Source organism: Tasmannia lanceolata, unplaced genomic scaffold (genome assembly GCF_043159265.1).
Source record: "Tasmannia lanceolata isolate RefF3 unplaced genomic scaffold, GAP_Taslan_0.1 ptg000036l, whole genome shotgun sequence".
In the NCBI taxonomy this organism is placed as follows: Eukaryota; Viridiplantae; Streptophyta; class Magnoliopsida; order Canellales; family Winteraceae; genus Tasmannia; species Tasmannia lanceolata.
In genome coordinates, this window is record NW_027518713.1 from 4,319,625 (window position 1) to 4,463,803 (window position 144,179).

General features: G+C 39.1%; 4 protein-coding genes and 1 pseudogene across 6 annotated transcripts; 4 read left to right on the plus strand and 1 right to left on the minus strand.

Annotated features, from left to right (window-relative positions):
- The first annotated feature begins 2,036 nt into the window (after positions 1–2,036).
- Positions 2,037–2,420, plus strand: LOC143859698 (uncharacterized). Its single transcript, XM_077370349.1, has one exon. The coding sequence runs from the start codon at positions 2,037–2,039 to the stop codon at positions 2,418–2,420; it is 384 nt and encodes a 127-aa protein (XP_077226464.1).
- A 54-nt stretch (positions 2,421–2,474) lies between these two features.
- On the plus strand, positions 2,475–35,197 carry LOC143859699 (uncharacterized; annotated as a pseudogene).
- A 233-nt stretch (positions 35,198–35,430) lies between these two features.
- Positions 35,431–36,000, plus strand: LOC143859700 (uncharacterized). Its single transcript, XM_077370350.1, has one exon. The coding sequence runs from the start codon at positions 35,431–35,433 to the stop codon at positions 35,998–36,000; it is 570 nt and encodes a 189-aa protein (XP_077226465.1).
- A 10,477-nt stretch (positions 36,001–46,477) lies between these two features.
- On the minus strand, positions 46,478–82,517 carry LOC143859730 (zinc finger CCCH domain-containing protein 31-like). Of its 3 annotated transcripts, none has more exons than XM_077370388.1 (5): positions 82,169–82,517; positions 74,519–74,674; positions 74,143–74,415; positions 48,052–48,121; positions 46,478–47,548 (listed from the first exon to the last, which is right to left on the minus strand). In XM_077370388.1, the coding sequence occupies exons 3-5, from the start codon at positions 74,294–74,296 to the stop codon at positions 47,050–47,052; spliced, it is 723 nt and encodes a 240-aa protein (XP_077226503.1). In that variant the 5' UTR covers positions 74,297–74,415; positions 74,519–74,674; positions 82,169–82,517; the 3' UTR covers positions 46,478–47,049. The 3 variants fall into 3 exon arrangements, with proteins under 3 accessions (XP_077226503.1, XP_077226502.1, XP_077226501.1); XM_077370387.1 differs by having other exon boundaries at positions 74,143–74,420; XM_077370386.1 differs by lacking the exons at positions 74,143–74,415; positions 74,519–74,674 and having other exon boundaries at positions 82,169–82,509.
- A 39,416-nt stretch (positions 82,518–121,933) lies between these two features.
- LOC143859701 (uncharacterized) lies at positions 121,934–122,536 on the plus strand. The gene is made up of 2 exons (XM_077370351.1): positions 121,934–122,146; positions 122,237–122,536. The coding sequence occupies exons 1-2, from the start codon at positions 121,934–121,936 to the stop codon at positions 122,534–122,536; spliced, it is 513 nt and encodes a 170-aa protein (XP_077226466.1).
- Positions 122,537–144,179: the final 21,643 nt, after the last annotated feature.

Consider the following 144,179-nt stretch of genomic DNA (forward strand, 5'->3'; position numbering starts at 1 on the left):
TCAGGCGCTCTCTTTTTATTTTCAAATTTCAAACCGGCGCGGTCGCCCGGCATGAGCAACCTGGACTTTTATATTTTTGTCCAGTTCCCTATCCGTGGTCGCCCGGCCCTATGGCGGTCAACCGGCCCAACCATGCTGGATTCTGAGTTTTCAGAAACACATCCGCGGTCGCCCGGGAATCCCAAGTTTACCGGGCCGCTAAAATCCGGTAGCTACTGGATTTCCAGCCACCTTACCGCGGTTTTTCGAGGAACCCCGGTCGACAGGCCCTGCTTCAAATTTCATAACTAATAAAATTCAGGGACTTGGGCCATGGTCTTTGGGCTTTTGTCCAAGGTTTTCAAGGATATTTTGGGGAGTGTGGATGGTTTTTTAAAGATGTCAAATTTATTTATAAAAACTATTTGAAAACCTTTTTGAAAGTGCATATACAAATAACAAGAGAACTCCAAATACAATCTAAAAATGTATACCCTTGAGTCTTCTTGGATTGCTTGGCTCCTCCTCACTTTCTTGGACAACTCTGACTTGTGAGTGAACGCTTCAACTTGCTTCAGGTCATGTGACTTCCTCCATTCTTCAAATCATGTTGAGGTACATGAGGTGTTACCAATGCTTGTTCAACTCCGAGCTTCTACTGGCACTTGCTAGGCAACTTGTGGGATCTTCAACTTGAGCTCTTCGACTTGAACATCTTCCAAGGATGATGTCTCCAATGTAGGTGCAAGCTCTTTAGTCCATTGTGCATGTTGATCCTCAAGCCATGTGTTGTGATGAGTTGTGTAATGGCGATATGACATATGACTTTCCTGTCTAAGACACAACACTCAAAGACAACACATTAATCCATAAAAACTAATCAATTTAGCTTTGCTAGCATCAAAACAAGAAGGTAAAGGTGAATGATTGAACCCATGGGAACCCTTTGCTAGCATCAAAACTTTGTGTTTTAGCTAGCACGAAAACACAAAGTTTCCCAAAATTCACCCTCGATTTGATAATATGGTGTTGTGAGGATCCCTTATTTAAATAAAGTTAGTCGGAGGATTCCTACAATCCAAGATATCAAATTGAGTCTATGGATATGTGTATGGTTTATTTCCATGTTTTGGTTGAATGTGCTCATGTGATGGATGCATCTTAATATAGCTTTTATGTATCTTTTTGTCCCATGTTATGGATCCTGATGTAAAACATGCTAGCTATAATTGGATACTCCCATAATGTAAATTCCCTCTTAATAATATTAATTTGTTAATTGGAGTTCCAGTTGAAAGAACTTGAACTTCAAGGCCTTCCATAGCCATCTAGTGGTTGGCTAGTTAAGAGAATAGAAAGGTCACATGCCAAAGCAAAAGCCTACTCTATTTTCTTGATTAGAGTAACCGTTAGATTCCCATGAGGATAAGAGTCATGTGTAAAAATGCAAAGGTCACATGCCAAAGCAGAAGCCTTTGTAGATTTGCATAAGTTTCTCAGGCAATGGGTCTAACTTAACCAAGCAAAGCGTATTGATGCCCAAGGGATAAATATACCACGATGCTTGGAAGCCAAAAAGCAAATCAAAAAGTATGTTAGATATGATGGATTAGAAGAATTCACTTATTATTTTTGGATAAGTTTCTGATACCCATTGGAGAATCATTGATTTCTCTTGATTCACGAGGTAAAGGGACCCGTGAATGAGACGTACAATGGGTGAGACCATCGTAGATCGAAAACCCGAATCTGATGGACATATGTCATAAAATTAATATGGTTAATGTTGCTAATGTTTTCTTTTTTCTCATTTCATGTAGATTAATGGCTTCTTTCAACTCACTAGCTAGACTCCTAGATGATAATAAGTTAACTGGCCCAAATACATATACTGAAAAAGAAACTTGATACTGGTTCTGACGGCTGTGAAAGTTTATTGGGTTCTAACCACAAATTAAGCTAAAGAGCCTGCTACCAATGCCCCACAGGCTGAAAGGGACAGAAGGCAGAACTGAACTGAGGATAATGAAGTGGCTAGGTGTTATATCCTTCGCTCTATGTCCAATGTGCTGCAACAACATATTGGAATGGTGACAGCTGCGGAAATAATGCTGAATTTAAAAGAATTATTTGAAGAGAATAATCGCACAGCTAGACTGATTGCGATTAAGGGCCTTGTATCTACTAAGATGATTGAAGGAACCCCGGTCAGGGACCATATGCTAAAGATGATGGATTTTCTAAATGAACTTGATATCTTGGGGGACATCATAGATGCAGAGACGCAAATTGACATTGTTCTATCTTCCCTCCCTGGGTCATTCAAAGAATTTGTGATGACCTATCATATGAACAAGTTATCGATGACGTTAACTGAGTTGTTAAACCAATTTAGTCAACAGACGATTTACAAAAAACAAATAAGAAAAGTGCTTTCTTAGTAGAAGGTATTAATGTACCTTCAAACTCTAAACCTAAAGCCAAGGGAAAAAGAAATGGATAAGGCCAAGTCTCCAAGAAAAAGGCTCCAGAGGTTAAGAACAAGAAAGCCTTCAAGAAACAGTCAACCAAAAGCAATGATGCATGCTTCTATTGTGCAAGCCTGGACATTGGAAGCGGAACTACAGGACTACTTAGCTAGCAAGCAGGGCGACAAGCCTTCTCAAGGTATGTTGCAAGTGTTTGTTGCCGAAACCAATATGATTGGTCATGCTTTTTCCTGGTGTGTTGATACTGGTGTGACTTCACATATCTGCAATGTTTTGCATGGGTTCAGGATAAGCAGAAGGGTGACTGTGGGTGAGCTCTGCCTACAAGTGTAAACTGATGCAACTGTTGTAGTCCAAGCTGTGGGTGATTACAATTCTAGGTGATACTTGCATTTAAAAGAATGTCTCTATGTACCTTCTATAAGAAGGAATTTGATTTCAGTTTCCAAACTTATTTCTAATGGATATTTGGTAGAATTCAATAAAAGATCAGTTTTTATTAAAAAGGGAAATTCTTTGATTGTGGAAGGTGCATTGATAAATGGTTTGTATCTAATTAACACCAAAGAGAATGTAAGTAATATTGAGAGTGTTCCAAGTGTTGATGTTCCAAACCTCAAAAGGGCAAGAGACACGGTAATTCCAACACACCTTTAGCATCTTTGATTAGGTCATATACTCATATTGGCCAAGAGAGGATTACAAGGTTAGTGAAAGATGGTCTATTGGATTCTATCCATGTGGAGCCTTTTCCAACTTGTGAACCATGTCTCCAAGGCAAAAATGACTAAAATTCCCTTTAAGAGCAAGAGTGTAAGAAGCGAAAATGTATTGGAATTGATACATACAGATGTTTGTGGACCTCTTTCTCATCCTGCGAGAGGAGGGTTTGTCTACTTCGTGACTTTTACATATGACCATTCAAGGTACGGTTACATGTACCTAATGCGACATAAGTCTAAGACTTTTGAAAAGTTTAAAGAGTTCATGAATGAAGTAGAAAACCAGTTGAATAATAAAATTAAAACTCTTCGCTCAGATAGGGGAGGAGAGTATCTCTCGGATGAGTTTAAGGACTACTTAAAAGAACATGGAATAACGTCTCAATGGACTCCACCTGCCGCGCTAGAGTTGAATGGTGTGTCAGAAATGAGAAATCGAACTATGTTAGATATGATTCGATCTATGATGAGTTTTGCCCAAGCGTCACTGTTTCTTTGGGGGTATGCCTTAGAAACAACGTTTTGTATCCTTAAAAGAGTCCCAACAAAGTCAGTACCAAGGACTCCATATGATTTATGGATGAGCAGAAAACCCTCATCGAATCACATGGGGATATGGGGTTGTCCTACCCATGTTAAAAAGATAAGTGCTGATAAGTTGGAGAAACGAACCAAAAGGTGTCTCTTTATTGGGTATCCTAAGGAAACGAAGGGTTAATGGTTTTACAACCCTGGCGAACAAAATTGTTTTTGAAAGCCGGAATGCCGTATTTTCTGAAGAAGAGTTCATCCAAAATGCAAGTGACAAGGAGAGGCTTGTGTCACGTGGCCATTTCGTCCAGCGCTGTTCGCATGGCCTATGGCCCGTGACTTGGTCTATCAATGTAATATGTAAGACTCATGCCTATGTACATGTTGTAGTGAGGACGTGGTTGGTATTAAAATCCAAAACGTGCTTGTCTCGTTGCGTCTTCAAAAGTCGTTGTTTATAGCACCTTTGGTCGCCACTGGTGGTTAAGGGGGTTGGTAGCTAAAGCTCTTTACCCTGAGATCTTGGTTGGCCATCGAGTGGTGCATTGCTAGTGCATATCCTAGCAAGAATTCCATTCTAGTTAACGGGTGATCGGGGACCCTTAGGAGTTGTAGACCTTTTGGCATGATCCTATTGTAACTTGTTTTGGAATCATCAATAAAGCTTACCATTTGCCTACTTGCGTGCCCTATTGCTTTGTGTGTGTTTGGAAACTTAGCACTCTATTTGTGTTTGTTTTGTAGGTTTGATTCTCATAACCTTGCTAGGCTTACTTGCTTGTTGTGAGGCAACGCAAGTGCCGCACCGACCTCAATCCCAAACCAAAGGTCCGTGACAGCTGGTATCAGAGCAGAAGTTCCTACCTACATTCAGAAATGGCGAAGAAGAATGCTACCCAAACACTTCCTCCGGAGTCTAGTCAGGTCCATGATGAGCAAGACCCAATACCGGTGCGAAGTACAAGAGAACGGATTGCTGGTGTTGAGGAAAGGGTGACAGCGGTAGAGCAACCACAGTTCAATCTTGCCGAATTGACAGAAGGCCTTGGTGTGGAGACCAAGGGCATGATAGAAGAGGTAGAAGAGCGAGTCCATGCTCTTGCTGAGTTGTTGAATCAGGCCGCGATGGAGGATCTTCGAAAGCAAGTTGAGACCCTCACTGGCCAGGTGAATTTACTCATGAGGACCATCGGTAATGGCATAGGTGGTCACGGAGATGGACAGGGTAGCAGGGTTCGAGTGCCTGAACCACGATGCTACGCCAGTGCCCGTGATGCTAAGGAGTTACAAAACTTCTTGTTCGATATAGAACAATTTTTCCGTGCAACACATCTTAATGAGGAGGCCAAAGTCACTACGGCCAGCATGTACCTCAGTGATTATGCCAAATTGTGGTGGCGAACCCGTTATGAAGAGATTGAAGCGGGACGATGTATTATTGATAGTTGGGAAGACATGAAGCGAGAACTTAAGGCACAATTCATGCCTGAGAATGTAGAGTTTATTGCTCGAAAGAACCTACGGTGCCTTCAACAAACCGGGTCGATTCGAGAATATGTGAAGAAATTTTCGACTCTCATGCTTGATATAAAGAGCATGTCAGAGGAGGACAAGCTATTTCAATTTATGGAGGGACTAAAGCCTTGGTCTCAGACAGAGCTCCGAAGAAGAGGAGTTCGGAACCTTGCCACGGCAATGATCGAAGCAGAAAAGTTATTTGATCATGTGGGGGATGACGCAACAAACAGGAAGAAAGACTTCAACAACAAGCCATCTAGCAGCTTCAACAGGCCTCCCAGCAACATGAATACCTCTAGTCGGTCTTTTAGTAGCACAAGAGGAAGAATCTAGGGTTCAGGGGGCGATAGGAGAACCTATCACAGAGAGGGGTCCAGACAATACAATGAGGCACCAACTTCTGCATCACAGGGGTCGTGCTTCCTATGCACCGGTCCACATTATACTCGGTTTTGCCCAAAAAAAGGGACTGTCAATGCTTTGCTAGGTTCAACTTCCTCACCCCACGCTCAGAGCGAAGAGGAAGAAGATGAGGAGGAACCAAAGATGACAGCTCTAAGCCTGTGCAGTGCTATCAAGGGGCAAGGTGCCAAGAAAATTCTTTCTAAAGGAGTCCCATCCAAAGGCTTGATGTACATTGAAGCATGCATCAATGGAAAGATGACTCGAGCTATGATCGATACAGGTGCTACACACAACTTTGTCTCGGAACAAGAGGCAAAACGTTTGGCGTTGAAGCTCGAAAAAGATGACTGGAAAATGAAGGCAGTAAACTCAGAGGCCCGCCCCGTCACTGGAAAAGCAAGGAGTGTACCAATCAAGATTGGGGCATGGTCTGGAACAACCAATCTCATGGCAGTACCCTTAGATGATTTTCATATCATCTTGGGGATAGAATTCTTGAACCAAGCCAAAGCTGTCCCAATGCCCTACTTAAACTCCTTATGCATATTTGGAGAAAAAGCACCTTGTATGATTCCTGCCACTAGACAAGAGAGGAAAGACGTCGAACACTTAACGGCCCTTCAGCTGAAGAAGGGTTTAAAGAAAGGGGAACCCACCTTCGTGGCAACCTTAAAAATGGGAGAGGCACTGGTGGGGGAGATCCTCATTCCCCCGAGCATCAAAGATGTTATAGAAGAATTTAAAGATGTCATGCCTGAGAAGCTACCCAAGAAGCTGCCGCCAAGGAGGGCAGTGGACCATAAAATTGAGCTAGAGCCTGGCAGCATACCCCCAGCCCGTGCCCCCTACAGAATGGCCCCTCCAGAGTTAGCAGAGCTTAGGAGACAACTCAACGAGGTACTAGAAGCAGGATTTCTTAGGCCTTCAAAGGCCCCCTTTGGTGCCCCAGTTCTATTCCAAAAGAAGCATGATGGGAGTCTACGATTGTGTATTGACTACAGGGCCCTCAACAAGCTGACTGTGAAGAATAAGTATCCTATCCCCCTAATTGCCGACTTGTTTGACCAACTGGGAGGAGCCAGATACTTCTCCAAGCTGGATTTGCGATCAGGCTATTACCAAGTGCGAATTGCAGAAGGAGATGAGGCCAAGACAACCTGTGTAACAAGGTATGGTGCCTTTGAATTCTTGGTGATGCCATTTGGCCTTACTAATGCCCCTGCAACCTTTTGTACTTTGATGAATGGTTTGTTTCATGAGTTTCTAGATAAGTTTGTAGTGGTCTACCTCGATGACATTGTAGTATATAGCAACACTCTCGAAGAGCACGGCGACCATTTAAAGAAGGTCCTTGGGGTACTCAGAAACAACCAACTCTATGTGAAGCTAGAGAAGTGCTCTTTTGCTCAGGAGCGTATTATGTTCTTGGGTCACGAAGTGGGTGGAGGAGAAATCCGCATGGACAATGAGAAGGTCCGTGCCATCCAAGAGTGGCAAATTCCAACCAAGGTGGGAGAACTCCGGTCATTCCTCGGGCTTGTTAACTACTATTGGCGGTTCATATCAGGATACTCAAATCGAGCGGCTCCCTTGATAGACTTGTTGAAGAAAGATCGCCCGTGGTCATGGTCCGAAAAATGTAATACTGCCTTTCAGAATCTCAAGGATATTGTTATGATGGTGTGGACCCCGATCCGAGGACGGTGAGGGAACAGGTCCCTAACACCCTCTGGATCTCCACAAAGTGAAGGAGAGCTCTGCCAAGGAACTCTCGAAACAGGTGCCACCCTCGCAGCATAGCATGAGTGGCGATACAAAACGAATGAGATACATCCTGATCAGGACCCAGGGCTCGAAACCAAGATGTACCTAAAAATAACTCAGAGTCGCCATCCATGGACACGCCATGGAACCAAAACAAATGCTCTGTTTGCAATGGATAACCAGAGATACAGAACGTCCGTGCCTGATGACGAATGGAGAAGGTCCGAAGAGCGCCTCCAATTCGCCCGAGTGCGAACACTTGGTCTCTTATGCCATTTATTATTAACCTCGAAGAGTTTTGGGCAAAAATCATGTGAAATGGGAACAATCCTCAGGAGTCGTCTACCTAAGCATGCATTTCCTGAGGACAAAGATAATAAACACCCATAAAATAAAATGAAAGATGTGTTGCCTAAGCATAGCTAGGTTATGAGTGACATGCCTAAAGGGGGTCTAAGTTCTGGTGGACGAACACATGCATGCTACAGCTAAAGGTATAGGTCTGCACAAGAAAGTAAGAAAACACAACAAAATATACAATATAACACAACACAACAAATCCTAAGACTCTAAACGATTTAGCCCGAGTCTTTGGATGGTCTGATGTTCATCCAAAGAAGCCTACGTATCCCCGCCTCCACGAGAATCAAGGCAACGTAGTTCTTCTCGCCTATTCTAAGCTAGGATGCCTAAGACACCTAGACCTCTATCTTAGACTCGATCTAAAAGACCGGACTAGTTATTAAAGCTTCTTGAACGATTATTTAAATTCCAGTGAATTGTAGATTTTAGGACTCCCTATATGCCCTAACTAAATGCTAGTTAGCCCTAAGCTAATGCAGGTGGTTCCTACAACCTATGTGTAACTAGGCTGTGCATCCTAAGGAAAACAATCGGATCACTAACACATCCTAGACCTAGTCATCAGTCGGCGATGTGAATCGCCAACTGACCGGACGGAGGCGCTCCTAGCTAGGACAAACTCCTAACTCTAATACAAACACACAACAAGCACACAACAAATCAAAGACAAACCCTAACTCTAAAACCCTCCATCTAAGACAAGGTCCTAACTCTAGAGGAAGATCTTGTTGAAAACAAGGTTTTGAAGAAAAATGGGTAAAACATTTATTTACAAAGTTTGGCTGGACTTGGGATATGGATCCCAAGCTGCACTACGTACCTCGTGGAAGAGGATCAAGCCAACGTAGTTCGAATATCGAACTCTCCTAATATGCTATAAAACTAAACACTCCAAATGATTTAAAGGTTTTAATGTTTTTTTTTAAATGTTTTTGATATTTTTAGAGTTTTTTCAAATATTTTTGAGTTTCAAATTACTAATGTTTTTGGATTTTAAAGTTTTTCCAATGCTCTGAACCTTTAAATGTTTTCAATCTTAAAGGGAATACGCAAGAACAACCACAAACTAGGGCAAAGCCCTAAAGCAAAAGGGGAAACCCCGAATAAGCAACTAGCGTCTCAAAGAGACGAACCACAACAAGAAAGATAGCGTCCCAAGAAGAGAGAAAACGATCCAAGATCCCAAGCAAGCAAAGCTCTAATAAGACTGAGTTAGCCTCTAATCAAAGCGAAGTAATCAACAACTTTAAAGGAGAAACTCCGAACTAACACTAAAGGGGGGGAATAAATGAGTCAGAGACTCTCTAATAACACTACCGAGTCAAAGACTCACTCTAAAAGAGGAGGCCACTCTAATATGAGGCTAGGTAAGCCTCCTAAAGGGGAAACTCTTTACATGAGACAAGGCTTGTCTCCGAAACACAAATGACGTAAAAAGGAATAAGAGACCCTGTGCATATTTGGCAAAGGTAAAATACCCAGCCGGGCCGGACAGCTGCCTAGCCCTAGGGTGCAACAAATGTGCAACCCAATACCCATAAGGGTAGGGGTATGCTGCCAAGCCGAGTAGGGTGTTCTCCCAAAACCAAACGACGCACAAAGAGGAGGTTTAGCAAGAGAATGAGACTGGGCAAGTCTCCTATATACAAAGGAGGGGTATGCTACTCGGACTGAGCAAGTCCCCTAAGGATAGGCTTGGGCTAGCGCCTTCATCGCCCTGGCGATGAGGGGGGATCCTAATATCTAAAGAAATTTAACAGAAATCTATAAGACTGTGTTAGTCTATCAAAGAGAGAAAAAAAAGGCTACCAGGTAATCTCAAATTTCCATTCAATTATTATAAAAACAAATCAAGTATTAGCAAAGTATGATTTACAACTAAAGAGTGCCCAATCTGTAAGAATAGCAATCATAAAATGATAAACAACATTAATTAGTCCAAACCAGCCGCTGGATAGCCTAATAAAGTAAAAACAATATCAAACACTTCAATGCCAACCACAAACCCCAATAAGGGGACTCCAATGGAATCAGATGATGCCAAAGTAATCATCTGATATCATATACACATGATAATATTTCTATATCCCGCCTTGAAATCAAACAGTACTCATATCGATAACATCGAATAGAGTAGTCATATGATTTCCTTCTTCAATTAAATAATTCATTTAAATAAAAGAGAAACGAATATAATAAACTTCTAGATCTTAAAGCAACAAATTAAACCTTGATTTAAAGTTAAATTCTCAAGATAATTTTTCTATTGAAGCAACTTCTCATGGATTCCATAATTTATGCCAATAGATTTACATATATTCATATGAGATTAACGAGAGATACGAAGACATCTCTATGTATAATTACAACATGCTCAATCTAAAGATCCAATTTAAACAACATCAAGCACACCTAAACAAACATAAACATACTTACCATGCTGCTGCCCTGTTACATGAGAGAATAGCCATATACTAGAGTGATGAATTAGGGGATAACTTGACTGACTGAGGGGGGATTATAACAGGGACTAACTATGGGTGAAAACTGGGCTCAATAAAAGCTGATTTGTGGGTAAACACTGTGTTGAAAACTGGGGAAATCAACAGGGCTAAATCTATGCTAAACATAGGGGCTGCAACAAGGATGAATATATGTGCGAAACTGGGCAGCCACATGGACTGAACTGGGGACAGAATTTGCCCTGAAACAGGGGTAGCAATGAGGTGAAAAACTGTGCTCAAGCAAAAAGGGCTCAAGTAGGGGAAAACTGTGCTTAAACAGAGGACAGATTTATAGATGAAATCTGTACAGAAAATTGACCAAACATGAGCCAAAACAAGGCAGATTTATGCATGAACTGCGCTGAACAAAGACAGATTTTTGAGCTGAAATGTTAGTAGCAGGTCTAAAACATGGGACAGATTTGGGGCTAAAAGCTGGGCTCAAACAGGGGCAGCATCTACGCTAAAACAGGGCAGGATTGGATGCAAACCTGGGGTAGCAACATGGACAGCATCTATGCATTTTTAGACATACAAATTCTAGTTGTAATGCAAAATAAAAATAAAAATTGTTACATATCTCTACAAATTACAGCTAATAAGACACCCTACAAGAGTATCAACTACAACTACACAATTCCAACCAAATGCCAAAATCAAGGAAATCCGGCTCATACAATCTCTGCACATTCAGACATCACTCCCATTTATACTGGCATAATAAAATGACATAAAGCAAACTTAAAATATTTGGGTTAGTACTACAACAACATTACCCCATGTGCAATTCCTCTAGTTTTTATAAATGTGAAACAAATAACTGCTCTAAAGACTATTACAATCCCCAAGAAATCAGAGAATTCAATGAAAGAAAGAAAGAAATAAAGTAAAGCCATGCAGTTAAATAGGTTTGTTTGAATTAACATTACAAATTAACCAAGAGATAATCTTACTACAGCCATCTCAAATTTATCATATATTTCCCATATGATTATCAAGAATTCATCACAGTTTTATTAGGGAAGGAACAAAACAGCATATCATTTCTCATATATCAACTAAGAGGAAAATAGTTTACTACAAACGTCACACTAAAGCTAAAGTCCCTTAATATGTATGAAATGAGCCCTATGCATATTAAAGTGTAGATGTTCTGGAACTATTCCATGTATACTAACCAAAAATAAGCCAGATAAAATGACTCCCAAACAAATTATACAGGCTTGAGGACATTTAAAATGATCATACTAATGTTTCTTCACATGTATCCACAGAAAATAGAACAAATAAACTTCATATAGATCCAAATATGAATCAAATTAAAAATCTTTTCTTATAAACTAACACCTTCAATGAGCTCTTTCTATACCATACTAATTTAAGGTTCTACGTGCAATTTAGGGATTGAAGGATCAGCTCATGCAAGTATTAAAACATGTCAATGCAGATAATTTAGAAAAATTGGAATAGAAATATAAGTGTATTTCTTCATCCCATACACATACAGATAGGCATCCAAAAAAATTCAGTTTCTATGACATCAAAACATGACAATTCAAGGATTTACAATCGAAATGCAATTATTAAGACTTTGCTAGAATTCTCTACCAAATGTAAAGACAGGCTCTCATTTGTCATATTTTTGTTTTTACTTGCTCGTAAATTTTGCCTTAGAGGAGGACAATTTGAGTTTCAAAAGACAAAGAAGAATTCATTCTAATGAATACCGAATGGTAAAAGAATTCCAGCAAAAAGGATGGAAATGAGATTTGTTAGGTAACTTCATGAAAAACCATTTCATGGCGTATTTTATCCTTTAGTGTTGTACAAATTGGCAAAATTTAAATAACCCTTGTGAAATATGTAGACCAAAAGAAAAGACAAGTTAAACTAGTGTAACTAATTAAACCTGAATAAAAGCTTCTATTAAGCTAAAGTAAATAAATGAACAAGTAGTATTCTTTATAAACTAACACAATGTAAAATACAAATTTTGAATATACTTGATCAAAAGCAGCCAATAGCTCATGTCTACTAGGGCATCATGAATAATTTTAAGACAAAATTCTCTCATAACTCTGTAATGATAAAGCAAATGATTTGGATCACACCCACAATATAAAACTTTTGCATTTTGGTTTAAACCTTAAAGAACAACATCATTTAAAATCTTCATTATGAAAGGGAAATCACAGATCCTATCATAAACAAATTCCTTAGGTTGTCTAAATGACATAAACATGTCCTTGTACAACAATGTCTTGATAATTCTACACAAATCATCATATATATAAAAAAAAAAAAATCAAAGGAGAAAAATAAAATAAAAATCAAACGAAGGGAGAGTGAGGATATCAACATTAGAAACAGCAGAAATCATGAAAAGCTCAAGGAAATTAATGAAAAGAGAAATAGAAATAAAATATGAAATTTTAGGAAATAACAAGGAATCTAGAATTTAAGCAATGAAAGGAACAAAATGAAGAAACTAGAAAGAGGAATAAAATGACTTACCTTGTCTTCGTATTCAGCCTAGCACGACAAGTTGCAAGAATTACTTGTGATCTTCAGATCTAGAACGGTGTAGATGATGATAAGGTTTGAAGTATGGCTACCGGATTTAGGTGAGATTCTCAGGAGAAGACGACTATCTTTCTCTTTACTTTTCTAGATATTTCTTTCTTCTTTTTAGTTTTTCTCAAATTCTTCTTCTCTAAACCCTCTCAAATCTCTCTCCCTCTGCTTTTAGAAAATGAGATTCTCTCGGATTGGTCAAATTGACCAGAAAAATCAGATCTATTAGATTTTGAGCTACAAGAATGAAACTAGGGTTTAGATCTAAGGCATCAAGATATAAATCTCATAAAATGAGTTAGGGTTTCAAAAGCTAGAAGAGAGTATTGATGAAAATAGACTAGGTGAAGAAAAGGAAGAGAAGAAACAGACAAAAACAATTGCAAACTTAAGATTGATCTGAGATGATCGGAGCACGGCAATATCATCGGAGAAGATGATCAGAAATGTGAAACACAAACTTTCTTCCTCTCTCTCTCTGCGAATTTTTCAGATCTGGAAATTAAATCTTTTCCGATCTCTTACTCTTTCTTCAGATCTCAGATCTCTCTTGGAGTTTAAAGGAACGACCGGAGCTAAGGCCGGAGAAGGTGAGCTTGTCCAAGCTTTTGACCAGATTCCGGCATAACTCGCCAGAGAAGATGGAATTTCACCGGAGTCCGGGCCGGAGATGAAGGATTGATCGGAGGAGAAGAGGAATGACCGGATCTGCAAGAAATCAAAACCAGCAAGCTGCCGGAGAAGAGGATCGGAGAAAAGGTGGATCTCAGACAGATCCGATCGGATTCTTGCCGGATTTTGACCGGGGCAAGATCGGAGAAGAAGAAGGAGGTGGCGATCCGAACGTGATCGGAATGGTGGAGGTTATGACCGGATCTGCGGGAGATTCGATCGGAAAATCTGAGCGAAAATGGAAAACCCAAATTTCTTCTTTCTCTTCTTCTCTTTTCTTCTCTCTGCGATTTCTCTCTTCTCAGATTTTTATTTTTTTTTTCTTAACAGTAACCTCAAATTTTTATATATATAAAAAAAAAATTTTGATATTGGCACTCCAATTATGGATAAAGCGCGCGGTTCGCTAAGCGCACTCCCGCCGCTTTGTCCTATTGGCAGAAGGCAAATTCGAAATTTTGCACCTCAAAGGCGCACCCCCTCTGCAGATAATCCACCCCCCCTTACAGCTTTAAACTACGACATTGATTCAATCCGTTTGCTGATCAAACGAGCTCGGATTCCAACGAAATTTTGTAAGGACCTAGACGAAACTCTAACCTAGCTTAGGGCGAAGTTTGGGACCCTAAATCATTCATTTGAAGGGGTTTCAATCAAACATGGGAGGTTTAAGGTACGGTCAAAATGGGGTGTCTACAGATGCCCCTCTTTGGCAGAGCGTGCTTGTCGCGTGAATGCCAAAGCCGAACTGACAACTCATTTTGATCGACCCGAAAACAAAACAAAGTAAATTTTGAGTTTTTCGGTTCAAAGATGATATCCACAAAAGTAAAACAACAAAAAGAGACTATAAGATTCAAAGCAAATAGGGAAGTGATCTCTCGCTAACCCTATAACAAAAAAATAACCATGACATCTCAAAGAGATAGCCTCTCTCCAACGCTCATGACTCAACTAAACAAACAAACACAAATCATAAACACTCTAAGATTTTTATATCAAAACCTTCTCAAAACAAATATAAAATCTAAACAAAAGAATTTTTTTTCTTTATATGGTGTCGCATAAACCAGCTACATGAAAATCTAAATTCGTATGGTTCTGGACAAACCAGATCCATATGAACCTTTCATAGATATTAAAAAACAAGCATAAAACCAAACATTAAAAGAGTTTTTTTTTTTTTTTTTAAATGGGATGCTGCATAAACCAGCTTCATAAAAATCCAGATTCGTACGGTTCTTCAAAAACTAGATCCATATGAATCCTTTACAGATATTTCAAAACCAAACATCCGAAGATTTCTTTTTCAAAAACATGGTGTTGCATAAACCAGCTCCATGCAATTTTTCAAAATAAATGCGGTGCTGCATAAACCAGCTCCATGATTTTTCAAAACAAATGTGGTGCTGCATAAACCAGCCCTATGTGATTTTTCAAAACAAATGCGGTACTGCATAAACCAGCCCTATATGATTTTTCAAAACAAATGTGGTGCTGCATAAACCAACTCCATGTGACTTTTCAAAACAAATGTGGTGCTGCATAAACCAGCTCCAATGCGAATCTTAAACATAAAACCAAACACTCAAAGAGTTTAAAAACGGGGCGATAGCTATACAGACCATTGCTGAAAATCCATCTGTTTAGCTATCAAGGTAACTCTGACTCCTCTCTTTCAAGGTAGCGAATCACCTAAGATTTATATAGCGCTGCATAAACCAGCTCTACAAGAATCTCTTCGCAGATATGCCTGACTCCCAACTTCGTTAGGTAGCGACACATTGCGGATCAACCTTGATTTATATGTTGCCGCATAAACCAGCTCCATATAGATACAAAACCAAACACTCAAAGATTTTTTTTTTTTTTTTTATCCTTGTATGAAGAACTTCATCAAAACGAGTATAAAACCAAAAAAATCTTATTTCAACACTAAAGAAAAAAATCAAACCACGCAGTATAGACTCCAGTAATTTCCAACTTTATTGGAAACTCCTCAATAAGATGAAATTAAATCAGCCCGTGAAACACGGAGCAATCAATGCCTAATCTTATTAGAAACTCAAAACAATAGATGATTGAAGGAGAAGACATTATAAACTTTCAAATTGATGAAAGAAAATGATCAGGCCACGAAACATAGATTCAGATAACTTTCTTCCTTACTAGTCAAAACTCAAAAACAATTGAAGGAAAAGATCAACTCTTATTGATGGACTAGTCATCTTTCACAAAGAGTGACTAAAAAGCATGATTCTGATCAAAGACCGAACTCAAGTAACTTGAAGAAATTTTCAGGTATCAATCCTTTATCAAAAATGAAAAATATTCAACAGAAGTTTGAAAATTGCTAGAATAAATTTTAGACTCCATTGGGGTAAAGAATTTCCAAAAGACCTGACTCCAAAGGAGATCAACTAGACTGAGGAGCTCGACTCAAAAGAGCATGCTCGAACTTCTCTAGTCGATATCTGACGAAAATATCCATCTCAAGCATCATCGCTTGCTTGACATCTTTTATGACGTAAGTTATAAAAGATGCCCCTAGTATGATTATTTCCATAACAAGATTCATTATAAAGCAAAACAAGAAAAACAGGCCAAAGGCTTTTCATTATCAAACACTTGGGTTTTACAAAAGATTCTTCTCATGAACACTTGAATTTACAAGGCTTTTCACAGGGTACAAGAAATTTGTTCTGCTCAAAATTCTCTTTATTTCCGCCACCTGCTGATACTGCAAAAGAGTTTAAGAGTCTGCCACTTTCTGAACTTTGCTCAGTCTCACATTATCCACGGGAACCATGAATTCTTTACTTCTCTGAGGGTTTTTTATCACCCCAGCTTTGGGAGAACTTTGACTAACAAGACCTCAGAACTTGAACTCGACCCGACAAAGGAAAGACTTTGACAAGTAACAAACGAAGACTTTAACAATACATGACTTTTACACTAAGAGAAACTGAATCCGCTTCTTAGACTGATAAATGTTTTAAAATGGTAAAAGCCAAACACTCTTAGAATCTTTTGAATACCGCGTTTAAAGGTGTTTCATTCCTCTTTTCAGTATTTCAGTTATGGTTATTATCCCTTTGGATTGCTTAGTCTCAATCTCCTTAATTCAGAGAGTATCAAAGAAAACCTTGCTGGCGCTTATTCAGACATTGAAGTAATGCCAAAGAAAAAGAAAGTTTAGCTGGCTCTTGGAAATTGCCCTTTCTGCATGAAGTCATTGCCAAGACCAAATCGCCTTTTCAGGTTTTCGATTTAGCGGACCGCATGCCTTAATTTTTGACTGGACTGTCTGCCCTTGCAGATTTTCCATCCAGCAGGCTCTGCACCCTAATTTTTGCCTAAGCCGCCCCTTCGGGTTTTCAGCTTAGCGGGTGAATGACCCTAACTTTTGACTAGACCGCCCTTGCGGGTTTCCGGTCTAGCGGGTCTAAGACTCCATCATTTTTTTTTCTTTCTGTTTCTCTACAAACCTGGGCCTAAAATACACCAGAAGGACTTTCAGGTAGGCTTAGGTTCAAGCAGGGTAAACATTGGTGTGTTTGAATGTTTTTAAACCGAATCTGGACCTTCCAGACTGCCTACGTATCCCTGAAGAAAATGGGAATCAGGTCTGCGTAGTTCGCCCATTTGGGGTTTCAAGAATTTCTATTTTCAAAATATTACGAAAGATGTGACCAAACCTGAATTAATCAGGCTACCTACGTACCGTAAAAAGGGATCAGGTCATAACGTAGTTCAGGTTCAATATCTTTTATGACGCAACTCATAAAAGATGCCCCTGGTTTTGAGTTTGTCAAAGAAAGGAAATATATTTTTTATTGGCTCAAAGGGTTTGCAAATGGTTTTAAACATATAGGTTGTTGGCTCAAAGCTCAAATCAATCAAAATGGCCTCCTGGTGTATCAGGCATAATATTTTTTTAGTTGATCCAGGTTTGTAGGTTCATTTAATTTTCCTCCGCTTTCATTTAGGAGTCTTACGGCTTTTCCAGGCAGGACTTCATCAATAATGTAAGGACCAGACCAGTTTGGCCTGAATTTCCCCCTCGGATCAAATATCGGTGCCCTATTGGACTTCAAAACCAAATCTCCTGGCTTCAGATCACGGACTCGAACTTTCTTGTTGAAAGCTCTCTCAATCCGCCTTTGATATCCCTGAATGTGATATAAGGCTCTCAGCCTCTTCTCATCTATCATCTGCAGCTCATCATGTCTGGCTCTTGCCCACTCAGACTCTGGTAAGCTAGCCTCTATCATTACTCTTAAAGAGGGAATTCTCAGCTCAACCGGCAAAACCGCTTCCATTCCGTACACCAAAGAATACGGAGTCATACCTGTCGAAGATCTGATCGATGTCCGATAAGCCCACAAAGCATATGGAAGTTTGTTCGACCAGTCTTTATAAGTCTCAGTCATCTTACTGATAATGACTTTGATATTCTTATTCGCTGCCTCTACAGCCCCGTTTGTTTGAGGTCTGTAAGGAGATGACTTATGATGTCTTATTTTGAACTCTTCACACAGGTGCAAAACCTCCTTTTTGAAATGCGATCCATTATCTGAAATCAGCTCATGAGGTACTCCGTATCTACAGATAATATTCGCACGAATGAACTTCGCAACTGTGTTCGAAGTTATGGAAGCATAGGATGCAGCCTCGATCCACTTTGTAAAATAATCGATAGCTACCAAAATGTACTCATGCCCGCTCGAGGACTTCGGATAAATCTTCCCAATTATGTCTATTCCCCATATTGAGAATGGCCATGGCGAAGACAAAGAATGCAACTCTGAAGGAGGAATATGAATGAGATTTGCATAGACCTGGCACTTGTGACATTTCTTCACAAAGGCAAAGCAGTCTGCTTCCATTGTGGGCCAATAAAAACCAAGTCTCAAAATCTTTCTAGATAACATCTTCCCATTCATATAAGGGCCACAGACTCCTTCATGGGTCTGCTCAATAAGCTCTGCAGCTTTGTCCTCATCCACACACAGGAGTTGTATACCATCAAAAGATCGCCGGTACAGCTCTTCACCACAAATGATGAAGTTGGCAGCTAATCTTTGAAGAGTCTTCCTCTCTTTGCTCGAAGCTTCAGGAGGATGTCCTTTACCAGAAATGAGATTCTTGATATCAATAAACCACGGCTTCCCATCTGGACACCTGGCTGATATTTCAATCGCATTCACATGCGCAGGAGCCCACTGTAATCTCACAGCTAAGGGTTGAACTTCCATAGTTGCAGAGATGTCAAGCATCGAAGCCAAAGTAGCCAAAGCATCAGCAAAGTGGTTCCTGGTTCTCGACAGGTGAGTAAAAATGATATTCTTAAATTTTTTAACCAGAAATTCCAAATATGTATTATAAGGAATCAATTTATCCTCTCGAGTTTTCCATTTCCCATTGATCTGACAAATAATGAGCATTGAGTCCCCAAACACATCTATGTCCTGAATTTGAAGAGCTAAAGCTGCCTCAAGCCCTGCAATACAAGCTTCATACTCTGCCATGTTGTTTGTGCACTCAAACTGCAGTTTAATGGATATAGGGATATACTCTTTCTTTGGAGATATCAAAACAGCACCCACTCCTTGACCTCGGTTATTGACCGCTCCATCAAAATACATCGACCATCTGGTACTCGGAGTTTCTTCTTCAATATCCATGATCTCTTCATCAGGAAACTCAGCCTTCAGAAAGCATTCTCCTCAACAGGAGCATCAGCCAATTGCTCTGCTATAACCCGTCCTTTGATGGACTTCTGAGTGACATAAGTGATGTCAAACTCAGACAATAACAATAACCACCTTGCAGTTCTTCCTGTAAGGGCAGGTTTTTCAAACAAGTACTTTAACGGATCCATCCGTGATAATAAAAATACCTTGTTCGATAACAGATAGTGCCTAAGCCTTTGGGTAGCCCAAACTAATGCTAGACAAGTCTTTTCCAAAATAGTGTACTTTAACTCATATTCTAGCATCTTCTTACTGATATAATAGATAGGCTTTTCTCGCTTAGACTCTGGATCTTTCTGAGCAAGCATACAACCCATCGCAGTACTTGTAATCGACAAATACATCAACAAGGGTTGGCCATGAATGACGGGTGATAAGACAGGAGGCAAAGATAAACATTGCTTAACTTTTTCAAACGCTTCCTGGCATTCATCATTCCACTTCTTCGAGGAGCTCTTCTTTAAAAGCTTGAAAATTGGTTCACATTTCATAGTTAAATGAGATATGAACCTTCTCAAGTATTGAACTTTCCCAAGGAAACCTCTGATCTGCCTTTCTATTCTTGGCGGTTCCATTTCCTGGATTGCCTTGATCTTTTGAGGATCCACCTCAATTCCTCTTTCACTGACCATAAATCCAAGGAGTTTCCCTGATGTAACTCCAAATACACATTTGTTAGGATTCAAACGAAGCTGATATTTCTTGATTCTCTCAAAGAATTTTCTCAAGGCAACTGTATGCTCCGGTCTAGTCTTTGCTTTAACAATCATATCATCTACATAGACTTCGACTTCTTTGTGAATCATATCATGAAGAAGAGTAGTTGCAGCCCTCTGATAAGTCGCACCAGCATTCTTTAAACCAAATGGCATTACTCTGTAGCAGTAAGTACCCCACTGAGTGATAAACGTTGTTTTCATCATGTCTTCGGGTGCCATCTTAATCTGATTATACCCGGAGAATCCATCCATAAAGGATAAGAGTGCATGTCCAGCCGTATTATCCACCAGGAGATCAATGTTTGGCAATGGAAAATCGTCCTTTGGACTTGCTTTGTTCAGGTCTCGAAAATCAACACACATTCGAACCTTCCCATCCTTCTTGGGCACTGGTACTACATTAGCGAGCCATTCAGGGTATTCAACCACTTGGATGAATTTCACCTCTAGAAGCTTCTTGACTTCTTCATAAACTTTTAACTCCCATTCAGTTTTGAGTTTTCGGAGTTTTTGCTTCTTTGGATTAATGCCAGGGATTAAGGGTAATTTGTGCTGAACAATCTCCTCACTTAATCCCGGCATGTCATCATAAGACCAAGCAAAGACCTCCTTGAACTCTTTAAGTAAAGAGATTAATTCTTTGCGCTCTTCAGGAGATAAAGTTTTTCCAATCCTTATTTCCCGAATTAAGGTTTCATCACCAATATTCACAATTTCAATCTCCTCTTCAAGTGGTTTTGCTCGGCGACTCTCCTCCTGTTGAATCATGTGTTTGATTTCAGGGGAAGTTTCGTCGGCATCCTCATCAGAGGGGGAATCTTGATTATCATTATTATTATCAGATTTTAAAGCAGATTCAGTAGATGAAACAGAAACAGGAATATACATAGAAGAAAACTCCTTTATTTCATTGAAAGTAGAATTGAATACATCCAATGACGAATGGCCCACATCAGGCTTTACAATGGACTCATGAAATGTATTTACAGACTCAAATGATAGGTTGACATCAGTATCAACCGATTCAAACAAATGTAAAGAAGAAACGCCAGGCTCATCAGCAGAAACAGCCTCCAACTCGACTTCACTAGGTGAAATGGACTCATCACCGACTTCAGAAATAGACTTGACTTCTACAGTACCTGCATTAAAAGAATCATTAGAAATGGAAGACCCTGAATTAGACTCAGAGAAAGACACATACTTATAAACAACTGACTCTTTTGAGGGAGAATGACAGGACTGGAAAGTAACCTGAGGTAAAACCTGAGAGGTCCAATTAGTCAAAGGTCTCTCAGCCGGGGTAATAAGATGAGTGGGATTCAGTATGAGAGGGTTCTTGCTGATCACGGCTACAATCTGCGAACTCTCATGGAAAAGGGAGTTTAGTGCATCTGGCCCCACTGCATCTTCCCAGTCTAATTCAGCGGTCTACAAACTTATCGGCTCATCATCCAAATCACAATCAAAGAAAATTTCTAACCCAGGAAGTCTCTGCCCAGTAGACTCGTCTATCCAGGTTTCAGTAAAGCCACAGAAAGGAAAATTTGCTCCTTCCTTACGGAAACGCCCATTCATTCTTAGATCAAATGGTCCCATCGGTAAGTCCATACCTCTGCGGCGACATTCTGCCCATTTCATCATGTAACGCTTCATTTCTTTGACCTCTGCCTTGGTTGGTTCATACCCAAGCCCAAACAAACCATTAAAGGTCTTGAATACTGGGCATTCAGTCATACCCTGATGGTATCTGCCCAGTCCTGCACCCGGGATATAACCTTGCAGACGGATCATTCTGACAACATTGGAATTTGTACTGCTTAAGAAAAAGATTTCTTCATTCATCGCTTCTTTAACGGTTATAGTCGCCACCTCCAAGGAGAAACCAGTCAAACTAATATCTCCCTCTTTTCCCAGGATCAATTCCTGCGAAATCTGACCCACCTCAAAATCCAGGTCTCCTTTAACAGTAATCACCTTATGGTTCAAAATGAATTTTAATTTCTGATGTAAGGTGGATGGGACAGCTCCAACCTTATGTAACCATGGGCGACCGATCAACAACAGAAAGGAGGCCTTAATATCAAGAACTTGGAACTCAATATCGAATTCCTCTCCACCTATTTGCACTTCAGTTATTAAGGTCCCTATCACATCACGCCTAGTCCCATCATAGGCCAAAATACCCTGATCTGAAGGAATGAAGCTCTCAGGTCCAAAACCCAAAGTAGTTGCTGTACTTAATGGGCATACGTTCAGGGCAGACCCATTATCGATAAGGACTTCAGGCACCTTCTTTTTGTTGCAAACAACAGAAATTCGGAGCGGCTTTGTATGGTCCTTCCCTTCTGGGGGCAAATCACTGTCTGTGAACGAAAGAGTCTTCGCTGTTCTGGCCACGGAAACTACGCTGACAAGCTCGTCAGGAGTTATCTCAACAGACACCTGGGCAGAATTCAACTCTTTCAACACCACTTTCCGGTGTTTCGAAGATGACATCAATAGACCCCAAACAGAGATATTTGCTTGGGTTTTCTTCAACTGCTTCAGAAGATTATCATCTTCTTCATTCACCACGAACCGATTCTGCCTCTGGCCATCAGCAGCTCTTGCAATCTCTGCCGGATTGTCAGCGCTCAACTCAGGAGGTTTAAAGACTCGCCCTCCTCTGGTCATGTGACGCATCTCGTCACATTGATCATCCAGCAGCAACAGCTCATCGTCATCCATACTCAAAACGTAAGGAATTCTGACATCTTCTTGCTGGAAATCATCCATTTCCAAAACATATGGAGTTTTCCCTTCTTTCCCCATATCACCATAATGAGAGGTACACGACTGAGACGAAGAGGACTCAGCAATTTCTATGTCACTGAATGACAATATATAGGGCTGCTTCCCTTTCACATCCTGAAGTTCTTCCTCGTCAAACTCCAAAACATATGTGTTATCTGTCATGATAGCACATATAAGGGTAGATGGATCAAGAATGGGCTCATCACGAAAGATGGCATTTGCTGTAGGAGGAGGAGCAGCACGATGATTCGGGAGAGGATTCTGAGTAATATTCGCCCTTTAACTGAGAGCTCATCTTTATCAATCAGATTTTGAATTGCATGCTTCAAGGCGAGGCAATTTTCAGTTAGATGACCAGAATTCCTGTGATATTCACAATGCTGATCCAGTCTCCAGTATGGTGGTAATGGATTCGGCACAGGTTTCAGATCCGGAAGTTTTATCTTTTTGTCTCTTACCAGCTTTTTCAATATCATTGGTAAAGGGTAAGGGAGGGGATCGAATTGTCTGAAAACATTTTTTCTTACTGGTCTAGCCACCTCAGCGACAGCCTTGACCTCTGGTCTGAAAGCCGGCTTGAAATAGTTCATTGTATGAACTTCTTTAGGAGGGGCCATAGGCCTCTTGCCTTCCCGCACATCAGACAGTGCCTTTGCTCTAAGCCCCTTGGCTATAGCATCCTCCGTCTGGGTGCCAGTTTTAATCAAATGATCAAAACTGGGATAATGCTGGGGTGCAATGAAATGGAAGTATTGTGGAGACAGACTTTTGATCACCAATTTGATCTGATCTTCTTCTGGCATCCTCTGACTCAACTGAGCAGACTTGCGCCTCCAGCGCCTGATAAACAACGTGAAAGTTTCCTGAGGACCTTGCTTTAGCTGCTTCAGGTCTCTCTTTGTTATCTCGATCCCCTCCTCCATCGAAAATTGTTCAACAAACAAGTTCGATATATCATCCAAAGATCTTGTTTCTTCCGGCTTTAACCTCATAAACCACTTCTTAGCTATTCCTATGAAAGACATGGGAAATAGCTGAGCCATTTGTTCACGGCTCAACCCGTGCTGCTGAGAGAGGGTTATGAACCATCTGACATGGTTTCTGGGGCATCCAGTGCCATCGTACCTATCATAATCCGGCGCTTTGAACTTCGGCGGCAAAGTAACAGTAGGAGTCTCAAAGTACTCGGAAATGTCGAATCTTTTCGGCCCTTGAAACTTCATGTTTTCAATGTCCTTGGCCATCTTCTGACACATATTGAATAACTCACTCTCCCTATTTGTCTGCGGAGCACAATACTCTTCAGCATATTGGCCCTCGTCGAGGTCAATCTCCTCAGCAAGCACATGAGGTCTATTGGGAGCAGGAAATGCAGAAGGAGTAGGCTGGATGACAGGCGCTCTAGAAGTAGAGGTCTTGTCAGTATTCTGAGATTTCAGCACGGCCATTTCTTCTTTCAATCCCGAGATATCTCGAGACATGTTTCTCAACATTTCTTGAATGACCATCATGGGATCAGTTATATCAGCCATTTGGTCAGACTCAGATGAGTTAGATAACTCAAAGGTAGGGGATAAAGATTCTCTGGATGATATAGGTGAGTCAAAATGACGGACAAGTCTAGAAACAGAGGAAGATCTAGACCAGGTAGGTTTGGACTGGTTTTCTTTTGATGGAGCGATGGTTGCTCTCTTTTAGAATCCTGAATGGAAATTAACATATTAGATTAAATGAGTGATGAGTGAAATAAGACATTTTGAGCAAATAAAGATAAGAGAAAACAAACACACTTTTATTGATAAAATTTGAACTGCGATTACAACAGTTGAACTGGTAAAAGAAAGGATAGCATGGCCAAAACAGTGAAATTCTGAACAATAGGATGCTCAGGACAAGATAGATGAAGATTCTCAATCGTCTTTTTCTTCCAACCTAGCCCTCTTAGGTTTACGATTTTCGATGTTCTCCAATAACCACTGATAATACCCCTCGGATACTCCACAATAAGTCTTGCCTCGCAAGCCCCACGATAATCGCATTACTTTATGATCCCAATCTCTACAGATTTCCTCGGCAATATGACAATTGAATTGTACAAGAGGACGATCAGGTGCTGGGATATAAAACTCAGTTCGAAAATCCCCATGCGAACATTCAGTTTGAAATCCTCCGAACTGACGGAAGATACGGTCTGGGATATAGAATGAGGTTTTCTCCAGACCAAGAAATTGAACAATTCTACTAGCTCGGGTCTGGGTCACGAACTGATGATAAACAGGGAACCACCAAGCAATTTGATCAGCTTGGCGGGAAGCTAACCACTCAATCCATTCAGCCTTAGAATAGGAAAAAAATTTCTGTTCCCATTGGTCAAACTTGGACAAGGTAAAGTCCTTGTTTTGCAAAGGTACATAAATTTGGAGTTTTAAACAGAGCCAAATGTACAGAAGGACTGGGGATCCAGCAAAAGTGGTACGGACTCCATTGACAATGTCATCCAATCCATTTAGGGTTTCTGCAAGCATGGTGGGGATCGGATTACTCCCTTTGGAAATTTGATGTACAAAGTCTAAAAGTTTAGGGGAAGCATAATGGATATCTTGGGAAAGTAACCATTTGGCATAAACACACAAAACCAGGGCATGACTACGGCTGGTTTGGAATTCCTTGGTTAGCTTACCAGGCTGAGCAAAAAATTTGACCAATTGCTTAATGGACACACCTTTCTCCCCTAAGATGGATTTAACTGGAACAACCTGAGAGGAGATAAGCTGCTCAAAGACATGATTATAACCTAACTTGGTATCAATTTTGACCAAGGGGCCAGAGCGATCACGGTCCATCAGATAACACCACTCGTCAAAAATGGGGCAGACCTCTTGCATGCCGAATCGAAACACATGGACATCCGGCTGCCAAAAAGTGGCGGCTGCCTTAAGGAGGTTCCAGTCAATCTTATGGGTAGCAAGACGGTAGAAATGGGAAAAGTCATGACCAGAGAAGCTAAGGCGACCACCTCTACGATCAGAAATCCACTCTTTCAACACTTCATTAGACATGATAAATCACCTGATAATCAAGGAAGGTAAATAAAATGAGAATGAGGTCGACTCTAAATATTGAGATACAAAAGGAAAGGTATTGACAAAAAATCACATGCTCAAAGGATACAGGTAGGATACAAACAGGATCAAACTTTTCCATCAATGATCTCGATAGGATCCAAGGGTAAAATATGGATCAAACGGATAGTCACTGGATGATAGATCATGGTCATAAGAATGACAAAGTAAGGTCAATGACCAGATCTAAAATCTGCGTGATGGATGGATATATTTGATCAACTTAGATAAGAAGCTCTTACTAAGAAGTAGGTCCTGGTCTAAGAATCAAGAAATACCAAGATTGAATTTATCATCAACGAAACAAGATGGAGGCCATGGCCATAATAGTGTCAAAATAGAATCCACTGACCAGGTCCAAATCCGAAAGATGAACTGATACTAATGATAAACTTAGACAAGGAAACCTCACAAGAAGAGTAGGCTCGAGTCTAATAGGATCGACTTTACCATGAAAGAATCAAAAGATAGACCATAGTCATAAGGGCGACAAAGAAAGAACCACATGGCTAGGTCTAAATCTGAAAAAAATGATTGATATGATTGATTGGATTAAATAAGGAACCTCACTAAATAAGTAGGCCCTAATCTAATAATCAATAAATATAAATATATATACATGCATACACCCTAACCAGGGGCACCATCACTAGTCTAATTTAGCAGAGTCAAGAAAATCTTGACCCTTGACAGACTGATGAGTGTACTACAACTGCGTCTGTAGCCACATGAAGTGAGCTACCCTAATCTATAGATAGGATAAGGCCCCTAACTCTAGGCTCTACAAGTGTAAGTAACACATGTTCGTCCTTATATGCAAACAAGAGGACAATGCAATATATAGAAGAGGTACCGATGCGAGGTCCACCTGGCCGGGTGCATAGTTAGTTGTACACTGTGACATAGAGTCCAGTGTACGAACTATGTCCGTTTTACACACGAAGTGTCCAGGTGCTGAGTATACTACTGGTGCGGTGGCACTAGAAGGCGGGTATAGCCCTCACGGCTCCTACTCATAGTATCTCGAATAGGTCATCTGATAGTATATCCAAAGCAAACCATAGCAGAAAATAACCACAAAACAGATAATATATGCATGGATGAAAGTGGTGTGTGAACCCTTGTTTTATTTACGCATTTAATTGGCACCCCTGGATTCTAATCGATTAAATTCCCATTTATAATGATTTTAGCCCAAAATTCTTCAAAGTTAGTAATAAATGGCATTTTAACAGAGTTAGGCAATGTTCCAAAAGGTCCCCAGCAGAGTCGCCAGCCTGTGGACCCCGATCCGAGGACGGTGAGGGAACAGGTCCCTAACACCCTCTGGATCTCCACAAAGTGAAGGAGAGCTCTGCCAAGGAACTCTCGAAACAGGTGCCACCCTCGCAGCATAGCATGAGTGGCGATACAAAACGAATGAGATACATCCTGATCAGGAGCCAGGGCTCGAAACCAAGATGTACCTAAAAATAACTCAGAGTCGCCATCCATGGACACGCCATGGAACCAAAACAAATGCTCTGTTTGCAATGGATAACCAGAGATACAGAAGGTCCGTGCCTGATGATGAATGGAGAAGGTCCGAAGAGCGCCTCCAATTCGCCCGAGTGCGAACACTTGGTCTCTTATGCCATTTATTATTAACCTCGAAGAGTTTTGGGCAAAAATCATGTGAAATGGGAACAATCCTCAGGAGTCGTCTACCTAAGCATGCATTTCCTGAGGACAAAGATAATAAACACCCATAAAATAAAATGAAAGATGTGTTGCCTAAGCATAGCTAGGTTATGAGTGACATGCCTAAAGGGGGTCTAAGTTCTGGTGGACGAACACATGCATGCTACAGCTAAAGGTATAGGTCTGCACAAGAAAGTAAGAAAACACAACAAAATATACAATATAACACAACACAACAAATCCTAAGACTCTAAACGATTTAGCCCGAGTCTTCGGATGGTCTGATGTTCATCCAAAGAAGCCTACGTATCCCCGCCTCCACGAGAATCAAGGCAACGTAGTTCTTCGCGCCTATTCTAAGGTAGGATGCCTAAGACACCTAGACCTCTATCTTAGACTCGATCTAAAAGACCGGACTAGTTATTAAAGCTTCTTGAACGATTATTTAAATTCCAGTGAATTGTAGATTTTAGGACTCCCTATATGCCCTAACTAAATGCTAGTTAGCCCTAAGCTAATGCAGGTGGTTCCTACAACCTATGTGTAACTAGGCTGTGCATCCTAAGGAAAACAATCGGATCACTAACACATCCTAGACCTAGTCATCAGTCGGCGATGTGAATCGCCAACTGACCGGACGGAGGCGCTCCTAGCTAGGACAAACTCCTAACTCTAATACAAACACACAACAAGCACACAACAAATCAAAGACAAACCCTAACTCTAAAACCCTCCATCTAAGACAAGGTCCTAACTCTAGAGGAAGATCTTGTTGAAAACAAGGTTTTGAAGAAAAATGGGTAAAACATTTATTTACAAAGTTTGGCTGGACTTGGGATATGGATCCCAAGCTGCACTACGTACCTCGTGGAAGAGGATCAAGCCAACGTAGTTCGAATATCGAACTCTCCTAATATGCTATAAAACTAAACACTCCAAATGATTTAAAGGTTTTAATGTTTTTTTTTAAATGTTTTTGATATTTTTAGAGTTTTTTCAAATATTTTTGAGTTTCAAATTACTAATGTTTTTGGATTTTAAAGCTTTTCCAATGCTCTGAACCTTTAAATGTTTTCAATCTTAAAGGGAATACGCAAGAACAACCACAAACTAGAGCAAAGCCCTAAAGCAAAAGGGGAAACCCCGAATAAGCAACTAGCGTCTCAAAGAGACGAACCACAACAAGAAAGATAGCGTCCCAAGAAGAGAGAAAACGATCCAAGATCCCAAGCAAGCAAAGCTCTAATAAGACTGAGTTAGCCTCTAATCAAAGCGAAGTAATCAACAACTTTAAAGGAGAAACTCCGAACTAACACTAAAGGGGGGGAATAAATGAGTCAGAGACTCTCTAATAACACTACCGAGTCAAAGACTCACTCTAAAAGAGGAGGCCACTCTAATATGAGGCTAGGTAAGCCTCCTAAAGGGGAAACTCTTTACATGAGACAAGGCTTGTCTCCGAAACACAAATGACGTAAAAAGGAATAAGAGACCCTGTGCATATTTGGCAAAGGTAAAATACCCAGCCGGGCCGGACAGCTGCCTAGCCCTAGGGTGCAACAAATGTGCAACCCAATACCCATAAGGGTAGGGGTATGCTGCCAAGCCGAGTAGGGTGTTCTCCCAAAACCAAACGACGCACAAAGAGGAGGTTTAGCAAGAGAATGAGACTGGGCAAGTCTCCTATATACAAAGGAGGGGTATGCTACTCGGACTGAGCAAGTCCCCTAAGGATAGGCTTGGGCTAGCGCCTTCATCGCCCTGGCGATGAGGGGGGATCCTAATATCTAAAGAAATTTAACAGAAATCTATAAGACTGTGTTAGTCTATCAAAGAGAGAAAAAAAAGGCTACCAGGTAATCTCAAATTTCCATTCAATTATTATAAAAACAAATCAAGTATTAGCAAAGTATGATTTACAACTAAAGAGTGCCCAATCTGTAAGAATAGCAATCATAAAATGATAAACAACATTAATTAGTCCAAACCAGCCGCTGGATAGCCTAATAAAGTAAAAACAATATCAAACACTTCAATGCCAACCACAAACCCCAATAAGGGGACTCCAATGGAATCAGATGATGCCAAAGTAATCATCTGATATCATATACACATGATAATATTTCTATATCCCGCCTTGAAATCAAACAGTACTCATATCGATAACATCGAATAGAGTAGTCATATGATTTCCTTCTTCAATTAAATAATTCATTTAAATAAAAGAGAAACGAATATAATAAACTTCTAGATCTTAAAGCAACAAATTAAACCTTGATTTAAAGTTAAATTCTCAAGATAATTTTTCTATTGAAGCAACTTCTCATGGATTCCATAATTTATGCCAATAGATTTACATATATTCATATGAGATTAACGAGAGATACGAAGACATCTCTATGTATAATTACAACATGCTCAATCTAAAGATCCAATTTAAACAACATCAAGCACACCTAAACAAACATAAACATACTTACCATGCTGCTGCCCTGTTACATGAGAGAATAGCCATATACTAGAGTGATGAATTAGGGGATAACTTGACTGACTGAGGGGGGATTATAACAGGGACTAACTATGGGTGAAAACTGGGCTCAATAAAAGCTGATTTGTGGGTAAACACTGTGTTGAAAACTGGGGAAATCAACAGGGCTAAATCTATGCTAAACATAGGGGCTGCAACAAGGATGAATATATGTGCGAAACTGGGCAGCCACATGGACTGAACTGGGGACAGAATTTGCCCTGAAACAGGGGTAGCAATGAGGTGAAAAACTGTGCTCAAGCAAAAAGGGCTCAAGTAGGGGAAAACTGTGCTTAAACAGAGGACAGATTTATAGATGAAATCTGTACAGAAAATTGACCAAACATGAGCCAAAACAAGGCAGATTTATGCATGAACTGCGCTGAACAAAGACAGATTTTTGAGCTGAAATGTTAGTAGCAGGTCTAAAACATGGGACAGATTTGGGGCTAAAAGCTGGGCTCAAACAGGGGCAGCATCTACGCTAAAACAGGGCAGGATTGGATGCAAACCTGGGGTAGCAACATGGACAGCATCTATGCATTTTTAGACATACAAATTCTAGTTGTAATGCAAAATAAAAATAAAAATTGTTACATATCTCTACAAATTACAGCTAATAAGACACCCTACAAGAGTATCAACTACAACTACACAATTCCAACCAAATGCCAAAATCAAGGAAATCCGGCTCATACAATCTCTGCACATTCAGACATCACTCCCATTTATACTGGCATAATAAAATGACATAAAGCAAACTTAAAATATTTGGGTTAGTACTACAACAACATTACCCCATGTGCAATTCCTCTAGTTTTTATAAATGTGAAACAAATAACTGCTCTAAAGACTATTACAATCCCCAAGAAATCAGAGAATTCAATGAAAGAAAGAAAGAAATAAAGTAAAGCCATGCAGTTAAATAGGTTTGTTTGAATTAACATTACAAATTAACCAAGAGATAATCTTACTACAGCCATCTCAAATTTATCATATATTTCCCATATGATTATCAAGAATTCATCACAGTTTTATTAGGGAAGGAACAAAACAGCATATCATTTCTCATATATCAACTAAGAGGAAAATAGTTTACTACAAACGTCACACTAAAGCTAAAGTCCCTTAATATGTATGAAATGAGCCCTATGCATATTAAAGTGTAGATGTTCTGGAACTATTCCATGTATACTAACCAAAAATAAGCCAGATAAAATGACTCCCAAACAAATTATACAGGCTTGAGGACATTTAAAATGATCATACTAATGTTTCTTCACATGTATCCACAGAAAATAGAACAAATAAACTTCATATAGATCCAAATATGAATCAAATTAAAAATCTTTTCTTATAAACTAACACCTTCAATGAGCTCTTTCTATACCATACTAATTTAAGGTTCTACGTGCAATTTAGGGATTGAAGGATCAGCTCATGCAAGTATTAAAACATGTCAATGCAGATAATTTAGAAAAATTGGAATAGAAATATAAGTGTATTTCTTCATCCCATACACATACAGATAGGCATCCAAAAAAATTCAGTTTCTATGACATCAAAACATGACAATTCAAGGATTTACAATCGAAATGCAATTATTAAGACTTTGCTAGAATTCTCTACCAAATGTAAAGACAGGCTCTCATTTGTCATATTTTTGTTTTTACTTGCTCGTAAATTTTGCCTTAGAGGAGGACAATTTGAGTTTCAAAAGACAAAGAAGAATTCATTCTAATGAATACCGAATGGTAAAAGAATTCCAGCAAAAAGGATGGAAATGAGATTTGTTAGGTAACTTCATGAAAAACCATTTCATGGCGTATTTTATCCTTTAGTGTTGTACAAATTGGCAAAATTTAAATAACCCTTGTGAAATATGTAGACCAAAAGAAAAGACAAGTTAAACTAGTGTAACTAATTAAACCTGAATAAAAGCTTCTATTAAGCTAAAGTAAATAAATGAACAAGTAGTATTCTTTATAAACTAACACAATGTAAAATACAAATTTTGAATATACTTGATCAAAAGCAGCCAATAGCTCATGTCTACTAGGGCATCATGAATAATTTTAAGACAAAATTCTCTCATAACTCTGTAATGATAAAGCAAATGATTTGGATCACACCCACAATATAAAACTTTTGCATTTTGGTTTAAACCTTAAAGAACAACATCATTTAAAATCTTCATTATGAAAGGGAAATCACAGATCCTATCATAAACAAATTCCTTAGGTTGTCTAAATGACATAAACATGTCCTTGTACAACAATGTCTTGATAATTCTACACAAATCATCATATATATAAAAAAAAAAAAATCAAAGGAGAAAAATAAAATAAAAATCAAACGAAGGGAGAGTGAGGATATCAACATTAGAAACAGCAGAAATCATGAAAAGCTCAAGGAAATTAATGAAAAGAGAAATAGAAATAAAATATGAAATTTTAGGAAATAACAAGGAATCTAGAATTTAAGCAATGAAAGGAACAAAATGAAGAAACTAGAAAGAGGAATAAAATGACTTACCTTGTCTTCGTATTCAGCCTAGCACGACAAGTTGCAAGAATTACTTGTGATCTTCAGATCTAGAACGGTGTAGATGATGATAAGGTTTGAAGTATGGCTACCGGATTTAGGTGAGATTCTCAGGAGAAGACGACTATCTTTCTCTTTACTTTTCTAGATATTTCTTTCTTCTTTTTAGTTTTTCTCAAATTCTTCTTCTCTAAACCCTCTCAAATCTCTCTCCCTCTGCTTTTAGAAAATGAGATTCTCTCGGATTGGTCAAATTGACCAGAAAAATCAGATCTATTAGATTTTGAGCTACAAGAATGAAACTAGGGTTTAGATCTAAGGCATCAAGATATAAATCTCATAAAATGAGTTAGGGTTTCAAAAGCTAGAAGAGAGTATTGATGAAAATAGACTAGGTGAAGAAAAGGAAGAGAAGAAACAGACAAAAACAATTGCAAACTTAAGATTGATCTGAGATGATCGGAGCACGGCAATATCATCGGAGAAGATGATCAGAAATGTGAAACACAAACTTTCTTCCTCTCTCTCTCTGCGAATTTTTCAGATCTGGAAATTAAATCTTTTCCGATCTCTTACTCTTTCTTCAGATCTCAGATCTCTCTTGGAGTTTAAAGGAACGACCGGAGCTAAGGCCGGAGAAGGTGAGCTTGTCCAAGCTTTTGACCAGATTCCGGCATAACTCGCCAGAGAAGATGGAATTTCACCGGAGTCCGGGCCGGAGATGAAGGATTGATCGGAGGAGAAGAGGAATGACCGGATCTGCAAGAAATCAAAACCAGCAAGCTGCCGGAGAAGAGGATCGGAGAAAAGGTGGATCTCAGACAGATCCGATCGGATTCTTGCCGGATTTTGACCGGGGCAAGATCGGAGAAGAAGAAGGAGGTGGCGATCCGAACGTGATCGGAATGGTGGAGGTTATGACCGGATCTGCGGGAGATTCGATCGGAAAATCTGAGCGAAAATGGAAAACCCAAATTTCTTCTTTCTCTTCTTCTCTTTTCTTCTCTCTGCGATTTCTCTCTTCTCAGATTTTTATTTTTTTTTTCTTAACAGTAACCTCAAATTTTTATATATATAAAAAAAAAATTTTGATATTGGCACTCCAATTATGGATAAAGCGCGCGGTTCGCTAAGCGCACTCCCGCCGCTTTGTCCTATTGGCAGAAGGCAAATTCGAAATTTTGCACCTCAAAGGCGCACCCCCTCTGCAGATAATCCACCCCCCCTTACAGCTTTAAACTACGACATTGATTCAATCCGTTTGCTGATCAAACGAGCTCGGATTCCAACGAAATTTTGTAAGGACCTAGACGAAACTCTAACCTAGCTTAGGGCGAAGTTTGGGACCCTAAATCATTCATTTGAAGGGGTTTCAATCAAACATGGGAGGTTTAAGGTACGGTCAAAATGGGGTGTCTACAGATGGAGCCAGTGCTACAGCTGCCAAACCATTCGCTGCCATTTGAAGTTCAGACTGATGCCTCAGACTATGCTATTGGTGGTGTGCTTATGCAAGAAGGGCACCCGATTGCTTATGAGAGCCGCAAACTCAATGACACTGAACGAAAGTACACCGTGCAAGAAAAGGAGATGACCGCAATAGTACACTGCTTGCGAGTTTGGAGACATTACCTTCTTGGCTCCAGGTTTGTTGTCAAGACCGATAATGTAGCCACAAGCTATTTCCAAACCCAGAGGAAGTTGTCACCAAAACAAGCTTGATGGCAAGATTTCCTTGCAGAATTTGACATGGTTCTAGAATACAAGCCGGGCCGATCGAACCATGTAGCCGATGCACTTAGTCGAAAGGCTGAGTTGGCCACCTTGAAATTGGATGAACATGCCTCCATGTGTCAAATAAAGAGCAACCTACAAGACCGTATTCGTGAAGGGCTTGAGAAAGATCCATTTGCCCAAACTATCATGCAGCTTGTGAAGGCGGGGAAATCACGGCGTTTTTGGGCCCAAAACGGCCTCCTACTGACCAAGCGGAGTCGAATATACATTCCGCGATCAGGTGACTTAAGGAAGGAACTTTTGAGAGAATGCCATGATACTCTGTGGGCAGGGCACCCTGGGATTCATCGCACTCTCGCCTTGGTCGAACGTAATTACTACTGGCCCCGAATGAGCGATGATGTGGAAGAGTATGTTCGGACGTGCCTCACTTGCCAGCAAGATAAGGTGGAAAGGGACAAGCCCTTGGGACTCTTAGACCCGTTGCCAGTGCCAAAAGGACCTTGGGAGAGTATCTCCCTAGACTTTATTGTGAGCTTACCCAAAGTTGGGGAGTTTGGCTCTATCATAGTGGTCGTGGACAGGTTTTCAAAGTATGCAACCTTCATACCAGCGCCATTATATTGCAGTGCAGAGGAGGCAGCTAGACTATTCTTCCGCCATGTTGTGAAGTATTGGGGCGTTCCTCAGAATATTGTCAGTGACAGGGACCCAAGATTCACAGGCCGCCTGTGGACCGAATTGTTTAAGTTGTTGGGCACAAAGTTAAACTTCTCCTCCAGCCTACACCCCTAAGCCGACGGACAGACAGAAAGGGTCAATGCCCTACTTGAAGAATACTTGAGACACTTTGTCAGCGCCAACCAACAAAATTGGGTTCACCTACTCGATGTAGCGCAGTTTTGCTACAACTTACAAAAGAGCTCTGCATCTAATCAAAGCCCCTTCGAGCTAGCGACTGGCCGGCAACCTTCCACCCCCCATTCCATCGCTGCTGGTTATATCGGCAATAGCCCCCTGCTTATCATATGACAAAAGAGTGGCACACAAATGTAAACATCGCCAGAGCGTATTTGGAGAAAGCTTCAAAGAGGATGAAGAAGTGGGCGGATCAGGATAGAAGACCAGATGACTTCAAAGTTGGTGACTTGGTGTTAGTCAAATTGAACTCTAGCCAGCTCAAGTTTACCCGCAAAGTACATAAAGGCTTGGTTCGAAAATATGAAGGACCCCTTCCCATCCTTGAGCGTGTTGGTAACGTCTCCTTCCGGGTCCAACTCCCTTCATGGCTCAGAATCCATCCTGTCTTTCATGCCAGTTGTTTGAAGCCCTATCGAGCCGATAAGGAAGACAACACCATAAACACATCAGTTCGAGAGGAACCGCACGCAACTTCCTTCACACCTGAAGTTGAGGGTATCATGGCTGAACGCACCAAGCCGCGAGGAATTTCTCGAAGACCAACACTAGAATACCTCATCAAGTGGAAAGGCCTACCAGACTCAGAAGCTAGCTGGGAACCAAGGGAAAAGCTCCACCTCACTGAAGATGAAATACGTACCTACACGGACGCAATGTCGACGAGGGCGTCGACATGATTGGGTGGGGGAGTGTCACGTGGCCATTTCGTCCAGCGCTGTTCGCATGGCCTATGGCCCGTGACTTGGTCTATCAATGTAATATGTAAGACTCATGCCTATGTACATGTTGTAGTGAGGACGTGGTTGGTATTGAAATCCAAAACGTGCTTGTCTCGTTGCGTCTTCAAAAGTCGTTGTTTATAGCACCTTTGGTCGCCACTGGTGGTTAAGGGGGTTGGTAGCTAAAGCTCTTTACCCTGAGATCTTGGTTGGCCATCGAGTGGTGCATTGCTAGTGCATATCCTAGCAGGGATTCCATTCTAGTCAACGGGTGATCGGGGACCCTTAGGAGTTGTAGACCTTTTGGCATGATCCTATTGTAACTTGTTTTGGAATCATCAATAAAGCTTACCATTTGCCTACTTGCGTGCCCTATTGCTTTGTGTATGTTTGGAAACTTAGCACTCCATTTGTGTTTGTTTTGTAGATTTGATTCTCATAACCTTGCTAGGCTTACTTGCTTGTTGTGAGGCAACGCAAGTGCCGCATGGACCTCAATCCCAAACCAAAGGTCCGTGACACTTGGCTTAGAGAAGCAACCTGAAATTCCAATAGAGATACATGAGGAAATTGAGCGAGAACCAATGTAAACACCCCCATTTTGCTACGCTTTAAAAGGCGAAAGGTTTGGTTGGTCAGTTAAGTCCCCAAGTCAGTCTTCCGCATTAGATTAAGTATTCTTGCATTTTAGGGTGAATTTCACCTCATTTTAGGCGTTTTAAATTTGATTCGCAATCCTAAAGGTCTCTAGGGGGTTCAATTAATCTCCGGAATATGAGAATTCAAGTTTCCAATCAAGTGAGAAAACCTGCTATTTTTGGAATTTCTCAGGGTTTCCTTTATTTTTGTACCTAAGGGTATTTTGGTCATTTCCAGTGTGTCTGAGTTGATCCCCAGAGTGTGTCTAAGAAATCATGAGTCATTTCATGTATTTTAGGAAACCTACTATTTTTGGAGTTTCTCAGGGTTTTCCCTAATTTCATTTATTTTTGCACTTCAGGGGTATTTGGTTCATTTCCAGTGTGTCTCATTTGATCTCCGAAATATGTCTGAGAAATCATGAGTAATTTCATAAATTTTGGGAAACTTGCTAAATTTAGAATTTCTCAGGGGTTTTACTTTTCTTGAGATGTTTGTGTGTCAAGGGCATTTTGGGTATTTTCAGGGGGTACCAAGTGATCATGTTTGAGATCATCCACGAAAAGAAGTGAACTTCAAAACTTGCTATTTTTTGAAGATTTTCCTTGAAGACTTTACATTTTTAACTTTCCCTTTGAAGGCGATCCGGTTTGAGGGCATTTTGGTCATTTTTGGTATGTGTTGATCAAATAGGGGTATCTTAGTCCAAAAATAATTTTTCCAAAGAGAGGGTTGTTCGGCCATGTGCATGGGACCCACCTTGGATGTCATATGGGCTAGGCCCAATAATAAAAAATTCGAATTTGATTGAAAAGATGGTTGATTCTATTTAAAAAGTCCATAAAATATACCCTAAAAAGCCCATCAACCTAAAGAGCCCATGAACCAAAAAGCCCATGGACTAAAAGCCCATGTGAGAACCACATTTGTGGTTCTGCCACATGGGTTGGGCATCCAAACATGTGGTCCACACATGTTGGGAGTCCAAAATTTGGAGGAGATTTGATTGAATTTGGTTGCTAAAAATAAAATAAATGGCTAATATGGTCAGTTTAGTAAAATGGCCATACCCTTTTACATACTTGTCTAAAAATTTTGCAGTTGTACTTGTTGGAAAAATCTCGAAAAGATCTACAACTTTCTAGTTTACGACGTTTCCTAATTCTGTCCCTAAATAGGTAAAAAATGAGGTCAAACGTTGGGCAGTCCTTTTTGGACGGGAATCTTTCATAAAAGTGTGTGTTTACCATATGGGAGAGCTTCTAGAAGGATCTTGAAAAAATCTCTCTTGAGCATAATGGCATGTCTTAATCTCCAAGAAAGCCAATGCTTTAAAAAGAGGGAAACCAATATATTAAGTAACTCATGTAAGAGCTAGAGAAGGAGGAGAAATAGTAAGTGTTCAAATTAGGGAATACACAAGATATGAAGTTTCTACTCTTTGCTTTGCCCTAAGCTTTTTTATAAAACAAAGCAAATCAACCTTTGGCTTACTCTTGGAAAAAATGCCCAACCCTTGCTGGCTCTGCAAAAAAAAATTCCGTCTCCCTCTCTTTGTGTGCTTTGGTTTATCTTTCATATTTGTTCTTCATTAAAGTACCATTGGATTTCTTCACCTCTTCTTCAACATATGAAGAATTATATTATATTGGGCGATCTTTGGATTTTCTTTTGCGTATACAAGGTGTGACAAAGTGTATATCTTGGATTTACACACCTTAGAGACAAGGAAAACGATCAACGGTTAGTATTCATCTTCCATGTAATCTAGGAACTAGAAAAGCATGCGTAGGTTAGATTTTGAGTTTTCTTTGAATATATGATGCATATGGATGTGTTTTTGCATGAAATTTTGATATGATATGGTATGAACCAAATTAGTTTATAATCTAAATTTTTGCTTTAAAATTAGTTTTATTTAATTAAAAATTAATTTTCTTAAGATTTGGGCTAAAATCAAGTTTTTAAAGCAAGTAGTCTAAACCTTTAAGTTTTTTCGAAGTTTTTCAAAGCAAGTTTTTCAAACCTTTAAGTTTTTCAAAGCAAGTAGTCTACACCATTCATATTAAAAAACTATTGGAAAACAAAATTTCCAGCCTTGTTTGATTTATTTTGATGTTGGTTTCATTCTTCGAAGATAGCCGAGAAAATGGATCTTTTTCGAAGAATAAATCCAAATATATATATCAAAATAAGTTAAAAGCGGATGAAAATTTGTGTCCAGTAGTTTTTCCAGATTATTAGATCATGTAAGAAATTTCTTGAATTTTTGGATTTTTTAATGCTATTTTTAATTATTTTAACATCTGATTTAATCATAATAAATATCAAACGAATTCGAAAAGCTACGAAACTTTCCAAATTATTATATTATATATTTAAAGGTTTTTGTGGTACAAAATTTGAAAAATCAGTTTCCTTCATTATTTTGTACTCAAAGCATCGTTTTGCGCGCGACAATGGTTTTTCATGTTAAAACTGAGATTTTTCCAAAATTTTTGTTTCAAACCAGTCACTTACGTTACTTGAATGATTTAAAATTTTTTTTATTAATTTTCATAAAGTTTTGATATGTATTTCGAATTTTTATGATGATTTGGCTTAAAATTTCAAGGAAACCGCTGATTTTTCAATGAAAATTGAGTTTTCGAACATCTACTGATTTTCAAGTGCTGAAATTTGGAGATAAAATAATATGGTTCATATTTGATCTATTTTTCATGATTTTAGGATAGCAGTAGATATTTGTTTAGGATTTTGCTTCCAAATCAGCCAGATTTTGTTAGGTTTAAAATAGGTAGCAAATTGCAGTAAAAATTGTTGAAATTTTTACAGTAACTTTCTACTGATGTGATTGTGTTGCTATAAAATTTTGAGTCGAATTGGAGCATTTTTGCTATATATAGCTTTCTAACACCATCAACTTGGCCTGATTTTGTTAAATTCATTAAAAATCTATTTTAGTTCTAAAAATCGTGAAGAATTCTAGAATATCATAACTTTTCAGAATGCATGTAATCCTTAAGTCAATTGAACAAAAACCTTAAAAATTATTAATTTCCTTTATAACTTGCTATTCTAGGTCATTTTAGATGTAAGGATTGTATTCATAATCGTTTACTCATTGTGATCAACCGTGGACATTTTAGCATCTAAATGATAATATATTGTTGGCTCTGAGGTCATTGTCCACGGAAATCCTGAGAAAATACCAAGCAACAATATATCATAACTTATGTGTCAAATCGTGTAAGGGTAGAAAGCACGATTCCCTTCCATGAATCCAACCCAAGGATGGTAATAATCAACCCTTAGAGCCTTAGATTTTTCCTGAATTTTAGGTGTTATGAACCCTTAAAAGACAAAAAATCATTAACTTAATAATTTGGGTTAGTCTAACCCATGTTCAAGACATTTCTGGAACTATTGGATCACGGTCCCACATCATAGGAGCCCTTAGAGCCCCTTTAAGAACACTTATGTCACGTTCTAGGTCTTAGGGTGTCCTAGAGTTACGAGTTCAGCCTCATCACGGATGGTTGCTATTATTAGCAACTGAGTCATAGATTAGGTTCACTAATTAATTATTTTTCCTTATAGGACAAGCCTAGTTAACCTAGGATGTAGGGCCCACCTGCATTAGTCTAGAGAGCATTTTGCATTTAGATAGGACCATATATCATCTTAGATGAAGTCCTAGGATAATAAATCATAATTAACTTGAATTAAATAATCTGTCTAAAACTGTTAAAACAGTCTGTCTAGTCTAGATCGGTGTCCTAGATGAATTAGGCATGTAGCTTAGTTTAAGCCATCGAACTACGTCGACTCTGATCCTAGTGAGGCTTGGGTACGTAGGCAACTTGGATGTTTGGAAGGCATTCCAAGCACGAGTCGACCCTACACACACTTCAGTAGGGTTTTAGGATTTTATTTTATTTATTTCTTAATCATTTTCAAACCTTAAATTAAATTGATTAAATCACTTAGGATTTTTCCCAAATTAGATTTTAGGAGAACTCTCACATAAATTGAACCAAACCGAATTTGGATAATCGAAAGATACATCTAGGAATCACATTGAAATTAGATTATTTAGGATGCATGTCCCTTAGTTCGCACATCAATAGAGTTTAAATGAGTTTTAAAAAGAAATTTAAATGAGTTAATCTTTGGAATTGAAAACCGGATTATCGGGCAAGAATGGTGCATATGGTGGCAATCCACCATACCTTCCATTCTTGTAATCAGGTAACGAATCTAGACTTCTGGGATCGCAGATCCTTGCAGTGTCACTTATAGATTATAGGTCTCTTACCTAGGTGGTGACTCTAGTCATTCTCTTTTGCGTGAAATTCATATTTCTTTTGTGATCACAAGTTCACGGAAAAGATTATTTATATTAATAATAAAAAGCACACGTCATTCGCGTGGGTACGAGAGACCAAGAGGGAGGTGGGTCGTGCCCCCTCGCGGGATCGGGTCCCACAACCAACTAAACCTACTCCAACACTCCGACATAATATTAGGGAGATAAGAAGACCCTATAGATATCTCTATCTGGGTGAGGAAAATAATCCTGGTTTAGAAAAAAATGATCCTCTTAACTATAAGGATGCGATGTTAGACATCGATGCGAGCAAATGGATGGATGTTGTGCAATCCAAAATGGACTCTATGTATGTCAACAAGGTCTGGACTCTAGTTGATCTATTAGAGGGTATTAAGCTCATTGGATGTAAATGGATCTTTAAGATGAAGAAAGGCCCTTATCGTAAGTACGGATAGTAAAATAATGGAAAATTTGGATTCAATTGTCAACTACTCCTATCGGGAGACCTACAAAGCATGGCTTGTGGCAAAGGGTTATACTCAAAAGCTTAGAATTGACTACGAGAAAACTTTTTTGCCTGTAGCTATGTTAAAGTCCATCAGGATTTTATTGGTCGTCGCTGCACACTACGAATACGAGATCTGATAGATGGATGTCAAAACTGCCTTCTTAAGTGGAAACATTGAAAAAGACATGTATATGGTTCAACTAGAAGATTTTGAGGCTGCTGGAGTGAGTGGTAAGAAAGTGTGCAAGTTGCAGAGCTCCATTTATGGATTGAAGCAAGCTTCTCGCAGTTGAAATATTCATTTTGATCAAGCGGTCAAAGAGTTTGGCTTCTCTCAAAACATTGATGAAGCTTGTGTTTACAAGAAGGTTAGTGGGAGGACTATAACATTTTTGGTTTTATACGTGGATAACATTCTACTCATTGGGAATGATGTAGGACTGTTATCTAACACAAAGTTATGGCTTTCCAGTATATTTGTAATGAAGGACTTAGGTGAAGCTTCTTTTATGGACCGGAAAAATAGGAAGCTTGGGCTATCACAAGAAGCTTACATTGATAAGATATTAGCAAAGTCTACAATGGCGGATTCCAAGAAGGAAATGATTCCTATGCTTCGGCAGTGGGAAACTACATCTGAGGAGAAGCAAATGTTGAACAATGCTCCCTATGCTTCGGCAGTGGGAAGTCTTATGTATGGCATGTTATGTACGAAGCCCAATATCTGTCATTCTATAAGTATGGTTAGCAGATATCAGTCAGACCCTGGTCCTGAACATTGGACAGCAGTTAAACATATTTTTAAGTATCTAATGAGAACTAAGCATTATTGTTTGGTTTATGGAGCAGGCGAGTTAGTCATTTCTGGTTTTATTGAAGCAGACTTCCAGTATGGCGTTGATGACATGAAGTCGTCATCGGGCTTTGTGTTTACTTTGGCTAGTGGAGCAGTGTCTTGGAGGAGTTGTAAGCAGGAAACTACAGCAGATTCTACCACTGAGGCAGATTACATCGCTGCTAGTGATGCGGCTAAAGAGGCGGTATGGCTACAGAAATTTATCGATGACCTTGGGGTCATTCCCTTTGTTGAGAGACCTATTACTCTGTATTGTGATAACAGCGGTGCGATTGCTCAAGCAAAGGAACCATGGTCTCATCAAAAGTCCAAGCACATCCTTCGAAAGTATCATGTGATACAGAAGATTATTGACAGAGGAGATGTTGCCATAGCAAATGTAGCTTCAGAGGATAATGTGGTGGATCCTTTCACTAAGTCCCTTAGTCTGAAGGTGTTTGACAAGCATGTTGAGAGAATGGGTCTCAGATATATGCATGACTGGCTTTGAGGGCAATTAGGAGATTGATAGAAATAGTGCCCTATAAATCAGTGTATTTTTCGTTATTCATTAATAAAGCTTATTGTCATGACATTTATTGGGTATTTTATTCTTCAATATGTGACATGTGTTTGATATTGCACATATTGGTCCTTTTGTAGCAAAATAGGAAATCATGCTGGGATTCACAGATCCTAGGGAGCAAGGAGATATGGGTATCCGGTTCTTTGCAAGCATTAAAGGTTCCTAGTTGGCGTTAAGATTGGACATCTCTTCCTGTACACAACAAGCACCAATCTCACGTACATGCACGTGTCATGGGGTGATTTATCTTGAGCACTCGGGTAGTGGACCCTAAGTGAGAAGAGTGGGTGCAACGATGGGATCGAGTACTGAACAGGATCACATTTTAGACTAGCCTGTGGACAAGAAAATTTAAAGGCTATTCTACCAAACAAAACTCTTTACATGTCCTTTGACCTGAGGGATCATATTGGTTTGTGGAGGCGTCCATCTTTCTTGATCTATCCGACAATGGTGCCATTAGGTATCATTAATGGGTAGTATTAGAGCATTGGACAAACCTTCGAGATCAATAGGGATACTCGACAAGGTATTTCCTACGCAGTCAGCTGGGAGATTTGGTCAGATCAGTAGGCCTATTAAAATACCTAGCCAAGTGGTTTTGATAAAAGGTTTATCAAAAGGTTTTTTCAAAATAATTGTTTAAAATGGTTTTGCAAATGTATTTGCGGGCCTAAACTGTTTGACTAAAAGGTTTACCATGAGTGGCCCAGGAGGTAAACGAAGTCCACCCTCCGTAGGACCACTCAGTAGATGAAGATTCGAGAAGGAATTTGTACATGTCAAATGTGGTTAGGGGAAGGAAGATTCAACGGTTATCTTCAGGGTTACGTCTCGATGGAGGCCACTGACTCGATTGCGGTTGAACTATGGAGCAAGATCACAGTGGGGGCCACCATTGGGCTCTACAGGATCTACCGTTGGATCCCTGCAATGATCCCACTCATAACTCGAATGACAATTATGTATCTATTAGATATGGTCCCACATTTATTTGATTGCACAAACAAACTTGTTTCATCGCATTCATGAAAGGGAACAAATATCATAGTGTATGTACACTATGAGACACATTGGAATACAAAATTGGTTTAAGTGTTAACCAAAGGAGTATTATAGGTAATATATATTGATTGGATGGAGCTTTCTTCCCATTGGATGGGAATTATTTATTTAAGTACAAGAATTAAATAAGTATTTGAATTTAAACCTATTAGACAAAATTACATGTTGTGGGCAAGTGGGAGATTGTTTGAGTTAGTGCCCTAAACAATGAAATTTCGACCAACCCTATGGGACGGCTTTTTTCATGGGCCCACTCTCTTAAAAAAACATGCATAGGGGGGTGTCCCATTTTAATTCAGAATATTTGAATTACAAGAGTTTTATTTGAAAAAGATTGTTGGAGACTTTGTAGGAGACTTTATAGGAATTTTATATACACAAGCTTGTGTTGGGCAGCACGCACGCCCAACTTGGGCATGCAAAACGTCCAACAAGAGTTGGGATCTTGCTTTTTCAAATTAGAATTGTTGCACACAATTTTGGATAACAACAACTTTGAGATATTGTAGGATTTCAAAAGTTGGAAAAAACTTTTTTATATATAGGAAAGAGGGTGGACGTTTTGGGTGTGTGCGAGTAATTGTTGTGTGCAAAAATTCTCTCTCTCTCTCTCTCTCTCCTCTTGAAATAACGTCCAACCTATCTCTTTTCTCTCTCTTTTTGGAACTTGGAAATTCTACTACTGCAAGGATGGTTCTAATGGTTGTCATTTTGGCGACTGGGCTAAAGGGCTTTTGGAATTGAAAACAGTTGAATTCCTGGAAGGGAGAGGCCGATTGAACAGGCGTCGGGCCCTGGATGCGCTAGCGATCGGCACATAGGGGAGTGGTTGCCCGGGTTTATCGGCCTGGTATCTTGCACCTCGCCCGGGGCCTTTTGCTCTTGTAACGTCAAAGGTGGCCGGTCATTCGTCAAGGCCCAGGGAGGGCTAAACCATCCAATTCATATTCGTTTTCACTAATCAACTGAAGAAGGAAGTATGCCCTGTAGACAAGAGTTTCTGATCTGTCACCCATAATAAACCCTTCACCAAAGAAATCCAAGAAAAACAAAAAGAAGAGTGTAGCTTTGACTTTATGAACGGTTCAGAGCAGAGCAGCTACAAAAGCTATGCCTGTCAATCGAGTAGGTGATTTTGGATCAGCTCCCAAACTTGAATTTTTCTATCTCCCCTAGTGCCAAAATTCATAAAAAAGAGCTTTTAGAATCAACAAAGCTCTATCTTAGATCAATCTTGAAATCCTATTAAGATCTGATTTAGATCTGATCGTAGAGTAGAACAAAAGTTTGTTCTATCCCTTGTGCAAAATCAAAGGATCCCATCGGATCAACTTGCGACGTTCGCGAGGAAGAGTTCGTCCGTGACGATTTAAGGAGTAGATCAAGCAGACGATCTTCTTCGCGGCTTTATAAACAAAGGTACATGATCTCTTGTTTATTTACTTTCATAACCGAATTGTAATCTAGATCCTAAAATTCCTAGTTGTAAAGGCAAAAACAGATTAAAATTCTTGTTCTACGCGTAGCATTTTTGCCGGAGGATTTATATCCTTCCAACTGGTTGGCGGTTGGTGGTTGGAGTCTTGGGCTACAGTTGAATATTTAGGGACAATTTATATCTTGCATTTAGAACTCGGGTTTTCAAATCATGAAATAAAACTTAACCCTCATCCTTAGATTGGTCTTGAGTATTGATTGGTAATGCTTAATTTGTTGTGGTCACACTTTAGAGAACTTTTAAACTATTAAAATTTGTTGTTTAGTTCATCCATTAGACCTTTTCGAGATGGATGGCAAAGAATCTTTTTTATTTGCCTCTTGAATGTGATTTTTGTGGGGTGATATGCTTACTCTATGATGTATTATATCCAAGGTTTTAAATTTCGGTTCGGTACCTATTTCGGACCCCACCGAAATCCAAAATATCAGTCCAAAATTTGGTATTAAGCTTCGAAATTTCGGGAAGAAATTTCGGACCGAAATTCCGAAATTTCGGCTGAAATTTTGTTAACATTTATTTTTTCTAAAAAAAATGCCATTTTCTCTAAATTTCGGACTGAAATTACTGAAATTTCTGAAATTTCGGACTGAAATTCAGAAATTTTAGCCGAAATTTGGTATTTCACGAAATATCAAATTTCAGAAAATTTCGGTTTCAGTCCCCACTGAAATCCAAAATTTCGGATTTCGGTCGAAATTTAAAACCATGATTATATCCATATTTACTTGCTATCATATTGGATTACATTTGATTAATATGCCGGCAAGATGTGGATCTTTAGCTTCAATGGTAAAGCGCTTGGGAAATGAGGTCTCACCACTACTTTCTCAAGAAGATGGTGGGAAAGGCTTCCTCATAAATAATGGCCATAAGAATCGGATATAAGCCTTGAAAGTTGAAACCCCACAAGTTCAGTAAGGACAATGTGCTCTTAGAATATATCAATGTTAGATAGCAAGTATGAATAGTAGACTCAAACTCGAATTTTGATAATAGAATTATCTGCTAAACATCGTCAAAGGAACTTCTGATGGTAAGGAACATCAAAATTTGAATCAAAGAAGGATCACATAACACAATGACAGCGTGAAAGAAACATGTCCGGTGACTCCCTAATGCCAGTCACATTACATTATATATTTTATTACCAAGCAAGGAATAATTGCCAATCTTTTGAAATGACTCCAGTACTTCAAATCCACTCTAAAGGAACAATTGTCTTGTATAAACTGTTTGAGCCCTAAACTTTGTCCAATTGTGCGTGCTGCTTTCACTACGCTCATTTTCAATCTGAACTGATCAGGAATTAAATTCTTTTTAACTCTTGGAGCCTTATATTTGTAGGATCCACTAGAATATAAAAACAGATCAGATCCTAAAGAAACCAAAAAAAAAAAACAATAACCATCGACTCTTAAGAACATAATTTTACCATAACAGGGCCATCCATGGATTCTTCAGAAATGCATCCTGTTTGATTTAGTGTCGGTCCATAATGCAGGCAAACCACTGCAGAGAACACTGGACTTCCGCCATTTTGTTAATACACCTGGACATTATCTGCAGTAGGGCCAGATGAATAACTAGCAGGGGCATCACTACCTGCAACACCTGGTGGGTTCGGCTCACTGCAACTTTGGGAATTAAAATTGGAGACGTTTCCATATGATGAGTCTGAGAACTGAGAGTCCACATTGCTGAACCCTGGCGAACCTGTACCACTTGGTCCTTCGGACATAGTTCTCATGTTGCTGCCTCGAGACATATTATTAGGTGCCCGCAGATCACTTTCTCCATGAGCAAAATGACACTTATCACCAAATCGGCAGCCCTCGGCAGTGTTGAACCGGTTGCAAAGCTTTGTTTTATAGCCATTAACTGTAACACTTGGATCCCCGACTGGTGCAGGTGCCTTCCTCTGAGCGGCAGCAGCGGAAGCTGCAGAGAGTGAAACAATAGGGGCTAGACCCAAAGAACTGAGGCCCCCAGGTATATAATGCGAGAAATGGCAAGATTCTCCGAAGGGGCAACCCGATGTACTGCCCAAAAGACCGAAAGAGTAAACAGGCAGAACATCAGCATAAAATATAGTATAATAAAACAGCACAAAAGGGGAAAAAACACACTGGTACATGCTGCTATCTTCAGACTTTTGATAATTAAAAGGTCGTTATTTGACTTCAGGTTTTAACTAAGAGGTAGAGACAAAACTAAACACCAATTAGCCCTTTCAACAATTTAGAAGTATATTCCAGTGTCTTAAAATGTTTGTTGGGGTTTGCTTTCCACTTTAAGGTATACCTGAGGACTCAACAGTAACAGCAATTTTTCATTTCAGTTCATCGAAAGTTGATCTTAGAGTGAAACTGCTGCCTTGATACGAATGCTATACCTGAAAGACAAAATACTTGACTGGTTCAAGAACTTTCAAGCTCGGCAATCATTTCCTTCAGCCCATTATGTATGAGGAGGATGTCCAATTGGATCACTTGGCTAGTATGTTTCCTAGAGGAAAGAGACTAATGAAGATGAAAGAGCAAACCTGAAGAATTTCATGCAGGGTTTTGGCTTGCCACCAGAAGATAAGCCCTGACATCCGACGTCCCTGCCATCTGAAATTTACACAGTGCCATATATATCAATAAAAAAAATTAACTGACCAAAACAACTAGAAGGACCTTCAATCAGAATACTATTTTCCTCTAAAAGAAGCCCTCGAATGCAAACTGTTTATTTTCAATGCTAGTTAGTATAGATCTAAATCATGGAACGTGCAATCATTTTATAGATCTCTTGTAAAAGATAAAAGCTTTTACTTGGGTTTTTTAACATTCTTTGCATGGGGATACAATTCCGAGTTAAAATTTTCAAGTGATTTGATTACACCATGATAAAAGAAATGCCCCCATTATAATTAAGCATATCTCGCAAAGTGCTAGGAGAGGCATTGACGGGATTGGGTTCTGTATAGGCAGTGAGCTCCCTCTAAGTTCGTAAATTGTTGTTTCAGCCAGTTTTTCATGGTTTCCTTTCTTGGGCTTATACACATAGGATCCATGATATCTTTCCTTATCTTTATGATTACTTCCGAAGATAAAAATTGATGAATTTAATGGATAATTATTATCGCCAGACATTTGGCCCCTTGTTTTTTTGAAAATTGACTTTGTATAAATTGTAAAGGAATCAGATAAGAACAAGTTGTCCCCCACTGATATTACATCAAGTACATTAATCTTAGGATAAAGATGAAATTACAGACATTGATTCTCTCAACACCCCTTCCTTTGCTAAAGAGTCTGCTACTTCGTTTGCCGATCTCCTTCTATGCTCTCTTCGCAGCTTTAGCACTGATACCAGGTTCAAAATTTCCGCAATTATTTCCTGAAATCGCAATGGCCCTTTCGACTTACTCGATGCCCAGCTAATTTACGTTGGTTGAATCTCCTTCTACTATTAAAAGACCCAATGCATGCTCATGGGCCCACCGAAGACCAAAGAGGAGCGCCCTTACTTCAGCTTCATTCGCATCACATCTCCTAGCAGGCCAGAATAAGTCATAATTGTTGATCCTTTGTCATCCCTTATAAGTCCTCTAATCCCAGCCCTACCGGGGTTGCCGATCGAACTCCCATCAAAATTTAGCTTGAACAAACCCAGCGGTGGAATTTTTTGATTTCTTGCCTCCTTGAGGCTCTTGTATTTTTCTTTTTCTTGTTGTTTTATCCTGGGTGACCTCCTTGGTCTTCCCGTTTTAATATATTTTTTCTCTGATTACCTTTCAAAAAAAAAAACCCAGCGGTGGTGGTTTCTATTTAGGTTGAGGTTTAGCTGTGACCTTAGCTGTGACCAAGGTTTTAAATTTCGGTTAAAGGAGTGATTTCGGTCCTCACCCAAACCGAAATTTTCGGCCGAAATCCCGAAATTTCGGGTGAAATTTACGAAATGAAACAAAACAACTTTTTAATTGTGAGAAAATTTCGGACGAAATCCCACGAAATTTCGATAATTTCGGCTGAAATTTCAAGAAATTATTATTTAATCAAAAAAAATCTTCCTTTTACGTTAAATCCCTAAAAGTTCGGCCGAAATTTCGGGGAAATGAAATTTCAAGTCGAAAATTTCTTTTCAGTTTCGTTCTCGACCGAAACCCGAAATTTCGGTCAAAAATTTTGGATTTCGGTCGAAATTTAAAACCTCTGCTGTGACTGCCCTAACCCATAGGATTGACCGTCAGTTTTGCAAGATGTCACTTGTAGTGAATGGAATTTTCCTTTTTGACTTCGCCCAAGAGATGATTTCTATTTTGATGTCAGATACCACCCGATTGAGGTTCCTACTTTCCTCTTCGAAGATATGCCTATTCCTTTCTCTCCAAATGTTCCAGATTATATTGTACATTGCTTTCCACAACAGTCTGCCTATCTCTCCAAAAAGGTGATTCTTCTAATGAAGAAGCACCTACTTAATAGAGCGAGGGAAAACCCAAGACATTCCAAAGGCTTGCATTGCCTTACCCCACAGTTGCGAGGAGAAGGGGCAGTGTAACATTAAATGGTCTAGCGATTCTTCAGCTCCCAAACACATGACACATACTGGCCATCTGACTCCTCCATTGTTGCAGCCGGTCGCAGGTATTGATTCGCCTATGGGCTACTGTCAAGGAAAAGGCCACTACCCTCAGTGATGCCAAAGAGCTCCAGATTCTACCGACCGAGGACTTTCTACCTTTCTTAATTTCAGCAAAGAAAGACTTCGCCGAAAAACTTCCGTCCGGTTCCTGCGTCCATACTTTTTCATTTTTTTTTAAAAAATTGAGGAGTATGCTTACTGTAGGCTACTCAAGAGCTCCTGCAGGTCTACTAATTCCACGTCTTTTATTTCCCTTCTCAGTCTGAGTTCCCAAAACCCTCGACCAAAAGAGTTTAATCTTTCTAGATACTCTGCCACTGTTGCTTCTGGATTCGAGGCCACACAAAATAATCTTGGGTAGATTTCTCTGAGTGGTTTTTCCCCAATCCATTAGTCCAGCCAAAATCTAACCTTATCCCCTTTACTAACTTTGTAACAAACCAGAGGCCCAAAGATCTCTCTTACCGAGCAAATTGATTTCCAGGCCCATGAACCCTTGCCTGCCCGTGGTGCTTTAGCTCGCCATTCCCCCCAGTCCATCCCATATTTTTCCACCACCACTTTTTGCCACAAAGCTGATTTTTCGTTTCCAAACCTCCATAACCATTTGCCTAAAAGTGACTGATTGCGACCTTTTATCTTCCCAATTCCCAGCCCTCCATTCTTTTTTAGCTTGGATACACTCTTCCAGTTCAGTAAGTGTTTTAGCTTCTTACTTTGACCATCCCCTTCCCAGAGGAAGTCACGCTATAACTTTTCAATTCTTTGAACCACTTTTACTGGAATTTTGAAAAGAGACAAAGTATATTGGCATATTGGCGAGGGCTACTTTTATCAACGTTATCCGACCGCCCATCGAAATGTATTTTCTCTTCCATGATGCAAGTTTCCGCTCTATTCTTACTATCACCAGATCCCATTGAGCTACAGAGGGGATCCCAAAACCAAGGGACAGTCCGAGGTATGTAACAGGAAAAACGTCAGCTTCAAAATGAAGGTGGGTGATTTCTTTGCCATTAGACCCCACTCGCAAACCTCGGATGAGACCCAAGTCCCTTGCCTTAGAGATCATCAAGCTCAGGGTTTCTACCACCATTATAAATAAATAAGAGGCGGCCTTGACAAAGGCCCCTTGAGCTCCTGAAATGACCTTCCACATAACCATTAATTAGGATAGAGAAGTTGTTCGCTGATACCACTGCCCTAGATCATTTTCTCCATCGCACCCCAAAGCCCATGTGGCCTTAAATTTCATTTAAGACATCCCAATCCACATGATCGTAAGCTTTCTCTATGTCAACTTTGAGAATAAGACCCTCCTTTTTTCGCACTTGACAAAGTCAATCACTTTGTTGGCTACCAACACTCCGTCTAGGATTTGTCTTGAATCAACGAAGGCCCCTTAGAATTGAGATATGACTTCACCCATAATCATTTTTAGTCTTCTTGTCAATATTTTCGACACTATTTTCGCCAAGCATTGAATAAGACTAATCGGGTGGAAGTCTTTAATTCCAATGATACCTTCTTTCTTTGGGATGAGGGCTATGAAAGTTGATTTAGTTGCTTCGTTGATTATACCTCTATCTTGGAATTCCACAATGGATTCCATAATATCATCTTTCATTATGTCCCAATACTTCTGGAAGAATGCCATAGGGAACCCATCAGGGCCTGGGGCTTTATCTTTTTGCATCGGGAAAATTGCATTCTCCACCTCCTCCGAAAAATCTCTGTCCAACGCAGATTGCTGGATCAAATTGATACTCCGGAATTGGAGGCTATTTATCTTTGGGCGCCAACTTACCTTCTTTGAGTACAGAGTGGTATAGTATTCTAATATTTTCTCTTTGATTTCCTCCGCATTTTCCACCAGACGATCCCCATCTTGTATACAATTGATTGAATTGGTCCTCCTTCTGATATTCGCCATGCAATGGAAGAACTTTGAATTGTTATCACCTTTTAGCCAAACTGCCAGTGATTTCTGTCTAAACCTTATTTCTTCTCTTCGGAGGATTTCCTCATGTTCTGTCATTAATCTTATACGAACAAGTTTTCCTTCGATAGTGAGATCATTGATCTCCTCCTTTGCTTCGATTGCCTTCAGATTGGTCAAAACTTCTTCCTTCTTTTTCCTGATTTCTTCATCATGAGATTTTTGTCACTCTTTGATCTTTGATTTCACTCCTTTTAGTTTTTTGCATAGCACAAATCCTTTCCAACCTTCAACTTGAATTTCTTCCCACCATAGCTTTAATTTCTCCTCGAATTCAGGAGTCTGGCATAGATCCATCGCAAATTTGAAAGGGTGGGGCCCTCCTGAATAGTGTGACATTTCTAAAAGAATGGGATTATGATCAGATAAAGGTTTGGGGAAGGCTCGCTGGCATATCCTTGGGAAATACTCCTCCCATTCTTGAGTGATCAATATTCTATCCAGGCGACTCATGATCATACGGGTTTTCTTATTAGAGCAAGTGAACTTCGCTCCTTATAGAGGTAGGTCAATCAGCTCACTATCAAGGATGAAATTGGATTAGTTCCTCATGCTTTTCGTGATTCTTCCCTGTCGGTTCTTTTCTCCAGGGAAACGAACTATGTTGACATCTCCCCCAACTATCCAAGCTCCTTGCCACTGGTTGCGAATTAATTTTAGCTCCCCCATAGATCTTTTCTTTCCCTCGCTCAAACAGGGCCATAGACCACCGTTAGCACCCATTTTTCCCCCCAAGTAGCTGTGCCAAATAGGATGGAGATTGTGAATCTGTCGATAAATAAGTCTTCTCTTACAAATAATCCTTCCGTCCAGATTACAATTATTCCCCCTGTTGTTCCCACCGCTTCTTTTGAAACCCATTCCCTGTGATTACGACCCCATAGTTTGTTGATAAGGTTATCTGTTACTCCCATTATTTTTTATTCCATTATCGCCACTAAGTCCAACTTTCGGAAGTGAACTAAGTCTTTGATCGCCTGCTCCTTTTCCTCTCACAATCCTCTTATATTCCAGAATCCCAACTTCATTGTAAGAATTATTTTTGCTCTCCCCTCCAACACCAACCTTCCTCACTGCTGGCCCAAGAAGTTCCCCCCCATGGGATCCCAACACCACGGATCCCAATCTCTTTTGTTCTCGCTTTTTAACAGACTTTCCTTGGATTTGCCCATATTGATTCGAGAATTCTACACCTGACTCTGAAGTCACCTTGACTGGCTGGAACTTTTCTTCACTAGGGTCCCTTTCCACATTTCTCATATGGTTTATTCTAGACTTAAATTTTATGGACCTTCCAAGGGAATGGGCCCTAATTTTGAGTCCACACCCGCCTTTAGGTGGTCCATCTTTAAAGAATCCCAGAAAATTACCGAATTTAGCTTTAAGTCCCGTACGGCCATACCCTTGAGTCTCCAGATGTGGGACCCACTTGAACCATGCTTCCGTAATAGTTGTTTAGAAAGTTTGCTCTGCTTTATCACCTCGGGCGATGAGCGAGCTAAGCAGATTACGCGCTCCAAGGGGCCCAGACAGCCTCTGTGTCACTAAGAGTCCGCATCTGCTTACCCAAGGCTCTACCTTGACCTCGGGATTGCTTATGATCCTCGAACTCCCTTGATTGAGATGACCCACTAGCACCCGTTGCTTCTCCCATCTTCTTTCCTGTTATGATCACGGGATTAAAATTTGAAATTTGAAATTTGCCCACCCTCGATAGCTGGGCCTGACAGTTGGCCCCTTGGCCTCAATGAGTGAAATAGCTGAAAAATCAACACTTGATTTGAATTTGAAAGGACTTGATTTATCTCGCCCTCCTTTTTTTGTACCTCTTACCTTTTTATTAGCTCTCAAAGAAATGCTCTCATTGCAAGTTCAAGTGGCCATACTAACATACAAAGGAACACAATAAGGAATGATGGTGTCATGCATTTCAAACATAGTGCCCCTAACAGAATTTTTGGAAGTTAGCAAGTTCTAAACATGGTTTAAAATTTCGGCTTCGGTACCGGTTTCGGTCCTTTCGGACCCCTGACATGTCAAAATTTTGGCCGAAATCTGGCGAAACAAAGAAAATAATATTTTATTCAATATTAAATTTCAGCCGAAATTTTGGTGAAATATTAAATTAATTAAAAAAACAGGTTTTTTGGGTGAAATTTAGGAAAAATCGAAATTTCGGCCAAAATAAAATACCGTTTCGGGTTTTCGTGATTTCGATGTCGGTCTCCACCGAAATCCGAAATTTCGGATTCGGTTGAAATTTAAAACCATGCTTATAAAGATGTATCCAAACCACATAGCAATATGGCTTTTCCCATTGCTTGCAAGGAAGCAGTTGTTTCATGCAAGTATAGGTCAAGGCATTTCCAGGGACAAGGGTTTTACTAAGGGAAATAACTATATGTAGAATACTTGGTTTGTGTTGCGTGCTCAAGCCTCTATGGGTTAGTCATGTGAAATTCCAAGGGTGGTCCCGAGTACGGCAACTTATGAGGAGAGAGAAATTAGGTTACTAACAAGTTTTAATTCTTTTGAAAACTCAAACCCAATTTTGGAAATTAAGAGATCAACAATAAAATTCAATTACACAAGTTAAATCTAAAGTGCAAATGCAAATAAAGAGCAAGAGTAAGAGAGATTGCACCCGAGATTTAAAATGGTTCGGTCCTCAAAACGCGAGACCTACTCCACTCCACCAACCAAACCCGTTGATGGCTTCACTATGTGATCTTCTTAACTTCGGCGAAGATCGGTGCCGATTACAAATTCTGATTACCTTTAACCTTGGTGGCAATCTTCACCACAGAGAGTGGGCTACGCTTCTCCGAACACTCGCCCGATACAACGTTCTTGATAAGAAAGAAAGAACAAAAAATCCCTCACAAGGGTTTACAAAGTTTGCAGAAGATGTACAAATTTTGCCTATGATCCAAATCCTAATGCATAATCAAGTTTGATTCACTCTTTGGATGTTCAAATGGAGTTTAAGAGTGTTAGGATTGATGGTTGTAATGTTTGGAATGACCATATATATAAGAAAAACCAAATATGACCGTTCAATGGCATTGTTGTAATTCCAGAAAAAATCGCAACAGCTAAAAATCCGACCGTTGTAGTGTTCTCGGAGTTCCGAGAATATTTCTCGGAGTTCCGAGAAAAAATCTTGGAGTTCCAGGAATACAAACAGAAGTTGGAAAAGAGTCTACTGGACCATTTCTCGGAGTTCCAAGAATTCTCGGAGTTCCGAGAAGCCTATTTCATGCAGATTTTCATTTCTTGTTTTTAGGCTTCCAACTTAACACCAAGTTGGGATTGCTATGAGGGTTCCAAGGTGTTGGAACTCCACAAAGACAATCACTTATATATTTAGGGTGTGTGTTTATTTACTTAATTATGCCTCTAAAATCTAAAACTAAGATTGGATCTTTTACAAACTAAATATGACTTTGGTCTTCAATGGATTCTTCAAGTCTTCATTTGTCTTGGACTTCGATGTCTTTGGCCTTCATGATGTGGTCCAATGAGATCTTCTTGGCCTCAATCCAAGCAACGTTGTCTTAGCACCAATGTGATCTACAACTTAGACAATTAAACACATTAGTGATCATAAATCACTTGTGTATTGGAATCATCAAAATAAGATGGGAATGCCAAGGTGGAAACTATTGGGCTTACAATCTCCCCCTTTTTTATGATGACGCGCACAAGAGATTTTCCAATAAAAGCATTCATATTTTCCTTAAACTAGAATTCTCTCCCCCTTTGGCATCAATCAAAAAGATTGGGGTAAAAGAGAAACAAATGGATGAAATATTCAATTTAAAGCTCCCCTTTTTCAAGGAAAAAGACAAACCTAGAACTCCCCCTATTTAGAATTTTTATTCAACATAAGAGGGGATATTTTAATTATCCATAGAAAGATGTTCAAATTTAGACCAAGCCCCTAATCTAAGCACATATGATGAAAATCATATGGGGGCTTTGGGAACCCAAGATTTCTTGGTTCCAACACTATCCCTAATCTTAGATGCACATTGGAATTGGTAATGACTATTTATTCCACAATAATGGCATCTAACATGAGGGTTAGATATGCTAGTCCTATCATATGCATGTTTAGATCTTTGACTAGTCTTCTTTAAGATTATGTCAATAATTTTGTCACCATTTAAGAATCCATGGAGACATAATCTTAACCTTTCATTTTCATTATGACGATGGGTTATTTGATTTAGAAAATTATTAAATTCATCTTCATAAGATTTGGAAGAGCTTGCCACATCTTTGAGTCTTGCAATTTGGCAAGTTTTCTCATCCAAACAACCCTTAAGGGTTTCAATCTCAAGTTTAAAATTTTCAAGTTGTGCTTGAGATTTGGAAGAAGATTCATTTTTCAAAAAATTAAGTTCATTTTCTAATTTTGAAATGGATTTCTTTTGAACTTTATTTTTAGAAATTTGAGAGTGCAAGGTTGAGCACAATTCATCATATGATATTTTTTCACTATCACTACTAGATGAATAACACGAGGGGTTAGAGTTTACCTCATCTTCATGGGTGAGTGCCATGAAGCAAAGATCATCTTTCTTTTCTTCCCCTTCGATTGAACTCTTTCCCGAGGTGCTCAAAGCATCCCAACTGGCGGCAAGTGCCTTGTGCTTCTTCCATTCCTTCTTTCCCTTGTATTTTGAGGAAGATGACTTGAGAAGTGGACAATCCGGTCTTTTGTGTCCAATCTTCTTGCAATTGAAGCATCTTAAGGCTCCCTCAACATCACTTTCTTCTTTCTTCTTCTTTTTATCCTTTTTATGCTTCTTTCTCCATAAGCTTTTAAATTTCCTCAATGCTTCTTCTTCATCGCTATCCGCCTCGCTAGAGGATGATGAGTTCGCTTTGGAGGCTTTTAGAGCTAGAGATCGATTCTCTTTTTCTTTCTCTTTCGGCTTCTTCTCCTCTTGTCGGCTAGTGAAGAGCATCTCATGGGTGATGAGAGATCCTACAAGCTCCTCCATGGTTAGTGTCTTGAGATTCTTTGATTCTTGTATGGCGGTTACCTTTGGATCCCAATATGGAGGAAGAGACCTAAGCAATTTACTCACAAGCTCATTAGTAGGATAAGATTTACCAAGATTAGCTAGTTCATTAGAAATTTTAGAAAAACGTGTATACATTTCGGAAATGCTTTCGTTTTGATCCATTCTAAACATTTCATATTTGCTCTTTAACAAGTTTATTTTGGAATCCTTAACTTGAGATGTTCCCTCATGGGTAACGGCAAGTGTATCCCAAATAACCTTGGCGGAATCAAAAAGAGCAACTCGATTAAACTCCTCCGTAGATAGGACGCAAAACAAAGAATTTATGGCTTTGTAATTTAAATTTGCATGCCTTTTTTCTACGACATTCCATTCTTCAAATGGTTTGGAAGGCAACATGTATCCATTTTCAACAATGTGCCAAAGTTCCACATCTATCGAAAGAAGATAGATGCGCATCCTTGTCTTCTAATGTCCATAGTTGGACCTATTAAAGAAGGGAGGTCTAGTTGTGGAATGGCCCTCCGGAAGTCCGGTTCCATTTCTATCCGCCATTTCACAATTAGAAAGTTGCCAAAGATCTTATGATCTTTCCCTTGTTGAAATTTTTAAAGAAAAATTTTCCAAAGATTTATAGAAAAGAAAATCTTTTAAGAGCCTTTGCTCTGATACCAAGTTAAATTCCAAGGGTGGTCCCGAGTACGGCAACTTATGAGGAGAGAGAAATTAGGTTACTAACAAGTTTTAATTCTTTTGAAAACTCAAACCCAATTTTGGAAATTAAGAGATCAACAATAAAATTCAATTACACTAGTTAAATCTAAAGTGCAAATGCAAATAAAGAGCAAGAGTAAGAGAGATTGCACCCGAGATTTAAAGTGGTTCGGTCCTCAAAACGTGAGACCTACTCCACTACACCAACCAAATCCGTTGATGGCTTCACTATGTGATCTTCTTAACTTCGGCGAAGATCGGTGCCGATTACAAATTCTGATTACCTTTAACCTTGGTGGCAATCTTCACCACGGAGAGTGGGCTACGCTTCTCCGAACACTCGCCCGATACAACGTTCTTGATAAGAAAGAAAGAACAAAAAATCCCTCACAAGGGTTTACAAAGTTTGCAGAAGATGTACAAATTTTGCCTATGATCCAAATCCTAATCTTTAGAGGATGAGAGGCATAATCAAGTTTGATTCACTCTTTGGATGTTCAAATGGAGTTTAAGAGTGTTAGGATTGATGGTTGTAATGTTTGGAATGACCATATATATAAGAAAAACCAAATATGACCGTTCAATGGCATTGTTGTAATTCCAGGAAAAATCGCAACGGCTAAAAATCCGACCGTTGTAGTGTTCTCGGAGTTCCGAGAATTCTCGGAGTTCCGAGAAAAAATCTCGGAGTTCCGAGAATTTCTCTCGGAGTTCCGAGAAGCCTATTTCAATCAGATTTTCATTTCTTGTTTTTAGGCTTCCAACTTAACACCAAGTTGGGATTGCTATGAGGGTTCCAAGGTGTTGGATCTCCACAAAGACAATCACTTATATATTTAGGGTGTGTGTTTATTTACTTAATTATGCCTCTAAAATCTAAAACTAAGATTGGATCTTTTACAAACTAAATATGACTTTGGTCTTCAATGGATTCTTCAAGTCTTCATTTGTCTTGGACTTCGATGTCTTTGGCCTTCATGATGTGGTCCAATGAGATCTTCTTGGCCTCAATCCAAGCAATGTCGTCTTAGCACCAATGTGATCTACAACTTAGACAATTAAACACATTAGTGATCATAAATCACTTGTGTATTGGAATCATCAAAATAAGATGAGAATGCCAAGGTGGAAACCATTGGGCTTACATCATGTCATGTAGGGGATGGTTCTAGGGGATTGTAGTGAAACAGAGAGGGTGGGGATTGGAGTAATATGGTCACTATTATATGGAAAGAGTAAAAAACATTTTGAATTTGTGTCCTCAAAATTGCTTAGTACAATAAAATAAGTTCATGTATCAGGTTTTTGTTAGGTAGGAGGGTGTAAGCTTGTGGCATCGGTGATGTTCAGTATCATAATTTAGAGTCTCCACGAGTAGGCTCACAAATTTTGTAAATGGATGGGCAGTTTGGACTGTGATGATGTGCCCATCAGTCAATGATCAAGCGATGAGATTTGGCTGGAAAGAATAGGCCCATACATTATCCCTATTGTCAAGGGCAAATAAGATGGACCTATCATATGCATGGTTTGCCCACAAAGGCACTCGAAAAGGCTTGTATAACCAATGATGAAATGTGAATGCTATTCAATTTCATTGTCATGTGAAGAGGAGACAAGGTTTGAGGGTTTTCAGGGACAGAAATTGAAGCACCAGATCCCATCAGAATCAACACAGATTTGGTCACCGAGATGCTGTGTCACAAATGTCGTTCTCGGGAATTTCTCGGCAAGGGAAAATCTCAGGATATATTAATTTTTGTAGGTTTATATCGGGAAATAAACGGTAAAATTAAAATTATTTTAAAAATATATTAAATTATTAAATTTAAGAAAAAAATATAAAATAAAAATATTGTAAAAATATCGGGATAATATCACAATATTAACAGGATATTTTATGATAAAAACGAAAATATCGCTATATTTATAAAATCACGGGATTAGTTCGGGATTTTGTCGTTTTATCAAAATCTCGCGATAAGAACACTATATTTTGAAAATATCGGAGATATTTGTGACAGCCGAGATGGGATGGCAGCCGAAGGGGAGAGATGACTTTTAGAGGTGGTGAGAAGAAAGTTGTATGCGCATAAGAGAGAGAGAGAGAGGGGGGGGGGAGTTCTTGTCTTTTGGGGGTCTTTGAACAAGGCTCAAGACCACACAAAAGCTGACAAGGATTCCATCAACCAATCATAATGGAGGGTGGGAAAAGGTCCCCGGCAGGAATTGATAGGCCTGGCAGTGAAAATAATCTGGGAGTTGTTCCACGTGAAGAAAACCCTTCAAAGGGAAGGTTTCAAGGTTCTTGTGCAACTGATTGACACAGAGAAATCGTGACTAGTAACTAACCAGAGGTGAATAAAAGGACCTCCAATGGAAGTATAGTCAGTCATTTGGTGATGGTGCTGCAGGTCCTTGTGCTTCAAGAAACCCCATGATGTTGATGGCATGTCAATCCAGTGGAGGATATCAGTGCATGAGACTCTCTGATCAATGATAACAAATGATAATGGACATAGAGCCATCAGAACACCCCCCCCCCCCCCTGCTCTTCAAGTGGAGGAATCTTCCCAATGAAGACAAATGCAAGCAGGACGACCGACAAGCCTATTGTTCGGCAAAAACAAGTGGCAACAGCAGCATTCAAAAAAAAAAAAAAAAACAAGTGGCAATGGAATTAAAGAACCAGGCAAACAACAACAGTGATTAAGTCACACTATTAGACAGTAGTGAATGGTTACAGAGAATGCTGGCAGGATGTGACAAGCAGATTCACCAATGGTTGGGAGAAGTAGCAGCAATAATCCAGCTCAAACTTGTGACCCAACCAAAACAAAGCACGATCAGACATGTTATCCAAGCAGAGCCAAATGGGTAAAGCCTGTTATCCAAGCAGATGATTCAAAGCCTTGCTCCAAGCTAAAAAAATAAAAACCTTTAAACCAGAGCAGACAACCGAAAATATTTTTGGCAAGCAGAAACGGTCAAAAATATGAGACAGAAGGCTGTGATAACATGTTGAAAAAATAGAAAGAACAAAGATGAACCTAAAAAACTATCAGGTCGCGAGTCACAGATGAAGAACTCCTCAAGTGCTGCGCTAGCTAAAACTCGGGGGCAGTTTGGATACGCAGAATTTAGAATCTTGGATTTCCTAAAATTCCCGGATGGGCTACGAGAGAAGGAGACCATCCGTTGTTCTCTGATTTCTCACTCAAGCGAGAGATCGTCCCGTGTTTCCAGGTTTTAGAAATCTCTGGATGGGGTAGAGATTTCTAAAATCTGGATTTCTTACTTAAAATCCAGGATAATGGATTGTAAAAGCCAGAATTTTAAACCGCTTTCAAACTAAAACCAAGATTCTAAAATCCAGGTATCCAACTAGTTAGGGACAAAGGCTTAGTTGAGTCGAGTTGAGTTTCGAGCTAAAACCTGGATTCTAAATCCAGGTATCCAAACAGCCCCTAAAAGAATTGTTGTGTTCCACATTCTAATCAAATGATTTATTAATATAAAAAGGGATAACAACTTCCTAATCTGTCAAAAATTATTGAACTTGCCTAATAGTCTAATACAGTAAGAAATAGAGTTTCGTCATCTGACAAACTAGACTTCCCAAATATGAATAACCTCAAGCATCTTTTTTTCCATTTTTGGTTATGGCTTGTGGGGCTGCCCACAGGTGTTTACATGGACAAAGACCTGGTCATTCAACATGGATCCAACACGATCTATTGTCCCTAGTGAGGCTAAACTACAACTGTGATGTCACAAGACACACCAAAGAAAAGGAAAATTCAGCTAGCATGCATTAGATCAAGTTTTGCCACAGTTTTTCATTTTTTGGATCTGTTTTCAATCAAAAGGTCAGTTGTGGTGACTTTTTTCTGTACTAACTAGTTCATTACAGATTAAAGGAATATTATTGTTAGCTGTAATCAGTAAATTCCATCAATTTGTGGTTCCTATTTTTGTTATAATCTGCATCAGGCCGTGAATAGGAAAACAAAGACAGAAATCCAAAATAATAACATGATATGAGAAGATCTTGAACACTGTCATTCAAAAAAAAAGATCTTGAACCCAAGCGCTCAAGGTGGAGATGTGTCATTCATAAGTAGCTAATCCTGCGTGACACCCATTTGGGCAAGCTCATTGGATTTAGTAGTTGCCAGTTGGGTGTGTTGAAAACCCACACTTTTTTCTGAAAGGTAGCAGAGCTTATAAATAAGTGAAAATGTGGTTTACAAACACGGGGACGAGGCATCCCACTCATGCAATCCACGACAACCCAAAACTAATTAGGATATTACAATTGAACAATCAGCCCACAAGATATGCCTTGAAGCTCATGACCTTTGCCCGTGATATTCCCCACCTCCGGTAAAGACTTCGAGAATATCTAGCTCGGATGAAGCTGCTGCAGCAGAAACATAGACTTTTAGATGAAACAAATCACTATTTTATGCTCCTGAGACTCGCCCATCTGTTTACTCCATAAGTAATGCCTCCAATCCCTGCCCCACCAGGGTTTCCTTTAGATCTACCATCGAAATTGAATTTCAGACAACCATCAGGTGGAGGCATCCATGTTTTAATTCGTGCTTCATTTTCTTTTCATTCACAACCGTGTGTCACTCTCTGAGAACATCTTCTACACTCTAGCAAGTACCATCCTTGTCATTTCTACACAATAATATTTGATCAATTTTGATGTCATAATTTTGCCCTAGCTCTTCTTTTTTCTTTAAAGATGTGATTATTCCTCTCTCCAGATGTGTCATGCTACAGCATATGGAACTAAAAGCCATATAGCATGCCCCAATTCCCCAAACAGACCGCCACTCCAGCTTCGTAGTGCACCCCTGAATGATCTTTGGAAGACTCACACAAGGCCAAAGCTTTTGATGATCATCTGCCAGAGACGATAAGAGTACAGGACATCGCACCATCGAGTGGTCCAACAACTCTGTTAACTTACCAACTTCTCCAAAAGCTTGAGCTGTTGGAGAAAGTCTTATTTATCTTTTATACTTTAACACTCCCCCGCACGTGTGGCCCACTTGGCAAACACGTGGCACATGTGGTCCCACTTTGGGCCGACCATCGCATGTGGATTTTTGCTATCCGGGAGGTTTGAACTCAAGACCTTTGGCTCTGATACCATGTTAACTTACCAACTTCTCCAAAAGCTTAAGATTTAGGAGAAAGGCGTTATTTATCTTTTACACTTTAACACTCCCCCGCACGTGTGGCCCACTTGGCAAACACGTGGCACATGTGGTCCCACTTTGGGCCTGACCATCGCATGTGGATTTTTGCTATCCGGGAGATTTGAACTCGAGACCGTGTGGCTCTGATACCATGTTAACTTACCAACTTCTCCAAAAGCTTAAGCTGTTGGAGAAAGGCGTTATTTATCTTTTATACTCTAACAAACTCCAAGTAGAAAACACACCATCTTGCAAGAAGAATCGTTCTTTCTTTCTTTCTTTCTCTTTTTGAGACGATCACAAGTGTTGATTTTTCTGCTCGCCAAGGTCCATATAAATCCCACTACTATTAGCAGTGCAACTCGGATCGGGTTGGGTTGGGTTGAGGCCAACTCAAACCCAACCTGAAGGAGCAATTGCCCAACCCTAACCCGATCAGACCAGACACTCGGTCCAAGCATTGTCAACCCGACCCAACCCGCATATGATTATCCCAACCTGAACCCAACCTTATTTCCTAAATGCACATGATGCAGCCAACATAAAATTAAAAACAGGACCCTAATCGAAGAGAGAATCCAACAGAAAATTCAAGCATCAAATTCAAGACAGAACTAGCAAAAACATATTCCAAATAGAAGAGAGAATCCAATACAGAAGAAACCATCAAATTTGTAGCAAAGCCCACCACAGAACCCTAGCAAATCCTAAATGTAAAGGAGAGAACGATACTGAAAGAGAAAGAAAATCTTCCAAAACCTTGACCTCCGATTGTTGCTTGTTTCTTCGATGATCCCCACTCCTCCGATCTCCTTCGACCACCACCACTACTCCGACAAGATAGAACATAGAAGATCAACCTCCCAGGGAAGAGGAAATTGAACTTCAAACCAAGGTCGTCTTCTTTTCTTCTTTCTGGGCTTAGGGTTAGGGAGAGAATCGGGAGAAACGAAATAGTGTTCTTCTTCATTTCTTCTTCCTAAGTTTAGAGTTGGGGAGACTCGGGAGAGACAGAATAAAGGTATTCTTATTCATTTCTTTTTCATGGATTTAGGGTTAGAGAGAATAGTGGGAGAGACGATATCCAATACGAACCCAGCCCGATGTTACGTTGGGTTCGTTTTTCCAACCCAAACTGATGGGGGACCATCCAAGATGCCAGTGAAGAATCAAGGAATTAAGAAGACGTGGAGCATTATTAATGTTAAAAGGGTTTTATATAGTTTTTAGAGTGCTATTTAAGTCTTAGGAGGGTCTTAGAGAATTTGTGTTATATGTGTTATATGTGTTTCAAATAAGCCCCACACATGTATTACGAGAATTTGAAGAAGGAAGCAAGTCTTTAAGTCAGTAGAGGATATTTTGGTCCAAAAGTGTTAGGTTTTTTAGGGTTTTAGAACTTTCTAGTTCTCTTTTTTTTCTTATATATTATATTATGGAAACAGCCTCTCTGCAAAGCAGGGGTAAGGCTACGTACATCTAGCCCTCCCCAGACCCCGCAATGGCGGGAGCCTCGTGCACCTGGCCACCTTTTTTATTGTAATTCCTATGGCACTTTTCTCTTACTCTATGTTACGCTATGGATAAATGTATGAAACCAGTTTTCTCATTCCTTCTTGCAAATCATAGATGTGAAGTCTACTTTCCCTAAGGTGTGATGCTTAGGAACCCCTTGGTGCGATGCCTTAGGTTTTGATCGGTGAGAGTCCAACCTTCCTATCTATCTCTTTCATGTTTATTCTTCTTCTTTTTTCTTTTTCTGGTTTTTTTCCATAAACCACCTTCACGAGAACGCCAAATCTCCATCTTTTTTTTTGAAAGTTGACAAATATATATTGATAATTCATACGAAAGGTACATGAAGAAGGGACCAGGAGTCCCCCATGAATACATCGTATGACGGCCAAGGAGAGAACTCCAAAGCCCTAAAAGATAAAAGCTATCCAAAAACTACCCCCATTTACATTCCCCATCCAAAAAAAAAAAAAAAAAAACATAAAACTTTCTAACAAACTTTTGCAATCTTCCTCAAAGATCTTGATTAGAAGACCCATAAGAGAAGTCCCAAAAGAACTTTTGCGATCTTCCTCGAAGATCTTGAAGAAAACACCTTCAAAGCTTAAATAACTTCCAACAGCCTTTTGCGATCTTCCTCGAAGATCTTGAAGAAGCACCTTCCCATCCAGATTCTCAACATCTATCTCCATTACACAGGGTCAAAGCAAAAACCCTCATCATTTTCCTACGACAACTCATGTGTCGAGGAATTCCAAAAAACCTACACCCGATCCCATACCCAAAAGAACTTTTTACCAAAAACTTTTTCCAGAATGAGGAACCCCTCATCATTTTTGTAGAGCTTTGAGCTCTCTAAGACCCCTGCCTGGAGTTTTCACCTTCCCCGCCCTATCCTGCCTCTCAATTTTCATCAGTATTTCCTTTGTCTTTTCCACATTTTCCTCAAAACCAATCCCGAAAGCAGTCCCTAGCTTTGACATCCTTTCAAATTCCTCCGAAAAAACCCTATAATCCTCCACAGAAGCCTCTTCCTCCCCCACGATAGGTTCTTTGCCAGCAGCCCTTTCCACGAACCCTTTAATATTTCCGTTGAGTTCAACAACCATGGAGTAACGAGAAAAAACCGATTCTCGTGAAGGACCCTCGCTGGGTTCAACCATGCCCTCCTCGTCCCCCTATGTCGACTCAGATTCCTCCTCCAAAACTTTATTTTCCTCCTCTAGTTGCTTTTTGAAGAATGGAAGATGGTGCATCGGAACGCATATTTCTGTTATGTTTCTTTTACCTGTCAGGGCTTCTAGTTCGTCCTCTTTACCCTTGCCTCCAAAAAATATTTCCCCTGAAGGTGTAGGTAAGCCTCTGCTATTTCTCCTTTTGATGGTGACCTTTCCTTTTTCATCTTCTTTTTCCTCCCATTGTGCTTGGCCTTTTTTCCACTCACAACCCTCGACTCTTCTTCCATATCCATCTTATTTTTTCTTTTAAAATCTCTTTCCCTAAATTCCTTGTCCGAAGATGAGGAATCCTCTGCCATCTTATAGCTCCGTAAGAGATTAAGAATTGCAGAGGTGAGTCTCTCTTCTCTACCTCCACGTCTCTCCCTTCTTTGTTTATATAAAGGTATTCCTCTCTCTTTGAGTATTTATCACGCCCTTTTGCATGCCCGCCTGTTCAAAGCATTTTTTATACGAAAGCTTTTCATATACCTCATTGTGGGCCTGCTACGTCCACCAGGTGTTACGCGATTAAAAAAAGGTCTTTCCCAGCTACCCAAAAAATCTTTATGATGATTTTGTTGGGTCTTGTGCTGGGTGACGATATCATTCCTCGGGACTATGATAATTATCTTTTTTTTATGATCTTTTTCTTCTCATCCTTCCAGCGAAATACGTCTTATTGCCATTTTCCCTGAATTTAATTCTCCATTAGACGTCGCTACAGGTACTCGACGTTCATTGGTCATCGCCTGCCTTGGGCGCAACATGCCTGCCAACGATGTTTCTACATCATCTCTTCTATTTTCAAACTTGAAATCGATATCCAAAGGTCCATCTTCTTTGTTTACAAATTTGAAATCGGTATCCAACGGTTCAATCCCCTCCGGTTGAGAAGTCCTTTTTTCTTCCTTTTCTATCCATATCCGCGGCCAATTCTTCCTCCGGCAGCCTCCAATTAAAGTTTTCCACTTCTTGGGCATTAGCTGTTTGCCCCAACTGCAATTGATCATTAAGGTTTCCTCCAGTAATGTTTTCCTCAGTGGATACAACTGTCATACGAATTAAGAAGATTTTGTTTTTCACTCTCATTTTAATAAAAGGCAATAAAGACTTCCATTGAGCTGAGAGAACCTTGGCAGAGGCAGAGGCCATGCAGTGTTCATGGCTACCTAATAATTGGACTTGCAGAACCTGCCCGAATAATTTACCCAGCGCTTCCACCGTAGATAGGGTCCATGCATGTAATGGAATGTAGTGAAATCTTAAATATATAGTCTTAGCTCCATTGTGCATGGCTGGGTTCCATGTTTGGACGGATTCAATATTCCCTCCTAATGCATCGCCTCCTTGTCTAAGTACCTCTACCGCTTGTTTCTCTGATTGGAATGTAAATAGAACTTTTGTTGAACTGATTACATGAGGTTTTGGGAGCTGAGGGAGATTCCAAGCTCTTCTAGCCCAATACCATAGCTTCACAAGGTGCCATGAATTATCCTTCATGATCCCCACCAGACAGTGTAGTCGATACGCTCTTCGACCTCTGTTCCGATAATAGTGATTTCCGTTTAGTTCCTTTCACATGTACTTTTTGAGTTATTTTCATCCCTCCTAGATTCTCGATTAGTCTCTGGTCCTCCAATTTCTTCTCTATTCTGTTGGCATTTTCTACATTTATTTCGTCTGCCAAAATTATGGTATCCGCAAGCTATGCATTTCCAATCCACAGCTTAGGGATAGAACTGCAGTCCAGAGACTCTTCCAAGAATTCTTTTGTTATGTGGTTGTGGACTCCAATGAGGTTCCTGCCTGAAATTCTCTTGATTTCCCGATCCGTAATCAAGGCCTCTCCCAGGGTATTTTTTGTACTGGGGTTGTCAACTCCATTGAGGTTCCTGCCTGAAATTTTCTTCATTTCCCAATCCGTAATCATACCCTCGGAAACTTCTTGGCAAGGACCTAGGAGAATTACTTAAACTTTTGCAGTTACCAAGAAGGATTAGGCTTTTTCTACAGCAATCGCGATGGATTTCCCGCAATTGGAGGGCTTCGAGTACAGAGTAACCCGCTCCAAGGATATCTAGATAGGCATCTTTTAAGCTTCCTCTCTCCTCAACTTCTTCTCTATTTCTTCATCTTCTTGTCTCCTAGCCTTATTTCTTTCCCTTGTCACGGCTTTCTTTTCTTCTCCTTGTGCATGTTGTTGTCCATTATCGCAAGAGCCCCCGGAGTCCTACCTTCACTCGGTCTCTTTCCCCTTTTTAATTCTCCCATCCTTTCCTTCTTGTTTCTACCCCTTCTTCGCCGATTGCACAGTCCTTAGGACTGTCTTATATTTATGTAGGGGTTGTTTACATCGAACAGTCCCACTCACTTTTTTTATTCACTTCTTGTTGGTCTACTCCTCGCTGATTTTCCCCTTCACTGTGGGAACCCTTTCTTCCATTATCGCAACAGCCCTCGGAACCCTACCTTCACTTCATCTCTTTTCCCTTTTCTATTTTCCCATTCTTTCCTTCTTATTTCTACCCCTTCGCCGATTGCACAGTCCTTAAGTGTCTGACATTTTAGAAGGGGTTGTTTACATCGAACAGTCCCCTCCGCTTTTTTTTATTCGCTTCTTGTTGGTCTACACCTCGCTGATTTTCCCCTTCATCATGGGAATCCTTTCTTTGCCTTGCCAGTCTTGCTATTCCTTTTTTGTGACCAAGGTTTTAAATCTCGGTTTCGGTTTCGGTTTCGGTCATCAGCGAAACTGAAACGTTTCGGTTTCGGTACAAAATTTCGGACGAAATCTTGTAAAAATTTCACCACCGAAATTTCGGAAATTTCCGAACCGTTTCACTGAAATTTCTGAAATTTCTGAAATTTTACCGAAACGTAACGTTTCAGCCAAAATTTAAAACCATGTTTGTGACCTCGCTCTTCGGGGGGGTCCACGCAATATTTTTTTTTTTGAATGGTCTAATTCCCATCATATCATCCCTAGGCCTCAACTGATTGGTCCGATTGCGGTTATTTTGGGCAAATCGAACTTTACGGCTTCTCCACTACCGTATTGGCATCCAACGCTAGAGATCCGAGGGCGATGCACGTACTTTATCGGGTGAGATCTTACCTCTACTATTTTAGCCATTATTAGACCGGATTTTTTCATAACACCCTTGGCCAGGCACCCGTACTCTTAGCTTTATCCCTGAGACTTTTCCTTATATTGATGGTTGTTAGTGTGCCCTCGAGCTTTCATTTTCTCCACTTTCTTACTGTAATCAGACAGACGTATATTGGTTGCTTCCAATATCTTTTGGCGTGAATTATTATTGCAAAGCATGCCTGTGCTTATTTACGTTTGTTGAAGAATTTTCTTAAAGGTTAACTCAAAAGTGAACACCCAAATTTGATTTGATTAACCTTTCGAACACTCAAATCTGAATTTGGGAAACAGTTCATGCTACTTTAAATTGGAGGATAATACATTAAGCTCCTAGGGTTCTCCATAATTACCCGCGAACCACCGGGTTTGCACCAAATTGCTATCAGAGCTTGCGTTTTTTTTTTTTTAATGGCAAACGAATTTTATTGAAAGAGAAACAGAGACCGAGGGGGTCCCTGACATTACAACGCAAAGCAAAGACAAGAAAACATCAGCTAGAATATAACAAGCAACTAACAAGGGAGGGATGAAATGAGCTCTCGACTCTTTCAAAACCCCTTCTCTAGCTAACCTATCTGCCTCACCATTTGTTGATCGTCTTATAAGAAAAAACGATATGGATGCCCCACCTATTCTATCGTGGATTTCATCAAATATGGATGCAAACCTCCAAGGTACCCCTTTTGAACCTCTTAAACATCTAATGACATTGAGAGAATCTCCTTCCAATGCCACTTTATCAAGGTCCACATTTCTCAGAAGCTTCATTCCATGGTACACAGCTCAGCTCTCACTTCTACCACATTTGCATCTGCCACCCCGATGGGTCCCCTAAATGCCCAAATCAACACCGCCACACCCCCTCCTCCCTTCATTTCTCTAAAGGCCTCCAATACCGGAGGGCTCTGGATTCCCTAAACTTGAGCCATCAAAATTCACTTTTAGTACCCCTTGGGAGGGAGGCGACCATGCTTGTACTACTTTGGTACCGATGCTGACTCCTTCACATATTACTCTCCACGCGTGCCATAAATCATAAGCTGACATAAATCTAAACTCTGGCAGAGATTTCACCCATGAGATAGTTAAGGGAATCACTTTATTGAAGATGAAATGAGCTCCCTTGGAAAATCCCTTGAAAATCATAGCATTTCTTTCTTTCCAAAGCACCCACATCGTAGCTAAGAAAGAGAGTCGCCACAGTGTTTTCCCTTTTCCTTTCCATGGAGCCAACACCCAACTCTCCAAGGCATCCAGAATGTTAGCTAGAAATACCCATGAGATGCCAAATCTACTTAATAGTTTACCCTATACTTCCCTAGCCATTTTGCAATGAATAAGAAGATGATCCGTTGTTTCACCTGCCTCGATACGTATGACGCAATGATCGATAATCAAGATGTTCCTGTCTCTGAGGAAATCAATGGTTTGGATCCTTTCAAGCAAGGCAGTCCATCCGAATAAGCAGACCCTTGGTGGAGCTTTAATGTCCCACACTTTGGCCACTTTGGAGGAGATGGGGCAAAGTAGAAGATGATGATAGAATGATTTAACTGAGAAGTCCCCACCAGCAACAATCTTCCCACCAATTCCATTTCCCTGTCAAGGAAATTTCTGTGAAAAGGCGGAGACCACACAACCCCATTTTCTATACGAGAGAAGCACTCTTTTACCATAACGTCCTTAGCCAAAGTTATAGCAAGCAACTGTGGAAAGGCTTCCTTCAGAGGAGTGTCAAAGCACCACTTATCCCACCAAAATCTAACTTTATCCCCTGCATACACTCTGAATCACACGCCTTCCATGGACTTCACCTTAAGGCACATCACATCCCTCCATAGCGTCCTACCTGGCTTCCTGAACTTATCCTCTGTCTCCTAATGACCCTGGCAAGAACCGTATTCCGTTTCAATCACTTTCGCCCATAGCTGAGAGCCCTCTTCCTCGAATCGCCATAGCCAGTTTCCTAGAAGTGCTTGATTGGTCTTATTTTGCTCTTCTGATACCCAATCCGCCAGCTTTGAGGGGTTTGCAGACATCCACCCAGCTGAAAAAGGGGAATACCTTTCTCATCATTAGCTCCTTCCCAAAGGAATCGTCTCTGAATCTTCTCTATCCTTTGGATGATACTCATAAGGCATTTGAAAACTGATAATTGGTAGATAGGGATGTTAGCCAGAACAGCCTTTATCAGAGTAAGCCTCCCCCCTTTTGCGACCAAATTCCTTTTCCAAATCTCAAGTCTCCTCTCCAGTCTCTCTATGATAGGTTCCCAAGTTTTCTTTTTTGGTTTGCCAATTCCAAGAGGTAACCCAAATAGAAGGAAGGCAAAGAGCCTATCGAACATCCCATCACCCCTGCCAATTCTCTTACTCTTTCTAGTTGAAGATTAATGCCAAACACCCGTGATTTGTGAAAATTGGTTCTTTGACCCGTGATCATATCATAGCATCTAATTATAGCTTTTAGATTCACCACTTTAAGGAGATCTGGCGAACTGAATAAGAGCATGTCATCTGCAAATTGGAGATAGGAAACCTCGAGTTGTCTTTCACTCAGCTCAAAACCCTGTATCAGACCTTCTTTTCCTTTGTCTATCAATCTGCTTAGTGTTTCTGCAACCAAAATGAATAGGAATGGAGAGAGAGGATCTCCTTTTCTCAACCCCCTGGAGGACTTAAAGAATCCTTTAGGAGAACCATTTATTAATATTGAGAACCAAGCCGAGGATATATGCAAATCCTTATTCGTGACCTCCACTTGTAACCGAACCCCATTCGCCTCGTCAATAATCCAGGCAGCCCCATTCCACCCTATCGTACGCTTTCTCCATGTCTAACTTATAAACAATCCCTTCATTTCCCATTTTTGAGTGGTAATCAATTGTGTCATTTGCTATAAGAGAACAGTCCACAATCTGCCTCTTATGGATAAAGGCACACTGACTAGGAGAGATGATATTCAGGAGTACTTCCCTTATTCTCTCTCTTAAGACCTTAGCTAACACCTTATATAAACCTCCCACAAGGTTAATTGGTCTGCAGTCCTGCCCCTTTAACTTTTGGCACTAAAGCAATGAATGTAGCACCTGTCCCCTGTTCTAGCTCCATTCCTTGATGGAAATCCTGGAAAAACTTCCTGATATCTTCTTTCACATATCCCCAGCATTCCTGGAAAAAAAACTTTACGGAAACCACCTGGGCATGGGGCCTTATCTCTGCCCAGCACAAAGACCCATCTTTCAACTTCCTCCTCAATGGATGGCCTTTCTAGAGAGATGCAATCCTCTTCAGAAAGACTTCCGAAGGATACTCAGTCAGGAATCAACCAGTCATTCCTTTTATGAAGAGTACAGTCCTTGAAGAAGTCAATGATTTCTTTTATGATTCTCTCCTTGCTTTCCACTATTTCCCCATCGATCTGCAAGGCTTCGATTCGGTTGCCTCTTCTAACATTCGTCATCGCATGGAAATATGCAGTTTTTTGTCCCCCTCTTTCAACCATTTAACTCTGGAATTCTGTCTCCATGATATCTCCTCCTGAAGCACAAACCGATCATGCTCTTCCTTCAGTTTACCAACTTCCTCTAGCTCTTCTGAGATAGCTTCACTGACTTCTCCTTTTCCCGTATTTCTTTAATTCGTGCTAACAACTATTCTTTTCTGGAAGCCGCTTCATTTTCCCCTTCCAACTTCCACTTTCTTAATTTATTTTTGACATACCGGAACTTGCTACCAATGATCATATCCGATGTACCAGCTGTCGTATGCTCTCCCCATCACGCCCCCAGTTTTTCGTCCATCTTTGGATACCCCAACCAGGCTAGGTTGAACCAGGTTGAATCTGAATGGAATAGGGCCCCACGACTCCATTCTAGGATCCAAAAGGATAGGGCAATGATCAGAGACAGAATGAGCTAGGGCCATTTGACACACTTCCGGAAAACCCTCCAACCATCTAGGACAAAATAAGAATATATCGAGTCTACTTATACTTTCATTCCTAGCCCATGTGAATTGAGCCCCCATTAGAGGGATGTCTATGAGTTCCTTAGCGGCAATGAAGTCTCCAAAAGCTTCCATATTTTGACTATAATGGTTACAGCCCACCTTTTCTTCCACAAGTCTGATCTCATTAAAGTCCCCTCGATGCACCATGGAAAAGATCATCCGTCACTGACGTTCTCCAATTCCGCCAAAAATAAACTTCTTTACTCCCTTAATACTGGTCCATAGACTCCGGTGAAAGTCCATTGAGAGTTGTCATACAGTTTCTTTACTGCTATAGATAGGAAAAAAGATCCACACCAAGAATCAACAAGCTCCCATTTAGACACATCCCAAACTACCAGAATTCCTCCTGAAGCCCCAATCGAATCCAAAGAGACAAAGTCCCAATTACTTCGCATACCCAGACCCTTCACCACTGCCCTATTAGACGATGGCCATTTAATTTCTTGAATACACAGAATATCTTGGACATATTTTTGAACCGCCTCCTTTACTTGGACAAACTTATTTAGGGAGCCCAACCCATTCCACAAAAGGATCTTCATCAATATCATTTTATACATTCCGCCTTCCCCTTAGGACTACTCCTTCTACTCCTGTCCCTCTGCTTACCACCCGGACAAACCTGAGCAGCCCCCTCGTAATTAATATCAGATTTTAACCTCGCCAGTTCCCTCATCATTTTCCTTGAGAACTCCATCATATTGGCATCCGCTTAAAGTCTTAGTTTCATCTCCCTTTCCTCATCTTCACCGAATCGCTTCCTCAGCCTTGCCGTTAATCTGGAATAAGACAGCACCAAAACCATACAAGTTTCCATATCATGGCTAACAAAAGAATTTATCATATCACTTTCCTGGCTCTGCCAATCAATTGGAGCCGCCTCATCTATCTCTCTGATAGATAACATCAATCTTCCCTCCACTTCACCTTCTTCCCCAAGACTTAACAAACTCAATGCTTCATGTCTTTCAAAAGCTCATCATTAAGAGGATCACTGAGACTAATAGATGGGTGGGTCTGGGAATACAGTTAGATGGGGACTAGCAGTGACCAGTGGATCTTGCCCCGACTCCTGCAAAGCATCAAAAAGTGGCAACATATATAGCATAGAACCAAGAGAATTATTAGACATGGTACCTTGGATAGCCTTGACCACATGATCAGCGAGGAGCGCCTTTCCTATCGAAGGTAACATATTCGCTTGAGGATCCGCGAAGTTGAACATCTCCCCCCAATTTATGCTCGGTTGAAGATTCATCCTTCTAATTGAGCAATCTCCTTCTATGATCATCTCCACTTCAGTATTCCTTTGGTCTTGGGCTGATAACTCCTTCACCACCGTAAGTTCCTCTTCATCGAAACTCAAAGTAGTGGCAAGCGAGAAAATCGAATCCTTCCTGCGCCGATGATCTGTACTGAAAAGGGATATGAGGGAAGATCAGAGCTTAGGGAGCCAAAGATAACTGATAACCGAACTCTCTTTTCCAAATTTCACGCCAGAAAAATAATCAACCTTCAATTTTTTTTCATGCAATACATGGCAGATTTCTGCTACATGTGTTCACTGGTTTGAATTCTCCATATAGAAATCGAAAACTTTAAAGGGATCTGCTGTTCCAACCTCCGTATGTGAGTTGAGATAGCACCGAGGAGCACAATGTAAGGTGACCTGCAGGTTCAAAACAGTAAGAGCAATGGGTTGAAACCTGTGCAAAACAGTGAGGAATTTCACGAAGGTTTGACTTTCCAGTTGGGTTTTTTTTTTTTTTACTTCCCAGTTGGGATTTATCCCAAAAAATTCAAAGAAGCATGCTGATGTTCATCAAATCAGAAGTAGAACAATGGAATCTCAAGTCAAATGACTGATTTTCAGATAAGTTGAGGAATTTACAGATCCACGTAATGATTCACATGCAGACTCGGATCCAGCAACCTGCAAGCCTGATGATTCAAAAAAGACCGAGTTTTCCTTTTGCTTAGTGATATTGAATCCAAACTAAGTTCTTCTTTGCTAGTCCTCAAGTCTGATAGTCGGTTTAATGGAGGCTGTAATGAAGCCTAAGAGATTAGTTCCAGACCAACAAAGTAATTTTGGTAGCAGCTTGTCATCATTACATTTCTTCAGGCATTTACAAACGACCAAATCTGCTTCAGTTCTTAATTCATGTTCATCAAACTCCAGCTCCAATGAGAAATAACCAATTCACATGAAACTCAAGACCAGTCTAGCAAAAACAATAGGTTTCCCAGATTTTTTCTAATATTTGAACTTCGAACTTGCATTCATTTGTGATGCTACAGACCAGACTGGTTTCAGATCAGAATGGCAACTGATCTGTTGATTTTATGTCCATCCATAAAATTGGATGCGAAGAGCTCCAGATTTGTAACTTAGTCCAATGGAAACAGCCACGAAATGGATTTCAGTGCTCAACTTTGTATTTCTTGTTAGGTCTGGGATTGGATAGGTATAATTCAGTTCAGTAGCTTTAACAACCAGTGGAAATAACTCAGAACAGGGATAAAGGGCTACAATTCCCGTAGGTTCCTGAGCTTGATGAGACATATTGAGATCTTTAGATTGATGTTAAATTTTAATACATGTCCTTAGAACTTGGCCACATATCAGAGGTGAATTGAGGAGAGCAGGCTCTACATACAGGGGTCAAAATTCTCAAAGAATTTCGTCACAAAACTTCATGAGATCCCTATCATTCCAGCAACTTTGCAACAATGACAAGCTACAGATCGGAACTGTGTGATGCTACTCTTGATGGTTTCTAGATAATCCTTCTACAAATTTGAGACAGTGGTGTAGGATTTGAAAGGCACTTACAACAGAAAGTATTTCATGAGGAGATCATATTGAATTCTTCATGGAATCGAAATATTGCAGCAGAAATGCACAGTTTCATAACAGACTTGATGCTACTTAAAGATTCTTGATGTTCACCAAATTACACCTAAATCTCGATCTGATCATGTTCTTTTGGTTCCAAGAAGTGCATGAATTGAGAAATCCTTGCTTCCCAGGCTCTGATATCATTTGATGCAGCGGAAATTTCATTGGATTATGGCAGCAATAATGGATCTATTGCTTCTTGATCCTTGTAGCTTCTTTGGATTTTCTTCAAGCAAAATGCTGGAATATTGCAAGAGATACAAGATCTTCAAAACCTTGCAAATCACAAGGAAAGTAGATGAGAAGTAGAGGAGAAAGGATCAATTCGACAATTCCAGGCCTACAACTCCTTAGTCTCCAAGAAGAAACATGAGGAATTCTAGTAGAAATTCCAATCCGAGATGAAATTTTACCACCAAAACCCCAATTTTCAGATCAAGATCTGAGATTTCATTTCAGATTCAAACCAAGCTGATTACAAATGGGGTAAAACCCTTTTATAGACCTCTTATATGAAAAATTACCTAGCCACCCCTAAGTGGAGCAAAATGACAAAAAAGTACATCAATAGCTTCAAAATACCCAAACTAGCCTACACATAGAAAAGTAGCACTAATGAAAAAATATATATATATATCTTAGGGAGCTATGTGTGGGCCAATGTCTATCCAAGGGGTGCTAGTGCATCAACAATCTTTCAAGTATCAAGGTTGTTGAAGAGCAATGTATATATTGAAGATGAGAAATTTTCACCCCGGATTAACCCACAATAAATCCTTCAATCAGCCCTCTAGATCTGGCTTTATCCATCATTCTGTTGAAAGCATCCGCCAAGATAATAAACAGAAAAGAAGACAATGCATTTCCCTGATGTAAAACTTTGGTCGTCATGGAAAAAAGCTCCAGGCAATCCATTAACCAGAATCGGATACCACGTCAATGACAAAACTCGATATCGAGGTCTCCACTTAATTTCAAATCTCATTCACTCCAAAAGGTATATAAGGCAGCTCCGCTCCACTCTATCATAAGCTTTTTCCATATCAATTTTGCAGAGGACATCATGCTTATCATTTTGGTGATAGAATTCAATAGACTTGTTACCAAGAACTCCATCAGGAATTTGTTGGCCCTGAATGAAGCAGTCTAAGCTTTGAATATAATACCTCCAAGCACCCGGCGAAGCCTATAAGCCAGCACTTTGGCCAAAATCTTATAGACGCTTCCCACTAGACTCATAGGACAAAAGTCAATCTCAGACTTTTCGCTCTATCTTTTGTAGGAATAAGAAAGATGAAGGCGGCTCTCATGCCTCTACACAAGTTACAACCTGCATGAAATTTAACAAACAAGTCCAAGATATCCCCTTTGATCCAATTCCAATGTTCCTGTAAGAAGGCCATACAGAAGCCGTCAATCCCAATGGCTTTATCTCTTTATCTCTATTCATAGAAATGAAGGCTATTTTAACTTCTTCCTCTGAGAAAGATCTTTCAAGCCCCTCCCTAGAATCCTTATCCAGATGCTCAAACAAAATATCATTAGACTTAGGAAGGATCCACTTCTCGGAGGTGTACAACTTTTCAAAGAAAAAACCTATTTCCAAGGAAATAGTAGACTAATACGTGACCCGGACCCTATCAATGACAAGGGAATGAATTTTGTTTCCTCTTTTCCTGGCACTAGCTATATTACGGAGATAAGTCCTTTTCTCTCCCTCTATCAACCACTATGATCTGGATCTCTAATTCCATTTCAAATCATCTTGAATAATAATCAAATTATAATCTTCCTAAAGTTGGATCCTTTTCGGGGTCTCTTTAGTACTTAGTTGTCTTTCCTCATTCCACTTCTCCCATCACTTCCCTACCCCAAACTTCGAATTTAGCTTTAACAATCGAAGCTTAAAACTCAGTCTCCCATCAGTCATCCCAATCCTCCCAGCTTCTACCCACCAATCTCTTGACCCGTCTTTCAAAGAGAGGTCCTCCAACCAGGCTAGCTCAAAACGGAAAGGGGAAGGGCCTCCAACCAGGCTAGCTCAAAACGGAAGGGGAAGGGACCCCACGAGCCCAGCCTATGATCGAGAAGGGGTCAATGAGTGTGATAATCCGAGCCTGGTTTGGGAAGAGAAATATGAACAACATCCGCAAAAGTGGTACTCTGCTGAGAACAGACAAGAAATTGATCAAACCTACGTTTACTTTGCTTCCTAACCAAAGTAAACCATACGCTGATTAACGGAAAGTGAATAGGAAAAAAGGAAATGCTAACATACAAGGGAAATTCTAGTGCTCCCAGGTCTTTCCCCCAAAAAGCAAGTGACATTGAAGTACCTAAGCCCCACCCCCAATGCACCACACAATCGACCATCTATCCCAAATCAAGTTGAGTTAAACTCTCAAAGAATCACCCCCCCCCCCCCCCCCCCGCCCCGCCCCACGCCCAAAATGCACAGCGGAATCGGCATGGAGTTGGGTTCATCCCACAAAGAATTATGGAGGGATCAGATGGTACGCCCATACACAACATAGAAGGCCCATTGTGAGATATCCTTGATCCTTCTCAATCTCAAAAGCACAGTGTAAGAATCGATGGTTTCTTCCTCTAATGCTAGTTGTCACACATCCCCAGCTACCAAGATAACTCCCACCACTCCAACTTAGTCGAGAGACTAAAAGAAGCTATGGGAATACCCAAGACACCTAAGATCTGACATGGAAATCCCATCATCCCACAGAGAATCCTAGAGGGATCCAATGGTAGGCCAATACACAGAAGAGAAGGCCCAGTGTGAGTTATCCTAGATCCCTCTCAATCTTACAGGAACCCACAGAGAATCCCAGAGGGATCCAGTGGTAGGCCAATACACAGCAGAGAAGGCCCAGTGTGAGTTATCCTCAATCCTTCTCAATCTTACAGGAACAGTGTAAGAAACAATGGATGCTTCCTCTAAGGCTAGCCTCAATCCTTCTCAATTTACAGGAAAAGTGTAAGAAACAATGGATGCTTCCTCTAAGGCTAGCTTTGCCCCATCCTAGACAACAAGGATACTTCCCGGCTAGACAACAAGGATACTTCCCGGCACTCCAACCAAGTCAAGAGACAAAACGCAGAAGTTAGGGGAACACCCACAACAACTAAGATCCGACATTGAAATCCCTTCAATTTTCATCTCCTACAAGGAGAAAATGGCGGGTTTATTTTTCAGTAAGACATCTTTCAGATGGGAATTTTTAGTTAGAAAGCTGAATCCACAAATATTACAAACAAGAATTCATACAGAGCTAGAAAAAGGACACCCCCCTAACACACACCCACGAGCCCGCCAGCACGGACGAACACACGCACGCACACACTGCAATTGTAGCTTCTAGGCCTTCCCACCAATACCTTACTCTTAGTAGATTGATGTAGGAGCATCCCCTTAGCAATGTCTACATCAACCTAGAAGCTCTTTAGTGTAGCATTTTTTTTTTGTTTCATTAGATTTAGCCCTTGTGATAGTTTAGTCATTTTATGATTGTTGCATGCCCTTAAGTGTCATATTCATTAGTAAAGGTAGTCAGGTCATTTCACTCGTAATGGATGCCTATAAAAAGCCCTTCCCTATCTATTATGTAGCTAGCTTTGAATTTGATTTTGAAATTGAAAGGTATATCTTAGGTCTAGCAAGGTATTTTGGAGGGAAATTTTCTCTTGCAAGGAGAAGCTTCTTGCTGAGGTTTTCTTGGACTTAAGGGCCCATTTAGATACCTAATTTTTTGTATTTGTATTTGGATTTGAGTTCTGGATACAAAATAAATCGATCATCCTCGTGCTGCTGTTGTACGAGAGAGAGAGAGAGAGAGACGCACTTGCTAACGGAGGGGAGGGGTCAAGGAGCAAAAAGAGTGAAGAAAATTGTCTCATATATGGATTTCCAAATACTGTTCTGCACAACATATTTGAAAATCAGATTTTATTTTATTTTTCACTGTTGTAGCTGATTTGGAAATCTACTCGGGGCCAAAGACAGGTTGACCCCCTCTCTCCTTTCCTATTCATCATAGTGGCCAAGATGCTCAGTAGATGTTGAAAACGGAGGAGAAAGTGTGGGCTTATTGAAGGATTCAATGTTGGGGAGTAGAGGGCGGAAGTATCACACCTCCAGTTTATGGATGACTCACTCATGTTTAGTGAAGCAGAACAGCAAAAGGTGCTAAATCTTAAAGCGATTGTTAAATGCTACAATGTAGTGACAGGCTAGAGGACCAATATCAGGAAGTCAAAGTTGATGGGCATTCATATAGAAGACTTGAAAAAAGGAAGACTGGCAAGTCTTCTTGGATGCACTGTTGAACCGCTACCATCCTCATACCTAGGACTACCTTTAGGAGTTGGGAGGCCTCTGAAGAAAGCCTAGGATCCAATAGTGGAAAGGGTGGAGCGAAGATTATCCACATGGAAGCGGAACATGGAAGACGAACTTAATATCTCTGAAGGCAGAATAATATTGATAAAGGTTGTTCTTGCTAATATCCCAATCTACCACATGTTTTCGTGCCCCATGGGGGTGATTAAGCGCATAGAGAAGATCCAAAGAAGTTTCCTATTTTTTATTATTGATCATTGTGCCCTGTGTTTTCTTCATGAAAATTTTCTAAAGGATTCATTAGCCGACCCCAACTAGTTTGGAATAAAGGCTTAGTTGAGTTGAGTTGAGTTGTGCCCTGTGTTTCGAAGTAGGAGAATCAGAAGACCATTTGTTTATACATTGCATGTTCGCTAGAGAAATTTAGAGCACAATTCTTGCCACAATTGACATGACATGGGTGATCCCCTACTGCCACCTAAAGATGTGGTTCGCTGTACTGTGGCCCAAGAAAGGGAGAATACTATGGAGTGTTGCGATGTTAGCAACCATATAGGCAATATGGAAGGAAAGAAATGGCCAGCTATTCAAGAGTGTGTCCAAAACCCCAATAGTGGTCTACTGGAAGATTGTCTCCCTTACAGTATCATGGGTGAGATGCATCTTGTGTTTCAGCTTGTACTCGAGCTCAGAAATAAGACGATGCTGGAAATAAATATGTGCAATCAAGGAAAAGAAGGAGCAAGTCACTCCAAGCTGGATTCCTCTTGATCCAGCGTGGTTAAAGAATAACTTTGAAGGCTCTAGCTTGGGCATCCCAGTTCAGCTAGAATTGGAAGGCTCCTTAGAGATGAGGCAGGTGGAATCAGAAGGGCTTTCTCAGGCCACATTGGTTTCAAGGATTCCAAAGAGGCAGATGTAAGAGAGCTATTGCAAGCTATCAGGATTGTAGATAGGTCTAACATAGGACATCTTATGGTTGAGGGGGAGTACCTTAATGTTATCATATGGATGGACGGCACACACACACACACACCCATGGAAGTTCGCGGCATACTTTGATGAGATCCAGGATCGACTAGCAGGTGCCTTATTTAAAGTCTGGCACATAAGGAGTTCAGCCAATAGTGAGTCCGGTAGCTCAAGCCGGGTCAATAAGGCTACCTTGTAGCTATTCCACCACCTTCTCCCTTGATCGCTATCTCCGCAGTCGCTGAACTCCTTACTTTGCATCCCCGACCCCCTCGGTCGGGTTATTAATTATCTTTACTAATTAATAAAAGATCTGCCATTCAAAAAAACTATCACTTCCTACCACTTGTAGTAAAAAATTGACATTGAAGATTCTCTCAACAAAATCTTTGGGACCAAAAGGATGAGTTCGTTCAGGGTGAGATCCATGGGTTGCTATGAGGAGAATTGCAAGGAAGAATATGGAACGAATATCTAAATGACTAGTATTTCAGCATCATCTTAAGCCAAAGTCCATGACTCGTATCCAGGTAATAAGCGTTTCTTCAATTTTACTTTTGACATATGAAACAAAACACTGGCAAAAGGAAACCAAGATAGAAGAGGATTAGAGTTGCTCAAATAATCCCACATGATAATAGTTTCGATTGACTCAAAAAGTTGATAACTTGCCCGTCAATTTGGGGTCCTAGTTCTGGAGGGGAACGAAATGAGAAGATAAATGAACGCCCGGATCATAGATTGAAAAATATTACTGATAGGGAGCTACCCTCATGTTTTCTCTAAGTAAAAATTGAATAAAATCGATTCAAGTTATCTATTTTCATATGTAAAAGAAGTAACAAATTTTAGAAAGATTTCCCTTTCCAAACTTGTCCAGAAAATTCCTGCAATACAAACAGGGCCTCAGAGAATTTGAAGTGAAAGAGATTTACCAGTTGAAACATGTCGGAATCGGCAGTTGGGGCCATAGGGGCAGCCTTCAGAAGTATTAAAACGCCTGCACTCGAGATCCCCGCCTCCATTACTCTGCTGGAAGAAACCCCATTCTTGCTGCTCGGAAACCCTAGGGTTTAGCCCGAACCCGCCGTTTTCGGAACGGGACCTTTTGGGATGGGGCTCCATCGATAGATTTTTTAGAGAATCAACGTGGGCCTGAATCGGATTCTAGATTCGTAATTAGACCCTGGAGGATAATGAAATCTCGTTTCCGTTTGTGATAAAGTTCTAACGAAGGGAATAAAATTAAGATAAAGGGATAGAGACGAAGGCCTGTAGGCTAGTTTGCATTTTTTTATTTTTTATTTTTTTTCCGGAGTTAGAAGAAAGGGAAAATTATTAAAAAAAAAGCAAAGTTTTGTCCGAATAAAGAGTAGTGATTTAAAATTTATAAAAAATGTGTTATCATGTGAGACAAGATGGCTTTTAGGATAAATATACCCCTCCTACCTCTTTTTTCTCTCCACCTTTTTGCACCTATCCCTACGCACTTATTACCTTCTCACCTACCACCTTCTTCTTCCTCAAGTCTTTTCTAACGTGGAAAACTCCATGGAAGTGTTTTGAATGTTGTCATTTACAACATTTACAACAGGGTTTCGTATTCACGAGGGTTTATTCATGATAAACTTATCGAAGCAGTGTTACAAAATGCAAAGAAAATGGATTTTGAGCTTAAAACTGAATTTTGTTGTTTTTTTCCATTTTCAAGATAAATCCATTTTCTTTACATTTTTGGATTCTAAAACATCAAAACCAAGCTTCAATTTATGGTTGCCTGCATGACACTAAGATCACAACGTATATCCCTATTATCCTTGGAATTATTACTCAATTTGAAGATAAAAATCATTGAAATTATCCCTATTCTACTGGCTTCGGTCGGAAGTCCGAACAAAACACTTCGGACTTCCGAATGGAACCCAGTATAAATAACCAAATTACTTGTTCCATTCGGAAGTCCGAAAACCTTCGGACTTCCGAGTCGGACTTCTGAACAAACGTTCGGACTTCCGACGGAAGGCAGTCAGACTTTGTAGTTTTTTCGGTAATTGTCATATGTTAGTACATCCTTTCGGTATTTTTTTGTAATTTTACTACTTTGCTTCCATTTTTTCATAATTTTTCATTTAAAACTTAGAACTTCTGCCACAAATCCGTAATGATTACTATTTTTTGCTATTATGTTTTTGCTAGCCACCTTTGCACACATGTTACTTCTCCCAATCTTTGCATCAAATGATGGGCCACAAGCCGACAAGTGGCCTCAGCGAAGGTGGCTAGCAAATTCCTATACAAAAAAAATCTTAAAAAATACGGCAAAAATCTGAATGACTCGCGGGTCCAGGCTCAGTGACCCGTAATTGCCAGGTCTAAATAAAACTCAAAAGATAAGATTTGCCCAAGAATTTCTCCAATCTTTTCTTCATTTTGGAGAAATATGTTGATAGAGTTTAGAGGGTTCCATGTCAGCAGACAAGGGCCCGAACACCCCAGTGGTCAAACTCCCCATTTTTGCTAAATTCAAAACCAAACAGGTTTAAGCAAATCAGTAGAATAACATTCCCTGGTATTTTTCTCAAAAAAAAGGTAACCAAACAGAGCATAGTGGTTTCGGGGTATAAGGTGTGGTTCCCTAATGGTTATGGGGTATAAAATGTGGTTCCCTAGTGGTTATGGGGTATAAGATGTGGTTCCCTAGTAGTTCCGGGGTATAAAATGTGGTTCCCTAGTGGTTCTGAGGTATAAAATGTGGTTTCCAAATGGTTCTGAGGTATAAAATGTGGTTCCCTAGTGATTTCGGGGTATAAGTTGTGGTTCTCTAGTGGTTCGAGGTATAAAATGTAGTTCCCTAGTGGTTCCGAGGTATAAGCTGTGGTTCCCTAGTGGGCCCGGGGTATAAGATGTGGTTCCCTAGTGGTTCCGGAGTATAAGTTGTGGTTCCCTAGTGGTTTCGGGGTATAAGATGTGGTTCCCTAGTGGTTCCGAGGTATAAAATGTGGATCCCTAGTGGTTCCGACGTATAAGTTGTGGTTCCCTAGTGGTTCCAGGGTATAAACTGTGGTTCCCTAGTGGTTCCGGGGTATAAGCTGTGATTCCCTAGTGGTTCCGAGGTATAAGTTGTGGTTCCCTAGTGGTTCTAAGGTATAAGATGTGGTTCCCTAGTGGTTCCGAGGTATAAAATGTGGTTCCCTAGTGGTTCCGAGGTATAAAATGTGGTTCCCTAGTGATTCTGAGGTATAAAATGTGGTTCCCTAGTGGTTCCGGGGTATAAGCTGTGGTTCCCTGGTGGTTCCGAGGTATAAAATGTGGTTCCCTAGTGGTTCTGAGGTATAAGCTGTGGTTCCCTAGTGGTTCCGGGGTATGAGTTGTGGTTCCTTAGTGGTTCCGGGGTATAAGATGTGGTCTCCTAGTGGTTCCAGGGTATAAAATGTGGTTCCCTAGTGGTTCTGGGGTATAAGATGTGGTTCCCTAGTTGTTCCAAGGTATAAAATGTGGTTTCCTAGTGGTTCCAGGGCATAAGATGTGGTTCCCTAGTGGTTTCAGGGTATAAGATGTAGTTTCCTAGTGGTTCCGAGGTATAAAATGTGGTTCCCTAGTGGTTCCGGGGTGTAAGATGTGGTTCCCTAGTGGGTTTCGGGGTATAAGATGTGGTTCCCTAGTGGTTCTGGGGTATAAGATGTGGTTCCCTAATGGTTTCGGGGTATAAGATGTGGTTCCTTAGTGGTTTTGGGGTATAGGGTGTGGTACCCATCAATGTGGTTCAGGAGTATAACAACTCAGAGCCACTATATTATGTTTCCAATAGGTTCAAGATAGTATTTTAGTGATTTTAAAAGTCATCATGGCTCTATCATTGGTGTTTAAACCTATTGGAACCATTAAGTATGCATCGGAACCACTATTTAGTGGTTAAATAGTGGTTCCAAGACTGTAAATTATGGTTCCCAAGTGGTTGGTACATTATAATACTACTTTATTGGTTTTCGAAGGGATAATGATTGTATCATTGGTGTTTGGAACATATTGGAACCATTACGTAGGCCTTGGAACCACAATTTTGTGGTTCCGAGAGGTTACATAGTGGTTCCAACACTCTAAATTGTGGTTCCAAGAGTCCAACTTGTGTTTGGTAAATTATAATAGTATTTTAGTGGTTTTAAAAGTCATCATGGCTTTATCATTGGTGTTTAAACCTATTGGAACCATTAAGTTGGCATCGGAACCACTATTTAGTGGTTAAATAGTGGTTTCAAGACTATAAATTATGGTTCCCAAGTGGTTGGTACATTGTAATACTACTTTATTGATCTTCAAAGGGATAATAACTGTATCATTGGTGTTTGGAACATATTGGAATCATTACGTAGGCCTCGGAACCACAATTTAGTGGTTCCGAGAGGTTACATAGTGGTTCCAACACTCTAAATTGTGGTTCCAAGAGTCCAACTTGTGTTTGGTACATTATAATAGTATTTTAGTGGTTTTAAAAGTCATCATGGATGTATCATTGGTGTTTTAAACCTATTGGAACCATTACGTAGGCCTCGGAACCACAATTTAGTGGTTCCGAGGAGGTTAAATAGTGGTTCCAAGAATCCATATCAAATCTTGTTGTACGACATTCGAAATGATGATGACCTAGCAATGGCGATGATGCTTTTTGAGAATAGCTTCTTCAATTGTATGAGTCAGTTCATGCGAAAGTCCCTACCAAATCCCATATTATAGTTAGACAGACGGTGGAGGATCTGAGGGAAAAAAATATAGTGGGGCCTGCTTATTTGAGTGATCTAACCCATTTACTTGCTGGGCCCTTTCATGTAGTGCCACAAAATCTTCTCTACGGGATGATCATAACCCTCTGATTTGTTAAGGCTGTTTTTATGGGATCCATTCATTCTAACCTTCTATAATCCTAATGGTTCATATCATCATAATGGTTAAGATCATCCTATGGGATCCATTCAGTCTAACCACATTTTCTACCCCGGAACCACTAGAGAACCACATTTTCTACCCCGGAATCACTAGGGAACCACATTTTCTACCCCGGAACCACTAGGGAACCACATTTTCTACCCTTGAACCACTAGATAACCACATTTTATACCTCGGAACCACTAAGGAACCACATTTTATACCCCGGAATCACTAGGGAATCACATTTTATACCCCCAAACCACTAGGGAACCACATTTTCTACCCCGGAACCATTAGGGAACCACATTTTCTACCCTGGAACCACTAGGGAACCACATTTTATACCTTGGAACCACTGGGGAACCACATTTTATACCTTGGAACCACTGGGGAACCACATTTTATACCCCAGAACCACCAGGGAACCACATTTTATACCCCGGAACCACTGGGAGCCTCATTTTCTACCATGGAACCACTAGGGAACCACATTTTCTACCCCGGACCCACTAGGGAACCACATTTTCTACCCCGGAACCACTAGAAAACCACATTTTTTACGTTCGGAACCACTAGGGAACCACATTTTCTACCCCGGAACCACTAGGGAACCACATTTTATACCTCAGAACCACCAGGGAACCACATTTTCAACCCCGGAACCACTAGGAAACCACATTTTATACTCCGGAACCACTAGGAAACCACATTTTATACCGCGGAACCACTAGGGAACCACATTTATACCCCGGAACTACTAGGGAACCACATTTTATACGCCGGAACCACTAGGGAACCACATTTTATACCCCACAACCACTAGGGAACCACATTTTATACCCCGGAACAACTTAGGAACCACATTTTCTACCCCGGAACCATTGGGGAACCACATTTTCTACCCCGGAACCACTCGGGAACCACATTTTATACCTCGGAACCACTAGGAAACCACATTTTATACCCGGAACCACTAAGGAACCACATGTTATACCTCGGAACCAATAGGGAACCACATGTTATACCCTGGAACCACTAGGGAACCACATCTTATACCCCGGAACCTCTAGGGGAACCACATTTTATAACCCAGAACCACTAGGGGAACCACATTTTATACCCCCGAACCACTAAGGAACCGCATCTTATACCTCGAAACCACTAGGGAACCAAATCTACTGCCTTCCGTCGGAAGTCCGAACAAGCCTTCAGACTTCCGAATGGAACCAGTAATTTGGTTATGTATACTGGCTTCCATTCGGAAATTCAAAGTTTTGTTCGGACTTCCGACGGAAGCCAGCAGAATAGGGATAATTCTAAGGATTTTTATCTTCAAATTGAGTAATAATTCCAATGATAATAAGGATATACGTTTGTGGGACATGATCCCGCGAGAGGGGTGGGGCGCGAGCCGCCACGCCTTCTCTTGGTCTCTCGTACCCACGCGATTGGCGTGTGCTCTTTTATTATTGATTTTAATTCATCTTTTATGTGAACTTAGGATCACTGAGGCAATCCGAATTCCACACAAAAGAGACTGACAGAGTCGCCACCTAGATGTGGGATCTAGGACCCGTAATTAACCAGAAATCTAGACTCGCTACCTGGTTACGAGAATGGAAGGTATGGGGAGTTATCCACCACATGCACCATTCCTGTCCGATAATCGGTCTTCGATTCCAAAAGTTAACTCTTTTGAATTTCTTTTAAATGGCTCATTCAACTCTATGTTAATGTGCGAACTAAGTGACATGCATCCTACGATCTAATTTCAATGTGAATCCTAGATGTGTATCTTGATTTATTAATTTGTCTGGATTCAATCTAAGTGAAAGTTCTCCTAGAATTCTAATTTCATGGAAAGTCCTAAGTGATTTGATTAAGCATTTACAAGAAAATTAATATACAAAACACCACAATTTGTTGTGGTGCCGACTCGCGGGTGGTATGCCGTCAGACATCCAAGCTGCCTACGTACCCAAGCCTCACTGGGATCAGAGTCGACGTAGTTCGGTGCACCTAAGCCAAGCTACTTATGCCTAACTCAACTAGGACACCGACTTAGACGGATTTGACTGTTTCAACAGTTTTAAAAGTAGTTCTTTAATTCAAGTTGAGGATTTTATTATCTTAGGATTTCATCTAAGATGCTGTATGATTCTTATCTAAATGCAAGTTGTTCCTTAGACTAATGCAGGTTTGCCTACATCCTAGTTTACTAGGCTTGTCTTAAGGAAAGATTGGGTGACTAGTGTAACTAGACCTATGGTACGGTTGCTATTCATAGCAAGCGTCCGTGATGAGGCTGGACTCCTAACTCTAGGACTCCCTAAAACCTAGGACACGGCACGACACCAGTGTTCCTAAATTGGGCTCTAATGGTTCTTAGATTGGAAACCATAATCCAATGGTTCCGAAAGACACAAGATAAATCGATTTAAGTTCTCGAGGTTAATGAGTTTCAGATTTCGAAGATTTTCAGTTTCTAGACATTTAAGGATTACCAATGGTTCTAGGGTTCACCAATTTCGGCCTTGAATGGCATCCAAAGGAGGGAATCGTGCGCTCTTTCCTTGTGCAATTTAATACTTAGGTTATAGCATCTTATTGCCTGGCAGAATCTCAGGATTTCCGTGGACACTAACCTCGGAGCCAACAACATGCTATAACTTAAATATTCAAATTGTCAAAGATCAAGTTGCAATTGGGATACGATTATGGATGCACGGGCCATTTTTCCAGGAAAATCTAAAGATCCTAAAATTTCTGTTTCAATGGATTAAGGAGTGAACATGTGACAGAATTTTAAAGTTCTTTAGGAATTTTTATATGATTTTCAATTAATTTCGAATTTTCCATGGATTTTATCAATTTTAAGCATATGAGCGGTTTTACAAGTGAAATTGTTGCAAATAAATTCGAAATGATTTGAAATTTCTACAGCAGCAAGATGAAAATGTATGTAGCTTACAGGATGAGTTTTGCATATTTTTACATTAAATTCACATTTAATCTTGATTAAACCATTAAATGTCCAGATTGCACAATTAACACATAAACTAGTAGAAATATAACTCTAAATTCTATGAAATTTCTACAGAAATACTATATGAATCAAAATAGCATGCAGTGAGATTTTCATGAATTTTAGAAATTATTTACTACCAATTTCGGATTTTACAATTTCCAGACCAGATTATAAATTAACACTACATCCCATATTAAAACAGATCCAAATAACACGAAAATTTTACAGTAACAAGTAATATGGAAGATAAGACTACTGTAAAAATTTTATGAATTTTAATGATGATCTGATGTTAGTAAAAATTCTCCTAAAATCTGATAAGTTTCAAAGAAAATATTAAATAATATACCAAATAAACTCCAAAAATCTTTATAAATTCATGGTAAAATGAATCAGTAACATATTATTTTCCCACGAAATTTCATTAATTTTAGAATCTGTTTGGTATATAATTTAATTTTTCTTCGTCAAAAGATGTTTTTTGAAGAGTTTTCCATTTTTAAAACACAATTTGCGGAAAAAATCAGAAAAATTCGGAAAAATACAGAAATATTTTGAGAACAATGCACCTACCTGTGGTGAAGATCTCCGCCCAATCCAAAAAAATATAAAAAATCCTGCTGCCGCCGATCCGCTCCGCCGTCTTTCGCTTTCTCTGGAGTGTTTAGAGGGAGTGATTGAGGGAGTGAAGAGATAATGGAAGAAGAATATTAGGGAGAGGGATGGAAGAATATATTGAGGAAAGGGATTGGAGGGAGTGATTAGAAGAGATAATGGAAGAGAAAGAGATAATGGAAGATAAATTTCTTTTTTTTTTCCTCTTCTTATGGATGGGAAGGGAGATATATATAGGGAGAGAAAGAGAGAGAGAGAGATATGTTGGTGGAGAGCTCATCATGTTGTCCCTCTTAGTGGAGAATCCATCATTATTGTTCTTAGTGGAGGGCCCATCATGTTTCTTAGTGGAGAGTCCATCATTATTGCTCTTAGTGGAGGGCCCATCATGTTTCTTAGTGGAGAGTCCATCATTATTGCTCTTAGTGGAGGGCCCATCATGTTGTCTTAGTGGAGAGTCCATCATTATTGCTCTTAGTGGAGGGCCCATCATGTTTCTTAGTGGAGAGTCCATCATTATTGCTCTTAGTGGAGGGCCCATCATGTTGTCTTAGTGGAGAGCTACCATCATTGCTCTTCATAAGAGGCCTCACAAGAGGCCCCACTGAGGCCCCACTGAGGCCCCACAACGCGGGCCCCACAATGTGGGCCCCCGGTTGATTCGATTTTAAACAAATGTTCAATGCGGGCCCACCAAACGGGTACAAATTCTCCTAATCCTTCTCAACATTTAGCGGGAAAATGCGAAACACGACGGAAACGACCAAAAATATTTAGAAATGTAACAAACGGATGCGGGAAAGAAAGACAATGGAAAACCGACGGAAAACAAACCCTAATTTCTTTATCGATTAAGGTAGAGCAAAATGGGGTGTCTACAGATGCCCCTCTTTGGTAGAGATGACGTAGTCATCGAATACCAAAGTCAAAATGACAGAACCATTTTGCGTAGCTTTAATCGACAAAGAACCCCCTAAACACAATGCAACCTAATATAATGCAAGACCTTAGATGAAATCCTAGAATTGGAATGCAATAAAACAAACCCGCTGCGGTGCCGCTGGCAACGAGAGAAATGGGATACCATTTTCAAATGGATTTTCGGAGGGAAAGGAATATCGCTTTTGAACAGCTTCAGAGGAAATGAGACGTCATTTTCAAATGGTCTCAGAGAGAATAATGGATGACTTTTGAAAGATTCTTAATGAAAACACAGCATCATTTTTGAATGGGCTTGGGCAAGATGAAATACCGTATTTATACGGATTCGAAGGAAATGAGACATCATAGTTGTATGATGTTCAAAGGGTATAAGAGACCATAGTTGTATGGACTCGAAGAGAATGAAATAGCGTATTTGTACGGATTCCAAGGAAATGAGACATCATAGTTGTATGATGTTCAAAGGGGATAAGAGATCATAGTTGTATGGACTTGAAGAAAATGAAATACCGTATTTGTACGGATTCCAAGGAAATGAGACATCATAGTTGTATGATGTTCAAAGAGGATAAGAGACCATAGTTGTATGGACTTGAAGAGAATGAAATACCGTATTTGTACGGATTCCAAGGAAATGAGACATCATAGTTGTATGATGTTCAAAGGGGATAAGAGACCATAGTTGTATAGACTCGAAGAGAATGAAATACCATATTTGTAAGGATTCCAAGGAAATGAGACATCATAGTTGTATGATGTTCAAAGGGGATAAGAGACCATAGTTGTATGGACTCGAAGAGAATGAAATACCGTATTTGTACGGATTCCAAGGAAATGAGACATCATAGTTGTATGATGTTCAAAGAGGATAAGAGACTATAGTTGTATGGACTCGAAGAGAATGAAATACCGTATTTGTACGGATTCCAAGGAAATGAGACATCATAGTTGTATGATGTTCAAAGGGGATAAGAGACCATAGTTGTATGGACTTGAAGAGAATGAAATACCGTATTTGTACGGATTCCAAGGAAATGAGACATCATAGATGTATGATGTTCAAAGAGGATAAGAGATCATAGTTGTATGGACTTGAAGAAAATGAAATACCGTATTTGTACGGATTCCAAGGAAATGAGACATCATAGTTGTATGATGTTCAAAGAGGATAAGAGACCATAGTTGTATGGACTTGAAGAGAATGAAATACCGTATTTGTACGGATTCCAAGGAAATGAGACATCATAGTTGTATGATGTTCAAAGGGGATAAGAGACCATAGTTGTATGGACTCGAAGAGAATGAAATACCGTATTTGTACGGATTCCAAGGAAATGAGACATCATAGTTGTATGATGTTCAAAGGGTATAAGAGACCATAGTTGTATGGACTCGAAGAGAATGAAATACCATATTTGTAAGGATTCCAAGGAAATGAGACATCATAGATGTATGATGTTCAAAGAGGATAAGAGACCATAGTTGTATGGTCTCGAAGAAAAGAGGCACCGTTCTCAAACGGGCTCGAAGAATTTAGAGATTTTTCATAGGATTGGATTTATTATTATTTTTTTTGAATCGGGGATTGGATTTGATGAATTTTTTTTTTAATTTATTTTTTTTAATTTTATTTTTGGGAAATGAAACATCATAGTTGTATGATGTTCAAAGGGGATAAGAGACCATAGTTGTATGGACTCGAAGAGAATGAAATACCATATTTGTACGGATTCCAAGGAAATGAGACATCATAGTTGTATGATGTTCAAAGGGGATAAGAGACCATAGTTGTATGAACTCGGAGAGAATGAAATACCGTATTTGTACGGATTCCAAGGGAATGGGACATCATAGTTGTATGATGTTCAAAAGGGGATAAGAGACCATAGTTGTATGGACTCGAAGAGAATGAAATACCGTATTTGTACGGATTCCAAGGGAATGAGACATCATAGTTGTATGATGTTCAGAGAGTATAAGAGACCATAGTTGTATGGACTCGAAGAGAATGAAATACCGTATTTGTACGGATTCCAAGGAAATGAGACATCATAGATGTATGATGTTCAAAGAGGATAAGAGACCATAGTTGTATGGACTCGAAGAAAAGAGGCACCGTTCACAAACGGGCTCAAGGAGAAGACGAGACCATTCACAAATGGATTCGAGAAATGAGGCACCGTTCACAAACGGGCTCAAGGAGAAGACAAGACCATTCACAAATGGACTCGAGAAATGAGGCACCGTTCACAAACGGGCTCAAAGAGGACACGAGACCATTCACAAATGGACTCAGAAAATGAGGCACCGTTCACAAACGGGCTCAAGGAGAAGATGAGACCATTCACAAATGGACTCAGAGAATGAGACACCGTTCACAAACGGGTTCAAGGAGAAGACGAGACCATTCACAAATGGACTCGAGAAATGAGGCCCCGTTCACAAACGGGCTCGAAGAATTTAGATATTTTTTATGAACTTGAATTTGACGTAGGATTGGATTTTTTTTTTTTTAATTAAGGGTTTGGATTTGATAAATTTTTTATTTTTGGAAAATGAGGTACCGTCCGCAAACGGGCTCAAGAAGAAGATGAGACCATTCACAAATGGACTCGAGAAATGAGGCACCCTTCACAAACGGGCTCAAAGAGGACACGAGACCATTCACAAATGGACTCAGAAAATGAGGCACCGTTCACAAACGGGCTCAAGGAGAAGATGAGACCATTCACAAATGGACTCAGAGAATGAGACACCGTTCACAAACGGGCTCAAGGAATTTAGAGGTTTTCATGAATTTGAATTTGACGTAGAATTGGATTTGATGAATTTTGGATTTGAACTTAATGAAATCGGGGACATTATAGATCGTGCCCAGTAAAGATATTGGAAACCAAGACTTTGACGAATGATGAGACGACCAACCTTATGAACGAAGAACCATTAGTAACAAGAATGGATTAGGAACACTTTTATGAAACTTCAACAAGATTTTTCTCAATGAGACTGTTGGTCTTGTCTTTGGGGATTTGGATGACTGAAACCTTGAACAAGACACTTGAAATTGGTAATCTAGAACAACGGCTCTCTTGGATATAATCATGGAAAAGTGGGACTTGCCTCTTGATAGGTGTTTAGATAAACATTTCTTGACCAGGAAAGTATTTAACTAACTGGAAGGAAATTCTGAATTTTAACGGTTCATCTTTCTGAGAAATTGGCTCGACCATCATTGCATCTGAGGCTCTTCCAAGCTTAAGATGCCTTCCTGGGGTATGATCTTTTTACGGAAGCTGGGCTTTCTGATGTTTCTACTTCTGAATTCTTCTGGGTTGATCATCTTTGAAATATAGCTGTTTGACTAGATTCTCGAACTTTTTCAGGTACAATCGCAGGGAGCTGACGAGGCCGGGCCTCCTTCACCGAGACAGTTGCATCATTTGGACATATGGATGACGATTGACTCTTTTTAAATAGAAAACTTAGATAAAAGGCACTACTCAAAGGATTGAGGAGCTCTAAAGGAGTGAACATAGAATAACAACGATTGATTAACTACACTGACAGACACAGTAATGCTTCTGACTTAGTTAACATTTTATTTGGTAAGTCTATCCTTTCAAGGAATATTTTTTTCAATTGGTAAACACTGGACTTTTTCCTTAAAACAGTAATGCCTCAATGATTTAATTACAACTCCTAGGATTGCTTAGCTCCAATGCCCCCAGTTTTGAGGATGTCGCTTGAATTTGTTTGAACTTCAATTGATCTTCAGTCCTGATACCGGCTGTAACCTTCTTATAAATTTGCTTGAACTTCAGTTGATCTTCAGTCTTGATACTGGCTGTAGCCTTCTTATAATGATTCTCTTACCGTGACCAAGTCACCTCTTCAGGGTTTTTAACTTGGCGGACCGTGGTAGCCTTAACTTTTGCCTGAACCGTCTTTCTAGGTTTTCGATTCAGCAGGCTATCCCCTTAGCTTTTGCCTAAGCCGCCCTTTCGGGTTTTCAACTTAACAGGGGAATGATCTTAAATTTTGCCTAAACCGCCCTTTCAGGTTTTCAGTCTAGCAGATCTTCAAACTCCATTTTTTTTTATTCATCATCATTTTTTTTTGTTTCGGGACCTAGATCATTAGTTCTGAACACCGGAAGGACTTTATAGGTAGGATAGGGCTTTTCAAAGAATGGCTTAAGGTTCAACAAAGATTTCGACCGAACCTGTGAATAGGTTGCCTACATATCCCAAGGTAGGAATCAGGTCGTGTATAGTTCAGGGCGAATGCCCCTAGTTTGAAGATAAATTGTTCGAAAGTTTATTGATTTTTCTTTTTTTTCTTCTTTCTGGAATAATTGACTTCTCTTCTTTAGGAACTTGTCCCCTTTTTTTTCTGAAAGGATTGAATTTCTTTTTTTTTTGGATTGATTGAATTGCTTTTCTTTTTTGAATTGACCGAACTCAGTTTAACCGAGCTGCCTGCGTACCCCAGTGTAGGGATCAGGTCTCGCGTAGTTCGGGGCGAATGCCCCGAGTTTGATGGGTTTTCAAGAAAATTTGATTCAGGCTCGGAGGGTTTGCAAACCGGTATTCTTTTGACGTTGGGTTCTGATTTTGGGATTTATTCGGCCAAAGGAGGCCTTCCGATGTTCAGAATGAGAATCGATCTAGGTTACTAGAGTCTCTCTGGTACTGATTATTTATTTATTTTTCTTTTTTTTTTTCATGGAGTTTGACGGCATTTCCAGGTAAGAGATAATATATCTTCTTCTTCCAAGATTCCAATGCGTACTTTCGACTTTCATAAAGCGAAACTTGTTCTTTGACATCCTCCATCTATGGATTTGTAACTCTTGATATCTGATGATCACTTTTCAATGCTTGCTCTTGAACTTCTTATCTTGAATTTGTTGGCTTTATGTTATAAATTTGAGAACCAAGGTCATTGATTGGAAATATGAAAGTTGTTTCCACTCTATGCCCCTTGTATAGCATATATTTTCTCACTTTATTCTTTCTTGAACCTTCTATCTGGGTCTTTCTCTTGGCATTAAAGGTAACGCTTACTGGACCATCTTTTTATCCTCAAAATGGGTTTACCAATTCTTCACACTCTTCAGAGGGTAATGTATTTTCAATCGGCATTTACTGGATCAAGGTTTCAGTGCCAGTGTTTACCACTTTAATTTCATCTTTGAAAGGCTGAGATTGGCGCTCCTCCTCTTGTTCAAGTAATCGTTGTGACTCAAGTGGAGTTTCGTCAATTTTGTCCTCATTTGAGGAGGGAGTCTTATTTTAAGATCAGAAGCACACTTAAGAAATAGACACAAGTGAACTATTGGAACTGAAATTTTATTTAAAGAAAAAAAAATACTACATCTCACAACCTATCCTGAACATGTTCAGGATTCACAACTCTAAAAGAAAAGCAAAAGATAACTTGCCTGGACTAGGCATTAACCTTGAACTGTAGGACCGGACTCAACAATTGTACTGACCATGATGGCTGACTCAAAATAAAATAATAAACGACTAAAACTTTAACTGCCGCAACTGTCTAGCTTCGGAGGCTCGGCGAAAGCTGGCTCATAAATGGTACTTTCAACTTCTGATTCTTTTCATTGCAACCGGACCTGTGCCCCTTTGAACCTTCAGTTATTTAAGCATTGCGAACGGCTGGCGGCAGTACTGCATGATTCGGTAATGGGTTATTGGTAGCAACGGGACTTGGCTCAAACACAAGGCTTTTATTGTCGAGCAACCTCTGGATTCTGAATTTTAGGGCAATGCAATTATCAGTGAGATGGCCAGAATTTCTATGGTATTCGCAGTGTTGATCTGTTCGCCAATTTGCTGGTAAAGGATTAGGAAGAGCCCTAATGTCGGGCAGGATTATGCGACCTGAGGCTAGACACTCCTTGAGTATCACAGATGGTGGAAGAGGGAGAGGGGTAAATTCTGTCTGGGCCTGTGGCCGAGGTGCGACAGCAGGTTGGGTATAATCCATCACCATGGGGTTCTGAGGTTTTGAAGGCTGAGGCTTGGAGCGGGAAAGGTTATTAATTTCAGCTGATGGAGGCTTCTTGAATTCTTTGGTATTCGGGTTACTTTGGTTGAACACACCTTGAGCCATAGCCTCCTCTATTTGGGTGCCTGCCACGATAAAGTGTTTGAAGTCCGGATAATACTGCAACGACATGTGATACTGGAGCTGGGGGGAAATATTTTTCATGATTATTTGGACCTGCTCTTCCTCAGAAGGGCGCTCCATCATCTGAGCTGCTATTCTCCTCCATCTTTTCACAAAGGTCAGAAAGGATTCCCTCAAGTCTTGCTTTGTCCTTTCCAAATCCTTTCTGGTGATTTCTGTCCCGTCATCATATTTGAATTGCCTGATGAACTGCTCGCCGATATCCTTCCATGTCCTGTAACGAGTCTTGTCCAAGACCATGAACCACCTCCTGGCAACCTTGGTTAGGGAAACCGGGAACAATTGAGCCATTTGCTCAGAAGATAAGCCTTGAGGTTGACACATGATGGTGAACATTTGCAAATGTGTGATTGGACAACCCACACCATCATATTTATCAAAGTCCGGCATTTGAAAATTGGCTGGGAGACGGATTTCTGGGAACAGTGTGAGGTCACTTGGATTGAAACCACCCTGGTCCTGAAACTGAATGTCCTGAACCTTCCTGGTAAGACTTTCTAATTTCTCCATAACTACTTTATCAACCATGGACTGAGAAGGCCTGCTGCGATCTTCGCTGTACTGCTCTTTTTCAAAATCTTCTTCAGTTTTGTCAGGGATAGGAATGAACACTGGCTGGGCAGGTGCGGCTGAAGTAACTGTATGGTGCATGGACCCTTTATCTTTGGACAACGATGGCCCCAACTTTTCAGAAAGCTGGGCCTTGATAACTTGGTTCTCTTCTTTGAGTTCTTGAAGCTGCCGGAGAATCAAGGTGAGAGTATCGGTAATAGCAGCGGGTGGAAGACTACTGTTCTGGTTTTCTGCCATTGGGGAGGATGAGGATGGGAAAGAAGGAGATGCTGGGGTCCTCAGAGAAGGTGGCGGGGAGACAGATTTCCTCTGCAATCGAGAAGAGATCCGAACCCAAGGAATAGTAGGGTTAGCTATGGTGTTTAGTGCCCTGTCATGGAAATAATGAACACGAGGTATATGAGCTTGGCATTCATGGAGTGTTTCTTCTCAATGACTGAAAAATATTACACATTTAAGCAAGTAATTGGGACAATAGAATGAATCCAAATGATGAGGGGAATGCCCTTAGTTCAAGGATTATGAGAGTAAACTCTGAAGGATTTAGCAGAAATATTCTTGAAAAAGGTAGCCCCTAGAGGAGGAAGAGATCAAGGGTACAGGCAAGATTGGATCATCAAGATTGCACGATCAAATGATTGAGACACAATTTCCGCCAATGAAGACACAATCGAATCCCACAAGAGACGAATGATAGACACATGATCAAAATGTGAGATTGCATAGGATTACTTTCAACGGGTAGATCAAGAATAACTAATCCTATGAGATCTTTGGAAATGATGGGATTTATATCCTAACCCCAAAGGAAAAGTTTTTAGTCTTCGCACATTTTAACAGTGTTACCTGAAGGCATCAACCCTAATCCTAATCTAGCGGAGTGGAGAGAGGATCTCGACTCATGACTTTGTTTGTGTACCTAGGACCGATCGTAGCCATTGGAAGATGGACTACGGCCTAATCTAGACACAAATGGGTAAGATATCCTAAACTAGGCTCACACATGTGGTGCACATGTGTTCGTATACTGCATGCATGTGTGGGTTAATCTAGGGGTAAGGCCAAGAGTCCCCTTAGCGCGAATCCATGTTCGATATACTGTACCAGTGTCCGGCGTATCAGTACGTGAACAAGAGATCCGTTTACGCACCATAAAGGTACTAGGCTAAGGGTGGAATGCTTCTCTAGCACAGAGGCACCAGGTGATGAAATCCCAGTCAACCATGCTAGATAACACTCCGGGTTCCTAAAATAGGACGTGTGTGCATGTGAAATGCAAGGGTTTAGATGCAAGTGATGTAAGTGTGTGCAATAAGTTCGCGCAATCTATGATGCCTTCAGGTTTTGTTAAATTAAGTTCAAGTAAAATGTGATGAGAAAATAAAACGAGACAAACTAATCTAACAAGTATAGAGTTTTTATGAGCCAGTTAAATTAAATTCAAATGAATTATCTTTTGAAATTTTAATGAAGTTAGGTGGTCCCCAGCAGAGTCGCCAGACTGTGGGACATGATCCCGCGAGAGGGGCGTGGGGCGCGAGCCGCCACGCCTTCTCTTGGTCTCTCGTACCCACGCGATTGGCGTGTGCTCTTTTATTATTGATTTTAATTCATCTTTTATGTGAACTTAGGATCACTGAGGCAATCCGAATTCCACACAAAAGAGACTGACAGAGTCGCCACCTAGATGTGGGATCTAGGACCCGTAATTAACCAGAAATCTAGACTCGCTACCTGGTTACGAGAATGGAAGGTATGGGGAGTTATCCACCACATGCACCATTCCTGTCCGATAATCGGTCTTCGATTCCAAAAGTTAACTCTTTTGAATTTCTTTTAAATGGCTCATTCAACTCTATGTTAATGTGCGAACTAAGTGACATGCATCCTACGATCTAATTTCAATGTGAATCCTAGATGTGTATCTTGATTTATTAATTTGTCTGGATTCAATCTAAGTGAAAGTTCTCCTAGAATTCTAATTTCATGGAAAGTCCTAAGTGATTTGATTAAGCATTTACAAGAAAATTAATATACAAAACACCACAATTTGTTGTGGTGCCGACTCGCGGGTGGTATGCCGTCAGACATCCAAGCTGCCTACGTACCCAAGCCTCACTGGGATCAGAGTCGACGTAGTTCGGTGCACCTAAGCCAAGCTACTTATGCCTAACTCAACTAGGACACCGACTTAGACGGATTTGACTGTTTCAACAGTTTTAAAAGTAGTTCTTTAATTCAAGTTGAGGATTTTATTATCTTAGGATTTCATCTAAGATGCTGTATGATTCTTATCTAAATGCAAGTTGTTCCTTAGACTAATGCAGGTTTGCCTACATCCTAGTTTACTAGGCTTGTCTTAAGGAAAGATTGGGTGACTAGTGTAACTAGACCTATGGTACGGTTGCTATTCATAGCAAGCGTCCGTGATGAGGCTGGACTCCTAACTCTAGGACTCCCTAAAACCTAGGACACGGCACGACACCAGTGTTCCTAAATTGGGCTCTAATGGTTCTTAGATTGGAAACCATAATCCAATGGTTCCGAAAGACACAAGATAAATCGATTTAAGTTCTCGAGGTTAATGAGTTTCAGATTTCGAAGATTTTCAGTTTCTAGACATTTAAGGATTACCAATGGTTCTAGGGTTCACCAATTTCGGCCTTGAATGGCATCCAAAGGAGGGAATCGTGCGCTCTTTCCTTGTGCAATTTAATACTTAGGTTATAGCATCTTATTGCCTGGCAGAATCTCAGGATTTCCGTGGACACTAACCTCGGAGCCAACAACATGCTATAACTTAAATATTCAAATTGTCAAAGATCAAGTTGCAATTGGGATACGATTATGGATGCACGGGCCATTTTTCCAGGAAAATCTAAAGATCCTAAAATTTCTGTTTCAATGGATTAAGGAGTGAACATGTGACAGAATTTTAAAGTTCTTTAGGAATTTTTATATGATTTTCAATTAATTTCGAATTTTCCATGGATTTTATCAATTTTAAGCATATGAGCGGTTTTACAAGTGAAATTGTTGCAAATAAATTCGAAATGATTTGAAATTTCTACAGCAGCAAGATGAAAATGTATGTAGCTTACAGGATGAGTTTTGCATATTTTTACATTAAATTCACATTTAATCTTGATTAAACCATTAAATGTCCAGATTGCACAATTAACACATAAACTAGTAGAAATATAACTCTAAATTCTATGAAATTTCTACAGAAATACTATATGAATCAAAATAGCATGCAGTGAGATTTTCATGAATTTTAGAAATTATTTACTACCAATTTCGGATTTTACAATTTCCAGACCAGATTATAAATTAACACTACATCCCATATTAAAACAGATCCAAATAACACGAAAATTTTACAGTAACAAGTAATATGGAAGATAAGACTACTGTAAAAATTTTATGAATTTTAATGATGATCTGATGTTAGTAAAAATTCTCCTAAAATCTGATAAGTTTCAAAGAAAATATTAAATAATATACCAAATAAACTCCAAAAATCTTTATAAATTCATGGTAAAATGAATCAGTAACATATTATTTTCCCACGAAATTTCATTAATTTTAGAATCTGTTTGGTATATAATTTAATTTTTCTTCGTCAAAAGATGTTTTTTGAAGAGTTTTCCATTTTTAAAACACAATTTGCGGAAAAAATCAGAAAAATTCGGAAAAATACAGAAATATTTTGAGAACAATGCACCTACCTGTGGTGAAGATCTCCGCCCAATCCAAAAAAATATAAAAAATCCTGCTGCCGCCGATCCGCTCCGCCGTCTTTCGCTTTCTCTGGAGTGTTTAGAGGGAGTGATTGAGGGAGTGAAGAGATAATGGAAGAAGAATATTAGGGAGAGGGATGGAAGAATATATTGAGGAAAGGGATTGGAGGGAGTGATTAGAAGAGATAATGGAAGAGAAAGAGATAATGGAAGATAAATTTCTTTTTTTTTTCCTCTTCTTATGGATGGGAAGGGAGATATATATAGGGAGAGAAAGAGAGAGAGAGAGATATGTTGGTGGAGAGCTCATCATGTTGTCCCTCTTAGTGGAGAATCCATCATTATTGTTCTTAGTGGAGGGCCCATCATGTTTCTTAGTGGAGAGTCCATCATTATTGCTCTTAGTGGAGGGCCCATCATGTTTCTTAGTGGAGAGTCCATCATTATTGCTCTTAGTGGAGGGCCCATCATGTTGTCTTAGTGGAGAGTCCATCATTATTGCTCTTAGTGGAGGGCCCATCATGTTTCTTAGTGGAGAGTCCATCATTATTGCTCTTAGTGGAGGGCCCATCATGTTGTCTTAGTGGAGAGCTACCATCATTGCTCTTCATAAGAGGCCTCACAAGAGGCCCCACTGAGGCCCCACTGAGGCCCCACAACGCGGGCCCCACAATGTGGGCCCCCGGTTGATTCGATTTTAAACAAATGTTCAATGCGGGCCCACCAAACGGGTACAAATTCTCCTAATCCTTCTCAACATTTAGCGGGAAAATGCGAAACACGACGGAAACGACCAAAAATATTTAGAAATGTAACAAACGGATGCGGGAAAGAAAGACAATGGAAAACCGACGGAAAACAAACCCTAATTTCTTTATCGATTAAGGTAGAGCAAAATGGGGTGTCTACAACGTTGTGATCTTAGTGTCATGCAGGCAACCATAAATTGAAGCTTGGTTTTGATGTTTTAGAATCCAAAAATGCAAAGAAAATGGATTTATCTTGAAAATGGAAAAAACAACAAAATTCAGTTTTAAGCTCAAAATCCATTTTCTTTGCATTTTGTAACACTGCTTCGATAAGTTTATCATGAATAAACCCTCGTGAATACGAAACCCTGTTGTAAATGGCAACCTTCAAAACCCTTCCATGGAGTTTTCCACATTAGAAAAGCCTTGAGGAAGAAGGTGGTAGGTGAGAAGGTAATAAGTGCATAGGGATAGGTGTAAAAAGGTGGAGGGGAAAAAGAGGTAGGAATGGCATATTTGTCCTAAAAGCCATCTTCTCTCGCCTAACAACACCTTTTTAATAAATTTCAAATCACTACCCACAATTTAGACAAAACTTTGCATTTTTTATTAATTTTCCCTAAAAGAAAATTTGGAGCATAAAAGGAAAAAAATGAGAAATTAATCGGTGGACGGCCGTGCATACACGTGCAGCCCAAAAAACAGTGGGCCACATTTTTTTGGTTGTCTAAACCATTTTTTTGTTGGGCGCATATAGATAGGGTGTGCCCAGAAAATCTTATCCATAAGATGTTCTTAACCCTTAGATTGTGGAGGTTTAAAATGTACTGCACAGTATTATAACCTCTAAAGCTGACCAGGTAGGACCTTGATTATAATGAATATTAGAATCCGCACAAGTCCCATCTACCTGGGCTCGGAAGGAGGTGCTGAAGCCAGATTTGATCAATCGGTAACCATCACCTCAAAACCTTCCGACCTCAACCAGACACCTTGGCCAGAAGGGGGCCAATCGCCTCCAACTATATCCATCTGACGTAGACAGGCCAACGCACAAGGAAGCGTAGAAGGAAGAGCATAGAAAAATGAATAGCTCGGTCGAGACCATAACCCTCACAGCCAGTGAGCCGGCCAAATGCATAATTGGGGCTAATCCGGGAGCTGGATGAGCATTCAATGATGAGGAGGATAAAGGCATAATCCAGGAGCTATTGTTAGACTTTTATGTGAGCTCGGGAAAAAGGAAGCCAGATCAAACGAAGATCGAAAATGGTCAATTCTCTATTCAAACCAGTATCAGATGAGGAGAGACGATGGCAAGGGCAGCTCAAGAAAACATCACCCAATGTGCATGGTTAGAGAGCAGTTCTAAAGTTTGTACAAAACACAGGTGCCTATCCAATTGTAAAGCGTCGTCGGGGATCGTCCTACACCTCCCCCATCTACTCGGTCACTGGGCAGACTGTCCCGAGCTTCTTCCTCGTTTTACGGGGACTATGGAACCAATGGCGACGTCAAAGGAGGGGGTGCTGGAGGATTCGATCTAGACACTGTAAAAACAGTCCAGCATGGCCCCACGCTATAGTCTGTCGCACCATCCACAAATTGGGTAGAGCCCCTGTACTCCACGACCTCCATGCAAGCAGCCATGTATTCTGCTTCAGCAAGGACTCCCTCCAAAGTCACTCCTGATGACCACCCACATGTCAAATGTTGCCTTCACCTCTGCCGAAGTCCTCTCCCCTCTTGTCCAGCTTCTCCTACAATCGGACTATCTCCTCACTCTTCTCGATCAACATCGTATCATCCACGACCATCTTTTTACGCGCATGCTCAGCATTCACCCTTAGAGTTTTATTCTCAGTGTTGAGGGAGCTGAGCCTGACCATAGTGGCGGTGTGGATGGATGTCCGAAGAATGAGCAGTGGATTAGAGTTGAGTTTCGTCTATCCAGAAGTGGGTTTGATCCAGCTGAATCCCTTATGCTCTTTAGCTTGACAGAACAAAGGGTGTCCCAAATTTATAGCGATTTGGGAATTTCTTTAGCTGGGGATATCTTGGAGATTCAGGTGTAGGACTGTAGACACCCAATTTTATCAAGGTAGTACTAATGATAGGTGTCGCGAGGAAGAACCTTATGACGAGTCCCAGAGCACCAGTAGTGTTTCTCTCAATCTCTTTTTAGGGTAACAAAACCATTTCGAAAGCCATTTTAACAACCGAAAAGCCTGTTTTAACACATCACCCGGCTTTTTTGGCAAACCAAAACCCTGTTTTACACAGCACCTGGCTTTTACGGCACAAACCGGTAAGCCCATTTGCACACGGCATTCCAATCGATAAGTTAAGTTTGGGTCAAAAACTTCTGTTTGCACCCAAAGGACACTTTGTTTCCCTAAAGCATTCGATATTAGATTCATTGGAAAGCCCTTGGAACAAGGAATCCAACGAATTTGATCGCGTTCGAATCGGAGTTCAATCGGAAAAGATACGAACGTTTGGAACAAAACCGATAAAAGATGGAAAATTGCAATTTTCAAGAACCGGAGAAAAGACGAAAAATTGCGTTAACCGGGGACGACGTCATATGGATAAGACCAGATGACGTCATCCCAAATTTGCCTGGGGCAAATTCTGGTTCGAACTAGATATGTTTTACCCTCCCCACCTATAAATAGGTGGGGGGTAAAGTTTTTAACATCTTCTCTCCCTCTCTCTCCCCTTTTTTTGGTGCATACACCCTCCTTCTGTGTGTTTCTAGCCTGCAGAAATTAAAAAAAACCCTAGTTAACTTGCTTTAGAAGAGAGAAAGTAGAGAAACCCTATGTAGCTTCAATCGAGTGTCGGCATTCCGCCGAAATTCCGAAGGTTCGGAGCGTCTTTTTCTATTTTACGCCGTTGTTCTGCCGAATTTCGCAGGACTACGAGCTGCTTTTCAATAGCAATGCCGTTCTGTCGAAATATCGACGAACTTGGAGGCTTTTTCGGCTATACAACGCCGTTACGCCATCAATTTCTTCGCAACTCCGGAGCCTCCTTCATCAACACAGTGCCATTTTGCTGCCGAATTTCAGAGAACCCAACGCCCTATTACTGAAATAGCACCGTTGTCCTGCCGAAATCTCGCCAAACTCGAAGTCTCCTCTCCAAATACAGCGTAGTTACGCCGCCCAATTCTCCACCGGTAAAATTACATTCTATACAAGCTTAATGTAATTTACTTTACAAGTATTGTACGAGGTGGTGACGTCATAAAATCTTGGTCGCTCGGCTGAGCAAATTATGATATAAACCCCTCCGCCTTTCTTTTACTTTCTGCAACTTACAGCTTTCTGTAATTTCCTTTACAAATATAGTACGAGGTGGTGACGTCATAAAATCTTAGTGGCTCGACTGAGCAAATTATGATATAAACCCCTCTGCCTTTCTTTTACTTTCTGCAATTTTCAGTTGTAGACACCCCATTTTGCTACGCTTTGAAAAGCAAGAGATTCGAAAGTTTCATCGAGTCTTGAGTCGGTCTTCCGCATTAGATTAGGTATTCTTGCATTTTAAGGAGTTTTAAAGTTGATTCGCAATCCGTAAAGTCTCTAGGGGGTTCCATTGGACTCTAGAAGATGAAAAATCAAGTTTATAATCAAGTAGAAAAATGTTATTTTTGGGTTTCTCAAGGTTTCCCTCATTTTTGCCTATTTTTGCACCTCAGGGGTATTTTGGTCATTTCTAATGTGTCCCATTTGACGCTCAAGTTGTGTCTGAGAAATCTTGAGTGAATCCATGAACTTTGAAAAAAGTTGCTAAATTTAGAAACTTACTTGAATTGGAAATTTTGTGAAACGAGGGCATTTGAGCATTTTTAGGGAATCCCAAGTAATCATGTTTGATATCACCCATCAAAGGAGCAATCTTTAAAAGTAACTATTTTTAAGGTTTTTCTTGAAAAGTTTCTATTTTTAACTTTCCTCTTTAGGGGTAATCCAATTTGAAAATATTTTTAGTCGCCAGTCTGTGGGACCCGATCTCACGAGAGGGGGCGTGACCCGCCTCCCCCTCTTGGTCTCTTGTACCCACGCAGTTGGCAATGATTTATATCATTAATAAAAAGCACACGCCATTCACGTGGGTACAAGAGACCAAGAGGGGGAGGCAGCTCGCGCCCCCTCGCGGGATCGGGTCCCAAAGACTGACGACTCTGCTGAGGACCACCTAACTTCATTAAAATTCCAAAGGATAACTCATTTGAATTTATTTTAATTGGCTCATGAAAACTCTATCTTATATCTTATATGCTTGATAGATTTGTTTGTCTGTTTTGCTTTATTTTCTCATCACATTATACTGCAAACTTAATCTAACAGAACCTGAAGGCAGCTTAGATTGCACAAACTTATTGCACACACTTACATCACCCACATCCAAACCATGCATCTCACATACACACACATCCTATTTAGGAACCCGGAGTGTTATCTAGCATGGTTGACTAGGATTTCATCACCTGGTGCCTCTGTGTTAGAGAAGCATTCCACTCATAGCCTAATACCTTTATGGTGCGTAAACGGATCTGCTTGTTCACGTACTGATACGCTGGACACTGGTACAGTATATCGAACACAGATTCGCACTAAGAGAACTTTTGGCCTTACCCCTAGATTACCCCCTCACTTGCATATAGTACGAACACGTGTGCGTCACGTGTGTGAGCCTATATTAGGATATCTTACCTATTTGTGTCTAGATTAGGCTGTAGTCCATCTTCCAATGGCTACGATCGGTTCTAGGTACACAAATAAAGTCATGAGTCGAGATCCTCTCTCCACTCCGCTAGATTAGGACTAGGGTTTGATGCCTTCAGGTAACACTAGAAAAGATGTAAGAAGATTAAAAGCTTTCCTTTTGGGATTAGGATATAAATCCCATCATTCCCAAGATCCCATAGGTTAGTCTCTTTTTGATCTATCATTCAAAAGCAATCTTATGCGATTCCGCCTAATCTTTTGATCATGTGTCTATCGTTTTCTCCTTTTGTGATTCAATCATGTCTTCCTTCCTTCTCTTAATTGGTAAGAACAGAGTCTCAATCCTTTGATTATGTAATCCTGATGATCTGATCATACTTGATCCTAATGATCTGATCATACTTGAATTCTTGGTCTCTTCTTACTTTAGGGGTAACCTTTTTCAAGATTACTTTGCTAAGCCCCTTAGAGTTCATTCTCATGATCCTTAAACTAGGAGCATTCCCCTGCGCGGTTGTGCCATCATTATTCTGTCTCGATCATTAGGGTTTCATTCTATCATCCCAATTGCTTGTTTAGCCCATAATCATCTTTCAGTCAATGAATAGAAATCACTCCTTGAATGTCAAGCTTACACCTCGTGTTCATTGTTTCTATTTCAGGAAGTTGACACCATAAATAAACCCACTTCTTGGGTTCGAATTTCTTCATGGCTGGAGAGGAGTTCTGTTTCTCCACCATCCTCTGTGATGGCAGAGAACTCAGATAACTCTTCCCATCCCCTTCTTTCCCATCCCCACTAATGGCAGAGAACTCAGATAACTCTTCACCCATTTCTGTGGGACCCGATCCCGAGAGAGGGGAATGGCCCGCGAGCCGCCCCCTCTCTCTTGGTCTCTCGTACCCACATGGTTGGCGTTTGCTTTTTATTATTGATTTAATTCATCATTTTCGTGAACTTGGGATCACTAAAGCAATCCGAATTTCACACAAAAAATAATGACAGAGTCGCCACCTAGATGAGAGATCTAGGACCCATAAATGACCAGAAATCTAGACTCATTACCTGATTACGAGAATGGAAGGTATGGGGAATTACCACCACATGCACTATTCTTGCCCGGTAATCCGGTCTTCGATTTCGAAAGTTAACTCTCTTGAATTTCTTTTAAATGACTCATTTAACTCTATATTAAAGTACGGGTTATGTGACATGCATCATAAAATTTAATTTTAATGTATTCTCTAATGTGTATCTTGATTTGGTTGGATTCAATCTAAGTGAATGTTCTCCTAAAATTCTAATTTGAGGGAAATCATATATATTTTAATTAATTTAGTTAAGAATTTAGAGAAAAAAAACTAATATTCAAAACCCCACCATTTGTGGTGGGCCAACTCGTGCTCGGTATGCCATTCAAAGCATCCAAAGCTACCTACTTATCCAAGCCTCATTGGAATCAAAGTCGATCGTAGTTTGGTGCATAAACTAAGTTATATGCCTAAACTAAGTTATATGCCTAGACACCAATCTAGACTGGAAGGACTGTTTCAACAGTTTAAGAGAGATTATTTAGTTCAAATTGAGTAGATTTTACTATCCTAGGACTCAATCTAAGATGCTATATGATCATATCTAAGTGCAAGACATCCCCTAGACTAATGCATGTGAACCTATATCCTAGGTAACTAGGCTTGTCCTATGGGAAAAAAGGGATAACTAGTGTAACTAGATCTGTGACTCAATTGCTAATAATAGCAACCGGTCGTGATGAGGCTGAACTCCCTAACTCTAGAAACACCCTAAAACCTAGAACACAACGCGACATAAGTGTTCCAAATTGGTTCTAAAGGTCCTTACGAAGAGATACTGTTATCCAACGGTTCCAAAAGCATGGATCAAATGATCTTAATTTATTAAGTTAATGATTTTTAATTTTTCAAAGATTTTCGATTCCTAACATCTAAGGAATACCAAAGGCTCTAGGGCTTGACGAATTTCAGCCTTGAGTTGCATTCATGAAAGGGAATCGTGCTTTCCACCCTTGCATAATTTGACACGTAAGTTATAGTATGTTACTGCCTGGCATATTTCTCAGGATTTCTGTGGACAGCGGAAATCGGAGCCAACAACATACTATAATTTAAATGCTCAAATTATTAAGGATTGATCGCAATTAAGATACGATTATGAACGCAATCTTATAGCATTGCAAATCAGCAAAGGAAATCAATGACTCCTAAAGTTTCTATTTCAATAGTTTAAAAATTGAATACATGATAGAGCATTAGAATTTTTTTGGGAATTTTTTATAACAATTCGAATTTATTTTGATTTTCTGAAGTATTTTAAAGAAATTCAGTTCAGATTAGAGATTTACACAAACTTATATCAAATCTATTCGGATTAAGCTGAATATTTTTACAGTAGCTTTCTCTTGACGAGAGAAGATTACTGTAAAATTGTCATGAATTATAAATATGTTTTGCTATCAGTTTTTCTATGTTGAAGAGTTCTGTCCAGATTATAGATTTACACAGTAACTCATAGCAAATCTAATATAAATAAGTTACAGTAACTGGATCTTGACCATAGAAGGTTTTTGTACAATTTCCATGAATTGTAAATGTGATTTACTATCAATTTTCCCATGTTGAAGATTTTTGTCCAGATTATAAATTTCCACATAAACTCATAGAAAATCTAATCAAAATAAGATGAAATGTTTACAGTAGATTTTTTTGGACTAGAGAGGATTACTATAAAAGTTTTATGAATTTTAAAGATGATTTACTATCAATTTTGGATTTTAAAAGTATCTGTCCAGATTTTGAATTTACAGAACAACACATAGTAAATCTGATCAAAATCAATCTAAACTTCATGAAAACATGTAATTCCAGTAGTAACTCCTCATAAAATATTTTCAGAATTTTTCGTTGCTATTTACTATTTTTTTCGATTTAATATGACATGCTTGATTTGACATAAAAAATCATAAACAAGTATCTAACAGCAACCAAAAATCTTAAAAAATTCACAGGAGATTAGATTAAGTCTTAGTTACTTCTCATCGAAATTTCATCTATGGAAACTCTATATATTTTTCGACAATTAGTTTTTTTTCTAAAAATACCCCTAAGATTAAATAAAATTTTAAGCCCCTTAAATTAAATCCAAAATTCTTCAAAAAATTCTTATTGTTTCAAAACCTTAAGGGTCTGTTATGGTTAAATTTTCATTGATTTGGGATCTGTTTTGACATCTTTTTAAATTCGATCTTTGGAATTTTACGCCTTGAAGGGTAAAGTTTAAAAGGTCAAATCATGGTCAAAATGAAGTCAAAATTTCTGAAAATTCCAGATTTCTATGCTCTTTAATAAACAAAAGACTCAGAGATTGAAAAATTCAAGAAATGTTAAAGGTTTATTAAAGTTGCTTTGTAAAGTGGATTTAAACCCTCTTAATTTCAAAAATTGGATTTTAATATTAAAGAATAGATTTTTCAAGAAAAATTTTAGATTATGAAATAACCTAAACCTGATTTCATCTCCTCAAAATTTCACATGCAAACAATTTCATCTTCATAGATTTTCAAAGAAAATCACAAATTCAATCGTAGCATGATTCTAGTTTAAACTACATGAAAGAGGGTTTTGGAAGACCAACCTTGCTAGCTCTCCTTGTCTTAGGGTAAGTAATCCTTGGATATACGCTTTGACTTACCCTTTTAATTGCAAAAGAAACCTCAAAGAATCATGAACTAGCTTCCAATATGTTGAATGTATTGAATATGTGAAAGTACTTTGTGAAGAACCAAGTGGCAGAGATGAACACGAAAGCAACAAAAGAGAGGAATGAATTCCACGGAGGAAGAGAGAGAGAGAGGGATGAATTTTCTAGTGAAAAGCCAAAGGTTGTGCTTGCTTTGTTTTTATAGAAAAAGTTACGGTTAGATTGGATTTGGAAGTTTCCAATGTGAGGACTCCTACCTATAGTTAGTTTCCAATTCTCACTTATGGCTTGCTTTTCTCTTACCTTCTAAATTGGATTTACTTCTAATATTGATTTCTTGCAAGCCAAGCAATGCTAAATTACACAATGGAGATCCTTCAAGATCAATCTAGAAGCATTCTCACATAGGAAACTAGCTTTTATGAATGATTTTTGTCCAAAAAGGGCGGCTCGAAGTTTGAGCTCATTTTTGACTAATTTATAGGCTGATTCATGAAAAGTCATAAACTAGAAAAGTTTAGATCTTTTCGAGACGTTTGAAACAAATATAGTTACAAATTTGTTGAACGAGAAGGTAAAATGTTATGGCCGTTTTAATAACCTGATCATACAAGCCCTTTCTAATTATAGCTCTTCATTTCTTTATTATTTTTTCAAAACAAATATGATGTCACCAACCACCTCATCCCCTATTGGACATTTTTGCATGTGGCCTCCTCATGTGGGGTGCCCACTTATGTGGCCGACCCACATGGGTGGGTCCACATGGACCCCCAGCTTGTGGGCTTTAGCCCAATAGGCCTTATGACATGTATTTTGGGTTTTTTTTAATAAAAATTCAATAAAAATCTTTTAAATTTAAAATTTTTATTGATGAACCCAACGCATACGACATTTATGATGCACCATCGACATATGGTCGAACCATCCCCTTTAGAAAAAATAATTTTTCGAACCAAAATACCCTTATTCGACCATTACACATCCAAATGCGACTAAAATACCCTCAAATTGGATTGCCTTCGAAAAAGAAAAGTTAAACATAGAAAATCTTAAGGAAACATTTAAAAATAGAAAATTTTGAAGATCACTTCATTCGGTGGACGACATCAAACAAGACCATTCGGTATTCCTTGAAAATGCCCAAAATGCCATCAACACTCAGAATTTCCAAATTAAGCGAAACCCCTTAGAAATTCTAAATTTAGTAGGTTTTCTAAAATTCAAGAAATCATTCACAATCTCTCAGACAGATTTCGGGGATAAAAAAACAACACAGGAAAAGACCAAATTACCCTTAGGTGCAAGAATTTGGTGAGACTAGGGAAAATCCAGAGAAATTTCAAAAATAATAGGTTTACGAAAATTTATGAACAGACTCAAGATTTCTTAGATATAACTTAGGGATCAAATATGACAAATTGGAAATGACTAAACTACCCCCGAAGTGTAAGATTAAGAGAAAACCTTGAGAGATCTAAATTTAGTAGGTTTCCCAAATCTTACGAAATTACTCCTAATTATCAGCCATACCCTCAAGATGATTTTGGATATATGAGAAATGATTGAAATATCCATAAGATGATGAAAATGTGGAAGCCCCATGAGTTTCTAAAAATAGCAGGTTCCTTAAAACACTTGAGATTTTCGAGGATTCTTCAGTCATACCTTAGAGATAGTCTCAGGCACACTAGAAATGACCAATACAACCCCAAGTTACACAAAATGGGAAAAATCTTTAAGAGATTCTAAAAATAGCAGCTTTTTTCAAAATTCATGGAATCACTCAAGATTTCTCAGACACAACTCAGGGGTCAAACAGGACACATCGGGAATGACTAAAATACCCCTATAGTGCAAAAATGGGCAAAAATGAGGTAAACCCTGAAAATTCTATAAGTAGCAGGTTTTTTCACTTGTTTGGAAACTTGAACTTTCATCTTCCAGATACTATTGGAACACCCTAGAAACCTTTAAGATTGCGAAAATACCTAAAATGAGATGAAATCTACCCTAGAATGCATAGATGCCTAATCTATTGCAGAATATCGACTCAAGACTCGACATACCAACTAAATCTTTTGCTTCTTAAGGCGTAGCAAAATGGGGTGTCTACAGATGCCCCTCTTTGGTAAAGATGACGTAGTCATCGAATATCAAAGCAAAAGTGACAGAACCATTTTGCGTAGCGTTAATCAACAAAGGATTCACTAGACAATGCAACCTAACTTAATGCAAGACCCTAGATGAAGTCCGAGAACACAATGAAGATTACTTTAAATACCGTGACTTGGTGGTTCAGAATAATGGAGAAATGGATCAAATCTGATTTGCAAAAATTACGCAACTCAGAATGAAAGATAATTATGAGGCAGCGCTGTTTTCAAACGGGCAATAAGAAAATGAGAGATCATTTTCGAATAGATACCGCTTTCAAGCAGGCTCAACAAAAATGAGGCACTGTAATTATTCAGGCTAAAGGGAAAGGAGAGATAAATCATTTTTGAATGGACTCACAGAGAATGAAATGCCGTATTTATACAGATTCCAAGGAAATAATACATCATATTTATATGGATTCCAAAGAGGAACAAGAGGCCATTTTTAAATGGACTCAGATAGAATGAAATACCGTATTTTTACGGATTCCAAGGAAATGAGATATCAGGAAATGCATTACCCTCCAAAAGAGCACAAAGAATTAATAAAATCATTTCGAAGATAAGAGGATTGTCTAGAAGTGCTATAATCGATACCAGGTGCAAGACATTGATAGAAAGCTAAAGAGAATGAAGGAAGTGAGAGACATATGCTCTACAAGGGGCATGGATTGGAAACAACCTTCATATCTCCAATCAATGACCTTGGTTCCCAAATTTAGAATATGAATCCAACAAATTTAAGATAGAAAAGTTCTGAAATAAACAAGAGGGGGGGTGAATTGATTTTAACACTAAATTATGCCTTTTGAAAATTTAAGTATTAAACCTAATTTGAATTTTCTTCTCTTGATTAGATTTTGGTTAGTTCAAATGAGATAAAAAACAAATAGAAATACCAAACCAAAATCAAGAATGAAAGTGCAAGAAAAAGAAAGAACACATCGATATATAGTGGTTCGGGCAAAGCCCTACTCCACTCATCTTAAGATCGTCCTTAAGGTTTTCCACTATGCGAAACCTTGTAGACACCCCCATTTTGCTACGCTTTAAAAAGTAAAAGATTCGGTAGTATCATCAAGTCTAGAATCCGTATTCAGCATTAGATTAGGCATCCATGCATTTTAGGGTAGATTTCATTTCATTATGGGAGTTTTGAAGTTGATTCGCGATCCTGAAGGTCTCTAGGGGGTTCCATTGGCCTCTGGAAGATGAAAGTTCAAGTTTTCAAGCAAATGAAAAAAACCTGCTATTTTTAGAATTTTCAGGGTTTCCCTCATTTTTGCCTATTTTGAACTGCATGAGTATTTTGGTCATTCTCGATGTGTCACATTTGACCCCCGAGTTATATTTGAGAAATCTTGAGCGATTTTACAAATTTTGAAAAGCTGCTATTTTTAGAAACTCTTGAGGCTTCCACATTTTCATCATCTTATGGATATTTCAATCATTTCTTATATGTCCAAAACCATCTCGAGGGTACGACTGATGGATTAAGAGTAATTTCGTAAGATTTGGGAAACCTGCTAAATTTAGATCTCTTAAGATTTTCTCTTAGTCTTACACTTCGGGGGTATTTTAGACATTTTCAAACATATAATATTTGGTCCCTAAGTTATGTCTAAGAAATCTTGAGTCTGTTCATAAATTTTCAAAAATCTGTTATTTTTAGAATTTCTCAGGATTTTCCCTAGTCTCGCCAAATTCTAGCACCTCGGGGTAATTTGGTCTTTTCCTGTGTAATTCTTTTGATCCCCAAAATATGTCCGAGAGATTATGAATGATTTCTTGACTTTTGGAAAACCTGCTAAATTTAGAATTTCTCAGGAGTTTCGCTTAATTTGGAAATTCTAAGTGTTGAGGGCATTTTGAGTATTTTCAGGGGATACCAAATGATCATGTTTATTATTATTGCTCACCGAAAGGACCCAATTTTAAAAGTTTCTATTTTTGAAGTTTGATGACAAAGACTTTCCATTTTTAATTTTTCCCTTTAGGGGTGAATCAATCTGAGGGTATTTTGGTCGCATTTGGATGTCTAACGGTCGAATAGGGGCATTTTGGTCCGAAAAGTTACTTTCCAAAAAAGATGGTCCGATCATGTGTGAGGGATGCACCATAAATGTCAAATGGGTTGGGTCCATATATAGAATGTTGAATTTAGAAAGATTTTATTGATTTTTTACGGAAAAACCCAAAACCCGTGTGAAATGGCCCATTGGGCTAAAGCCCGCAAAGATGGAGCTCATGTGAGTTCACCCATATGGGTCAACCACCATGGTGGGCGGCCCATATGGTTGACCCATATGAGTTGAGCACCTAACCTTGATGATGTCACAATGGTGACATCATATTTGTTAAAAGAAAAATAAAAAGGAATAAAAAATGAAAAGAAGGAAAGAAGGAAAAGAGGAATGATTGCTTAAAAATGTTTTCTTCCAAAGAAGCAATATGGAATGAGAATAGCATGTCTTGATTGACAATAAATTAAGATTGGAATCAAAGCCAATTTGGAAACAAGCCAAAAAGAAAGCAAGAGGGGAAAATTGGAAACAAGCCAAAAAGGAGCTCTCACATTGGAAATTACTATTTCTCTCTTAACCCTAACTTTTTTTTTTTATAAAAATCAAAGCAAACAATCATAGAAAGATTGAAAAAAATCCAAATTCGTCCTTTTTCTCTCTCCTCCCAAGAAGAAGAAAAAAAAAACCTCTTCTCTCTTGAGGTGTGATCTCTCTCTCAAGTGTTCTTCACAAAAGGAATTCTTGAATTCCTTCTTCTCCAAGGCATCACACAATCAAAGATTATTGGAGGGTTCTTTGGATCATTTTTTAGCATATAAAAGGGTTGGACAAAGCGTATATCTTGGATCACCAACCCTAGAGACAAGGATCGCGATCAACGGTAAGGATTCCTCATCTTTGTGAAGTAGAAAAAACATGCTAGGGTTTTAATTTTGATGGATCAAATTAACGAGTTTTTCTTTGAAATTCCAGTATGTTGTAATATAGATTATGAGTTTTCAAAATCCAAAATTTGATCCAAAAATTAATTTTCCTCCATTTAAAAATGGTTTTCTTTTATTTTTATTCAATATGGATTTAAATTAGATTATCAAAGCAAGTGTTTGAAAACATGGTTCCTTTTAAAAACTGCTATTTTTTGGGTTTTATATAAAATACAAAACTACTGGAAACTTATTTTCCAACCGCGGTTCAGCTGTTTTATTTTTCATTCTATTTTTCAAAGAATAACCCCGAAAAGGGTTATTTCTTGATGAATGGAGCCAAAAGTATATCAAATAATGTTCAAATTTAGTGAAATTTTGTTTCCAGTAGTTTTACAAGGTTTTTAGATCACCCAAAAATTTTCATATTTTTTAAAGTTTATTTAATCAGATTATTAATTATTTTAAATTTCGGCTATTTTTAATAAATACCAAATCATTTTAAAAATTTATAAAAATTTTCAGAATTAAAGCCTAATAATAAATGGAAGTTTCCATTAAAAAATATTTTTTTAAAAATATGGTTTTTACTGTTTTCTAATCGCTTCCCCGTTTTACGTGCCATAATTCTTTTTCTTATTAAATTAATATATTTCCAAACTTTTTCTATACAAACAAGTAACTTTGGTTACTGCAATGTTAGAGAAATATTTTCAATTAATTTTGCAAAGATTTGATAAGGTTTTACAATTTATTTTATTAAACGGGTTTTAACGCCTAGGAAACAAAGTGATCTCTTATATTTAAAAACCAATTTTACAGAGGAGATTTAAGTTTTAAGTTTTGAAATTTTAATAATAAATTCTATAATCTATTATATATCTACTGGAATTTTTCATTTGATTTTAGGATATCATTAGGTTTGCTTTTTAAGTAATTCTTTAGTTTCATCTGATTTTTGTGTGAATTTAAATGGGTATCCAATCGTCATAAAAATCCATGAAAGTCATACAGTAGTCTAATATCATGATTATCTTTATACTGTAAGAGTTTAAGTTGCTTTGAAATTGATATGCTATAGGTTACTGTGTTAATCTATAATCTGATTTGAATTTTAAAAAATTGGATATTAATATCTAATCTTAATGATAATTCATGCAAATTTTTCAGTAAGCTTTAATACTTTATATCTTTATTCTATAAAATTTTGCAGTAATTTAAAAGTGATATGATATAGGTTGCTGTGTTATTCTATAATCTGATTTAGATTTTGAAAAATCGGGAATTGATATCAAATCTTAATGATAATTCATGAAATGTTTTCAGTAAGCCACAATCATCCATATCTTGTTACTGGAAACGTTTGAACTGATTTGGAGTTTGATTGCTTAGGGTTACTGTGTATTCCTAGTAATCTTGTATTAATGATATTAAATCAGAATTTAATAGTAAATCAATACAAAAGTCAGTAAAAATCTCCAAAAAACCTTAACTTTTCATCATAAATTCAATCCCTAACTTTTTGAAACAGAAACCGTAGGGTTCATAGATTGCCTTTGTAAATTGGCTATGCTGTGACAATTTAACTGCCGAGATCGGAACCATAATCGTATACTAATTGCGATCGATCCAGCATAATTGGAGTGCGTAAATTATAGTATGATATTGGCTCCGAGGTCTACTGTCCACGGAAATCCTGAGAAATATGCCAGGCAATATGATACTATAATTTACGTGCTAAATTATACAAGGGTTGAGAGCACGATTCCCTTCCATGGTTGTGATTCGAGGCCGAAACTTGCGAACCATAGAGCCTTTGGTATTCCTTAGATGTTTAGGAATCGAAAATCTTCAAAAATCAAAAATCATCAAATTCAACAAATTGAACTAACTCACTCCATGTCTTTCGGAACCGTTGGATTGCGGTTTCCATCGTAGGAACCATTAGAGCCCCATTTAGGAACACTTGTGTCATGTTGTGTCCTAAGTTTTAGGGAGTCCTAGAGCTAGGAGTCCAGCCTCATCACAGGAGTTTGCTATGGATAGCAGCCGTGCCATAGATCTAGTTACACTAGTCACTTCACTTTTTCCCTAGGACAAACCTAGTTACCTAGGATGTAGGTTAACCTGCATTAGTCTAAGGGACGTCTTGCCCTTAGATAGGACCATATAACATCTTAGATGAAGTCCTAGGATAATAAAATCTTCAACTTGAATTACATAATTTCTCTTAAAACTGTTGAAACAGTCAATCCAGTCTAGATCGGTGTCCTAGATGAGTTAGGCATAAGTAGCTTAGTTCAGGTGCACCGAACTACGTCGACTCTGATTCCAGTGAGGCTGGGATACGTAGGCAACTTGGATACTTGAGTGGCATACCAAGCCCGAGTCGGCTCCACACATAAGTGGTGGGGTTTTGTACATTAATCCTTAAATTAAAAGTAACTAAATCACTTAGGACTTTCCATGAAATTAGAATTTTAGGAGAACTTTCACTTAGATTGAATTCAAACAAATTAAGAAAATCAAGATACACATTTAGGAATTATATTGAAATTAGATCTTAGGATGCATGTCACATAGTTCGCACATTAATATAGAGTTAAATGAGCCATTTAAAAGAAATTCAAAAGAGTTAACTTTTGGAATTGAAGACCGATTATCGGGCAGGAATGGTGCATGTGGTGGTAACTCCCCATACCTTCCACTCTCGTAACCAGGTAACGAGTCTAGATTTCTGGTCAATTATGGGTCCTAGATCCCTCATCTAGGTGGCGACTCTGTCACTCTCTTTTGCGTGGAATTCGGATTGCCTTAGTGATCGCAAGTTCACGGAAAAGATGAATTAAATCACACATTGCTAGGCTCGGCGGCTTACCCTTGCCCTTATGGGTACTGGGTTGCACGTTTGTTTGCACCCTATGGCTTGGTTGCTGCCTGCTTAGTTGGGTAATTAAAATCATTAATAAAAAACACACGCCATTCGCGTGGGTACGAGAGACCAAGAGAGAGCGTGACGCCGCGCCTCACCCTCTCGCGGGATCGGGTCTCACAGACCTCAACGATGCCCGGCTCCGAGGCGATTACACTTCCAAGGGATATTAAATAAGGATGCCCTTACACCTTTACACCGACTCTCCTTCTTCGCAGAGTTCTAAGCGATACTCCGTAGGGTATTAAGATAGGATGCCCTAGCCACCTTTACAATAATAGAAGATGAAGATTTGTTTGGCTTCTCTTGAAAGCTTGATGCACAATGTTGTCCCTTTGATTGCTCTTCAATAGTGGTTGCAAGTGAAGGCTCTAAATCCAAACTCAATAGATTTGCAAGTGCAAGGCAAGTTTGGGGAGAAAAATAAATTCTTAAGCACAAATGAGTTGCAAGTTGTTTGAAGGCTTAAGGAGGTTTTTCCAAATATTCAAGAGAGGAAAATAATCCTCTTGAATGTGTATATATAGCCTCTCAAGAAAATATGACCGTTTGGAAGTAAGAAATCAAAAAACCAATTTTTAATTCAAAACCAACAGCTCTTTTCTTGGTTGTCACGACGTTCTCGGAGAACGGCCAAAAGAAGAAAAATTCTACTGGACCATTTCTCGGAGTTCCAAGAGAATGACCAGAAGTGAAAAATACTACTGGACCATTTCTCGGAGTTCTGAGCTCGGAGCTCCGAGAAAAATCTCGGAGTTCCGAGAAGCCTAAAATCACCAGATTTTGTGTTTTTATTGCTTATTTGATTTTGGGCTTTTGGAACTCAATCCCTATGATAATTTCAACATGTTGGTCCACCACATAACCATTAACTAAACCATTTAAGTTCTTAAGTGTTTTTGAAAACTATTTTTAAAACACTTTGCATTGACTTAGAAATCTAAAGAGAAAAGATGTACATTGAATTCTAGGTAAACCTCAACTTCTCTTTAGCCTTGGTCTTCAATTGGTCTTCCATCTTGTGTATGCTTGCTTGAGAGATGATGTGAGCTCCACTTAGCTCCTTTGACTCTTGTGTGGTACATCTTCAAGCATGACCATGTAGTGTGTTGGTTTCAATGATCAATCCTATCTTAAACACAACGCTTCAAGGCAAATTGATTAGTATTCAATAACATAATCAATTATGTTTAGAATCATCAAAACAAGATAGGAGAGTAGACCCTTGGGCTTACAAGTTCAGAGCAAGTATTGAAAACGATCGTCAAATATCAAGAGTTACCGATTCATGGATGAAGGTTGACAGAGAAAGAGTTCGCTCCATCAAAGTCAAAAAGCATATATCAGAATCTTGAAAGAAGAAGACCCATTATCTCTTACCTGGAAATGCCGTCAAACTCTATGAAAAAAAAAGCAAAAAAAAAATAACAAACAGAATTTATCAACCTAGATCAACTCCAAACCTGAACATCGGAAGGCCTCCTTTAGTCCGTAGTGTTAATTAATCAACATATGGACTGTTGTGTAAAGATCTATAATTGTGATCTACTCATTGTGATTTTTGCTTTGATCAACCTTGATGGTTAAAAATTAGACTTGAATATGAGTCCAACGCATCAAGAATCATTAAAATCCGATGAGCGGATTGGGAGATATGATTTTTACAAGTTAGGGCAAAAGTGCAGCCTTTTGCTGATTTTTATTTCGAGAATTGCATGTTTTATTTCGGAATGGCCCCAAAGTTGTGAGAAAAATTAATAGCCTATGATTAAAATTTTCAAACATTATTTACGTATATTCTAAGCATAATCAATAGCTAATATGGTAGTCCGAATATTTTTCTCCCACTTAAAATATTTGGAAATTATGCTATTCTGAAAGGGTTCCTGAAAACCACTATTTTGAGCTTTTCTTGCTCAAACGATTTCGTTTTTAAGCAAAAAAATCTGTGGTGACTTCTGACATCATAAGGAATGATTATATTAAGTTTCTTTAGATGTTACTATTTTTTATGGCTGAATTAAAAATTATTTGATTTAATTTCAGCATGAGTTGATCTCTATTGGTGAAAAATTAGGCAAAAAGGATTACTCGACCTCTATCCATGCATGAGATGCATATGGATAATATTTGTGGATATTTGTTATTTATTTTTATAGTTTGATATTGCTGGAATGTAGCAATTAAAAGTCCGCAATGTAATAATTAATGATTTTATTGGTTTATGTACTCCCTCTGGGCAGTTGTGCGGACAACTGGTTTTCCATGGAGAATTTCTTTTGATGTACATATTATTTAGGCTAGTATAGGACACTAGGGTAGTTTATTTTCTTATCACATCAGAAGTAATGAAGAAAAAAAATTGCTCTTGACATGGTCAATCGATGAATCAAAGAAGGACTTGGACATGGTGATGCTTCAAGAAGGCTATAGATGATGGCGAACCTCGATGCTGTCTATTCAATGGAGGGCGAACGGATTCTTCATGATTTTTACTGATCTAAGATACTTCATATGATGAAGTATATTAGTACTAATACCTTTCAAAAATCACCTTGAGGTCGGCGGATTTTTTTTATTGCGAATAGCGAATAGTTGCCCAAATTTCACCCTTAATTTTGGTAATATGAAATTATGGGGATTAACTAACTCTAAATTGGTTAGATAATTATAAAAAGGTTAGTGGGAGAATCCCTATAAATCCAAGATGCCAAAATTAAGCTTATAGATGTGGTTGTTTTACTTTTCTGTGGTTTGGATGTGTTATGGATGATTGCATTTTCCTTTCCTTATGTATGTTTTTTCATTGGATGGTTTGTTTTAGATGCATGCATAGGAATAAGTTTTTCTCACTTAAAAGAAACCCTCTTTATAAAATATTAAGTTGTAAATGAGGATTTAAATCAAAAGGATTAATCTCCATGGCCTTTCATAGCCATCTATTGGTTGGCTAGTTTAGAGAACAAGACGGTCATATGCCAAAGCAGAAACCGATCTTAATTTTCTATCAAGAGTAACTAATAGATTCCTATAAGGATAAGTGATATTTACAAAATACATTAGTCATATGCCAAAGCAGAATCTAGTATGTTTTGTAAAATGGTTCTGAGGCAGTGGGTGTTAACTTAACCAAGCAAAGAGTGTTGATGCCCAAAGGATAGATACAGTGCGATGCTTGGAGGCCAAAATCAAATCGGATATTATATTAATAATATGATGGATTAGATGAATTCACTCGTACTTAACAAAGTTGTTGTTAATGAGCATCCGATGCCCATTGGAGAAATCATGCTATTTCTCTTGATTTATGTATTTGGGGGGCACATAAATGAGACAAGATATGAGCAGTACCGTTACAGATCAAATACCCAGATCTAATGGTTACATGTTATGATAAATCTAAAATGGTTAGTCTTGCTAATTTTATGCCTCTTTCATTTGCAAAAGATATGGCATCCTTCAATCCATTAGTTAGGATTCTTGAGGACAACAAACTTACTGGTCCAAATTACATAGGCTGGAAGAGGAACTTAACCCAAGTGCTCACAGCAACGAAAGTTCATTTGGTCTTGACTACTGAGGCACCTGAGTTACCTGGTCCCGATGCTCCCCAGGATGTTAGGGACAGACCCACAAAATGGCATGAAGATGACCAAATGGCTAAGTGCTATATCCTTGGGTCAATGTTGAACATGTTGTAACAACAGCATGTTGGAATGGCTTCATCCATGGATATTATGTACAATCCTAAGGAGATGTTTGGACAACAAAATCGTAATGCCAGACAAATAGCGATTAAGGGCCTGGTTTCCACAAAAATGGTGGAAGGAACCCCAGCTAGAGATCATTTGTTGAAGATGATGGGCTATCTAAATGAGCTCGAAGTTTTGGGAGAGATGTTAGATGCTGAGTCGCAAGTCGACATGGTGTTAGCATCCCTACCACCATCATTCAATAACTTTGTCATGAATTACCATATGAACAAACCGTCAATGACGTTGACATAATTTTTGAATCATCTTCAATCTACTGAGGATCTTCAGAAAAGAATAAAAAATCATCTTTCTTAGTTGAAGCTAATGTAGTCTCAACTCCCAAACCGAAAGGCAAGGGAAAAATAAAGGATAAAGGCCAAGGTTCTAAGAAAAATATTTCCAAAGTCAAGAACATGAAAACTTTCAAGAAGAAGTTAACCAAGACCAATGATGTATACTTTCATTGTGGAAAGGTTGACTGAGTGCGAACTCTACCTACAGGTTGGAACGGATGCAACGGTTGCAGTCCAAGCTGTGGGTGATCTACTACTAGCATTTTCAGGAGGATATTCATGTTTAAATAATTATCTTTATGTACCTTCCATTAGAAGGAATTTGATTTCAGTTTCTAAACTATTGATTGATGTTTATTCTGCAAGTTTTAATAAAAGTAGTTTTTTTTTTTATCAAAAATGGTAATTCCTTAATCATAGAAGGTACATTAGTTGATTGATTATTTATAGTAAATGCTTTAGAAAATATAAGTAACATTGAGGATATTCCTATTCAGAATATTCCAAACCTCAAAAGGGCAAGGAATACGACCAATCCTACACATCTACGTCATCTTCGATTAGGCCATATTAACCTAGATAGGATTACAAGATTGGTAAAAGACGGTCCATTGGATTCTATCCAAGTGGAACCTTTTCCAACTTGTGACCCATGTATTCAAGGTAAAATGACCAAAATTCCCTTCAAGGGCAAGAGTGGAAGATCCGAAGATTTATTGGAGATTATACACAGTGATGTATGCGGTCCCATTTCACATCCGGCAAGAGGAAGGCTGATATACTTTGTGACTTTTATGGATGACCACTCAAGGTACGGATTTTTACCTTATGCGACGTAAGTCTGAGACCTTTGAAAAGTTCAAAGAGTTCAAGAATGAAGTAGAGAATCAGTTAAATAAAAGAATAAAGACTCTTCGCTCTGATGGACGTGGAGAGTATCTCTCAGATGAGTTTTAGGGATTACTTAAAGGAAAATGGAATCATCTCTCAATGGACCCCACCTGCAACACCAGAATTGAATGGTGTTTCAGAACTTAGAAATAGGACTTTGTTGGACATGGTCTGGTCTATGATGAGTTTCGCAGAAGCACCTCTGTTTCTATGGGGATATGCCCTAGAAACGGCGCTCTATGTCTTAAATTGTGTGCCAACTAAATCAGTATCATCTACTCCATATGAGATATTGACAGGTAGAAAACCCTCATTGAATCATATGAGGATATGGGGGTGTTCCGCACATGTTAAAAAGATAAGTGCTGATAAGTTAGAGACAAGAACTGAAAGGTGTATTTTCATTGGATATCCTAAGAAAACAAAGGGTTATATATATTCTATAACCCAAGCGAGTAAAACTGTTTTGTAAGCAGGAATGCGGTATTTTTGGAAGAAGAGTTCATCCAAGATACTGTCAAGAGGGACATGATTGCCTTGGAAGAGCAACCTGAAACTCTAATGGAAAGAGAAAATACTGAGCAAGAGCCCACTATACCTATACAAACACTCCGACGTAGTAGAAGGGTGATCACACAACCTGATAGATTAGTATACTTGGGTGAAAAATATGATATGATTTCAGATAAAAATGATAATGATCCCCTTAACTACAAAGAAGCGATGTTAGACATCGATGCGGGAAAATGGATGGAAGCTATAAAATTCGAAATGGACTCCATGTACACTAACGGGGTCTGGACTTTAGTTGATCCACCAGAGGGCATTAAGCCCATTGGATGCAAATGGATCTTCAAGAGGAAGAAAGGCCCTGACGGTAAGGTAGATACTTACAAAGCACGGTTAGTGGCGAAGGGATATAGTCAAAAGGCTGGAATTGACTATGAGGAAACCTTCTCACCAGTAGCCATGCTAAAGTCTATTATGATTCTATTAGCTATCTCAGCACACTATGATTACGAGATATGACAGATGGATGTCAAAACTGCTTTCTTGAATGAAAACATTCAAGAGGATATCTATATGATCCAGCCAGAAGGTTTTGAAGCTGTCAGAAAAGAAAGTCAGAAAGTGTGCAAGTTGCAAAGATCTATTTATGGATTAAAGGAAGCATCCCGCAGTTGGAATCTTCGTTTTGATCAAGCAGTCAAAGAATTTGGCTATACACAAAACGTAGATGAAGCTTGTGTTTACAAAAAAGGTCAGTGGGAGTACTGTGACATTTCATGTTTTGTATGTAGATGACATTCTACTTAATGGGAATAATGCTGGAATGTTGTCTAATACAAAAGTATGGCTATCTAGTACCTTTGCTATGAAGGATTTGGGTGAAGCGTCTTATATCCTTGGCCTTAAATTGTTTAGAGACCGTAGGAATAGGACACTTAGATTATCACAGGAAGCTTACATAGATAAGATATTGGCCAAGTATCACATGGCAAATTCCAAGAAAGGGTTAATACCTTTTAGAAAAGGGATTTGAGATGGACAAAGTGGATAAAACATTGTTTATCAAAAGGAAAAATCAAGATATCCTCCTTGTCCAGATTTATGTAGATGACACCATTTGTGGCTCAACTAATCAAAGGACGTGTGATGAATTTGCAAATTTAATGAAAAATGAATTTGAAATGAGTATGATGGGTGAGTTAACTTACTTCTTAGGACTCCAAATCAAATAATACCAAAATGGGATATTTATAAATCAAGAAAAGTATACAAAGGAGTTAATGAAGAAGTATGGGATGGACAACAACAAGACATCAAGAATTCCAATGAGTACAGCTGCTAGTTAGGAAAAGATAAATTTGGCAAATCAGTGGACCAAAAGATGTATAGGGGTATGATAGGTAGTCTCATTTATTTGACAGCCAGTAGACCAGACATTATATTTACTGTCTGCCTCTGTACTCGGTTTTAATCGGATCGAAAAGAGTCTAATCAATCTGCAGTCAAAAAGATCTTTAAGTACTTAAGAGGAACCCAAAGTCTGGGACTATGGTATGAAAGATCTAGTGACTTCACTCTCACTGGATATTCAGATGCAGACTTTGCTGGATGTAGAGTGGATAGTGTAGACACCCCCATTTTGCTACACTTTAAAAAAGCAAAAGATTCGGTAGTTTGTCAAGTTTCGAGTCCGTATTCCACCTAGGATTAGGCACCTGTGCATTTTAGGGTAAATTTCGTCTCGTTGAAGGAATTCTGAAGTTGATTCGCAATCCTAAAGTCTCTAGCGTGTTCCAATGGTATCTGGAAGATGAAAATTTAAGTTTCCAAACAAGTGAAAAACCTGCTATTTTTAGAATTTTCAGGGTTCCCCTTATTTTTACCCATTTTTACGCTACAGGAGGATTTTGCTCATTCCCGATGAGTCCCGTTTGACCCCCCGAGTTATACTTGAGAAATCTTGAGTGATTTTACGAATTTTGAAAAAGCTGCTATTTTTAGAAACTCTTTGGGTTTTTTCCAATTTTGGTATATTTGGGGTTGTATTGGTCATTTCTAGTGTGCTTGAGACCATCTCTAAAGTATGACTGAAGAATCCTCAAAAATTTCAAGTGTTTTAGGGAACCTGCTATTTTTAGAAACTCATGGGGCTTCCACATTTTCATCATCTTATGAATATTTCAATCATTTCTCATGTATCCAAAATCATCTTGAGAGTACGACTGATGAATTAGGAGTAATTTCGTAAGATTTGGGAAACCTGCTAAATTTAGATCTCTCAAGGTTTTCTCTTAGTCTTGCACTTTGGGGGTATTTTAGACATTTCCAACATGTCATATTTGGTTCCTAAGTTGTGTCTAAGAAATCTTGAGTCCGTTCATAAATTTTTAAAATCTGCTATTTTTGGAATTTCTCAGGATTTTCCCTAGTCTCACCAAATTCTTGCACCTTGGGGTAATTTGGTCTTTTCCTGTGTAATTCTTTTGATTCCCGAAATATGTCTGAGAGATTATGAATGATTTCCTGAATTTTGAAAAACTTGCTAAATTTAGAATTTCTCAGGAGTTTCGCTTAATTTGGAAATTCTGAGTGTTGATGGCATTTTGGGTATTTTCAGGGGATACCTAATGATCCTGTTGGATATTGCTCACCGAAAGGACTCAACTTTAAAAAGTTTCTATTTTTAAAGTTTGACCACAAAGACTTTCCATTTTTAATTTTTTCCTTTAGGGGTGAACCAATTTGAGGGTATTTTGGTCGCATTTGGATGTCTAACTGTCAAATAGGGGCATTTTGGTCCGAAAAGTTATTTTCCAAAAAAAAAAGATGATTCGATCATGTGTTAGGGATGCACCATAAATGTCAAATGGGTTGGGTCCATATATAGAATGTTGAATTTAGAAAGATTTTATTGAATTTTTACGGAAAAACCCGAAACCGGTGTGAAATGACCCATTGGGGCTAAAGCCCGCAAAGATGGAGCTCATGTGGGTTCACCCATGTGGGTCGACCACCGTTGTGGGTGTCCCACATGGCTGACCCACATGAATTGGGCGCCCAACCTTGATGATATAACAATGGTAACATCATATTTGTTAAAAGAAAAATAAAAAGAATAAAAAGAAAAGAAGGAAAGAAGGAAAAGATGAATGATTGCTTAAAAATATTTTCTTCCAAAGAAGCAATGTGGAATGAGAATAGCCTGTCTTGATTGACAAGAAATTAAGATTCGAATCAAATCCAATTTGGAAACAAGTAAGAAAGAAAGCAAGAGGGGAAAATTGGAAACACGCCAAAGATGAGAGCTCTGACATTGGAAACTACTACTTCTCTCTTGACCCTAGCCTTTTCTATTTAAACCAAGACACCACATAGAGTAAAAGAGATAAAAAAAACGTCCACGTCCAAGGGTGTTCTCCTATCATCAAAATTCGTCCTCCACTCTCTCCACTCTCCAAAAACAAAGAAAAACCATCGTCTCTCTTCAAGTGTGTTCATCTCTCTCTCAAGTGTTCTTTACAAAAGGAATTCTTGAACTTCTTCTTTTTCTACAAGGCATCATATAATCAAGGAATATTGGAGTACTCTTTGGGTCTTCTTGAGCGTATATAAGGGTTGGACAAAGCGTATATCTCGGATCACCAACCCTATAGACAAGGATCACGATCAACGGTAAAGATTCCTCATCTTTGCGAAGTAGAAAAGCATGCTAGGGTTTTATTTTCGAAATATCAAATCAATGAGTTTTCTTTTAAAATTCTAGTATGTTATAGTATAGATTAAAGGCTTTCAAAATCTAAAATTTCAACAAACAATTAGTTTTCCTCCATATAAATATTAATTTTCTTTCTTTATTCTTCAATATGAGTTTAAATTCAATTTTCAAGGCAAGTGTTTGAAAACATAATCTTTTTCAAAAAACGAAGGTTAATAAAAATTTCAAAACTATTGGAAAGTGAAATCTTGGACCACGGTTTGACCGCCTCGATTTTTGTTTTATTTTTTGAAAAATAACCGAGCAAAGGGTTATTTCTTGAAGAATAAAAGGAAGTTCAAATTTTATGAAAATTTGTTTCCAAACCGATATTTGGATTTCCAGTTCACCATAAAATGTTTGGAATTTCTTGAATTTTTTTAATCCGGTTTTAATTTATTTTAATTTTGGGTTATTTAATAAATATCAAATGATTTTAAAAATTGATGAAACTTTTCAGAACTCATGTTTAATTATAAATTGAAGTTTTCATGAAATAAAATTTTGAAAAAATATTTTCTTTACTGTTTTCTAATCGATTCTTCGGTTTATGTTCCGTAATTCTTTTTCGTATTAAATTAGTAAATTTTTTAAATTTTTCTTTACAAACCAGTAACTTAGGTTACTAAAATGTTAGAGAAAATTTTTTAATTTGTTTTGCAAAGTTTTAATATGGTTTTGTAATTTATTTTAATAAACGGGTTTAAATTCCTAGGAAACAAATTCCCCTTTTCTATTTAAAAATCGATTTTTTGGAGGAGCTTTAATTTTTAAGTTTTAAAATTTTGATAGAAAATTTAATAATCTATTATGTATCTAGTGAAGTTTTTTATTTGATTTTAGGATACCATTAGGTTTGCTTTTTAACTAATTCTTTGGTTTCATCCGATTTTTGTGTGAATTTCAATTGTCATTAAATAGTAATAAAAATCTATGAAAGTCATACAGTAGTCTAATCTCATAATTATCTTTATACTGTAAGAGTTTGAGTTGATTTAAAATTGATATGCTATAGATTGCTGTGTTAATCTATAATCTGATTTGAATTTTGACAAATCAGAAATTGATATCAAACCTTAATGATAATACATGAACATTTTTGAGTAAGCTATAGTCATCTATGTCTTTATTCTGTGAAAGTTTGGAATAATTTTGAAATTGATATGCTATAATTCACTGTGTTAATCTATGAACTAATTTGAATTTTGAGAAATCGAGAATTGATATCAAATCTTAATGACAATTTATGAAAATATTCCAGTAAGCTATAATCATCTATATCTCTATTTTGTGAAAGTTTCGATTAATTTGAAATTGATATGCTATAGGTTACTGTGTTAACCTATGAACTTATTTGAATTTTAAAAAATCAAAGATTGATATCAAATCTTAATGAAAATTCATGAATTTTTCCAGTAAGCCACAATCATCCATATCTTGTTACTGGAAAAGTTTCAACTGATTTGGAGTTCGATTTCTTAGGATTTCTGTGTAATCTTAGCAATCTGGTCTTAATGTTAATAAATCATAATTTAATAGCAAATCAACACTAAAGTCAGTAAAAACCTCCAAAACATCTTAAATTTACATCATGAATTTAATCCCCAACTTGTTTGAAACAGAAACCGTAGGGTTCATAGATCTCCCATGTAAATTCGCTATACCGCGATAGTCTAACTGTAGAGATCGCAACCACAATCATATACTAACTGCGATTAATCCTGCATAATTGGAGTGCATAAATTATAGTTTGATATTGGCTCCGAGGTCAACTGTCCACAAAAATCCTGAGAAACATGCCAGGCAATAAGATACTATAACTTACGTGCTAAATTATGCAAGGGTTGAGAGCATGATTCCCATCCATGGTTGCGATTCGAGGCCGAAACTGGCAAACCATAGAACCTTTGGTATCCCTTAGATATTTAGGAATAAAAAATCCTTAAAAATAAAAAATCAGTCAATCTAAAAATCACCAATATCAACAAATGGAATTAACTTAATTAAAGTCTTAGGAGCCGTTGGATTGCAGTCTCCTATTGTAGGAACCTTTTAGGGCCCATTGGAACACTTACGTCATGTTGTGTCCTAGGTTTTAGGGAGTCCTAGAGTTAGGAGTCCAGCCTCATCACGGCCGTTTGCTATGGATAGCAGCCGTGCCATAGATCTAGTTGCACTAGTCATCCAATTTTTTCCTAGGACAAACCTTGTTACTTAGGATGTAGGTTAACCTGCATTAGTCTAAGGGACGACTAGCACTTAGATATGACCATATAGCATCTTCGATGAAGTCCTAGGATAATAAAATCTTCAACTTGAATTAAATAATTTCTCTTAAACTGTTAAAACCGAATCCATTTGTGAATGGTCTCATATCCTCCTTGAGCCCGTTTGTGAACGGTGTCTCATTTTCTGAGTCCATTTGTGAATGGCCTCATATCCTTCTTTAAGCCCATTTGTGAACGGTGTCTCATTTTTTTGAGTCCATTTGTGAATGGTCTCATATCCTCCTTGAGCCCGTCTGTAAATGATATCTCATTTTCTGAGTCCATTTTTGAATGATCTCATATCCTCCTTGAGCTCGTTTGTGAACGGTGTCTCATTTTCCGAGTCCATTTGTGAATGGCCTCATATCCTCTTTGAGCCCGTTTGTGAACAGTGTCTCATTTTCTGAGTCCATTTGTGAATGGTGTCATATCATCCTTGAGCCCGTTTGTGAACGGTGTCTCATTTTTCCGAGTCCATTTGTGAATGGCCTCATATCTTCTTTAAGCCCGTTTGTGAACGGTGTCAAATTTTCTGAGTCCATTTGTGAATGACCTCATATCCTCCTTGAGCCCGTTTGTGAATGGTATCTCATTTTCTGAGTCCATTTGTGAATGGTCGCCTATCCTCCTTGAGGCCGTTTGTGAACGGTGCTTCATTGTCCGAGTCCATTTGTGAATGATCTCTTATCCTCTTTGAGCCCGTTTGTGAACGGTGTCTCATTGTCGAAGTCCATTTGCGAATTGTCTCATATCCTCCTTGAGGCCGTTTGTGAACGGTGTCTCATTGTCGAAGTCCATTTGCGAATGGTCTCATATCCTCCTTGAGGCCGTTTGTGAACGGTGTCTCATTTTTTGAGTCCATTTGTAGAATCCTCTTTGAGTCCGTTTGTGAACGGTGTCTCGTTTTCCAAGTCCATTTGTGAATGGTCTCTTATCCTCCTTGAGCCCGCTTGTGAACAGTGTCTCATTTTCTTCTAGAAACCGTTTGAGAACGATCTTTGTTCCTTCTCTTCAGAATCCATTCGAAAATGATATCTCATTCTCTCATTGCCCGTTTGTAAACGGCACCGCATCAGGATTATTAATTTTCTAAGTTGCGTGATTTTTGCTCTTAGATTGAATTCATTTCTCCATTTATTCTGAGCCACCAAACTCAAGGTGTTCAAAGTAAATGATTCTTTTAACTTTTTAATTCTAGGACTTCATCTAGGGTCTTGCATTAGGAAGCATTTAGGTTGCATCGCGAGTAGTGAATATTTTTATTGATTAAAGCTACGCAAAATGGTTCTATAACTTTTGCTTTGACATTTGATGACTACGTCATCTTTACTAAAGAGGGGCATCTGTAGACACTCCCATTTTGCTACACTTTAAAACGCAAAAGATTCGGTAGTTTGTCAAGTTTCAAGTCCGTATTCCACCTAGGATTAAGCACCTGTGCATTTTAGGGTAGATTTTGCCTCATTGAAGGAATTCTGAAGTTGATTTGCAATCCTAAAGTCTCTAGAGTATTCCAATGGTATCTGGAAGATGAAAGTTCAAGTTTCCAAATAAGTGAAAAAATCTGCTATTTTTAGAATTTTCAGGGTTTCCCTCATTTTTGCCCATTTTTACGCTACAGGGGGATTTTGGTCATTCCCGATGAGTCCCGTTTGACCTCCGAGTTATACTTGAAAAATCTTGAGTGATTTTACGAATTTTGAAAAAGCTGCTATTTTTAGAAACTCTCTGGGTTTTTTCGAATTTGGGTATATTGGGGGTTGTGTTAGTCATTTCTAGTGTGCATGAGACTATCTCTAAAGTATGACTGAAGAATCCTCGAAAATCTCAAGTGTTTTAGGGAACCTGCTATTTTTAGAAACTCATGGGGCTTCCACATTTTCATCATCTTATGAATATTTCAATAATTTCTCATGTATCCAAAATCATCTGGAGGGTACGGCTGATGAATTAAGAGTAATTTCGTAAGATTTGGGAAACCTGCTAAATTTAGATCTCTCAAGGTTTTCTCTTAGTCTTGCACTTCGGGGGTATTTTAGACATTTCCAACATGTCATATTTGTTTCCTAAGTTGTGTCTAAGAAATCTTGAGTCCGTTCATAAATTTTTGAAAATCTGCTATTTTTAGAATTTCTCAGAGTTTTCCCGAGTCTCACCAAATTCTTGCACCTCGGAGTAATTTGGTGTTTTCCAGTGTAATTCTTTTGATCCCCGAAGTGTGTCTGAGAGATTATGAATGATTTTCTGAATTTTGGAAAATCTGCTAAATTTAGAATTTCTCAGGGGTTTCGCTTAATTTGGAAATTCTAAGTGTTGAGGGCAATTTGGGTATTTTCAGAGGATACCAAATGATCCTGTTGGATATTGCTCACCGAAAGGACCCAACTTTAAAAAGTTTCTATTTTTGAAGTTTGACCACAAAGACTTTTCATTTTTAATTTTTCCCTTTAAGGGTACCAATTTGAGGGTATTTTGGTCGCATTTGGATGTCTAACGGTCAAATAGGGGCATTTTGGTCTAAAAAATTATTTTTCAAAAAAAAGGATGATTCGATCATGTGTTAGGGATGCACCATAAATGTCAAATGGGTTGGGTCTATATATAGAATGTTGAATTTAGAAAGATTTTATTGAATTTTTACGGAAAAACCCGAAACCCGTGTGAAATGGCCCATTGGGCTAAAGCCCGCAAAGATGGAGCTCATGTGGGTTCACCCATGTGGGTCGACCACCATTGTGGACGCCTCACATGACTGACCCACATGAGTTGGGCACCCAACCTTGATGATGTCACAATGGTAAGAATCGCGATCAACGGTAAGGATTCCTCATCCTTGCGAAGTAGAAAAAGCATGCTAGGGTTTTATTTTTGAAATATCAAATCAATGAGTTTTCTTTTGAAATTCTAGTATATTATAGTATAGATTAAAGGCTTTCAAAATCTAAAATTTCAACAAAAAATTAGTTTTCCTCCATATAAATATTAATTTTCTTTCTTTATTCTTCAATATGAGTTTAAATTCAATTTTCAAGGCAAGTGTTTGAAAACATCATCTTTTTCAAAAAAAGAATTTTTTTTAGGTTAATAAAAATTTCAAAACTACTGGAAAGTGGAATCTTGGACAACGGTTTGACCGCCTCGATTTCCGTTTTATTTTTCGAAAGATAACCCGGCAAAGGGTTATTTCTTGAAGAATAAAATGAAAAATGGGTCAAATCAAGTTCAAATTTTATGAAAATTTGGTTCCAAACCGATATTTGGATTTCCAGTTCACCATAAAATGTTTGGAATTTTTTGATATTTTTATTCCGGTTTTAATTTATGTTAATTTTGGGTTATTTTTAATAAATATCAAAGGATTTAAAAATTGATGAAACTTTCCAGAACTCATGTTTAATTATAAATTGAAGTTTTCACAGAATAAAATTTTGAAAAACATGTTTTCTTTACTGTTTTCTAATTTATTATTCGGTTTACGTGCCGTAATTCTTTTTCGTATTAAATTAGTAAATTTTCAAAAATTTTCTTTACAAACCAGTAACTTAGGTTACTGGAATGTTAGAGAAAAATTTCTAATTGGTTTTGCAAAGTTTTAATATGATTTTGTAATTTATTTTAATAAACGGGTTTCAATTCCTAGGAAACAAATTCCTCTTTTCTATTTAAAAATCGATTTTATGGAGGAGCTTTAATTTTTATGTTTTGCAATTTTGATAGAAAATTTTATAATCTATTTTATATCTACTGAAATATTTGATTTGATTTTAGGATACCATTAGGTTTGCTTTTTAAGTAATTCTTTGGTTTCATCCGATTTCTGTGTGAATTTCAATTATCATCAAATCGTAATAACAATCTATGAAAGTCATACAGTAAGATCTCATGATTATCTTTATGCTGTAAGAGTTTGAGTCGATTTGAAATTGATATGCTATAGGTTGCTGTGTTAATATATAATCTGATTTGAATTTAGACAAATCAAAAATTGATATCAAACCTTAATGATAATTCATGAAATTTTTTTAGTAAGCTATACTCATCTATATCTTTATTCTGTGAAAGTGTGAATTAAATTGAAATTGATATGCTATAAGTCACTGTGTTAATCAATGAACTGATTTGAATTTTGAGAAATCAGAAATTGATATCAAATCTTAATGACAATTCATGAAATTTTTCCAGTAAGCTATAATCATCTACATCTCTATTCTGTAAAATTTTGGATTAATTTGAAATTGGTATGCTATAGGTTACTGTGTTAACCTATGAACTCATTTGAATTTTAAAAAATCGGAGATTGATATCAAATCTTAATAAAAATTCAGGAATTTTCCAGTAAGCCACAATCATCCATATCTTTTTTTTTTTGGTAAGTAAGTTGGGGTTAGGCAGACCCCAACTAGAATATATTAAAGAAAAGGAAGATTACAACCGAAGGTAGGATTTTCCCGAAAAATCCTCCGAGAGAAATTTTCCAAGATTCCAATCTATTGAGAACGATTAGAAGGTTCTCTAATGCTGGAATTTTTTTCCAAGGGCAAGGCCATTCTTTTCTAATTATATTCACTGCCTGGAGGGAATCAGATTCAATCCATAGCTTTGGATTGGCGGCTTTGTCAAGCAAATGGACTCCTTGGATGATTGCTTCTAATTCAAGGTCTGAAATAGGCCCACGATTGCCATCAATGGAAAACATAGAACGGGCATCTCCACAGATGCCTCTGAGAATGCCTCCGATGGAAGCGGAATCACTGGACAGCGAGGCATCAGTATTAAGCTTGACTTCGTTGGGCTGCGGGGGAATCCAGGCACAATATTTAAGCGCTGGAGTAGAACGAAATAGAGAAAGGTTCCATATCTGGGCTATCCGGGCATTATCTTCATTATGATCATCTTCCAGCTTCAGGAATATAACTCGGTTTCTTGCAGCACAAATAATTCTGTTAAGACTAATTCTTTTATGGGTTTTTACCTGGTCATGAAGTCTGCTATTTCGTTCGGACCAGATGAAGAAGATAGCAGCAGTGAAAAGGAGTCTTGCGAGGATGCTCGACTGACCTTTGAGATTAAATTTTCGACGAATCCATAGCTCCTCCTCCCCCACTAAATTCTTCTGCTTTTTTCTATCTGAGATATTCTTGAGAATCGTCCTCCAGATCCAAGCCGAGAAGGAACAGGAGAAGAAGAGATGGTTTACACTCTCAGTCTAGCAGTTACAAAGAAGGCAAGATTTATCAACCAAGGGACCAAGGAAATGGAGGTTATCTTTGGTGGGAAGATGGTTTTAAATGGCCAGCCAAGCAGAGAAACTAAATTTTGGGATATGGCCCGGGAACCAAATGGAGGAGACCCAACAGGGGGACGAATCTTTTACTCTAACAGCATTCCAAACACTTTTAAACGAGCAAATACCATCTGGTTGAGGTTTCCAAATGGGATACGAAGGAGATAAAGATGAAAAATGCCCGGAATTTAAGATTGGTTTCAACTCCTGGAAGAGAGGGAGCTCAAGGATTTCATCCCAACCTCCATCTTGGATGGAGCCTCGAATAGAGGCAAGCGGGGGGATGAAGTTGGAAATGGATCCCAGGGAGGATTGGTATTCTAGAGGGCCCTTGGGATGCCAAGGGTCCTTCCAAAACAGAAGAGAAGAATCCGGACCAACAATGTAGCAAATGTGATTCTTCGCAACCTCTCTAGCCTTGAAAATGCTTCTAACGGCCCAAGAAGGATTGTTAGGCATAGGAGAGTACCAAAAGCTTCTGTTTCGTAGATACTTTCGGTGGAACCAGGTGACCCAAGGGTTGTTCTGATCAGACACAATTTTCCAAAGTTGTTTGATTTGAGCAGCAATGTTGAGGTCTTTAAGTCTTCGAATTCCAAGCCCCCCTTCAGATATAGGCTTGCAAATACTATCCCAGGAGATAGGATGATGCTTTCTTTCCAAGTTTTGACCTGACCAGATGAAATCTGTAAACACTTTTTCAATGGAGAGGAGAATAGCAGAGGGCAGATTGAAGGCAGCAGACCAGTAAACTTGATAAGTTGAAAGAACTGTTTTTACTAATTCTACTCTTCCCACTCTGGATAGATTACGATTGGTCTAGCTGGACATCCTCTTTTTTATTTTGTCTATGATTGGCTGACAATCATGAGAATTAAGCCTTGTTGTAATCAAAGGGAGGCCCAAATATTTGATAGGGAGGATTCCTTCTTCAATATGTAAGATGTTGCAGATGGCTCTTCTCACACTATTCTGAACCCTTGCAAAGAACACTTCACTTTTGGTTGGGTTGAATTCCAGCCCCGAACATAGTTTGAATGTCTCCAGACACTTCAAAATACCTGAGGCAGAGCTAGGGTTTGGGTTAGCATATATCATGACATCGTCAGCGAAGAAAGTGTGAGTGATGGATGAGTCTTCCTTAGAGAAAGGAGAGGAAATAGAGCCTTGGGCAAGATGGGATTGAATGAGAGAGGAGAGCATATCCATGACAAAACAGAGCAGAAGGGGAGAAAGGGGGTCTCCTTGTCGGAGACCATTAGTGGATCTAAAGAAGCCATGGGGAGAGCCATTTAAGATGACAGAAAAAAATGCAGTAGAGATGCACTGATGGACCCATTTACACCATTTACTAGGAAAGCCCATTTTTTCCATAAAGAGGAGAAGGGAGGAATGGTTTACACTATCAAAAGCTTTTTTCAAATCCATTTTGATGCACATTGCTATTAATGGATTCTTCCTATGGAAATTGTGGCATGAGTCATAAGTCATGAGCTATGAGAATGTTATCTTGAATGCTCCTACCAGAGATGAAGGCTGATTGGAAAGGGGAAATGAGAGAGTTCATAAGGGGTTTAAGTCTATTAGCCATGATCTTGGTGATGGTTTTATAAAGAAAATTGCAGAGGGCTATGGGCCTGTAATTTTCCGGGAGGAGGCTTCGGGGCATTTCAGTATTAGAGATATGAAGGTGGTGTTGAGCTCCGGAAGAATTTTACCTTTATGGGAAAAAGATTGGATTGCAGATGTAACATCATTACCTACTAAGTACCAGAAAGCTTTGAAGAAGTCTCCATTAAATCCATCAGGGCCAGGGGCCTTATTGCCATCAGCTTTATTGATAGTCTGCCAAATTTCCTCAGGGGAACACTCTCTGGTTAAGGAAGAAGCTTCATCTTGGGAAAGAACTCTGAGAGGATTGGGAATCTGGTCAGGATCAGTGATTCTCGAGCAATTTTGATTATTGAGCAGATTATCAAAGAATGCAGTCATGAAATGAGCAACTTCATCCGGATTGGTGGTGGTACTCCCATCAGGATAGGTAGAACCTTGGATACTAAGCTTATTGAATCTAGCTTTTACTGCGGAATGAAAGTAGGCAGTATTGGAGTCACCCAAATTTAGCCAGCTATTTCTGGATTTCTGCCTGTAAAATTGCTCCTCTTTGTTAGCAGTCTTGACATATTCATCTTTCAGGAGATGTTCTGCATTTCTGAGAGATAAATCCATAGGTGAGGCTGCAATAAGGGATTGAATAGAAGCTAGTTTCTGCCTCATCAGAGGGGCTTGGATATTGATCCTCCCAAAGACATTTTGATTCCATATTCTGATACAAGCTTTTACTTCTTTGAGTTTTTGGGTAACTCTGTAAAGGGGTGTACCATCAACCTCCTTTTTCCAGGCATTTTCCACCACTAGATATAAGGATTGATCTTCAAGCCACATTGAAAAGATTGATCTTCAAGCCACAATCATCCATATCTTGTTACTGGAAAAGTTTCAACTGATTTGGAGTTCGATTGCTTAGGGTTTCTGTGTAATCCTAGCAATCTGGTCTTAATGTTAATAAATCATAATTTAATAGCAAATCAACACAAAAGTCAGTAAAAACCTCCAAAACATCTTAACTTTACATCATGAATTTAATCCCCAACTTGTTTGAAACAGAAACCTTATGATTCATAGATCTCCCATGTAAATTCGCTATACCGCGATAGTCTAACTGCCGAGATTGCAACCACAATCGTATACTAATTGCGATTAATCATGCATAATTGGAGTGCGTAAATTATAGTATGATATTGGCTCCGAGGTCCACTGTCCACTGAAATCCTGAGAAACATGCCAGGCAATAAGATACTATATCTTACGTGCTAAATTATACAAGGGTTGAGAGTACGATTCCCATCCATGGTTTCGATTCGAGGCTGAAACTGGCAAACCATAGAACCTTTGGTATCTTTTAGATATTTAGGAATCGAAAATCCTTGAAAATAAAAAATCAGTCAATCTAAAAATCACCAATATCAACAAATGAAATTAACTTAATCAAAGTCTTAGGAGCCATTGGATTGCGGTCTCCTATCGTAGGAACCTTTTAGGGCCCCTTAGGAACACTTACGTCACGTTGTGTCCTAGGTTTAGGGAGTTCTAGAGTTAGGAGTCCAGCCTCATCACGGCCGTTTGCTATGGATAGCAACCGTGCCATAGATCTAGTTACACTAGTCGCCCAAATTTTCCTTTGGACAAACCTAGTTACCTAGGATGTAGGTTAACCTGCATTAGTCTAAGGGACGACTTGCACTTAGATACTTGAGTGGCATACCAAGCCCGAGTTGACTCCACACATAAGTGGTGGGGTTTTGTATATTAATCTTAAATTAAAAGTAATTAAATCACTTAGAACTTTCCATAAAATTAGAATTTTAGGAGAACTTTCACTTAGATTGAATTCAAACAAATTAAGAAAATCAAGATTCACATTTAGGAATTACATTAAAATTAGATTTTAGGATGCATGTCACGTAGTTCGCACTTCAATAGAGTTAAATGAGCCATTTAAAAGAAATTCAAGAGAGTTAACTTTTGGAATCAAAGACCGGATTATCAGGCGAGGGTGGTGCATGTGGTGGTAACTCCCCATACAGTCCATTCTCGTAACCAGGTAACGAGTCTAGATTTCTGGTTATTTATGGGTCCTAGATCCCTCATCTCCTTTGTGTGAAATTCGGATTCTTTTAGTGATCTCAAGTTCACGGAAAGGATGAATTAAATTACACCTTGCTAGGCTCGGCGGCTTACTCCTGCCCTTGTGGGTACTGTGTTGCATGTTTGTTTTCACCCTATGGCTTGGTTGTTGCTGGCTTTTTTGGGTAATCAATAATAATAAACGGCACATGTCAACCGCGTGGGTACGAGAGAGCAAGAGAGGATAGCGTGGCGGCTCGCGCCACCCTCTCGCGGGATTGGGTTCCACAGATAGAAAAAGCAGTAGTGAGACTTGTCAATTCTTGGGAAAATGATTTGTCTCATGGTTTAGTAAGAAATAAAATTCAGTAGCCCTGTCCACAACAGAAGCAGAATATGTGGCAGCTGGGGCTTGCTGTGCACAAGTTCTATGGATGAAAAGCACATTGATGGATTATGGAGTTAAATTGGAAAATATTTCTATCCAATGTGACAATACTAGTGCCATAAACTTGACAAAGAACCCCATATAACACTCTATAACAAAACATAATGAGACTAGACACCACTTCATTAGAGATCACTCACAAAAGGGGGATATATGCTTAAAGTTCATCAAAACTGAGGATCAATTGGATGACATCTTCACAAAGCCTCTTAGTGACGATAGAATGTGTTATATCATAAGTGCCTTGAATATTTGGAGTGCAGAACAGGTCAAAGAAATTGCCAAATGATAACCTGGGTCATTTAGCTTAGAAGTTGCTTTATATTTCTCCTCATGAATTTGCGTGTGATATAATGGACGTCATTTGCTATTCTCTGTAAGTGTGCATTACATGATTATCTATATAAGTCTATGCGTCTACTACCTACTACCTTATCACCTCTGTTTGGTAGTATCTACATGTTTGAGATGTTAAACATTAATCCTTACAAGTCACTCAATTAGTACCCTTAGCCTTCTTAGTTTTTAAGAGGGAGACGGTACTTTCACCTTAATTAAAATACATAATAATTTGGCCTAGTGCCAGCATCTCAATCATGGACAGGTATATGTGCATTACTTGAATATATATTTACTTTGTACCATAAGCATTGATTCAGGAGGAGTACCTAACTCGATCATCATTTACTCTTGCTTATCATGATAGTTACACACTCATACCCTATCTCATGCTATGATTCTTAAAAAAAAAGGGTGTTCTTAGGGGTTATCATGCTATAACTTGCTAGAAGTACACATTTACTTCATGATAATGCCTAAGGGGAAGTTAACTAATTGCATGAGCATACAAATTAGGTAATGCTTGCTCTTATGTGTGTGCTTCAACTTGATATTCTTCCTTTTTGCCGATGCCAAAAGAGGGAGAATTCTAGAAATTGATTATCTATCCATGTTTTTATGCACTTCATGCCTTATAATGTTATTTTAAAATGTGTGCATATATTGAGGGGGAGTATTTGCATTCACTTGCTTATCATGTCACTCCACATACCTCATAATCAATTTTGTTTGTCATCATAAAAAATGGGGAGATTATAAGCCCAAGGGTCTATCCTCTTACCTGTTTTGATGATTCACAAACTAAATTGATTATGTTTTTGGATACTAATCAATTTGCCTTGAAGTATTGTGTTAAGATAGGTTAATCATGGAAGGAACCAACACACTACATGGTCAAGCTTGAAGGTGTACCATTCAAGAGACAAAGAAGTTGGAACTAAAATTAGAGATCAATCAAGGTGGAGCTCATTTCAACACACTCAACCAAACACAAATGGAAGATCAATGAGACCAAGATCGAAGAGAAGAGTAGCTATACTTAGACTTTTTGTACATCATTCTCTTTAGTTTTTCCAAGTCAAGGGTTTTTCAAAACCCCCCACTAAAAGAACTGAAATGGATTAGTGGGTGTCCATGTGGTGGCCCAAATATTTTTGGGTCATAACACTCCAAAATATTAAGGAAAATAAGACCCAACACCATGGCCCAAGTCCCTAAATTTTTAATGTTAAAATAAATTTTCAAACAGGGCCGGTCGACCGGGGTTTCACGGTTGACTGCGGTAAGGTGACTGGAAGTCCAGCACCTACCGGAACATAGCGGTCAAGTCGACCGGGATCTCATGGTCGACCGCAGATGTGTTTCTGGATTTTCAGAAAGAATCCAGCATGGTTGATCGCCAAAGGGTCGGTTGACCGCGGAAAGGAATCTGGACAAAAATAAAAGTGCTCTATGACGGCGGGGGCGACCGCGACACCCAGGTCTACCGCGACGGTCTGGAAAAATAGCCGTTGGGGCCCGAACTGCTTGACTTTTTCTTGTGCAGTTTATTACATAAATGCCCCTAATGGCTAGTTTGAGTTGTTGGGTCTATATATACACATTTTCCATATACATTAACCCTCTTGAATGATTTACCAACCATCCTAAGCATCCATAAATACTTGTAAACCTATTTGGCTTAAGCTTGTACTTTCTTCACCAAACTTGCCTTGCACTTGCAAATCTTTTGAGTTTGGATTTAGGATTTAAACTTGTATTATATTGGAGAGTATTCAAGGGGACAATATTGTGCATCAATCCTTAAAGGAAGGCATATCAATCTTCTCTTCTTTATTGTAAAGGTGGCTAGGGCATCCTATTCTTAATACCCTAGGGAGAAGTGCTTAGAACTCGGTGGAGTAGGAGAGTCGGTGTAAAGGTGGCAAGGGCATCCTCATTTAATTCCCTTGGGATTGTAATCGCTTCGGAGCCGGGCATCGTGGAGGTCCCAAATAGTGGAAATCCTTGAGGACGATATGAAGAAGAGTGGAGTAGGGCTTTGCCCGAACCACTATACATCGGTGTGTTCTTTTCTTACTTTTGCACTTTGTGTTTGGTTGAGCATTCTTTTTTATTTTGATATTATTTGAGCTAACCAGAAACTAAGCAAGGAAAGAAAATTAGAATTAGGTTTAAAAATTTGATTTCAAAAAGACTATATTTTTAAGAAAACCAACTCACCCCCCTCTTGGTTCCCTAGACCTAAATTACAGAGATTTAGGGTCCGGTCTTACCCCCTCCCCTATTTATAGGGGAGGCGTAAAAAATCTGGAACCGACCAGAATTCGTCTGGGACGAATTGGAATTCGTCCCAGACGAATTTTGAGATGATATCATCCCCATAATGGGGATGTTGTCATCCCCGGTTCTCACTATAGTTTGTCTCTTCTCTATTTTGTCTTGTAGTGTTTTCGTCTTTTATCGGTAACTTCGATTGTCCATATCTCTTCAGATTGGATTTCGATTCACACGCGGTCAGGTCCGTTGGATTGCTTGTGTTCAGGGATTTCCAATGACCCAGATATCGGGTGCTTCCGAGAGACAGGGTGTCCTTTGGGCGCCAAAAGAGAGTTTCAGACCCAAATTTAACCTACCGATTGGGAATGCCGTGTGCAGACGGCCTTGCCGGTTTATGCCGTAAAAGGCGGGTGCTGTGTAGACAGGCTTTTGGTTCGCCGAAAAAGGCGTTTGCTATGTTAAAACAGGCTTTCTGGTGGCGATGATTTTCATCTCTTATCGGTGACTTCGATCGTCCATATCTCTTCCGATTGGACTCCGATTTGCACGCGTTCAAGTCCGTTGGATTCATTGTGTTTAGGGCTTTCCATTGAACAAGATATCAGGTGCTTTCAGGAGACTGGATGTCCTTTGGGTGCTAAAAGAGAGTTTCAAACCCTAGGTTGACCTATCGGTTGGAATGCCGTGTGCGGATGGGCTTGCCAGTTTATGCCGTAAAGGCGGGTGTTGTGTAAACAGTCTTTAGGTTTGCCAAAAAAAGGCGGGTGCTGTGTCAAAACAGGCTTTTGGTGGTTTAAAACGGCATTCAGAAATCATTTGGACCTTAAAGAGAGATTGAGAGAAACACAATTGGTGCTCTAGAACTCGTCATAAGGTTCTTCCTCGCATCACCTATCACTAATACTTCCTTGACAAAATTGGGTGTCTACAGATGCCCCTCTTTGGTAGAGGGTGCAAGGCACCTGAATGCCAAAACAAGGAGATAGCAAAATTTTGTCAATGGAGACTAATGATAAGCTTGTAAGATTCACTTCGGGTCCTCAGGTGTACAACCTTCACCGGGGAGTCATGCTGTCAAGTCATTGAGTGGAAACCTCTCGCCGATAGTTTTAGGGTTTTGAAGATGCGACCATTAGAACGAATCCTGATATGGACGTCATTACTAACAGCTGGGAGGGACATTGGGAATCAGGTTAAAGATACCTGACTCGGGGAGGGACCTCTGAGGATGTCATTTTGACATCTAGTGCGGACACTGATAACAGAAATGTCAAAGTGACACCTGTTGGCTGATACGATGGAACGTACATAAGATTTTTGATACAACACTGTGTTTTAAACGGTGTCTGATTTTGATGAGCTACCGTTTATAACAGACTTATTCGGGCTTTGATTTGATTTGCAGGATCATTGTAGGAGAGAACGCTTTTGGTTCGGAAAGTGATTTGTGTAAAAACAACAAACGCTTCCTAGAGAGCTACCGTGCTATAAGGGGTTGGCTCGGATTGGATACCATGTAGAAATGGGTCTACACTGGGTTGGACCGCTACCACATGATAACGGGTTGACAAGGGAGAGCAACACATCAGAACAGATTGGATATGGTGTGAAAACGGGTTGACACTGGGTTGGAGGGCTACCACGTGATAATGGGTTTACCCGGGAGAGCTAACGTGTCGTAACAGGTTCGCTTAGATTGGATACCGTGTGGAAATGAGTTTAATCTTAATTGAAAGGGCTACCGTGTACAGACGGCCTTACCCTGGAGAGCTAATGCGTCGCAATGGGTTAGCTTCAGATTAGATACCGTGCGGGAACGGGTTTATTCTGGTCTGAAAGGGCTGCCGTGTTCAAACGGACTTGCCCTGGAGAGCTAACGTGCCATAACAGGTTAACTCAGATTTACCTGGTTACGAGAATGGAAGGTATGGGGAGTTACCACCACATGCACCATTCCTGCCCGATAATCGGTCTTCAATTCCAAAACTTAACTCTTTTGAATTTCTTTTAAATGGCTCATTTAACTCTATATTAATGTGTGAACTACATGACATGCATCCTAAGATTTAATTTCAGTGTAATTCCTAAATGTGTATCTTGATTTTCTTAATTTGTTTGAATTCAATCTAAGTGAAAGTTCTC

Excerpts from the sequence above, each read along its gene's own strand:
- LOC143859698 (XM_077370349.1), top strand. The coding sequence starts at position 2,037 with ATGTCCAATGTGCTGCAACAACATATTGGAATGGTGACAGCTGCGGAA.
- LOC143859700 (XM_077370350.1), top strand. The coding sequence starts at position 35,431 with ATGACAAAAGAGTGGCACACAAATGTAAACATCGCCAGAGCGTATTTG.
- LOC143859730 (XM_077370386.1), bottom strand. The coding sequence starts at position 82,358 with ATGGAGCCCCATCCCAAAAGGTCCCGTTCCGAAAACGGCGGGTTCGGG. Across the intron at positions 48,122-82,168 it reads ATTCCGACATGTTTCAACTG|ATGGCAGGGACGTCGGATGT; the intron begins GTAAATCTCTTT and ends TGTAAATTTCAG. Across the intron at positions 47,549-48,051 it reads CCCTGCATGAAATTCTTCAG|TACATCGGGTTGCCCCTTCG; the intron begins GTTTGCTCTTTC and ends TCTTTTGGGCAG.
- LOC143859701 (XM_077370351.1), top strand. The coding sequence starts at position 121,934 with ATGGTTAGTCTTGCTAATTTTATGCCTCTTTCATTTGCAAAAGATATG. Across the intron at positions 122,147-122,236 it reads GTCCCGATGCTCCCCAGGAT|CATGTTGGAATGGCTTCATC; the intron begins GTTAGGGACAGA and ends TTGTAACAACAG.